The sequence below is a fragment of the Lepisma saccharinum genome, chromosome 27 (genome assembly GCF_977018435.1).
Source record: "Lepisma saccharinum chromosome 27, izLepSacc3.1, whole genome shotgun sequence".
NCBI lineage: Eukaryota > Metazoa > Arthropoda > Insecta > Zygentoma > Lepismatidae > Lepisma > Lepisma saccharinum.
Window position 1 is genome coordinate 6,057,531 of NC_139255.1, and position 144,179 is coordinate 6,201,709.

At 38.8% G+C, this 144,179-nt stretch overlaps 1 protein-coding gene across 1 annotated transcript; it reads right to left on the minus strand.

The window, feature by feature from the left end:
- Nucleotides 1-11,567: 11,567 nt before the first annotated feature.
- Nucleotides 11,568-78,537, minus strand: LOC145979942 (uncharacterized). The gene is made up of 7 exons (XM_083112887.1): nucleotides 78,516-78,537; nucleotides 75,837-75,899; nucleotides 50,165-50,278; nucleotides 41,262-41,372; nucleotides 15,359-15,487; nucleotides 14,250-14,360; nucleotides 11,568-11,879 (listed from the first exon to the last, which is right to left on the minus strand). Exons 1-7 carry the CDS (start codon nucleotides 78,535-78,537, stop codon nucleotides 11,773-11,775), a joined length of 657 nt encoding a protein of 218 aa, XP_082969013.1. The 3' UTR covers nucleotides 11,568-11,772.
- Nucleotides 78,538-144,179: the final 65,642 nt, after the last annotated feature.

Here is a 144,179-nt window from a genome sequence, read left to right on the forward strand (position 1 = left end):
CTGACCAGAAGAGCTAAGTAATTGTCCTAACGATAATCCAGAATAAACTAATTCCTAGTAGCGACGTGGAAGTAAGCGCAGATATACGGGTGTGAAAAGAAAAGACGGTAATACGAGTTCCGTATTTATCTGGAGTTCGAATACAAAAGGCCACGGGCCACCGAGCTTCGCTGCTTATATAGTATTTCTCGGTGCCGTGAAGGATTTACCAACTTTTATCTTAACATGAATTTTACATTACAATAAAATACATATTAATAAAATATCAATGAGGATCATAATTAGTTACCTGCAGAAATTACTATTTTTAACCTTTTGTGAATATTAAATATGCAATATAATTTTAATTGTTACACTCAGCAGTTAATTTGACCAGGGAGTAAGGCTTCTTCCAACTCCCCTCTCTCCCTGCAACGGCCACGCGAAAAGACAACAAAGAAAAGAAAGAAAGTTTACAACGTTAAAATGTTAAGCAAAATTTCTTTAAATACAGGTTTTGTCTTGCGCGGGCATAACTTTCTTTTACCTTAACGTAACTAAATTCTGATTACACCGTCTTGCAGTAAAAGAATCAGGGATTAATATGATATTAGTTAAATTATTGTCCGCCAAGGGACACGACAGATATAGCGTGGGGAAGACAGCCTAATCTTTCGTCTTTTCCCCGGTTTCAACGTTTACATAAAGTTGAGTCTGCCTGGCTTCTACACAATAGCGATTGCTTTCTCGCATTGTTGTCACCGATAATGAAATTCCAGCTCAGCTTGCTGGCAGAAAGAAACAAACTCTTTGAACTTATATTTAACATCAGGATATATAGTTTATATATGAGGTGTGTTCCACATTCCATGGTAACTAAACATTAACACATAAAATTTATAAGTACCAAACAAAGAAAAATATTAAGTTTATATACATCTTTGTAACGTGAACACTGCTACACGTTACTACCATTGCTTCCTATACCTTATTCAAAAGTACACAAAATTATATGCTTTCTTACGGCGTCTTCGAATGTTTTGGTCTGACTCCGGTTCTGTCACGTGACCCTGCTTCAGGACAAACGCGCTGGACTTACTTCTCCCTCTTCATACCTCCATGAGTTAACCCCTTCCCTGCGGCGACGTTGAAGGGAAGTACGATCAAACAAAACTCGTCTATATGTATATAGATGTACAAGCGCAAATTCGTTCCATTGTAAATAATGCAAAAACTAACTATAAAAAGACTTGCCGCAAAATGAAGCTAAGGAAAACTATATATAGACTCTGTCGCAAATAAACATTCCACATTAGGTAAGGTCAAACGTAAGGTTCCTCCTGCATACACCAAGTGCCATGAAGGCTGCCCCAGATACACATTTATTTGAGGCTGGGTGAGCCCCAGGCAACTTTATGCAGGGACTAGGCCGGTAAAATTCCGACCTCAGATACCCATCCCACGAATCGAACCCGGGTCTACCGCATGGTAGTCAGACACCCTACCAACTAGACCACAGCGGCTCTAATTCTGTACTGACAAAGTATCAACAATGGATTGCTTGATTGTCAATAGCCCACATAGACTAATAATAGCACGTAATAGTGGTGTCTATAAAAATGACTTGCAGCAATACAAGAACTGTTAATTTTGAAATACCGTCTATATATAGACGCTCCGCAAAAAATGGCCCATTTTTAGAGAGTCTATAGCAGGGTTAAAAGAGATAATTTGAGCCACTGTGGAATGTACAGTCACCGGCATTAAAGATTGAACACCAGTATCCTGAATACTGGCTTCCATGCAAGGTGTTATGCGTGTTGCCTAACTTCACGGCCAGGACCAGATTTACCTCTTTGTCGCCCCTTGGCGAAACAAGCTCTGCCGCCCCCATACCGTTTATCAAGAATGAAAAAGAATATTATTTTCTGTATTACTATTTTACTATTAACGGCATGCAGTATTAATTAAATTATAGTTACATACAAAAATGGAACAAAGGGATATGACATAAATTACATTTTAACATTTACCTTGTTTTTCAGTGAAGACTTTTATTTTTACTTCATTTAAGTGATAGAATAGAACACACACTGGGCTCATCAACGGCACTTCCTTAACTTTTTTCCTGATTACATTTCTGTATAAAAAAATAACTGCTTTTCGTAACCTTTTACCCCAACAAACGCACGTCGGATACTTGACACAAGCGAGATGCGACACACCTCCTATTTCTTTAATAATGCTTGCGCCGACAGTTTAATTCTCAACAATTCAACGCCAATCATATGCTTTTGATATGCGGCCAATGCCGGCAGCAACAAGGAACGGCGTTCCTGGAACGCAGCCAAGCCCGTGTTGTCTTTCAAAAGCAAGCGGCAGGCTCCACGTTCTTGCCGCAATAGCCGACCCGGCTCAGCACGATGCCGTGCTGTTAGCGAACGTGTTCGTATCGAACACGTGCTCTTAGCGAAGACAGTTACGGAAGGATTTGCAGGTGCGTGCTGTTAGCGAACACGCAAACTTGTCCTGTCTTATTTGTCCTTGAAACTGTTCAGTATGAAAGCGTTGCCAGTGATAAGCCAACTTGCGTGGAGAAACAATTTATTTTTATCAATGATATTGTTCTATATTGATATTATTATAACGTGAGCACATTTATAATAAAAAATATGGTAGTGATTGCTGCCACTACACTTTTAAGCAATCCGATTGGCTGACGTGTCCGACTGGCTGGCGTGACGTCATTAGTGACGCTAGGCTAGGTTAGGCTGGGTTGGGCAAGATAGAAGAAGAAGAAGAGAGAGTGTTGTGGTACTAATTTGATTTTAAGGAAGATGAAATATAGGGAAAAACTTTCATGTAGTTAACCTAAATTGTTGAGGATCCTTCATTTAGCTAATTTCAAACACAAAATGATTATAAGGTATCACTGGCAACACTTGCATTCACCCAAATCGCGGTGAATGATGGTGTGCACTGTCTTCAGTGATGTTTGTAGCCAGTTCGCGATACTTCTCTGTGTGGCTGCATTCTCCCTGACGACCAGCACCCGGACGTCCCGAATAGTAGTTGGTGTGCGGCTAGTGGCAGGCCGAGGGTTGGCCTGTTTCTGCTCCACAGGAATCATCCCATGCCTCGCCCTTTCAATACCCGTGATATGCCACTTTTGGACACAGTGAATCCACGCTCCTTGCACAGTTTTATAATGACACTATCACTGTAGTTTACGTCGGAAAGTGCAGATATGTAACCCTCCCAATATGCATTGATTTTCGGCGGCATTCTTTCCGATACGCACTGACCACACCTGTCACGCACAGTCTACGTGCCCACACGACTGGCAGCTTCGTTCTCTTCCCGCTTGGTGGTGCTGCAAGAGGTGTGCAATTTTGTCACCATAGATCGGAAACTGTAATTCTGACATTTATGCACAGTAAGGCTAATCAGGACTGGACCTACAGTTTAGAGTGGGATCCGAATCACATGAGCCTCTACCGGGTATCAAACTCGGGATCCCTTGATTACAAGGTGACGACGCGACCACTGCGCCATCTGGGAGGCAAGGTAGTGTATTTCTGTAAAATTTAGGTACACTTCACATGTTACATTTGCACCTGCAGTGTGTTACATTTTCCCCCGAGAAAGGGTCAATTGTAACATTTGTCTCACATATTTAAAATATTAATGAAGTTTAGCATATTAAAGTTAGTGTGATCCTAACTAGGGATGGCCAGATCCGGATCCGGGCGGATCCGAAATCCGGATCCTAAAATTTTTCGGATCCGGATCCGTTTTGCCATCCCGCATGCGCTTCTTTGGAAAGTAAGAATGTGCTTATAACATACTGTTACCTGTTAATATACATATATATATAATATACATACATACATATACTGTCTGGCTGCCTTAGCCGAGACCATGGACGAAAGTGCGCATGCGCCAACCGGACGCGTTGAGTGGCTAAATAGGGGTGACGGAGCTTTGGACAGGAAGCGGGTTCCTTGAAAATCGTCTGCTGTAGAAGCAGCACTGAAGTTTCAACGTAGTAACCAAAATACATACAGACATGTTTACGAATTCTGTAAGGGTTAGGCAAGCCTGTCATACAGAACATATCAGGAAAGTATTCATATCGTCACATTAGTAGATAAACTTGTTTGTAAAGCAGTAGCTTTATTTTAGATCATTCAATTAAATTGATCTTCTTAGTAAATATTATAATTAGCACAAATGTACACAACATTAATCAGGATAGTATTTAATAATGATAATATTGTTGTATATAGTATTTTAAGTATAAATGTAGTAACTGAATGGCTTGTGACATTTTCTAGCATAACGAGGGTGTTTTGTAGAATGTGCATCAGGGGCCAAAACGTCCCAATTTTCCTCATTCCACTTCTAAACGGTTTGTTGCCAATTGTAAGAGGCATCACAAACACAACACAGAAAGCGGTAATAAACACAACGAGCAAACCCCCATTGCGAAATACCACAGGGTAGTTTGGCGAGTGCTTCTCCCTGCTTCCCCTCTCGCGTTTGGAATCGTCCTTTCCAGGTAGTTTCGTCTTCCTTGGCCGGACTGTATATATATATATATAGTGTGTGTGTGTGCGTGCGCGATTTATAATTAATTAATACACTTACAAGGGAGGTCTAAGTCTCCCCCTCCGATTTCCATGAAACTTGACAGGTGTATAGATGAGGAGAAATTGAAGTGGGGATCTGACCCCGAAACCACGTAAATATGGCATAGGAAGAAACAGGGGGCATAGGGCCTCTCTATACACCTGCCACGTTTCATGGAATTCGGAGGAGGACACAGGGGTCAGATGATCCCCACGTCAATTTGTCCTCATCTTGACAATTGAGTGGGTTTTGCCCTGTAAAACCGTTTTTTAGCTGAAACAAAAAAGACACGTATTTCTTCCTTTGGGCCCCACTATACACCTGTCAAGTTTCATGGAAATCGGAGGGGGATACATAGGTCAAATGCCCTCTTAAATTTGTCCTGATATTGACATTTGAGGGGGGGTTGTCTCCTAGAACAGATTTTTAGCAGAAACAAAAAAAACACGTATTTCTTCATTTGGGCCCGTTTATACACACACCTGCCAAGTATCATGGAAATCGGAGGGGGACACAGGGGTCAGATCCTCACTTCAATTTGTCATCATCTTGACATTTGAGGGGGTTTTTGCCCCCTAAAACCGTTTTTATCTGAAACAAAAAACCTCGTATTTCTTCCATTGGGCACCACTATACACCTGCCAAGTTTCATGGAAATCGGAGGTACACAGGGGTCAGATCCTCACTTCAATTTATCCTCATCTTGACATTTGAGGGGATTTTGCCCCCTAAAACTGTTTTTAGCTGAAAGAAAAAAACACGTATTTCTTCCATTGGGCCCCTCTATACACCTGCCAAGTTTCATGGAAATCGGAGGGGGACACTTTGATAACCTCCCTTGTTAGTCTTATACTTTGTAATTATATAACACTGCATATATTATAATGTTTTATTTTAATTTGTAAAACTGTAACTGTAGAACAATTGTATAATTTTTGTATAACATTTCTATCTTGTTATATGTGTTAAAAGTTTCATCCTGGAATGGAATGTCTCACATTTATGTGTGTTTTCATTTCCAATACATTCGCATGAATATATATTCGATTCAATGGCATTTACAAAATCACCTCTGACATTTTATGTTAAAGAAGTAAGATTATTTTTGTGCACGAGTGTGTTAACCGATGCGTAGCAAAGTATTTTATGAACAACACTTGAAAAAAATTCTTGTAGGACTAACTAATGAAAAATTTCTTTGTAATCGAAGATCATAATACCTTTTAAGGTGTGGTAATATTATAATGGGATTGAGATACGAAACTCTCGGATCCGGATCCGGATCCAGATCCGGAACTTTCGGATCCGGATCCAGATCCGAAACTTTCAGACCCGGATCCGGATTTTTCGGATCCGGATCCGTTTGGCCATCCCTAATCCTAACTGCATAATATAAATAACAACATATTGAAGTGTTTGCATGCTAATTTTCAAGCTCCAAATGTCAGTACTTTAAGAGAGAAAGCACCATTTGTCAAAAATGTTACAATTGACCCCGCTCTCCCTTACCTGCTGCACGTTTTCAGGAGAACAATTTTTTTCTTTTGTATACTCCTATGTGATCCTTTGTGGCTAGCGGCCATTCGTTTACTGTCTTCTTGATTACTAGAGTCCCTGGATGTATGACTTGACGTCATATACGAGTACTCGCGATCCATTCTCCTTATGGAGAGCTGAGATCTACCTACAAAATGGCGGTCGCGAGTACTCGTATATAACGTCAAGTCATACATCCAGGGACTTTATTGGATACGAACTACTGCTGCCATCTACTTCCCGTGCAAAGAGGTATTGCCCGCTAAATGCTATCGTTGTTATGTTAGGTGGGTCAAGTATTTTGAGCTCTGAACATCAAAATAACGTCTGTAAATGCTTCCAAAGACATGATCTAGTAATATATGGTCTCGAGCACGAAACCCCTTTCGAGCCTCACGAAAAAGTATGTCAACACTCTGCGTCTGGAATGACCCTAAACGAAGAACAGGTGCAAGGTGAGGACGCCGGCGTAAGCTACTTTCCAAACCATAATTTGTTCATTAAAAAATTACTTATTGAAGCTATAACTATGATAAATAGTTTCTTCAAGCTTTGAACTTACTTCAACAATCGTTTACAGTATTCTAAAACACTTCATAATACTCCTGTAAAGCTTGCGATAAATCATTAAACATTCGGAACCGTTCCCACTTGATCTATAAGTGATAATTATATAAGGTTTTGCATTTTTGAAACATATTCGACTCGTTATATCTTGACATCGTAGACTCAGTACTTTCTCTCTCTGGTATGTTCGATGTTCCATCAGTGAGATCAATCTTAGTTAGCGCATGGAATTTATAGCCAGGAGGTGCCACCCGTTGCTGCCTAAAGGTCAAATGCAAGCTTTTGATGCAACGCACGAAAACTCCTTTACCCCACAAACAAGTCTCTTTGACACAGAGTAATGGCGGTGATTCGGAAACTAACCAGCACCATTGATCTTGTACTCTCATCGTTCAGATTCTGGAGTCAGCTGGAAGCCACTGGCTCAAGTAAGTTCGGACCTCGTGATTTCATGTCTTGCATGGATGAATTCTCATTTACCCCTTTGAATTAAATGGTGAATTGTGGGGGAGGGGGAGTCTGCTTGGCTACTTGTGTGAATCAAGACCCTACCACGGCTGTAGATGACCATTACAGGCGTGCGCAGTTGGGGTAAAGAACTATTTTTCACGTCTCTTTCAGAAACTTTGTATTAAACAGTGGCGTCGCGTGCGAGTGTTCACAATAATGTGTTTGTACTGAATGCAGATTTACTCATCTCCCTTGTAACTTCATCTTCAATTGAAAAAGTGAGACTAACAGTTCAATTTATTTTCAACAATTTTCCCACGAAATCACGCTATATTTGAAGTAATACAAGAAGGACCTAGGTGAAATTGTCCGTCCCTCGCTTAAAATCCGCCAGGTTTAGCGAATTCTCGCTAAAGTTTGCAACTATGTAGCGCAGACCTTTTCGAGTCCCCCTAGACATGCTTTGTATATGCTGCACTCTGATGCCGTAACAAGCATTTCCGCTTGCATCAGTGTTCGCACAGCGAAGTGAGCATCTTCGGGATATAGTGGCCAACAGCCCCTTAGCTGTCAGCTATATGCAACACGCACAGTAATTGTGTTCAACGCCCTCCGGTGAACACCGTAGGAGTCAGTGTTACCAACTATCTACAAAAGAAATCGGACGTGAAAGAAGTCGTGTCAGAGTAAATTATGTGTAAATACTCGTACAACAATCAAAGTATTTTTTCGAATAAATATACGTATGTGTGTGTGTGCATTTAATATGTACGTAATTCAAGATATACACATGAGTGTTCACGTGCTCATGTGAACATTATCATGAGACGCGCCTGGTATTAAATCACCCAAAACAGTTGGGTATCTACATGGACGTCCGCAGGATTTTTTCCAGGGAGGGGCAAGGAAGGTATTTTTTTCAAGGGCAAACGAAGGCAAATTTTCACAAAAATAGTTGTTCCCTAAAAAAACATTGCTTAAATTTGAATTTATGGTGTTCATGCAATAATTAACACATATTATTGTGGCTAAAATGAAATTATATGTATGAAATACATATTTTTTGGTTGACTTTCGTTTTCCAGGGAGGGCGGCACGGCCCCCCTTGCCCCCCTTCCGGACGCCCATGGGTATCTAGGGTTCACATTCCTGCGTATATTTGTTGCTTTTTAGACGTAATTATATAGTCTACGTTTGAGTTTTAAGTCCAGTTTATGCAGAAATAGGTTAATCGGGACTGGACCTTCAGTTTAAAGTGGAATCCGAATCAATATGTGCCTCCACCGGGTATCGAACCCGGGACCCCTTGATTACAAGGAGACGACGTAACAACTTTCTTTTTATATAAAAGGAAGGCCCTTAAACGACAGCCTTCCCCACACATCAAAGTCATATCAAATAATCTCAATTCTCTTTTTCATTCACGACAGCGGAACACAAAGATCTATGTCCGAACCGGGACTCGAACCCGAGACCCCTGTCGTCGTAGCGCGGTGTCCTAACCACTCCTTTTTTTAATAGAAAGGAAAGCCCCTAATCTCATGTCAAATATTCTCAATTCTGAACTTTTTCATTCAGGACGAACACAAATATTCATGTCCGAACCGGGATTCGAACCCGGGATCGCTGGCGTCGTAGCGAGCTGTGATAACCCCTCCGCCACGAAGGTCGAATTGTAAGTCCTCGGGGAGGCCCTATAATACGTGTCATTCCCCTAAACAATATATCCACTGTTCATAAACTAAAGTTTGACTACACATAGTTGCACGTACATTTACAAATGTTTGATAACATATGAAACTCGGTTGGTCTAACATTGGAGGGCTAGGATTTTGATGCAAACGCATCTTTTATTTGGTAAGGCAGAAACATTGCATAAGTAGATAGGAACGTGTTTTACATGTAAGTTAATAAATTGGGATGTCTTTGTTAGGGTATATTTTTGCATTTTTGACCCTTTTTGGAGTAAATGTCATTTTTTAAACTTTTTAGACCGTTTAAGTTATTTTTCGGCCATTTAAAAGTCATCATGAATTTTTCTACATTTTAGTGAAAGAAGCGGCATTTTACATGCAAATGTAACCCTTTGAAGGAGAGAGGTTCCCGACTCTCGTCTCATTGCCTTCAGCGCAGTTCTGAACGACTGTATTTGAAGAAACAAAGAAATTCTGTGCAGTATTGTTGACACAAGCTGTTGTGTAACAATTCACTCAAATTGGGCCTCCCCGATGGCGCAGTGGTAGCGTCGCCGACTTGTAATCAAGAGGTCCCGGGTTCGATACCCGGTGGAGGCACAAGTGGTTCGGATTCCACTTTAAACTGTAGGTCCAGTCCCGATTAGCCGTACTGTGCATAAAGTGGACTTAAAACAACAATTCAATCAATTCATTCAATTCAGCTCAAACAATGTGATTTCTCCCTCTATCAGTAAATACATTGTTACCAGACGGATTATAGTTAAAAATCAAGGGGTACAAAGTTTTGTGCTCTGTATCGGACATTTTGTCAGGGAAGCAATTTGCACTCCATGGAATTGAAAGTGACTTAACAGCAAGTGCTATTGTTCATTTCAAGTACGCTCCTCTTGTGTCCATGGAAGTCGAGAGCAATTTTTCCATATACGTACAAGGCTCTCTTGTCCGACAACCGACAATCATTCACTTTTGAAAATTTGCATATGACTTTCGTTGTGTACTGCAACTCAGTACTTACAAGTGTAAAAGATGACAAAAAGTGAACTTTCTTACTTGTACTACCATACGCAATGAACATGTGATAGATACTGTAACGTTAATTTGTAATTTGAATTTCTCTTGGTAGTTTATAAATTTGTTTTAGAAATCTTTCAGAATTTTTAGGTCATTTTTCTAAGTTCATAGGGCATTTTCTTACATGTATTAGGTCATAAATGCATTTTTTAAAGGTCATTTTTTGTCAATTTTAAGGTCATCAAGATCCTGGCCCTAAACATTAGAATGAATTTATGCAGTCTTACGAAAATATCTTATCCTACCATGTTAGTCTTCGGTCAGTTTGTACAAGAGTTTTCAACACCTCAACTGTGTAACTGATACATACAATTAGTACATAAAAAAGCAATACCACCTCGCGGCCTGGAAGTTCCATCGGTTTGAAAATGCTTTATCTTTCTTTAAGAATAAAATCATGACGGAGTGGTTAGCACATCGCGCTACGACGCCAGGGTTCCCGGGTTCGAATCCTGGCCTGGGTATGGATGTTTGTGAGTATCCATTTATCAATTTCATCATATCATAACTCATCCCCATCTTCGCAAATTAGCCAAAAGTGGCACAAAAGACGAAGTAAAGTGAAGGAAATAAAAATGGTAAGAGTATAATATTGTTTATTAATGGCCATAAAATCCATCTACACTAAATACCTAACTGAAATTGTTAGGTGAGGCAACTGCCCCGTTACCATCCGTGGGCACGCCTATGATGACGACTCTGGCAGTGGCGTATGCTAACTCCAGGACCTGAGACACAATCGAATTCAAGGCTGAAGGCCATTGAAGAATGGCTCTTCTTCGCTCACGAATTGGAAAGCCATTGGGACCTTTTAGGTAACTGCGATTGTGCCCAATTTTTTATTGTCTTATAAATTGAAATTAGCAATCACATAATAATAATTATTACAATTTCGTTGACCAGTGTTCATGGACATTGGCTTCCATTATGTGACTGTCTTCTACATTCACAAATAACTAATATTTACTTTATTTCTATTCCGTACAAGTTTATAAAATTAACAGGGAACCATTGAGATTAAGAACGCTGTATTAATGTCGATATTTGTTTTAAGTTGTTGATTTCGATTCGTTTTTGTTATATGTAAGAAGATTGACTTAAAATGTCTTGTGTCAGAAATCGAAAATGAGTTTATATCAAATGTTATAAAGTGAAATAATATTTTGGAAGTTGAGTTGTGTTGTTTAATTTTTGCAATGTAAGTATAATAACATTATGAAAACCAGTTGAGCGCTGAGGACTTGCAATTTAATTTTCAAATTGTGTTAAAGTCTGCTCATCCTTCGCGTACAATATATATTCAGTGTGAAGTATTGTTGCAATTAACAGACTGAACTAGTGATTTATGTTTAGTGAAGTGAACTAGTGATTAAGTGCAGTGCAAATTCTACCTGGACAAGGACAAGTAAAAATCATACTTCCTACTTTATGCTTTGAACCCAAGAAGAAAAACCCCTTGTAATTTCCATAGAAACCTGTGTCCCAATATGTAGGGACACAAGCATATCAACATTATCTGACGTCATCACAACTAGCCTACTAGCCTAATATTTGAACCAAATAATAATCACGTGCTTAGTTACAAAGATTGTACCCGTGCAACAGGAAGAGGATGTGTCAAATGAAAGTTCAGTATTTTTCTCTTGTAATATTTTATTGGACTAAGAAATAACAAATTCCATACACTTTAGTAGAAACCTTGGGAGCAAGACACAATTGTAGAAAATCTTTTGAAAATCCTTGTTTTAAATTTCATGAGAGCAACGTTTCTAATAATTTTGTATACCATTTATAAGTAGCAAGAATTTTAAGTTTGTGGTTCTATGTCTTAATTACATTTTTAACACTTAAGCGTGGTACAAATCTCTTTGGTTCCATCACTGTTGCAAGTGCAAGTGTTGCAGTCCTTCTTGTAAATTTTCTTAGGTTCACAAGCTTTTGGCTTCTCTGGAATAGAATAACAATACTGTTAAATAGTAATTGACAACATTGCATATATGAAAGTGATAAAAAATGCGGCAGTAATTATATGTTTAGAACCAATAAATCGACATATTTACACTCACCTATATTAAGTTATTAACACCCTATTTTTTGTACAGCACTTACTTCTTGCCCAATTGTTACTATTTGCTATAAATTACATTGTATTTCATTCTGTTACAACTCTCAGAGCCTCCCCGATGGCGTAGTGGCGGATCCCACTTTGAACTGTAGGTCCAGTCCCGATTAGCCTATCTGTGCATAAAGTATACTTAAAACAAACTGTGCTCATAACTCTTGAGAAAGACGTAAATTATATCGAAAAGTAGAGAAACATTATATTGTTATTATTTTGAACATAATGAAACATATAAAGCATTTTATCTCTCCTCAAAATAAATAACAATGTCACAAATTAATTTTTTGATAGTTGCAACGATCCTGCGAGATCGCCACAAGTTACGCATTTGTTCTTTTTATTGTCATTGTTGAATAGCATTGTATAATCTTATCTATTGTGTTATCGCTTCTGCATAGGGTTTCACTGCTATGCTTGGTAGAGATCGTAGTTCTACCATATCTCATTAGGGAGCGTTATTGTTTCAACTAGTTCATTGTTAATCTGTATAGATGGCACCTCATGTTAAGCAGCGCTCTCGTAGTCCACGAGAATCCACTAGAGGCGCTGGCGCTGCGCTCGGAATTGTATATAAGCAGCGACGCTGCCCCGGCCAGGGAGTTCTGTGTTGACTCTTCGGCGACTCATGGTCGAGCTCTGCTCCCGCAAATAGCCCAGCATTGCAAGCACACGGGTGCTTAGGTATACAAGAGGGCTTCTTACAGTGTGGCCTACTCTGGTAGAATATACGCATTGTTTCAAGCTCAACCTCCTACAGTGTGGCCTGCCTGTAGAACAGAAACGTACTCCTTGTACGGCCTACAGGTAGATTATGCGCATTGTATTGGGTTACGGTTTAGCTCGTGGACTTATTTACTGTTGGGAGACGGCCTACTAGCAGATTATACGAAGGGTATCCGTATTCTTTGGCCTACTAGTAGATTATACATTTCACAACAGTCGATGCAGAAATGACGTCATCTTTTGGCCTACTGTGGTAGATTATACGAGCGATAGCAATATTTCTTGGCCTACCAGGTAAATTATACGAAGGGTGATGTTCATCGTTAGTTAATTTTTCATTAAGGGAAAAATGAGCAGTGTTTTATTACTGCCTTCAGCTTAGCATTATTCAAGTAATTAATTAAAGTAAATAAAGTTTAACTAAGCATTATCCTTTGTAAGCTTATAGTAAATTTCCGTTGCTTTGTTGATATTACTCTTTACTAGGAAAGCAGATTTAAATGTTCCTTGAGTCGTTTAATTAATGCCCTGTTGTCCCCAAGTCAGCACAGAGGCGACCCAATGCCCTAAAAGAAAAATAAGGTCCTTTATTCCCCACTGGAGAAAAATTGAATGGTCCCTGTCTTCCCTCTCCAAGACTTCTGCAGAGGAGATTCGAACCTGGAACTTCAAGAACGACAAAAGTGCAGTGAAATCTTATCAGGAGATATTGTGACTTTGTTTTGTGCGGATATCTAATTTTCACCCCAGTGTAATAAACTTGTTAAGTCGACGCTAACTTTCATTATATATATATACCCGAACCCTGAGTGTATAAGAACATCATATCTCCGGCTAGAAAAGAGCTATCATCATGGGTAAAACTGAATAATGTTCCCCGTCACAACGTCGAACCGGGTACGTTGCAGTCAAGTACTATTCTGAGAAACTGCAACTGCTTCGTTGTGTGTGTGTGTGAGGTCGAACCCGGGACGTTTCATAGTCCTATTAATTATCTCTCCTTATCGTTATATTTCCTATTCGATGAAATATCTAAATTATAAATTACTTAAATAAAGTTAATAAGTTAGGTATAATTCCAGTGTTCTAAACCTTGTACATTTGCAAATGCCTTTTGAGCAAATAATTTATTTGTTCCATCACTGACTGCCACACGTAAAGCTCACTCAAGTTCAACAGTGTATTAAAACCTAGAGCCAGTCAGCAAGTCTACAAAAAGTTTTGCTGCGTTCAAGGATGCGCAGTTAGACATGCTGAGCATTTTGCACATGCGCACGAGCAACAGATATCGCAGTGTGAGCGGAGCTTCTTCTGTAACTTCATAATGTAGACTCGCAATGAGCATCCACATAAGATATGAGCAGAGATGTTCCAGAAGTGAGCCAGCGGTACAAATTTTAAATATTTCTCTTTTCAGGTTCAGACACACAAAAGTAAAGACACATATTCGTTCATTTTGTTTTCTACCTTACCTGTAGTACATACTATATCCGTGCAAGTTTCTTTCGTTCCATCAGCGTTGCATGTGCAAGTGTTGCAATCTTTCTTGGAAACTTTATTGGGTTCACACACTTTGGGTTTAACTAGAATATAATTAGAGTAGTATGCAGATATCAGAGGAATAAAAATACTAGTATTATTTGCAGCTATAAGTTTTTTTAATATGAACAGCTGCTACATACTTTTTTGGCCTCCGTGGTGAAGTAGTTATCAGATTAGCTACGACGCCAGCGGTCCCGAGTTCGAATCCCGGCATGGGCATGGGTGTTCTTTGTGAGTGTTACTTCAATAATTTCATCATATCATCGCTCATCTTTGCGATTAGCCAAAAGTGGAAAAAAGCGACGCTAAATAACAAAAATCAATACGCCATTCTTCACTTTTTATATCTTCGTGTTTTGGTTGTTTATTTTTTTAAATTTATTGAATTTTTAGGAATCAACTTTAGAACAAGGCAATTCCTCCCCGCACTTCCAATTTCTGATTTCTAAAGGGGGCAGATAATAAGACACACACACAAATACACAGGATGGTACCGTACAACACCGGCTGTTTCATATCGTATATTCCACTATATGCACAGATAGGCTAATCGGGACAAGATATATAGTTTAAAGGGGGATCCAAATCTCTTTATGCTTCCACCCGGTATCAAACCCATGACCCATTGATTACAAGTCGACGACGTGTTTCCTATATCCAGCCATGCATCACAAATTCACAGTTGCCACTGTCATATTTTTCCCTGGCGAAAATCACTAATAGTGATAATACGCTAGTCCACTAGCATTGTTTCCAAATACCTTCCCAATTGTCCTCACGATGCTGGGCGAACACCAAAATTTTGGAGCTCCCACCTGATATCGAACCCGGGACCACTAACACCAAGGACGAAAGTACCAACCATTCACCTAGGCGGGAGCTTAATCAAACCTTTCACACTTCTCATATTAAACATTTATAACATTAAAACCCCTAGATAACGTTCGCTTTTTAATACAAAGCCGCCTTTATATTTATAATTCTTCAATTTGCCAGCAACCACACAGAAAACTTCAATAAATAATTGTCTTATTTTTACCTGTAGTTTTACCTGTAGTTTGTACACATGGTATCTTGGTGCAAAGCTCATGGTTTCCATCTTTGTTACAGGTACAAGTGTTGCAATCTTTCTTGTAAACTTTTCCTGCTGCACAAACTTTAGGCTTGTCTACAATACCAATAGAAAAATTAATAATTGGAAAAAATCGGAATAATTAAAACAAATAAGGAAGTAGTGACATGATACCAGTTAATAATTTGTTGCACAAGTGTCAAACTGTTGCAAATATTTTTGTACTACTGTATTATTTTATTTCTTTTTGCTAATTCTACGTATATTCCACGCAATTTATTTCATTAAGCAAGGAATAAATGTCAGTAAAACACACATATATATGTAGCCTCGAGACCTCGATACTAAGACACTAGCAGAATAATATTATTCTGTTATATCGGTATTAAGTCTAGAACCAGGCTTCGAATTTTCGGAAAATATTTCAAGAATAATATTTAATTAAAAAGTACAAAATCTCCATTTTATGAAAGAAATGCATTAAATATTTGTTGTAAACTGACAACTGTGATAAAATAAGCCATAACTCTACTACACAGTATGCCATCTGTAGAGTATTCTCTGAACTATCACATGAAAGCCCAAAGAATGTTCCGAAAAGAACAAGCCTACGTTCAAGTTTTTGGAAAAATCCGATTTCGCAGTATTAGCACAGGCGCTGACTTTGAGGGAAGGTTGTGGGCTAGAGGCCCAAATTCTTTAAAATTCTGGGAGATGGTGCGTGTAATCCTTTTTTGAAGGGGTCCAGGCTCTAAATTTTCTTAATGTATAAGTAGTGTAATTGGATTGTTTCTACGCCGTACTCGGTACGAGCCCTTTTTTCCCTCTTTTTTTATCAATTGAATATCAGTTTTTGACATATTTTGACAATTTTTTGTCGATGTTTTAGCGTTTAGCGATGTTTCAGTGCAATTCTCAATTTTTCCCACCTCGTACTTGGTACGAATGCCACGATCTTACGTGATATAACTTAACCTATCCTTTTTTATTACGTGCTAAACTACACGAGAGCCTCTACATAGTAGTGGTTATAGACCGTTTCACCAACACCAAGTGGGGTTCACCAAAACCTCAAAAACTCACTTTCTCTCCACGTTCCGCGCCTTATTTATTGCGCTGACGATGTTTCACAGCGAAGAAAACAGCACCAAAACCTCAAAAACTCACTTTGACCATTTGGGGTTCACCAAAACCTCAAAAACTCACTTTCTCTCATTTATTGCGCTGACGATGTTTCACAGCGAAGAAAACAGCACCAAAAAACCTAAAAAAAACTCACTTTCTCTCATTCGTTGCGCTGAAACAGCGTGATGAGTAAATGCAAGGTCATGATCTTGCGTATACACACGGCGTTGAGCGTGTCGGGCGAGAAATACACGTGGAGATCCGCTTCCGTGCAGCCGGTTGGGGATTCGTGCTCCCGCGATAAACGTCCACTTCCGTGCCTGGTGGAACGGACGTTCCGGTGTGGAATTCACGCCGTAGTGGAGATTAGAGAGTTCAACGCCATCAAGTGGGGTTCAGTGTTGCCAACTCACCCCAAGAAAATCGCACCAAAACCTCAAAAACTCACTTTCTCTCCACGTTCCGCGCCTCATTTATTGCGCTGACGATGTTTCACAGCGCAGAAAAGCCGGTACGAGAAAAGTACTCAATTGGGGTTCAGTGTTGCCAACCCACCCCAAGAAAACCAAAACCTCAAAAACTCACTTTCTCTCCACGTTCCGTGCCTGACGAAGGTGGTATGGTACGTTCTGGAACCATCCTTTTGACCTACGTTTTTATTTTACGACGTTTTACGGGCTAAACTAACCTACAATGAGAGAAAAGTGGACAGAAAAAGCTCTGGCATCACTTTTTAAGCTATTTTGTACCTCCTGCAAATTTTGCTCTTATGCTAACTCGTCATTTGACCTACTTTTGAAATGACTTACGACATTTTCCTATAAGTCTGTCTCCTCTTACTGTAAGGTCCCTCAGTGTAATCTACTACGACCTGCTCTCAGCGTAATCTGCTACGATGTTTTTTTTTTTTAAAAAAAAACTCATGTGTGATCTTCTGCGGTGTGTGTGTGTGTGTGTGTGTCTGTGTGATAATCAAAATTATTTTTGTTAAGGCCCTCAAAAAAGAAAAAAATATCCCGCCAGAGAGGGGTGCGTGGTGCACAACACCAGTTCTAATGGTCATGGCTATCAAAGCCATGCCTTTGTAGAGTTTCATGAGTTTTTTTTTATTTGCTCACCGAACTAACTTACATTGTATTTTATATAACCTAAAAAATGTGTTGATTTTTTTAGTATGTAGCAATAATTTTTTTTTTACGAATTATTTTTTAAAACTGCTCCGTCACCCTCTCGTTCTTCACGTCGTGGACGAAGGACTTCTCTGCAATCAGGATGACGCTGCACAGAGTATCGACAGGCAGCGCGTCGTGGAACTCGCACACGACCTTGATGTTGGTGCGATCGTTGACCACCACCTGCTTCCTTTTCGTGGTATTGATGACGAACATCGGCCTGCGGATTTTGAATTCGCTGGGAGTGTAGTACATGTCCACGTTTCCCTCGGTCACGCGCTTGTAAGCCGTGTAAGCTTCGTAAAGTTTGAGATAATCGTCTTTGGTCATGTCGAGGTTGTAATTCTCGCGCGGGAACACTTCGTTGCGTCCATTCTTGAGATAAACGTTTTTTTCATCTTGCAGTCGTCGAATTTGCTGGAATCTTTTTCCTGATTCTTGTCGCGTCCGGTCTGAAAGAGCACAATGACGAAATCTGGCATGTCGAACTGTATGTTGTTGAACTGCGTCGTCACGTCGAATTCCATGTGACTTCCCGACGCCAATTTCTGCACGCACTGGTAACCGTGAAAGTGAATCGGCACCAGCGGACTTTTCAAGATCTCCGCTTTGTACTTGAGGGCGTAGTTTGTTTCGTATTCCACGATCGGCATTCTCAACTCCATGCTCCGGATGACGCACTTGGCTGCTTCGGGTAAAGTGTTGGGCAGCGGCGTGCCGTCTGCGTTCAAGTTGCTGTATCGCATCAGTGCGTCGTTGTCGTTGGCAGCTCTTCAAAACGTGATTCTCAGTCCTCCCTTCCACATGATCTCCTTGTAGTCCGAGAAGAATCCCGGAAGCAGACGCATGGGAAAGAGCACCGTGTGACTTCTCGTCGATATTTTGGTTCCCGCTTCGAATCCTCCCGCCTGATAGTATGCTGCGTCCGTTTTGGATAATTTCAATGTTCCCACTGCCGTCGACGTGATGCCTGGATAATCGATTCTGTCGATGACGGTGTTGTGTTTCCTCACCTCCACCTGCGAGAACAGGTGAGGCACGAAGTTGTCCACGAGTTTCAAATTGGCATTGGGCGGAAACGCTTCTCCGCTTTCCTTTTTCACCACGTCGAATTGAAGGTAAAGGTCCGCTCTGTGAGGATGAACGAACCCGTCGCCTACGTCCACGTCGTATTCGATCTCCCGGTTCGCTTCGTTCAAATTGGCGAACGTGCGACGGTTCGGAGGGAAAGATTGCAATTCGTAACTTTCGATCTGCTCCATTTTGTTTCACTATGTGTGTTATTTATTATACGTTGATCTCCAGGACGGCCGTCGTCGTGGCACCTGCGAAATCCACAATGTCTCCTTTCTCGTTCGTCACCACCAACTCTATGTTGTCTATGCGGTTGCGACATACTGGAAAATAGATCGGCGATTCCAAGTCTTACCGTTTCCAAGATAACCCCACTTCCGGTCGCCATTTTCGATTTCCGAACATAGGTTCTATTCATACTTTTTCACACGTATAGGTGTACATTATGAATCCGCAAACAGATTTTTCCCAAGTCTTACCGTTTCCAAGATAACCCCACTTCCGGTCGCCATTTTCGATTTCCGAGCATAGGTTCTATTCATACTTTTTCTCACGTATAGGTGTACATGATGAATCCGCAAACAGATTTTTCCCAAGTCTTACCGTTTCCAAGATAAACCCACTACCGGTCGCCATTTTCGATTTCCGAGCATAGGTTCTATTCATACTTTTTCTCACGTATAGGTGTACATGATGAATCCGCAAACAGATTTTTCCTAAGTCTTACCGTTTCCAAGATAACCCCACTTCCGGTCGCCATTTTCGATTTCCGAGCATAGGTTCTATTCATACTTTTTCTCACGTATAGGCGTACGTGATGAATCCGCAAACAGATTTTTCCTAAGTCTTACCGTTTCCAAGATAACCCCACTTCCGGTCGACATTTTCGATTTCCGAACATAGGTTCTATTCATACTTTTTCTCACGTATAGGTGTACATGATGAGGTACATGCTGTAGAATGCACGAAGAGCAATTGATTTAGGATAGATGATGTCGCCGTGCAACACGAGACCGAAGTCTCGCTGGTGAGATGGAATACTCCCATAGTGCTTCAGGTGCCACAATGCTTTTTGAAAATCCTCGATCGAGACAGAAACACAAGCATTGATATGCAGAGATGACCGCAGTTCACTTCGTCGAAACCTTGCATGCGTTCGTCGTTGTAGTAGAGACTCGAAGCACCGAGGTACTTTGCCAACCCAGCAGGTGGCACACCGCCGAATGAATCGAAAACAAATGCTTTGTGTTGTTGCTGGTTTTCAAGTAGCAAATCCAAATGTGTACCTGGATTTTCGTAACTGTCCAGGTTAACCACACCACACTCTTTTTTTTTCTTCACAACAGAGGGTAGAGAATCGGACATGAAAACGCCCCTAAAGTGCTTGATTCCCAACGATTCGATCAAAGATTCAATATCGAAGTTGGACAGGGCTCTTCTTTTTTTTAAACTTTTTCAAAGCTTCGAGGTTGTTTTTTCGCTTTTTGGTCATACCTTTCCCCTTCTTCTCCATAGCCAGGTTGTGGCGTTTCTGCTCTTCCAACTCGGCCTTGTTCTTCTTAGCGTCGATGACGGTCTTGGCAATGGCGGCACTGCCTCCTGCCAAGCTGCCAACAGCACCCAATACTGCCAAGATAGCCGGGATGCTGAATATGAAACCTCCAGTCTTCTGCTGCTGCTTTCGCGAACCTTGTAACCTCCTCAACTGAGGAATGCTAAGCAACAATTTCATTCCATGACCTTTTGCCAGGCAAGAACGTTTCTTCTCGCGTTGTTTCATGGTGAGCAATCCATCAAGAGCTCCGAGAGACTTGAGGTTTGCGTAAGGTATTTGGTAAACGACACCTTTGGGTTTCATGGTGATAGTATGTTATTTATATATATCGTAAAAAGGTAAGGCTTTGCCCCCTAATAGGTTAGTTATGCAAGTTGCTTTTTTTTCACAGGGTGTTATTTATTTACAGCCCCCACCCCAATTTTTGTTTTGTGTTCATGGCGATGGTCGTACCCAATGCGGCGACCCGTTCACCCAGCGAGGCATTTCTGCTGACGGGTCTCCCGAAAGCTGCATGCTCCAACTTCCTGTCGGCATCATGACGTACGTCGAGATCTGTGTGAGTATTGTAGGCAATGTCGTGATCCTTGCATGCAGCATCCAGTGGATTCACACCCTTGTCGCCTCTCTCCAGTCGCTGATTAAGTTTGGTACCCGGACCGCAGTACTGGTAACCCGGCAGGTGCATCTCGAAGGGTAGCTTGTTGATGATATCGTTCACGAGGCCTCGACCCTCGGCCACATTCCAGAATTTGGGAGGCAGGGTGTTGATGATTTTGATGAGGTACCCTATACCTTTGTCGTCGTTGACAATGAAGTTGGCAAGCTTGGAGCTAACCATGTCCACAATTCCTACCTTCTCGTTGCGAAAGTTGCTGTTGCCTGCATTCTCCTCTCCTGCAATAACCAACAACCTGTCTATGAGCTTGCGCACGTCGTCCACCCACACAAACTCTTTGGGCAGGGTGTTGTAGAGTTTGACGCCGCTGCCTGTTTTGACCTGGTTCCATATCGGCTTGATGAGGTTCTTGTATTTTTCGCCGCTGCTGGATTTGACGCGATTCTGCGTAGCGTCGTTGTTTTGGTACAAGGCATCCGTCATGATCAAAATTTCCTTGTAACTTTGGTAATCTTCGTCTGTGTAATCTCTTGGCTGCTTTTTGGTGATGAGTTCCCACAGTCCCACCGTGCCGGGATACCTGTTCCAGCTGTTTTTCTCGCCCAAATTGACTTTCACGTCGTCACCCTCGAACGTGACTTTCGATTTTCCGATCTTCCAAACCACGCCCTCGTTGAGTTCCATGGTCGGGTACAATCCGAAAACCTCGTCTTTCTCGAATTTCCCGGTGCTTAGATAATCCCTCGCCAACGGTCCCAGCTCGACTACATTTTCCGAAGAGGTGCTGCCTAGAGCCTGACGTTTCGGTGGCGGCGCAAGTTCGTACGGGGTAGTGTGAATGCTGGATATGGGTGTTGGTATGGTATAATTTCGAGCAGTGAGTGGTACGAGCTCGTTGATCAGCTCTTTGTTTTGCTCGGTGACATTTTTGATCTCTTTACCCAGCCCGCTGATGGCATCGATGATAGGCTGGTCCTGTTGCTTTTTCTGTTCGTAAATTCCACGATTCTCGGATTTCCAACCCTTGAAGCGTTTTGACAGGTAGTCGCGCAGCTTCAAGTTGTCGTCTGCAAGTTTACGCTTCATTTTTTTATGTAGTTATTTATAATACGTCATGACGTTTCTTGTAACGTTGCAACGTTTAGTTCTCTAAACTCAACGAGGGCGTGGTTTGGAAGGTCGGAAAATCGAAAGTCACGTTCGAGGGTGACGACGTGAAAGTCAATTTGGGCGAGAAAAACAGCTGGAACAGGTATCCCGGCACGGTGGGACTGTGGGAACTCATCACCAAAAAGCAGCCAAGAGATTACACAGACGAAGATTACCAAAGTTACAAGGAAATTTTGATCATGACGGATGCCTTGTACCAAAACAACGACGCTACGCAGAATCACGTCAAATCCAGCAGCGGCGAAAAATACAAGAACCTCATCAAGCCGATATGGAACCAGGTCAAAACAGGCAGCGGCGTCAAACTCTACAACACCCTGCCCAAAGAGTTTGTGTGGGTGGACGACGTGCGCAAGCTCATAGACAGGTTGTTGGTTATTGCAGGAGAGGAGAATGCAGGCAACAGCAACTTTCGCAACGAGAAGGTAGGAATTGTGGACATGGTTAGCTCCAAGCTTGCCAACTTCATTGTCAACGACGACAAAGGTATAGGGTACCTCATCAAAATCATCAACACCCTGCCTCCCAAATTCTGGAATGTGGCCGAGGGTCGAGGCCTCGTGAACGATATCACCAACAAGCTACCCTTCGAGATGCACCTGCCGGGTTACCAGTACTGCGGTCCGGGTACCAAACTTAATCAGCGACTGGAGAGAGGCGACAAGGGTGTGAATCCACTGGATGCTGCATGCAAGGATCACGACATTGCCTACAATACTCACACAGATCTCGACGTACGTCATGATGCCGACAGGAAGTTGGAGCATGCAGCTTTCGGGAGACCCGTCAGCAGAAATGCCTCGCTGGGTGAACGGGTCGCCGCATTGGGTACGACCATCGCCATGAACACAAAACAAAAATTGGGGTGGGGGCTGTAAATAAATAACACCCTGTGAAAAAAAAGCAACTTGCATAACTAACCTATTAGGGGGCAAAGCCTTACCTTTTTACGATATATATAAATAACATACTATCACCATGAAACCCAAAGGTGTCGTTTACCAAATACCTTACGCAAACCTCAAGTCTCTCGGAGCTCTTGATGGATTGCTCACCATGAAACAACGCGAGAAGAAACGTTCTTGCCTGGCAAAAGGTCATGGAATGAAATTGTTGCTTAGCATTCCTCAGTTGAGGAGGTTACAAGGTTCGCGAAAGCAGCAGCAGAAGACTGGAGGTTTCATATTCAGCATCCCGGCTATCTTGGCAGTATTGGGTGCTGTTGGCAGCTTGGCAGGAGGCAGTGCCGCCATTGCCAAGACCGTCATCGACGCTAAGAAGAACAAGGCCGAGTTGGAAGAGCAGAAACGCCACAACCTGGCTATGGAGAAGAAGGGGAAAGGTATGACCAAAAAGCGAAAAAACAACCTCGAAGCTTTGAAAAAGTTTAAAAAAAAGAAGAGCCCTGTCCAACTTCGATATTGAATCTTTGATCGAATCGTTGGGAATCAAGCACTTTAGGGGCGTTTTCATGTCCGATTCTCTACCCTCTGTTGTGAAGAAAAAAAAAGAGTGTGGTGTGGTTAACCTGGACAGTTACGAAAATCCAGGTACACATTTGGATTTGCTACTTGAAAACCAGCAACAACACAAAGCATTTGTTTTCGATTCATTCGGCGGTGTGCCACCTGCTGGGTTGGCAAAGTACCTCGGTGCTTCGAGTCTCTACTACAACGACGAACGCATGCAAGGTTTCGACGAAGTGAACTGCGGTCATCTCTGCATATCAATGCTTGTGTTTCTGTCTCGATCGAGGATTTTCAAAAAGCATTGTGGCACCTGAAGCACTATGGGAGTATTCCATCTCACCAGCGAGACTTCGGTCTCGTGTTGCACGGCGACATCATCTATCCTAAATCAATTGCTCTTCGTGCATTCTACAGCATGTACCTTATCAAGTACACCTATACGTGAGAAAAAGTATGAATAGAACCTATGTTCGGAAATCGAAAATGTCGACCGGAAGTGGGGTTATCTTGGAAACGGTAAGACTTAGGAAAAATCTGTTTGCGGATTCATCACGTACGCCTATACGTGAGAAAAAGTATGAATAGAACCTATGCTCGGAAATCGAAAATGGCGACCGGAAGTGGGGTTATCTTGGAAACGGTAAGACTTAGGAAAAATCTGTTTGCGGATTCATCATGTACACCTAAACGTGAGAAAAAGTATGAATAGAACCTATGTTCGGAAATCAAAAATGGCGACCGGAAGTGGGGTTATCTTGGAAACGGTAAGACTTGGGAAAAATCTGTTTGCGGATTCATCATGTACACCTATACGTGAGAAAAAGTATGAATAGAACCTATGCTCGGAAATCGAAAATGGCGACCGGAAGTGGGGTTATCTTGGAAACGGTAAGACTTGGGAAAAATCTGTTTGCGGATTCATAATGTACACCTATACGTGTGAAAAAGTATGAATAGAACCTATGTTCGGAAATCGAAAATGGCGACCGGAAGTGGGGTTATCTTGGAAACGGTAAGACTTGGAATCGCCGATCTATTTTCCAGTATGTCGCAACCGCATAGACAACATAGAGTTGGTGGTGACGAACGAGAAAGGAGACATTGTGGATTTCGCAGGTGCCACGACGACGGCCGTCCTGGAGATCAACGTATAATAAATAACACACATAGTGAAACAAAATGGAGCAGATCGAAAGTTACGAATTGCAATCTTTCCCTCCGAACCGTCGCACGTTCGCCAATTTGAACGAAGCGAACCGGGAGATCGAATACGACGTGGACGTAGGCGACGGGTTCGTTCATCCTCACAGAGCGGACCTTTACCTTCAATTCGACGTGGTGAAAAAGGAAAGCGGAGAAGCGTTTCCGCCCAATGCCAATTTGAAACTCGTGGACAACTTCGTGCCTCACCTGTTCTCGCAGGTGGAGGTGAGGAAACACAACACCGTCATCGACAGAATCGATTATCCAGGCATCACGTCGACGGCAGTGGGAACATTGAAATTATCCAAAACGGACGCAGCATACTATCAGGCGGGAGGATTCGAAGCGGGAACCAAAATATCGACGAGAAGTCACACGGTGCTCTTTCCCATGCGTCTGCTTCCGGGATTCTTCTCGGACTACAAGGAGATCATGTGGAAGGGAGGACTGAGAATCACGTTTTGAAGAGCTGCCAACGACAACGACGCACTGATGCGATACAGCAACTTGAACGCAGACGGCACGCCGCTGCCCAACACTTTACCCGAAGCAGCCAAGTGCGTCATCCGGAGCATGGAGTTGAGAATGCCGATCGTGGAATACGAAACAAACTACGCCCTCAAGTACAAAGCGGAGATCTTGAAAAGTCCGCTGGTGCCGATTCACTTTCACGGTTACCAGTGCGTGCAGAAATTGGCGTCGGGAAGTCACATGGAATTCGACGTGACGACGCAGTTCAACAACATACAGTTCGACATGCCAGATTTCGTCATTGTGCTCTTTCAGACCGGACGCGACAAGAATCAGGAAAAAGATTCCAGCAAATTCGACGACTGCAAGATGAAAAAAACGTTTATCTCAAGAATGGACGCAACGAAGTGTTCCCGCGCGAGAATTACAACCTCGACATGACCAAAGACGATTATCTCAAACTTTACGAAGCTTACACGGCTTACAAGCGCGTGACCGAGGGAAACGTGGACATGTACTACACTCCCAGCGAATTCAAAATCCGCAGGCCGATGTTCGTCATCAATACCACGAAAAGGAAGCAGGTGGTGGTCAACGATCGCACCAACATCAAGGTCGTGTGCGAGTTCCACGACGCGCTGCCTGTCGATACTCTGTGCAGCGTCATCCTGATTGCAGAGAAGTCCTTCGTCCACGACGTGAAGAACGAGAGGGTGACGGAGCAGTTTTAAAAAATAATTCGTAAAAAAAAATTATTGCTACATACTAAAAAAATCAACACATTTTTTAGGTTATATAAAATACAATGTAAGTTAGTTCGGTGCGCAAATAAAAAAAACTCATGAAACTCTACAAAGGCATGGCTTTGATAGCCATGACCATTAGAACTGGTGTTGTGCACCACGCACCCCTCTCTGGCGGGATATGTTTTCTTTTTTGAGGGCCTTAACAAAAATAATTTTGATTATCACACAGACACAGACACACACACACACACACACACCGCAGAAGATCACACATGAGTTTTTTTAAAAAAAAAAAAACATCGTAGCAGATTACGCTGAGAGCAGGTCGTAGTAGATTACACTTAGGGACCTTACAGTAAGAGGAGACAGACTTATAGGAAAATGTCGTAAGTCATTTCAAAAGTAGGTCAAAGGACGAGTTAGCATAAGAGCAAAATTTGCAGGAGGTACAAAATAGCTTAAAAAGTGATGCCAGAGCTTTTTCTGTCCACTTTTCTCTCATTGTAGGTTAGTTTAGCCCGTAAAACGTCGTAAAATAAAAACGTAGGTCAAAAGGATGGTTCCAGAACGTACCATACCACCTTCGTCAGGCACGGAACGTGGAGAGAAAGTGAGTTTTTGAGGTTTTGGTTTTCTTGGGGTGGGTTGGCAACACTGAACCCCAATTGAGTACTTTTCTAGTACCGGCTTTTCTGCGCTGTGAAACATCGTCAGCGCAATAAATGAGGCGCGGAACGTGGAGAGAAAGTGAGTTTTTGAGGTTTTGGTGCGATTTTCTTGGGGTGGGTTGGCAACACTGAACCCCACTTGATGGCGTTGAACTCTCTAATCTCCACTACGGCGTGAATTCCACACCGGAACGTCCGTTCCACCAGGCACGGAAGTGGACGTTTATCGCGGGAGCACGAATCCCCAACCGGCTGCACGGAAGCGGATCTCCACGTGTATTTCTCGCCCGACACGCTCAACGCCGTGTGTATACGCAAGATCATGACCTTGCATTTACTCATCACGCTGTTTCAGCGCAACGAATGAGAGAAAGTGAGTTTTTTTTAGGTTTTTTGGTGCTGTTTTCTTCGCTGTGAAACATCGTCAGCGCAATAAATGAGAGAAAGTGAGTTTTTGAGGTTTTGGTGAACCCCAAATGGTCAAAGTGAGTTTTTGAGGTTTTGGTGCTGTTTTCTTCGCTGTGAAACATCGTCAGCGCAATAAATAAGGCGCGGAACGTGGAGAGAAAGTGAGTTTTTGAGGTTTTGGTGAACCCCACTTGGTGTTGGTGAAACGGTCCATAACCACTACTATGTAGAGGCTCTCGTGTAGTTTAGCACGTAATAAAAAAGGATAGGTTAAGTTATATCACGTAAGATCGTGGCATTCGTACCAAGTACGAGGTGGGAAAAATTGAAAATTGCACTGAAACATCGCTAAACGCTAAAACATCGACAAAAAATTGTCAAAATATGTCAAAAACTGATATTCAATTGATAAAAAAAGAGGGAAAAAAAGGGCTCGTACCAAGTACGGTGTAGAAACAATCCAATTACACTACTTGTATACGATGAACTTTACGTTTTCATAAACAGATTTCATCTCAGCTCTGTCCCAACAAGTAAAAATACAAGGATTTTAGGTCTCGTGACCGTGACGGCCATTCATATATTCACCTAAACCAAGCGTCAGGTTAACTTTGCAGCAGGTTTTGGCATATGTGGATCCAAACTTGCGCGCAGAATAAAGTTCCACTGAGACGGGTTCTATTCCGACACAACTGCATACTTGCAAGAAAACAGTTATTTAATTTGTAAAATAGAGACAAAATAATATATCCATTAGCAGGTGTGGACTTCATCGGTTGCAATCACTGTGCAGACGAACTTGGATCCTGAGATTCGCCAACTGGAGTTTGTATTGCGCTGAGGAATCGCTGAAGCCCAAGTGCGAGTCGGGCAAGACTAAGTACGTTGCAGAGCGCGTGGAATCCGTGATACCAGTGTTGCACATCCCACTATTTTAACCCTATGTTTATTGTGATTAATAATCGTGCTATACAGCGGCGAGAATGGCTGAATCGAGGTCTGTACAGCGAGTGTTATTGTGCGCTTCATCCGAAGAAAAAAGCTCTTCAAATCAAGCAAGTTGTTTAAAATGCATAATTCTCCTTACGGAAACAAGATCAAAGTAAAACAGGGCGTGAGGTGATTTCCCGTCAATGTGCGCACGAACTGTATCCCGGGTGTTGGATGATTTGCGGTTTGAGTTTAGGAAGAGGAAACGATTGTTTGTAGTTTGACGACAAAAGAACGTCCTCGGTATTAAAAGATATCACCGTGAGAAGAAACATGTTCATTATTTGGACCAGACGTGCTTAAACTCCGTCGGGGGGGGGGGGGGGGCAGGGGCGTACATTGACTTTTTTTTGTATACCACCGTGCAAAATCACCGCCAGGGCTGAAGAAACCGACGAGAAAGGGAGAGGGGAAGTTGTTTTACCCACTGGCAGCAATGAAGTCTTTGTTGAAGGCGCATATTTACTGTTCCGTGTAAAGAAAGGGAAGGATGATTAGCAAGAAATGGACAGACCAAGATTTGAATCCTGGTTTAGTGAAGTGATTCATAAATTGAAACCAGAGAAATAGCAGCAGACAATGCACCTGATTGTATATATCACCAATAACAAATCATGCTTTTTTTTTCTGGTATAACTTGAAGTGCGTGTGTCTTACAGTAACCAAGTTTTTTGAAATGTATTTTTTATAAACCAAAAATAATAATTTGTCATTAAATTCAAGATGGCCTATCGTTGTTTACTTATATATATATATATATATACAGGGTGTCATTTTAATGGCGCCCACGGACCACAGATTCGCATAGAGGACATCAGAACAAACAACTTTTCTCAGTAACATTTTTCTCGTCGAGGCGTCGATTCGACGCTACAGCTGTTCAAAAAAGACCGTTTTGCCGCCTGGATGCTGGCAACCCAACAATACATTTGATCGTATCTGTGACGTCATTTCCTGCGGCGAAACAGCGCACGGCAGGATTGCAAGGAACACACAAATTTTGTGCAAAATGACAAACTACCAACTACATTATAAGCTGTAAAACGAAGCGAGAAACGCATCCAGAAGACCGAACATCATAGCCTACCAGCCAGAAGATCAGCAGTCATCTCAGGGGAAGGGGGAAGTGAACCAACGATATGAGAAATGGTAAAAACCTTATTCAAAATGACGTGTCAATATCGGATTTTGTCTCAGCCTACATGTCAAATATCAACAACAATAAATTTTATTGGACTTGCAGCTTACATGTGGCTGTTTACGCCTAGCTACATGTCAAATATTTGGAAATCTCGTTGCATATTTGATATCTACAGATTTGTGTCCAGATGCCTTGTTGTACTTTTGTGCTGATAACGGAAGTATCATTACGGCTAAAAATACGTACAACCACAGTAACATCGTACGAATCAGTAACGAATATACTGCCCTGTTCACAGTTGCAAACTATTACATGTGTATCCGGTGCGTAGATAAACACAGTCGTCGGAGAGTTTGTGTTACTACTACTTATATCCCTGTATTTTCAACCATTTTTGCTACTTGCCTCATAATGCCCTGAATATACATCATATTATGTGTTGATTACACTGGGGAACAGTGAAATTGCGGCACAGTGTTTGAGAGCTAATTTAGGGCAATTTCATGCTGCTGAATAATGATATAATAATATATTTCCTGAATTGGCTCTAATTTATGAAATAAATGCAACTAAACCAAAATGGCGGAAACATAAGACATACATATAAATGAACTTCCAACAACAATTTAATATTTCTTTTTGTGAATACAATCATTATTATAAAAATAAATTTATATAGGCCTATGATCATAATAATTAAGAAAATATGTACACAATGAAGTAACAAACTATGTGAAACGTTTTCTATACGACTTCCTGCTGTATTGCTTTTTAGGACAATCCCTCTGTAAGCTCCAACAGTAGTCGGCCATCATGTGGCGATCCCACCGTCCCTGGTACCTTTCTTCCATTATCCTTATATCCTGATGGAACATTTCTCCCTGTTCTTCACTAAAATCACCAAGGTTCTCAGGGAATCTGTCAATGTGGCTATGTAGAAAATGTATCTTCACACTCATATTAGCTCCCAATTTCTCAAAATTTTTCAACATATTTCCAACTATATCGGGGTACTTTTCTGCTCTATGATTCCCCAAAAAGTTTTTGACGACGGACACAAAGCTCAGCCAGGCCTCAGATTCGATGTAAGACATGTAAGTTGTAAAATTGGCATCATTTGTAAGTGTACGAATTTGTGGTGATCCGTCAAAGATTCCTGCCTTCAATTTTTCAATACTTAGTCCTGGAAAAGTGTGGCATATATATTTGAAACAATCACTACTTGTATCTAAGGCCTTGACAAACTGTTTTATCAACCCAAGTTTAATATGCAGTGGCGGAGGGATGATTTTGTCCCTATCTATCAGCGGTTCATGAATGATATTAGCTTTTCCCACTAATATTTTCCCTTGGGGGCCAAACTTTTATCGTCCAATGCTTTTTTCTAGCACGACTATCCCACAAACATAGGAAACAGGGATACTTTGTGTACCCACTTTGCTGTCCTAGTAAAAAAAATCACCATCTTCAAATCCACACACACGAGCCACTTATGTTCAGCATATTCAATTTTTTTCTAAAACCATTTTTATGTTTTGGTATTCTTCCTTAAGGTTTGTTGAGTGTCCGATATATTGCCTAGCAATGCTTCATAAGTTGCCTAGCAACAATTTACAAATAAATAAATAAGTTTCTTATGGAAATTTCAGTCCATTATCAAATTTTGATATTACCGAGAAAAGCGTAGAGCAATTTTACCTCCTACATTTTCCATGGTGCGTTTATTTTTATAACTGGAGTCAATTCAACTGAACCAATCATACAATTGGCAATCACAGCTGTTTTGTGTGCTGAAACTGTTATTAAACTTTATGCCGCAAAATAAAATATTTTTTTTGTTCCCCAGTGTTATCTTTGGAATTTTGAGTTCTTTCATTTCTATTTTGTCATTTGTTCAGTGTGTCACAGACAACTAGTATCAGAAGGACGAAGTGGATAGTCTAAATTGTAGTTGTCAACTTGGTATCTAGATTTGCAAATATTTGACATGAAAGCTGAGATAAAATTCGATACAGTGACCACTTTCACTTGAATTCTACTTTCTTTCTACCATTTTTGGTATCGTTTGCTTACTTCCTGTTAGGTTACAGAACTTGTTTTCTCGTTTTGTTTTACGGTACATAATGTGGCTGATTGTAACTATGTAATTTTTCACAGAATATGTGTGTTCCTGGCAACCCTGGAACGCATCGCTTCACGACGGGTTATGACGTCACAAATGCAATCAAATGTTGTGTGTGGTTGCCAGCATTCAGGCGGCAAAACGGGCTTTTTTTGAACGACTGTAGCGCCGAAATTACGCACCAACGAAAAAAATGTTACTGAGAAAAGTTGTTTGTTTTGATATCCTTTATGCGTTTCCGTGGTCCGTGGGCGCCATTAAAATGACACCCTGTATATATATATATATATATCTCTTTGTATATTTTTATTTTTGCGGGCTCGAAATATACACACTTGCTCATGGGCGTCCGGAAGGGGGGCAAGGGGGCCGTGCCCCCCCTGGAAAATGAAAATCAATAAAAAAATATGTATTTTACACATATAATTTCATTTTAGCCACAATAATATGTGTTAATTATTGCATTAACACCATAAATTCAAATTTAAGCAATGTTTTTTTAGGGAACTACACTCTTTGGGGGAAAATGTGACTTGTTTGCCCCCCTAGAAAAAAATACCTTCCTTTCCCCTCCCTGAAAAAATCCTGCGGACGTCCATGCACATGCTCTCATGTTTCGAAGATATTTCGCATTTATATTAAGTAATGACACATTTTTAAGATAATTTATGCGCCGAAAGTACTTCTAAAATGTTATGTTTCAAGAGACAAAAAGAAACAAAAATACATTCCTCTTGACATGCATGCGGGTTTTGATGTGTTGTGCGGTTGGCAATACTGTGGATTTTCTCAGTGTCTGCGATGTAAGCAGCTCGGCGGTTGAGGCTGAGCTCAGTTCTCGTGCGGATTGATACATAAAACCTGCTGCAAACTTAGCCTGACGCGCGGCTTAGCTCTATTCCCACGTCTTTCTGTGAAAGTGTGATACATCATTAATTGGAGAAGTACATTTCCCTTCCCTCATTCACAATAGTTACCATCACATGTAAGTACATTTTACATACATCAAAACGTTTCGCAACAGTCTTGGATCACTGTCAAAATAAGGGTATTTTTTTTGTTTTTGGAGTTATTTTTATGCTTAATTTATTCTTCCTATCTCTAATTGAAACAGCAGACAAACTACTGGCATGTTTAATGCATCCGCATTTTCAGCAAAATGAAGATGTGTTATTTTCTAAGATATAATTGCTTCAATATTTATGTTGACAATATATTTCTGTACACCCGTGTCGTAAAAATAACGAACGTTTGCTAAATTTCTCGTACACGTTAGCGGCAAGACTCGTATAGAGCGACCACAAGGGAAAGAAACCTTGGACGAAAAGTTCCCGCGCAGCTTTCCCTTCTTCCTTTCAGCTCAGACCATAACGAAGCATGTTTCACTCTCCCCTTCCCCATGCCGCGGAAGTACGGTGCACAGGAGTCGCGGGTCTGCGCAGGTTTCTTTGCTTGTGGTTCCACTATAGGACATGATATTGGGTAGTAAGCAACACAATTTTCTTTCTTACAATTATTTATGTCACGATTTTAATTCGTGAGGCTACTCTGTATGATTTTGATCACACTTCCAACAACACATTTGTGCCTGAACCGCATTACGTGGAACAATTTACCGCTATAATTATGTTATTTTTCTAATTAAAGTTATGTATGAATTATGCCAACCAATTATGATATGTATTTGTTTACATTTTAATTTCATTAAGCTGGTACACTGTAACAAATGACAGTCAAAAGCAAAAGCAATGATGTAGACAATATATTCAGGCGTTATTTACTCAGTATCAAATAGTAGTTTCTCAATAACTGTCTTTTTAAAATTTTTTTAAACATTTTCACACTAAGCAACAAGAATCAAGTAAAGTAAAACCATGTATTTTGCAAACACTTATCTGACACAACGAATATTTCAACCTGTGTGCATGCTATGTTAGTATTGATTTGGAAATTGCAAATGTGTGTGTGTGTTAATGTATCTGTCATTGTATTCTCTTAAAATTTTATTATTTTTCATTTATGTCAAATTCATTCATGTTATGTTATATATTTAATTTCACTATTATAAATATATGTATTGTAACTTTCAATCACCAGAGTTAGGTGGTAGAGCAGCCCAAGGCTGAATCTCGCTCTGTAGTAAATAAACAGACTTTTCAATTCAATTAAATTCAATTAGATCCTTTCTTCTGACTATAGTGTGAATACATTTTTTGAAACGTATACGGATATGAAAAGCACTCAGTTTTCTCAGTTTTTCATGCCATCAACGTTGAAATTAGGGGGTATGGGTGCAGTTGCTCCCCTTAACTTTTGGCATGGTCTTTTAATGCAAATCATTGTCTAAAACAAAAAAAATAAACTTTGCACCCAATCGCTTAGCTACGGTAGTATTGAAAGTGGAAGAATACAAGTTATTTTTTAATGTTCGATTTAATCAAAAGTGATTAATTTTAATTAGTTTTGACGAAATCGTTTTATCAGTGTATTAGTAGAATTATGATCGCAAAAAAGGTTTCTTATGTATGATTTTCTTTCGTATTCTTTGCTACACGTTGTTGGATTTCTTGCTTTTATATATTGTTTATTAGCTTTTGTTAATGAGTTAGTATAGTTATTGAAGTTATGTTGAGGAATATTCATTATATGCATCAGAGACAAGGAGTTATTTCCCTGTAGGCAGTAGCGGCGATAGGTAGGCGAGGGGGCAGTTGCCTCCCACTTTTGCCCCCGAACTATGCTAAATAGTGTTGCCCACGAGACGAGACGAGACGAGACTTTGGTCTGTCCCGTCCCGTCTCGTGAAAATGCTGTCTCGTCTCGAAAATATTCGTTTGTCCCGTCTCGTGTCCCGTCTCGAAGGGTTCTGTCTCGTCTCGTCTCGTTTTGTCCCGTCTCGTCTCGTAAAATTGATCCGGGATATCATGCCAACAAAAGTCAAAACCAGCAGAAACACGAAATATTTTTCCGGAAAGTGGGATAAAGCTCCAAATATTTTACCCATTGCGTGGTGAGAATAAATAAGGTTCCTTAATCATGAGGACATTAATATTAAAAATGCAGTTTGTTGGTTACTGATTGCTAGGTATCTTATGAAATCTACTTTGTGGTTTTTCTCGCTTCATACAACTGTCTATCCATCGTACATTTATACCAAGTTTGTTAGAACCTGTCCCGTTTCCCGCGCTAGCGATCGCTCGACAGTTTTGGTGCCAATGAGAAACGAGAAAAAAGTCGTCTGCTGGGCAGCGAGGAGAAATGGAAGCCAGAAGAGAGGAGCTTACGTAGACGTTGTTGCCACGTTGCGTATTTTAATTTGCTGCCTGGCTTTGGCTTTCCCCAGCACGGAGTTCAGGCGGTCTTCAGCAGCAACACCGCTTGGTTTATGCTAGAAAAGCCAGCGATCAGCTACCGCGGGAAGCCGGACAGGTTGTAACAAACACGGTATAAGTGAGTTCTCTTTTTCATTACTGCTATACCTTTTGGAAGTCTTGAAATGTTTTCCAATAGACCTTCTTTCTTTCTGAATGTCGAACTTCCGTGCACTATGAAAACGTACATATTTTTTAAATTCTAAGCTTGGCGCTGGGGAGCAATAAAAAAGTTTTTAAATGTGTAGTACGAACACAAAAGATTATTTAAAATTTCAATATTTAGTATATTACAAATAGAAAGCATTTATTGTTCTTAATATTCTTAAACATCTTCTATGACATAAGTTTCAAAAAGTGTTTCTTTGTGATATTGTGCTGTTTCTTATGCCCAGCTTATGACGCACATACTTCTTTGTTTTCCCTTTAGCCTCTAAGTCCGGTACCACCACCGCTTGATATAATTTATCCTTCGGTAGGCACGCATCTAGAAATATATGTCGGGGAAGGGTGTCAACAACAATTAAGCAAATGTTTAAATTAATGCATTAATATAATTCATAGGTCTATTCACTTGAATATGTAAATTAATCAATTCCATTATTGTTATTGCATGACATGTTACAAAGATGGTAGAAGAATAGTAATATAACAGCACGAATATTAGCTAATATCTAGCTTACGTGTAGTTAAGATCGTCAAAATCTGCATAAAAACAGCTGTCCTGGCAAGAAAATTAATCTCAAAAAAGGTGATGAATTGAATATTTGCTGAATAACAAAAAAAGATGTTGCATCCAGTTGACGAAAAATAAAGTTCCTGATTAATATTTTATGCTCATTATTATAAGTAGTAGCGTACGTAAAACTTCATTGATACTGTCATTCAAAGCAGTATGATCCCAATAGAATCCTTGTTTTCTAGTAAGTTCGGCAGGAATATGTAACCCTCGATTATGCTAAACAAATATATTTTTTGTTTAGCTAGAGCAAGGCTCCAGGAGGATGCAAGAAGCTTTTCCTGCAAAAGTGTATGTTTTACGAAGCGAAGAAACGTGACAAAACCACCACGTATGGAAGGCAAACCTGCATTGTTTATATCGCACGTTTACAGGGCCGTGCCTCCTGAAGTTATAAAAATCCCAACTTCAATGATTCTTTTAGACATGCTATAGTTGAAAAAAATATGTTTAGATGCACCAAAAGTGCATCATTATCAGATTATGCATATAAAGTGTTATTGGAATCAACATATTTGTGTAAATTGGGTGCCTCCCCGATGGCGTAGTAATAACGTCGAGGTCTTGTAATGCAGGGTCCTCGCGTCCATACTCAATGGAGGCACAAAGTGTATCGGATCGCACTTTAAACTGTAGGTCGGTTCGCGATTTAGCCTATTTGCGAATCAAGTGGACGTAAAAAAAACAATATCAACCTTAAGAATATTAGAATAAACTAATTCACCCGCAGGTAAGTCAAATTTCACATATCCTTCTTCTTCCTCGTTCATAGACTTCCTGCAATACTCTTGTGTTGCATCCCACCAGTTGCGAAAAATGTGAAGTTATTATTTCCCCGTACTGCGTTATTTTTTTCATAACAGTAAGGCTAAATTCTCGTTTTATCTGAACTTTTAAAAAATGTGCAAAATACGTCTCTATCTTTAAACAACTACCCTTTGCCATGTATGTGTAAAATAATCCCACTCTGTCTCAGAAAACCTCTTCCTAAGATCAAATGAAGGAAACAACTCTCAAGTCTCAACAATTATAAATTTTTGCTTAAATTTCCTATCATTTATACAAACAGTAGCACATATCACGTCCTTTGGTGCAACACTGTCAACAGCTAAAGTTACTTTCCTCGTCCTAATAAATTTACTTCCAACCAGTGACGGCGCCAGGGAAATTTGACTTGGGGGGGGGGGGAAGCCTGGCAACAAAATATTGTAAGGGGGCAGTCACATTAAAACGCCCGAAAACACTACACATATATATACTTATATAATAATAATAATTATTATAATTATTAATATATTCATGTATGGTGTTTTGTGTGTGTCTTTTATTTAGAGTGGACGTTTACTGCCTAAATTTACTTCTTGATTACGAGTTTATCTCCACATGATTCATTTTAATAAATACATTAATTCTTTTTTATTGGTAAGTTGCGTTGTCTCTAGTGGCCTATTTCAGTATTGAATGCATTCATAATTTTATAATTCATCGTCTTTCTTGAGATTAAACTACTGATATAAATATTTAAGTTATAAGATAATAATATAAATGATGAAAAAAATGCTTCTAAGAGTTTAATTTTCTTGCAAAATAAACGTCACGTTGGAAGAAATGAATCTTCTTAAGTATTAGAAACAATGTGAGGCACTTAGTGAAGTGCAATTCTCCTGGAGGAGAATTCTGCTCTATGTGCTTTGGAGAACACATTGCGCACCTTTGGTACGTTCAGGACTTGACATTTCTTCTCAATGGCAAGAACAGCCAAATGAGGCAGTTTGCATCCAGCATCCTGTTTCGAGTAAGCCTTTTCAAATATTTTAAGGACAACCATCTTCGTAACGCTGAAGAGTTTTGGGCAAAATTTGTGTTTCACCTTTCAGGAAAACGTTATCACAGGATAAAAAATCAGACAAAGGTTACAGTTATCTCATAATTCAAGAAATATTCTGACCCTGGCAATACTTACTCTTACTCTACCACTCCAACGTACAACGGTCTGTGTTACCCAATTACAGGCACCTATGGAGTTCGTGGGAAGAATTTCTTCGATTTTGATATGTACGAGAAAGAGCGAACCTGCATCTAATGATTGAAGAGTGGCAAATCCTAATAAGCGTTCTTTTACCTGCCCGCGATTTGTTTTGAATCGAATTTTAAGTGTAATTTGCATTTTAAGGTTCACGTTCAATACATTTCCAAATAATATCCCCTCATTAGCTTCAAAAGTATCGAAGAAATCCCCTTTGTTAGGGTTTCCTCAGACTCATCATCTCGAAATTCAAGTCTCTGAATAGTAAGAAACCGCGATGAACCCACAACAACTGATATGTAGTGTCGGTTTTTCTCCGATCACCTTTGGTCCTGGTTTCGATACCCAGTGGAGGCACTTTAAACTATAAGTCCAGTCCCGATTAACCTTACTGTGCATAAAGTGGACTTTAAACGCCAAATCAACCAACCAACCAAATCTTGAATCAACTTTGAATGTATTTTAATAATTAGCGTTGTCACTAACGACAACGATTAGAATAATTTGCCCGCACTACACTTGTGGTCCTGAAAATATTCGTGATGTTTTAAAATCATCCACATTCAACACTTTTCCCCAGTTCTTAAGACTGGGTAAAACTTAGGTTAATCTCGGCTATTACAGGACATAAATGAATGAGAAATCACCTATGCCCGGGTCGGCGCTCGAATCTTTGACGAAGCAAATTAATATTTGTTAATCAAGTTGGTATTATAAGCAGGAAAGTGATATCATGCAGAATACACCACTTTGAAAAGGTGAAAATCGTCATACTCTTATAAATGAACTCTCTTATTATTCGATATTTAATTAACTTCAGTTGTGGGGCCGGGGTGGGGGGGGGCGAAGTGTCTGACATGGGGCGTCCCCCTGCCCCTGTCACTGCTTCCAACCCTCTAATAACTTCGCTGCTGATAGCCTCACCTTTGAAATGGAAGCTTGTGTGTCGGCGAATAATACAAAGAACTTGTGTTCACTGTCCCTCTTTCATTCAAAGTCTGCCGTTTTCCTTTTCAGCTTTTCCTGCAAAACTTCCTGTCAGCAAGCAAACCAAATTACAGAATTTTTATTGCCCCTCCCTTGCATCAACCTTCATTCCTACTTTAGGCCTGGATTTATGGCACTTACCCGCTACTGCAGGTCAGCCTCGTCCCTATGTTTGGTGTTTGCCCCCTGAAGTAACGGTGTCCATTGTTCAAAGCGAAACCTCTGTCAGTGGGGAACGGCGAAAAATAGTCTCGCAATACACCCTGGTCGTAAACAAGCTCCCGCCACCCTGACATTGCTGTCAGCTTTCCTCTGAAGTTCGATAAAACTACTACTTTGTGAAATGTGTTTAATAACGAGTGAAAATGTAGACAGTAGATACTACATGTATTTTGCTCATAAACTTGAAGGCTAAATTTACAGAATAAAAAGAACAGCTACGACATTTCTTCATCTGATTTACAGAAAGGCTAATCGGGACTGGACCCACAGTTTAAAGTGGGGTTCAAATCACAATGTGCCTTCACCAGGTATCGAACCCGGGACCTTTGATTACAAGGCGACGATACTACCACTGTACCATCGGCGAGTTCCTTCATAGAACAAAGATTCCTTCTACGACGATTATACAGAACTTAGTGCACTTCCTTCATTTGAAATCTATTCTATATCAGCCTCAGTATTTCGTTATTACAATCCAAGGAATAGTACTCTCCTTAAATAAGAAATAAAGAAATAAAAAAAAACATTGGAAATAATCTTCAAACTGACGTAAAAAAATCGAATCCAACCACCTGCAGAATGCCTGAAGGAAACAACAAGAATTTTCTCAACAAAGACATATCCGAAATTTCCATAACATTCTAATAATTTCGCAACCAGTGCAAATAATCATGTGGTAAAATCTTGTCGTGGTTTCCTGTAAACACTAAAATCGCCAAATTACTTCTTTTCATATTTCCCGTATTTTCTCCTCCTCTTTAGCTCTCAGCTGTTCGGAGTGGGATAATGCAAGATTATTTGTCCCTAATTATCTCCTTCTCTTAGTCTTGCTTATATATTTTACTCCTTAATAACTTTCCCAACAACTCCTTATCAATTTGTACTGCCATGTTTCCTACAATGCTTTTCCTACTTCCTAATAACGATCACTTCTGTACACCCTTTGATGTAAAAATTAAATAATAATAATAAACCCTATCCGTCGGTCCGTTTATCTTTCCAATCTATAGAGCTGAGACTATTTTTACAAGATAAACCTCGGATGCAGACATTCCACGATGTTTTGGCCCCTCCTTCCACCTTCTCTACCTGCCCTTTTACTTGATGTTATTCAGAATTGTATTAGTATCTGGAGCACTATCGTAACATAAAGTTATTAACCTGGAATATTTTTTTTTTAAAAAAAATGGGGAGTAACGATGTGTTTCGAAAGAGTTTAGGTATTCATTCATGCCTCTCTCTAGAATAGTTTTCCTTTGACTTGATACACGCTTATCAACGTTTCTAATTGAAATACTTTATTCCAAGCAAACAAGTATTTGCAACTGATTAAAAATTTTGCTTTTATTTTTTCGAGACATTCGAGACGAGACGAGACTTTTCAAAAGCCGTCCCGTCCCGTCTCGTGTCTCGTCTCGAAAACGAGACGAGAAAGGCATTCCGTCTCGTCCCGTCTCGGATTTCAAAAGGCTTGTCCCGTCTCGTGTCTCGTCTCGTTTTCGAGACGAGACACGAGGCGAGACGGGACATGTCCCGTCCCGTGAGCAATACTAATGCTAAACTTTATCTACCTAGCGAAAGCAAATTGTCCTTGCCCCTCCTCCCCAGTTTTGGCGCCTTGGGCCTCCTAGTTTTGGAACTCAATCGCCCCCACTGCTTAGGAGCATTTAATCCATATATTTTATAAACCAGCGCAAAGCAATATACAGGATGAGGCAAAAGTCAGGTTCCGAAGGAAAACAAATACGTGCATAGAAACACACACACACATGATTGATGATTGATGTGTAATAGGTACAGCTCAATATATGCACCATCTGCTTGAATGCATGCTTCAATTCGTCGCTCCTAGTTACGTAAGGCGTCTGCAAGTATGGTCGGTGTCTGTGATTCTTCTTTTGAGATGGTCCAGGATCTTACTTTTCATAGCGTACACGATGGCCTTTACATGCTCAAACAAATAAAATTCCATGGGTGTTACGTCCGGCGACCGTAGAGGCCATGTAGACGGAATTTGCTTCACCCTGTACTTCTAAATTGCGTTTTCAATAAACCCTGGGATCAAGATAATAATATGTCATGGGAAGACTCAATGCAACCATTTTTTTCGTCTCACAAATCTATCGATTAAGGAGAGTGACAAAGTTGGAAAGGGGGAGCTGATGGGGCTGCAGCCACTCCAGAAATTTTGAAAAATCAAAATTTACAAATGAAAGCTGTAAATAACTTGGGGAAAACCAAAGTTGTAAATGCGAACATCACTTTAAAAAACTATTACAATTTTTGTCTTTAAAAAACTAATATTAAAAATGACAATTACGAAATATTTATAGCGCATTCTGACTCCCCTTCCCTTTACAATTACAACCGCCGCCGAAAACAAATACTGCGTGCACAAGTGCCACACCCTTAGAGAACTACTTATGTTGCTTTCCGGTAACCATCAGGTCGATAGTTTTTCCAATGTCTGACTTCCTTTAGTTTTTACTTTTTTGTCACTATTCGTCACAACTAAACATTATACCCTGTACACTACAGCTACATCATAAAGGAGAATTTCCACGTCTGCAATTAACGTTAAACACATCTTACCTAATTTCTGGCATGACTTTTTAGTGCAAATCTCATTGGTTCCATCGTCACTGCACGTGCAAGTGTTGCAATCTTTCTTGTAGTTGCCAGGTTCACAGACTTTCGGCTTCTCTGGAATATAATAAGTATTATAACCGTGAGAATTGTGACGAGGTAGTATGTATTCTAGTACTTCGTTGCTGATGTAATGATATTAGTCTTTTTTAGGCATTATTGTATTATAGCATATATTGTATTTATTTTTCTTCTCCTAGCTTCTCTTCTCTTTTCTTTATCTTTTCTCTGTGTTTCTTCTTTCACGACTTCAAACAAGCATCAAAATTATAGAAGACGTTAAAGAGGTCGTCGCCCAGGTTGAAGATCCTGTGTATGTACAGAAATTGGATGCAGTATTGAAAAAGAAGAGTGTTTATGCAACAATGGTGAAAGTTTGCAAAATTCTGCATACAGATGGACAACGTGTGGATGATCTGGAACTTGATGTGTCTGACTTTGTTGCCCTAAAATACAGTCCACTTGTATCTTGCGAAGTGGAACGTGTGTTTTCTGATAATAAGACTGTTCTAGCTGAAAACAGAAGGAGTTTCAAGTTCGAAAATTTGTTATCAAATGAAATCATGATCTCGATCTGTCATGTATTGTGTTTCATTTAGCGCAGAACCATATTTATTGAAAAAAATCTGTATAGTGAATGAGCATTCAGAAGAATAATGCATATTCATTGCCTGGCATGTAATCTTTCATAGTTTGTAATATACAGCATTTCTAAATTAAACGGGTTTTTAAAGTGCATATTTAAGTGCATATTTTACACTTTTTTAGTGCATATTTTACACTTTTTTAGTGCATATTTGCATGTATATTTTGCGTTTTTTTAGTACATAACTATCCGAGACCTAATGATTATGGACTAACCTGTGGTTACACATGGTGTTAAAGTTCCTGTCCTCATTGGAACGCCACTGTACTTCAAAGAAAGTTCCGAAAAATCAGTTTCCCTCTGATAACCATATGTGAAGTCCACGTGGAGCCAAGTATATCCTCCCCTCAAACCTTTTATAGTCTTCTTCGTATCTCATTTACCCTTAAATATATGGTTAACCCATAACCAATTTAAATACCTAAGAACCTCATTTTAGTTAACACAACAATAATAGCTATATATATTTTCCCCATTCAATTATGACCGTCAGTTCAATTAAATCGTCAATACGTACACAAGTCGGTACGTAAAGGGTATATTGAGTCTACTGCACACCGGCCCAAAACCCCCAAAGCCAACATGACCCGGAGCAATCTACCCTTAAAACTCAAAATTTCTCCTTTAGAATTTCTCAAAGGTCTATATATATATATATATTGGGCAAATTACACCCGGCCATGCAGGCCTAAGAAGGGTAATATATGGCAATACAGTCTACCAGTGGCGATGCTCCTATGATGCTTTTGAGGCTTAGCCTACCCAAAAAATGTTGAAATTAAAATGTTCTTGTACCCTGTAACAATCAAAGTTCGTTAAAACGAATTAAACTATGTAATCCGAACGTTTGGTTCCGCCGATCCTTCCAGATGTCTCGGCAGTCAGGCCAGATAGAGGAGAGCGCGTTCGGTCCGAACTGTGAGGCTTTTGACGAAAAGCCTCGCGGTAAAAGGCAGCTACAGCCTAAGCTCTGTGTAGGTGGGAGGCGAGAGTAAGGGGAGGGGACTGCCGATTCGCTGGGTGAAAGCGGCTAGCCTCAGAACCAACCTGTTGTGCTTCTAGTCTTCTTGTGCAAAGTGCGTCGTTCACGCGCTGCATTGTTGAATGTTAATTTACTTCAAGTGCATGCGCGAGTGTGTTTGTGTGTGTGTCACATAGTGTATTAATGTTATAAAAATGGCTGATACTGAGAGGACATTGACGTCAGTGTTTGAGGAATTAAAAGAGAAACCATTTTCAAATTGGACTTTTGAAACCAAATGTGCTTACAAAGATAGGCGATGGACGCCACATTTAGATATTAAAGTAGCAGATGGAGGAAGACAAAATAGAAAGTTTCAGTTTTCATGGTATAAGAAATATCCTTGGCTAACAGGGTGCTCTAATACAAGTAAGTTATATTGTTATACCTGTATTCTGTATGGGGGTGAAAAAGAATGGTCATCATCTTCTTACGGGTCTGTGTAACAAAAAAGTTTGATAGAAAGGCTCAGAAATATCAAAGTTCAAGAAAGCATCTTCACAATGAAGAGAGTTTTCTATTGTTAGGTCGTGGAAGAATTGAACATGCATTTTCTGAAGGAGCTAAACTTCAAGCCATCAAACACAATGAAATCGTGAAACAAAATAGATTTGTAATCGAGACTTATCGATGTTGTTTGCTCCTTGGGTAAGCAAGAGCTTGCTTTTAGAGGGCACTTTGAAGATCAAAGTTCGGACAACAAACGCAATTATCTTGAATTATTAGAACATCTTTCCAAACAAGAACAGTTTTTACGTGATCAGTTGCACTACTCTTCAGGCTTTAAAGGCACGTCAAGTACAATTCAAAATCAACTGATTGAATCAGTAACTGACGTAATTAATGAACATATTAAAGAAGAGCTACATTCCTGTGAGTTTGTTGGTGTGCAAGCAGTCGAAACTCTCGATGTTTCTTGCAAAACTCAAATGAGCATTATTCTAAGGTTCTGTACACAAGATGGTCCTAAAGAGAGATTTATTGGCTTTTATAACGTTTCTAGTGATAAAACTGCTTTAGGGCTATCAGAAGTTATTATTGGAAAGTTTCTGATAAAATAGTGAGTCAAACCTATGATGGGGCCTCTGTAATGGCAGGTGATCGAGGAGGCGTGCAACACATTTTGAAGCAAGTATGTCCAGGAGCTATATTTTTACATTGCTATGCTCACAAATTAAATCTAGTGCTGCTATATTGTTCAAAAACAATCAAACAAGTGAGGTTTTTCATTTATAATTTTGCAGCTTTCCATACATTTTTCAGTAAATCCTCAAAGAGAAGAGTACTCTTAGAAAGTAAAGGGTTCAGATTGCCACAAACATGTAGTACCCGCTGGAATTTTAATTCCCGAGCAGTGCATGCAATTTATGGAAAATACAATGAGCTGAAAGACATTTTCCAGATAATTACAGATTGAAGATTGGGATGCAGATTCGTTCAATTGTGCCTTGGGTCTGCTTAATACCATTAATAAAATGCAATATTTTTTCCTGCTTTGCCTTTACAAAGACATTTTTACATATATAGACCACCTTTTTGCACCCCTTCAATACAAAGTTGCATCAGACATAAATATGTGTAACACAGAAATCAAGAAGACCATCGAGGTAATAAGGAATATGAGATCAGAAAATACTGTGAAATTATGTGTTGAAAACTCTAAGAGGATTTGTAGTGAAATAAGTGTAAGTGAACAAGACTTCGTGGCTCTCAGATGCTTAACCTACGAAATCTTGGATACATTGACTGCACAAATGGAAATACGTTTTGGAGATCTTGAATATATAAAATTTGAGAATTGCTAGACGAAAATAGATTTGGGAGATATAACCTAAATTTTCCTGTGATGAAATTAAATTACCTTCTGTCCACATATCCATTTTTCAGCAAACAACGATTAGAAAATGAATTAAAGAATATCTATGCTGATGAAGAAAAGCATTTACCTTCTGCAGACCTTCTAAAATTCATAGTTAGCAATTATCTTCAAACAATCTACAAAGAAGTAACACAACTTATCAAGTTGGTCTTGACATTCACTCTTACAACAGCTTCCTCCGAAAGAAGTATGAGCACCCTCAAGACAGTAAAAAAATATCTCCGTAATTCATTGAAAAATGAAAGATTAAGTTCTTTCAGTACAATAGCCATTGAAATAAAACTAGTTAAAGAACTTTCTATTGATCAAGGCTTCAAGAAAATAGTAATTCGTACTTTTGCGACTAACAAGAATCGACGCATGGACCTGCTGTATAAAAAAAATATAAGGTATGCAGATTTTTCAGCCTACCCAGTATTTATGTCTTAGCTTTGCCACTGCAGTCTACTCAGCCTGAGTCCAGAATGTCCTTTGTCTCTCCCAGTCGGCAAGGTTCTCCCACGCCAAACTCCTCGCTCACCCAGCTCAGAAGCCTAGCCAATGGTAGACCTTACCTTCGTCACATGTGTATTTCGTCTACATGACGTCACAAATGAGTTCTCCTACACTATGGGCTTACACTTTCCCACCAATAGCGTCTGTTTTAGGAACTGGCAGTACTTGCCAAGTCCATATGGAGTAAATGTTGTTGCCAATTCAGTTTCGTTAGAGATTTCGTAACGTGAGGTTGCGGTTGCGTTACCTTTGCTAGGTTGTATTATTGTGTGGTGCATTCTTTTTATACAATGTGGAGACCTTGGGAATGCAACGTCGTTGCAGTTCCTGTTGCATGTCTAAACACTGGAGGAAAAAATGACATCAGGGCTTCTCAGAAAAAAACAGGTGCTGGCTCGAAACCAGATACGGCGTTCGGTAGGCTTCCTCTCGAGCTTTGTCAAAGATACCGAACTGGCGTTCCAATGAGGACTTGAACCATACTAGGACATTGAGATCATTTAGATTTAGTTACAAGCGAGTTTAGCGTGCTAGAAATTTACTGTTAACCAATTTTACTGGGATTTTAAAGCTTAGAGAGAGAAGTGAATATTCTTCGATTTTGTGACTGAGTCCAATGATGTACAGTCGCGAACAGTTCTGGGTTGTAACCTACCGACTTTCAGTGGGATAGTTACAACCCAGAGGTGCTCGTGACTGTACGCACTATAAGATGTCTCATGTCCTATGAGTAGCACTAAATAGAAGAAATTATGAATTGTTTATTTGTGTTTTATTTAGAGGTTTTATTGTGAAAGTTTTACTTGTGTTATTGATTTCGAGTATCGCCTAAGATTACCTTAACATCATTGTTGAATACATACCACCATTCTAAATAAAGAGAGCATAAAGCTTAACTGTAGTAGAAACCCACAGACTTCGAGTTACCAGACCGGAAACAAGGTCCTTTTACCATAGGTTATCTTGAAGCCAAAAAATGCCTTGTCCAGGTGATCTTAACATGGCGGCGAGCGTACTTCCAACTTGTCACAACTATTTTGAAGATTAAGAGCCTTTGCACCACATAAAATTGCAATCTTTAAATTCATTCCACTTACAAGTGAGATTAATTAATTTCTTCATAATAAATGCAAACAGAAATAAACATTACAAATGAACTAACCTTACTACTTGATTGTACTACTTGATTTAACTGTCCGAGTTAAATATCATAGAATTACAAAAAGTGTAGAAGACATTAATGAATGCCATACGTAGATAAACATTGTAGCTATTCTATGACAGTTATTACAAAGGGCTTTGGCTAATGAATTTATATTTCTAGAGGACAAAATAAAAGGATTATTATGTAAATTATTGTTTGAATTAACTTTAAATAGGCTATCATAATGTATCATTTCAGTAAAAAATACTTTTAGCCATTGATTAAGGTATTAATTATCGTTTGCCACAAAATGTTCGTTTTCACTATGTTAATTCAACATAGCTGAGATTTGAATCTTGTAGATTAGGCTATACAAATATTCGCGTTAATGAATGATATTTTGACAGTTAGGTGAGAAGAGATTGGCTACTCTGGGTACCAATTCCAATGTTCATAATCATGCAACAACACATATGTGTGTGCACTTCATGCACAGTTTGATTATCACAGTGGTGCAACCACAGGGGGACAGGAGGGCATTGCCCCCAACCTTCGACGGGAGTCAATTCTAAGAGAGGGGCAAACATTGACGGCCAAGGACACCTGCTGGGGGCACAGAGGAGAATTGCCCCATTCCATTTCAAATTTTATGCAAATAAAAGTACATTTCGTAAAATGTTTTGTTATTATTATTATTATTATACGTATATCCTGGTACTTGCTCCCCAGACAAAAAATCGTGGTTGCGCCTCTGGATCATGAACAAAAGATCTAACCAGGTATACTCACTCCTAAAGGTATTTTGAAGTTTTCATTACGCGCAGACATGATTATGGCACGTTCTACCATTCGTACATTTTTAGTGTGTTAATTTCTTGTTTGATTTTTTACATATGGTTTACATGATTTGAATGTCTAATAGCATTGCAATAAGGCGTGAATACAAGTGCGTATATCTTCCTTTTTCCTGATCATGAACATAAAAAAAAATTAAATTATTTATTCCACGCCTAGAATCAATACATAGAGGGATAATGCGAGATAGAAAGAAATGGAATGGAACAGAAAAAGGAAGCTAAAAAAGAAAATCATAAACAAAGAGGAGGTGAGGGAGGCAAGGAAATAAAGAGAGAAGAAGTACAAAGAAAAGAGGAAAAAAGGAAAATCCAGGCAGGATTATAAGAGAAAGAGAAAATAGAGGAAGGAAGAAAGAAACACAAAGAAAAAGAGAAAGAAGGATAGAGCAAAATGAAGAGGAGAAAGAGAAGAAGGAGAGAAGGAATATGTGTAAAGGGAAGGAGAAGAAGGAAGATTTGGTGTAAGAGAGGGAGAAAACAGAGTGAGAAAGAAAGAGGGAAGAATAAGGATCGAGAGAGAAGGAGAGAAAGAGGAGAGAGAAAAATGAGAGTGAAACAGAGTAACACAATGAAAAACAGAGAAAAATATCGTTACGTTCTCCTAGGAACGGGGGATCGAACTAGGGACCTTTAGATGTCCCGATGGGTGGTGCAGCTCGATCACTATTCATCCTCATGACAAAAGAGCACTCTCCTCTTGCTGATAGCTCAGCGGTAAGGAGCGAGAGGTGAAACACACATTCAAGAGATGGCAAAATACAATCACTTAGATTTTACACTTGGATCACACATGGTTAGATAAGGTAAATTACCTGTCTCTCGCCGACAGCTCTGATCTTCAAAGCCAACGCTTAGGCGTGAACCTGTACAGTTCTCCCAAAACTGTCCTGCTGCTTCCAAGCCACACTCTCATGAAAAAAGACCCTCACCGCCCGTTGCACTCAATACTTATTCCTTCGCCTTTCTCCATAATGCCGAGCCATTACTCTATAATTACTGTTGGGTCAGGGCCTTATTTACCTGTTTCAATACCATTAATTCAGGAAGGTTGGTTAACTTCTGACATGGCATTCCTTAGATACCTATGAGTGCAACAGCTGGTGATCGGGTTTATGAACTTCACACCTGATAAAGTTTCTCAGTTTTGTGGGGGATGTTACGATATACAGGGTGTCTCAAAAAGTAATAGAGCAAACTGACACAGGTGAAAGTACACGAAAATAGAAGCAAACAAGTCTCAGTAAACATGGGTCTGCAAACGAGCCGCTTTCGAGATAATCGCGAATGTGTGGTTACAAGCCGCCACTGACTTCATTGTTTGTAAACGTAAACCTAGTTGGTAAAATGCTAATAATACAGTAAGCAAAGTGACTCGCACAGTACGATTAGACTGTGTACTGATTGTATCATCCTGTTTGATTACAACGCCACCTCTCGGAAATCTCTGATTTGTAAACAAAGAGCAAACCGCAGAACACGCAAGGAGTAAAGCACTCGGTGTTTACAAAATGCAAGCACTGACGGCATATAACCACACATTCGCACATAATATTAGCATTTTACCAACTAGAACGAACATAGGTTTCATGTACATATGAACAAAATCTTTAATTTGCATTTGCATTCGGAATATATCCATCTTCGCCATATTGGAATCACCCTGGACTATGCGGAAGAGAGGCTTCAACTACAAGCTCATCATTTCCAGTCTGTTAAATCAAAGCCTGTGGTAGAAACCTCTGGAAACATTACAAAATCAGCACAAGGTTGAAAACAAATTACATTGATATTTATTGATGTAAATATTTTTGTGTCTAATGGATTATGTCAGGGCAAATTTAGTCTCCGTAGCAATGTATTTGATAAGGTAGTACAGTAAACCCTAGTTAATACGAATCCCAAAGGACCGAAAAATCAAAGAGTTCGTGTTAAAAGAAATCGTGCTACCAGGGGACTCAAATTTTATTGTTGCAATACAGTTCTGTAGTGTCTATAAAAAACGATTACAAGTTTCAGGTTCGTCTCTAAATTTCCCAAGAACACGAACATTTAGTTCTCTTGTAATCTACGGTTGATACAAGCATAAAAACACAGTTTTTTGTGGCCTCTCAGTAGAACACACGCTTTCATCAGGATGAAAGGAGCATGCGTTCTCCTGAAACAAACCGTTTTTATGCTTGAAACAACCGTTGACTACAAGAGACCTAATTCTACAATGCAAGCAACGCGCACATACAAGAAAAATTACACCAACAATTTCTAAGGAAACATTGAGGACTAAAAGTGGTAAACGTTGTAAGTGCCAAAAGCGAGTGTTGGGAAATTGCATCGTTCCGCACATCAGCCCGTAAGAACATGCACACTAGTGACCTCTTTACACGCCATTTGAACTACTTAGCCACTTTTCACGTTTACCACATTATAAAGCATGGTACATTTCACACTTTAACGTGGAAAACGGTGTTTGAATTATTGTGACACTTACAGCGTTTACCAATTTTAGTCTTCAATTTTCAAATAAGATGAGCATTCTTAATAGATCTGTAATTTATTTACACATACCTTACAGACCAGTTCCCACCCACCCTTAACACTCCGATAAAAGTTCTGCTGTTTCCACCATGCTAGGCCAGCAACAGGAGTTTAGGATCGAACCCTGAACCAATTGTATAAAAAGTAAACAGGTTCAAAAACTTTGAAAATTAATTAGTATTTGGCCCTAAATGCTCTTGTTTTTTTTAAAAAAACAATAACAAATTAAGAATTTAATATAAACAGTAACAGTTTTATTACTAATGTTACAGTACCTGTATTTACACACGGTACTTGAGTGCAAATTTCATTGGTGCCATCTTTGTTACAGGTGCAAGTGTTGCAATTCTTCTTGTAAACTTTTCCAGCTGGGCACGTTTTAGGTTTGTCTGTAATATAGGAGAGAACGGATTCTTATGTAAATACATATTTATGTACGAAGCTGAAATCAGTTATATATATATATATATATATATATATATATATATATATATATATATATATATATATATATATATTGAATTATCTTTGCACGCCATGGCATGGACTCGAAAATTCAGTTTGTATTTTCCATATTTCTACATATATTAGCTTCTCGCTCATATTTTACATAGTTTAATTATTTTTACATATTATTTCCATATTTCAGAACATTTCTCAACTTATACTTCATATTCGCCTAATAACTACATGTCCCCGAGTGACCGAAATAGTTTTTTTATTTACTCCTCCCAACTGTTTGCTTTTGGTATTGTAAAACATTTGAAATTTCTGTTTATTTACAATTGATTGATTTAGTTTATTTTACTTCGCGTTTTGTGCCTCTTGGCTAATTTGCGAAGATGGGGATGAGTGATGAAATGATGAAATTGATGAATGGACATTTACAAACAAGCAAACCCGACCGGGATTCGAACCCGGGACCCTTGGCGTCGCAGCGCGATGTGCTAACCACTCGGCCACAGGGTCGGGCTGTTTATTTACAATTGTTGTCAACAATAGAGAATGAGGACTCAAGCATCAGCTCCTGATTGTTACAAACAGGCCAATCAGGGAAAGCTGGAACAAATTTTATTATCTATCTAACAACATATTAATTTTGCATACCTGTACCACCCAGGATTTGGCCGCATCTTTGAAAAATGACGCCCAAAATCAAGTTTTTGCAAATATCTCGCTTGGAAAGCACTTTACAGCAAAAGAGGTTATGATGAATAATAACACAATGTAACAAAAAATATTTTTTTTCTGTTCCTGGATAATAATTGTTATTTCCTAATTCCTTGTGTTCCAAAAGTATAGAAAATGGCTATTATTCCTCATAAACTTTGTTTTTGTAGCCAGGACAATGATGTTTTAAGATTTGCCCTTTACCAGTACACGTTTTTTTCTCATTACGAATAAAGAAGATAAATAACGTGTCATATTGCACGCTGTAGCAATATACTGGTCTCCCCTATAACTGAAATGGACAGGTCTTGGCATTCTGCCAGCAACAATAGTGCAAATCGTGCAGTTTGAAGCAGTTCATAGTCGTCCTAGCTGCCTAATTAGATACACGTTTACAATGGCATCAAGAGGCTGCAAGTATATGGCAGACGGATTTTGTTATGTGTGGCCATTTTATCAAGAAAAGAGGAAATAAGTACTCTGTGAAAGCGTCTGCTAAAATGTGTGAAGCATACAGAGCATATTTCGGCATGTCTGTAGGGGAACAAGACGAAACCTGGGCACCTCATTTCACCTGCGAGAACTGCAAAAAAACTTTGCAAGGTAAGACGGAAAATTAAAATGTAAAATTGTAATAATTTCAATTATATATTAAATGTTTAGGGTTTTCTTGAAGAGGCCTAGAATTTTTTGTTTATTTCAAATGTATTTTGAAAATTTACTTTTACTAGCACATTACATGTTTAACATTTAATAAACTGCTATATACTTTATTTTTACCCACATTAATGTTGAATTGTACATCCTGTTTTGTAAGTTGCTTGTGCACCTAACCAATAGTAGTGCACCTAAATCACAAGGTTTGGGTGCAGTTGTGCACCTGATTGACAAAGTTAATAAAAGTATATAATTTTGTGCATATTAAATATATATCTACATATCTCATGTGTGAAATATGTTGTGAAAATACACATTCGTTTATTTTTGTCTTTTGTCTTCTACAGGATGGTACAGAGGAGAAAAGAGAGCCATGAATTTTACTATCCCAAGAATTTGGCGGAAACCCACTGACCACTCACGTAATTGCTACTTTTGCATGGTGGATCCTCCCGAACGTCGGGCTGGAAGGAATGCGCAAGCTGTTATATATCCGGATATACCTCCGTCCATCGCCCCTGTGCCACATTGCTCTGAGTTTCCCGTGCCCACTCCTCCGGAGAAAAAGCTGCCCTCTTCAGACGAGAATAGTAAGTCAGAGAGCGAGGAAGACATTGATCTTGATACTTACAATTTTCGAGCCGAGGAGAGAAACTCGTACTACCCCAATCAAAAAGATCTTAACGACTTAATAAGAAATCTTGGTCTCACCAAGTCCAATGCAGAACTCTTGACGTCCAGGCTTAAGCAGTGGAATTTATTAGATGAAAGTGTGCAAATAACAGATCAGAGGAAGCGTCATCAAAGTTTTTCCAGCTTTTTCATAAGTCAAGATGGACTCTGCTTCTGCCACAATGTCACCGGTCTGTTTGAAGCAATTGGAATTGACTTCAGTCCAAATGAGTGGCGCGTCTTTATTGACAGTTCGTCCAGAAGTCTTAAAGCCATATTTCTTCATAATGGAAATACATACCCGTCTCTTCCACTAGCTCACTCAGTTCACCTCAAAGAGGATTACAACAGCATAAAACGATTGCTAGATACCTTGAAATATGATGAGTATGGATGGGAAGTCATCAGAGACTTCAAAATCATAGGATTTCTAATAGGTCTCCAAGGCGGTTTTACCTAGTTTCCTTGTTATCTTTGCCTATGGGACAGCAGAGACACCAAAGCGCACTACAACACGAGGTACTGGCCACAGAGGACAGAGTTCTCTTTTGGGAAAAAACAACGTCAAGTGGGAGCCACTGGTAGACCCCCACAAGGTACTAATGCCTCCACTCCATATTAAATTGGGCCTGATCAAACAATTTGTCAAAGCGGGCCTCCCCCATGGCGCAGTGGTAGCGTCATTGCCTTGTAATCAAGGGGTCCTGGGTTCGATACCCGGTGGAGGCACAAGTGGTTCGGATTCCACTTTAAACTGTAGGTCCAGTCCCGATTAGCCTTACTGTGCATAAAGTGGACTTAAAACATCAACTCAAACCAAACCAAAACAATTTGTCAAAGCTTTAGATAAGGAGTCAGCAGCCTTCAAGTACCTTCAAGACTTCTTTCCTAAGCTGTCTGATGCAAAGATTAAAGCCGGTGTCTTCGTCGGCCCACAGATAAAGAAGCTTTTGGCGTGCGGAGAATTTTCCAACAAGCTCAGTGAGAATGAAAAAGCGATTTGGAACAGCTTTGTCTTAGTGGTTAAGGGCTTTTTGGGCAATCATAAGTCCGAGAGCTATGTGGAACTGGTTGAGACTGGTGAAGAACTACGGCAAAATGGGCTGCAGGATGTCCCTGAAAGTTCATGTCCTCGATGCTCACCTTCATACATTTAAGGATACCATGGGAGCGTACTCGGAGGAGCAAGGCGAGCGTTTCCATCAAGATATATTGAACTTCGAACGTCGCTACCAAGGCATGATGGGCAACTATATTTGGGGGCTGATTCGTGAAAGTAATGTACAGTATAATCGTAAATCCCGGAAAACTACTCATTTTTAAATCTTTTGCAATAATTTTGTTCACCACTAGAGTGCAAATATATGTCACTTTTGATGTATATGTGTTTGGTTTTTTCTTTATGTAAATGAAAAACACGATGCAACAAGTAAGGCGTCTTGCCAGTTGCCAAGACACACGACACACCGGCTCGGTCCCCTCGACAGACAAAGACCGGGCGTCGCTGCCTACCAAATATCTTTCTGTTATAAATATATAAATGCCACGACTACGCTCAGTTCCTGCGGGGCATGAGACCCCGCATCCCAAAGTTCGGGTAAGGGTCTGTTTCAAGATAATAATATAATCAAAAGTTAAATTTACACTTACATAACCAAGACTTCAAATTATATTAGCCCTTTCTCATGCTTGAACTCCACCGCAATCGCACCCGCATCCCACTGACCAGTGAGGATACGCATACGATTCGCGATTGAAATCAGCATAATCAATTCTGGCGTCCTTTGGATTGATAAGGCCTCCGCCTCACTGACCAGTAACGGCGGGACACCTCTCCAACCAAAAGGAAGTCAGTTAATTTATACTTATTAGGCAAACTTACTTCAAAGAAATACCAAATAACGATTATAAATTTATTTACTAATCCATATATATGTTAGGATAAAAGAAAGTATACAATCTTCAGATCGAGAAAAATTTACAATGCCAAAATTTAATTTCTGTTCAAATAACTTCCGAAAAACATAGACTGAAACTTGCTTTCTCATAAAATACAATCCAGAGAGCTCCCTCTTATATATATATATCGTCCATATCCCAGCTTAACTTGGTTTCAATAAACAGGTGACAAATTAACAGCAATGATCGACAATTTCCATTAACCAAAACCAAAAGAAAATTACATAAACTTCTTATCCGTAAATATCTATTTGTGCTTCTGTCATATTTTCACTTCAGTATTATGTTCTTTAGAACTCTCGAGGTATACTACCCTCTTCGGGGCCAACCTCCAATAACATTCATAACTAAAGATAAGGGGAGCCTGTCTCTACCCAATTACCAAAGCCATCTCTCGGCCACAAACTACAAATGTTCGCTTGGAATTCCATAACATAACAGGGGACACTGTCTACCCTCTTTGGCTACTTACATTGCAAAAGCAAAACAATAGACTTTTACATAAAACGAATTTCTATAAAAACATTTACTCGACCGGTCACCTATTATAACTGTTTCAAAATTATATCTAACATAAAACCAAAATAAGAAAAACCAATAAACGTTCCGGATACTCAGACTTTAGAAACGGACGTGAAACTATATAAGTTATTAGATTTAAGAGACACCCTCTGACCAGAGGTATGCTCTCGGATTTAAGTATCAAAGAAACAAATTTATTTAAATGAACCTCCTGACCAGGAGAATTCAAAATGATTTAAGAATTAAAACAATTAACTCGACGAGAAGGATGTATAACTTGAATTTATACCGGAGTCGCACTGACCAGTGCCAACTTCGATAGATTTTATGAAACAAAATTTTAAATTATTAAGATTAATTATGTATAAATCAAATTATTTACAAGCCTGCCAAAATCCCCTTTAAGGATCATGCGGACCAGCACAAATCCAGAAAGGTGGCTTACGGAAAACGCAGGACATTGTAGAAGGGAGAGCTGACCAGCCACTCCCCTCACAACGCCTGTGTTCTCCCAGCCTTGGACCTCGACAAGCGATTTAATCACCTAACGATTCCGGAATCTACTGCTATACTGATTTTATCTGCCAGCGAGAACGCTGATATTTATACTTGAGAGATTGCGCAATCCTATTTCTCAACAAAAGATTTCGACAAACTGAAAAGTTATTTTACCCTTTCCAAAAGACATATCCAGAAACACAATGCAAGCTAAACTTATTTACAAACCCACGCAGCGCCGAACGAAAAGAACTCATTGTTGTTAAGGAAGAAAAACAACGCAAGCTTCTACTTGCTTTGCGTTCTTTCTCGTTGGGCCGAAACTGCGTTACAATGTTAACAAAGATAAAAAAAATTGTACATTCAAAAGATTAAAACTCCAAATGAATTTATACGAGGGCTATTAAATATTAAAAAGATTTGCCAAAAATTTTTCAATCGTTACAACGAATTCGTATATTTTCTTATTGAAAACAGGTAAAATTAAAAAAATAACACTGTCCTGGTCACAAAAACAAAATTTGAGGGGAATAATAGGCATTTTCTATGGTTTCCAGTCAGAAGCCTTTAGGAAATAAAACTCACTACACAGGAACAGAAATCGTGTTACAGGGTGTAATCTACATAAAAGTCTCTACAAAATAGGTTCTGTGCATTTTTCTTCTAGGATGCTCCGTTTTGGTCCTAGATGAGCAAGAAATTTTACGTTATTTTCCCGCCCCGTTTTGCAAGCGGGGAAGTCAAGGAAGCACCTTTTCCATGATGTTTTGCAGTATATCTCTTCTCTAAAACTGGACTTGGTACATTTGTTATTTCTTTAAGAATGTCATTTATGGTTCAATTGCTTTTATCATTGCAAGCAGTACTTTATAAGAAATGGGTTAATGCCACCTGTGTGCGGGAGATAAATTGTTTGGTTGGAAAGTCAGGTATCTAAGGAACATGTTGACTTTGTCCCAAAGGGCTATTTAACAATAAAACGCCAATCTACTCGAGGAGTCCCAGATTCGATACCCGGTGGAGGCACATTTGGTGGTTTAGAGTCCATTTTGACCTGTAGGTCCAGTCTCGATTAGCTTATTCGTGCATAAAGTAGACTTAAAAAACAATTCCAACCACAATAACACGATCACAAAAGTTTTGGTCTCTGATCTGGTCAGATATGACGACTGAGCCGTGATGTGCCACATGAAGAGTTGTGGGGGATGGCAGAGAAGTGACTGACTCAATGTTAACCAAGTGGATTTTTGGCATGCCTACTAGTTCACAGATAAAATAGATGAGCTGCATGTCGATGCACGAAAGTCTCTTATATCAAGGGATAAACAAAGACTTCCAGTTCTTTTGCCAGTGATTCTCTCTCTCACCCATCATTCCCTGATGTTGATGGTATATAGTCAATAATTACAGGATTAACAGGGAACAAGAAAACCAATCCTTCGGCTGCTCATGATGTTGGAATGTCTTCAATGTTGAGTATTTGGTAAATGTTATGTTTGAACGAAATAACAGAGATAATCACTGGATCAGTCACTTCTGAAGTGAAAATCAGAGATGTATTGTATCCAGTTGATCCAGAGTTTTTATTTAAAATAATATTTTACTAAAAAAATACAAGACTATTCAGAGTACAAACTGTCCTGTACCCTTTGTAGCTGATGAGGTATGGATGTGGAAAACCAAAAAGCCTTCTCTTTATTATCCTCTGAAGTCCTCTGAACAAACTCTCTGAAAGTTTCACAGATAGTATCAACAGACAAAGAAGCTGCACCGCCAGAGTTTCTTCGTATTATATTCTGTGAACGCTTTCAAGTTTCCACAAGGGGCCTTGTAGCTGTAGAAAATTGGACTAAAGTGTTCAGTGATCTGTGAACATTGCAAGGATTAACTTGTTCAAAACCTGACACTGTTCTATACTCTGTCCGGGGAAACTGTGGAGAAAGGCCGCGCATTGCAGTAGAGAAGGGGAGAAAGCGAGTGGGCGGAGCGAAGCAATACAAGCTCCTGTAAACTGCTAGAAGCTACAGTAGTTTTTTTCCTCCACCACGCAATTCTGTTCCGTCTCGCGCGGAGCTGTGGTGTTTGGGGGTGTGGAGTTAGGGCCTCACACTTTCTTGAGCACGGCCGAAGGTGGGGATGATGTGATCAGCACCACGCTCCTGGCCGCCTTTACCCCCAAGTTTCCTCCAGGTACCCACTTTATACGACGCTGTGTGGGTGCCGGAGCCGCTTGAACAGGTGGAAAAAATCTTCGTTCTTCCCCGCCGGGGATCGAACCCAAGTCTCTCGCGTGGTAGTCAGATGTCCTAACGACTCCTTTTTCTTTTTTAAGGAATACTCCTATGCGGTAGTATTCCCAGTCATTCACCATTTGCTCAACGTTCACACCATATCACTTTTTACTAATATTCTGGGCTTTTCTCATTACGGACGTACAGAAACATCCATATCCTAGTCGGGATTCGAACCCGGGATCCCTGGCATTGCAGCCTATTGTGAAAACCACTCCGCCACGGAGGTCAACAGGACTGAGCTAGCGCGGGTCATACATTTAGAATAGGTATTTTAATAAGAAATAAACCCTCAAGTTACCTTGCAAGAAAGTTTCCTTGTCTTTCGATCTTGCAAAATAAAGCGGAGATAAATAAGTGACATTACTCGTTTCTCTAGCGCCCTAACGGTGCTTCTTAGAACAAAAATGCGCAGAACCTTTTTTGTAGAGAATGTTATGTAGATTATTTTTCATCATCACCCATTTTGCTGTAAAGTGCTTTCCAAGCGAGATATTTGCAAAACACTAATTTGGGGCGCCATTTTTCAAAGATGGCGGCCAAATTTGGGGTGGTACAGGGGTGCAAAATTAATATGTTGTTAAGAATCCTTTTAGGAAGATAATAAAATTTGTTCTAGCTTTTCCTGATTTTTCTTCCTTATAGGACCCCAAAATCGTCCCTTGTTGACTTGCCTAAAACGTTATATTGGCAACGTTGGAAGAGTCTGCCAAGTCGAGTAGCCCATAGCTAGCCCTACCACTCTCGCTACTAAAGTGAGAATCATAGAACTTAAGACCTTCTGTAAACAAAAGCATGTGTACCTTAACAGTGTTGCCAACTTATGAAAATAAAATACCCCACATAGCCACAAGGTGCAAAGATATACAGTTTGTCAAACGACGCGGAATAAGCAGTGTTTCACTGATGACCTGTTGGGAGTTAAATGTACATGTAAAAAATGAAAAATTAAAATGTACATCTTGCCTGGTGGCGACTTTCGAACTCGCGACCGAAGTTCCCTGGTTCGAATCCCGGCATGGGTGTTATTTGCGGGTGTCCCTTCATCAATTTCATCTGACGATCACTCATCCTCATCGTCGGGATTAGCCAAAAATGGAAGAAAAGCGACGCTAAATAACAAAAATCAAATTAGAACTAATGACAAATGTGTCATTATCTTCTTCACAGTGGACAGCTAGCTCTTTGATTGAAAAATGCGAATGCACCTTGCGCCGTATTGCGCTTATCTCAAAATCGGTGTACTTGTTTATGCGAGCAACAACGTGTTTATTCACGGGACTCACAACTTGACCGTTCGTTTTCCTTTCTTTGACCAGACCGAAAACGAAAGACGCAGACACACAACTACACTTGGAAACTAATTTCACTGCTTTCTCAGGATACCACCGACACAACGTTATATACACGTTAAGATCAACCTGCTTCTCGCCACTTTTCAAACGGCTGTATTTCCGAAAGAAACTCTGAGACCTTCCTGCATGCATGGAAGTCGTCATGTTCGAAACTGGCGCTATTTTCTTGCTGCTCACGTGATCGGTTGTAATTTATACAATCATCACGTGTTATTATTATAAAGAGAAACCTTTAATGAAAATATATTTTAAAATGTATATCCCAACGTAATTTACACGTCTTTCTTGCATTAGCGTACTTTTATAAAACGGACTACATGCTGCGGAAGAAATTCGTTTTTAGGCTGTAGCCAGCCTCAAGACTTCTCACTAAGTCAAGTACAAAAACGGAAGTGGTATGTCGAATGTCGGCATATGATAGTGTGATTTCACATTGTCAGTGAGGATGATGATGCGGAGGGGGGGGGGGGCGGACACAGAAGTGTTCACACTCCGGAATACTTTTGCGGGTGAAGGAGGGCGAGTCATAACTATGAGGGTGAGGGCAGGCTGTCAGGCTGGGGGAGGTTGAATTAAAAGGAACACCTCTCAACAAGGGATAGGAAAAAGTGACAATATTTAAGAATTCACCCCCAAATGTGCATCTTATTTTATATGTAGGGTACAAGAAAATTTGACTACCTCAAAATATTTGTGTATCTTACCGTCTTTTCCCCCCACTTTTTTAGCTGTTTGCAAGCGACAATGCTTCACTAAGTTTGCCGTTTTAGTTTCCCTTGGGGTTTTTGCTGCATAAACCAGCATTTTCGACTCTATAGATAAAGGCGGGGCCGCGGTAGCGGTAGGGGGCGGTAGGTCAATTACCCCAGGAGCGGAGCCCGGAATCGGTGGCAAATTTGGACTCGACAATTTCAAACGACAATATCTCAACTTCAAACGGCTGTACATTCGTAAATACTTGTTTTCGCACTCCAAACTTTCGTTCTTCATAATTAGCATCACATAATCTTCATAAAAAACAAAAAAAACTTCCGAAATCGAGGGTGTAGAATGGAACACCGGACCCAAAACTACTTTCACAGGTATGAAGTTATGAGAAAGGGTAATGGAATTAGTAGATACAATACGTTCAACTACGTAAGGACGAACGATTGTCGAAACACACTTCCTTTTTTAAATGGCAACCCCATATTAATTTTAGTTCAATTGAAAGTAAGAAAAATATATTCATTAAAATGGCGTTTGTTACACTGGCATATACCAAGTAGTTCTCAAGTAATTGTAACATGCATCTCAGACGTTGATTCGTGTGTAGTAACAACATGTTTTCCCTTCTGATTGTAAATTGGTACAGTTAAAAGGAGAAACATGTTTGTTACGACACACGAATGACGTCAAACGGGGATGGGATTTCAATTTAAAAAAAAAACAAAAAACTAAGTTTGTTGTGAAAATCGTACTTTCTTACGAGGTTGAACGTATTGTATCTGCTAATTTTATTAGACCCTCTCATAACTTTATGCCTGTCAAAGTTTTTCAATATTTATTGTTGTTCACGAAATAATTTCCGATGGTAATTTTAGGTTACTCACCCTGTATATGGCTAACCTCTGTGCTAGATATTTTAATGTAACGTGCTATATTTTTAGGGCCCCTAGGCTAGATAGGATTAGTTAAAAATGAATAGACTTACCAGCTGGATCTGCAGATATTTCCAAACAGTAAATTATCAATATGCAGGAAAACAACGCGATTCCATTCATTTTGCTCAGCTCAGAATTTCTCTACAATAAACAATATACTATGTTGTAGTGTTTTTTTATTAAAATACAAGAAATCACTGATATGGATAATAACTTTACAATATTTATGCTGTGTTTTAATACTAATTTTTACATTTTTTTATTGGTGTTTGTTTACCTACTTATCAAACAATAGATGTCACCTCAACATCATCTCATGATTTAAATATATATGGGGAACATGTGTGGTCGTTTAACGTTATGGTTGACACGAGATGCAAAAAAAAATATCATTCTTAAAAATGAATACTTATTGAGTGTGGTTTTGATTGTATTATTTCCCATTTAATTATTATGCAATGTCACTTAATAGTAATGATGCTAAAGTAATTGTATTAATCTTCAATGCTACCAAACTAAATATTTTCTGTCGGTTAATCCCAACTAATACATTTATTATATATTTATTGTTATTATTTGTATTATTTCTGGTCGGAAAGAATTAAAATAGAATAGCAGAGGGTCGATCAGTTCATTAGACTATCCAGCTTTCTCTTGAGCGTGTTTTTCCGTTTCGTCTTATCCCGTTTCGATTTGTATGTAATTACATATTCTATTCCTTTCTAGATACATACCTTGAACTGGAAAATGTCAACGAATTATAAAACTGGCATGATTTTGCATGAGTTTTATGTTACATATTTGCCAGGATATTACATATTTTACATATTTGCAAATTTATTTTACATAAAACAACATATTTCGGTAATTGTTTTTCCTATCTTGATCCTTTTCCTAGGTTTTCGATCTCTGAAACATGAAGAAAATTTGTGCCTCATGTGATGCCATATTTTCTAATCAATGAGATGCATAGTGCTTACGGCCACCTAGAATTAACTGCAAATTCGAAAGACAAGTTGAAGACAAAAAAAAATAGGGGAACTGTTATTTATCGAAATATGCTGAAGTTTCTCCTCCCGCCCCTCTTTTCAGGTTGTATATTTTCGTTTCGCTTTTAGGTTTAGGCAAATAACCTATAAACGTGCCATCTGTGGACAAGAAATCTACTTTCGTGTACGTAGCGAGTTACACAATATGTTCCCTTCACTTGTACAAAAAGTACGAAAGTAGCTATATATTTTCATCCGATTGTTATCTCTGTAGATGCTTCTTTTCACAATTTGTTTCGAAAGTTAGAAAGAGCCATCTTTCATATTTGCATATTATACAATAATTCGTGATGTGATAAGTAATGAATAGTTGACAAAATTGGTACACGTTGCTGTGTTTTTTGATTTTATAAATTTGATACAAATTTTAATTTGAACAACTTATGTCCTAAAAATTATGTTGAATATGTTTAAATAAAATACATATCTAGCAGAATTCTGCTTGGATACTCGATTCTTATTAATATTACATATTCTTTGATAATACATATTTAGGTACATATTTTATCAATTATTTTTACATATTATGTACATATTTTGTGCTTTGATATTACATAAAAATCCTAGGTCTACTTATCAGCATATATAAACCGGTTAATCTACAGTGGTCAATTTAAGGCGAAATGGGAAATTTGCCCTTTCGCCTTTTCCCGTTTCGCCTTAAAACCGGAGTGAGGAAAATAATTCACGAGGATATTTTCGTTTCTAAACATATCCATTCGCCTGTGCGCACACACATGTGAAACTGTTGTTTACAAAATGGTGCAGTGAAGGTTTGGGAGGAATAAATTGATATTTCCTCTCTCTCACCTGTGCACACTTGTACATTCCTATTGTTGGAGCAGCTAGGGAAGCCATTGGGTAAGCCACAGAGAAATGGAGACTGTGTCAGTTACCAAATATTTAGTACAACTGATTTGATAAGCATGCCTATATTATAATTATATTTGGTGATTAATCGATCGGCAAAAGTCTAACTAACTCTCTAGCCTTCTTGAACCCGAAGGTTCATGGTTGCAACAACACAGGCCTCCCATCTGTCCGTATCTTGAGCAAGATCTATATACTCTTTCCCATCCCTACCGATTTCCTTTATGTCCATCTCAACGTTGTCCCTCCATCTTCGTCTTGGCCTTCCTATAGGTCTCTTACCATCAGGTCTCCCAACAAGAATCCTGTGAACTCCTCTTTCCTCTCCCATTCGTGCCACATGGCCTGCCCACCTAAGTCTTCTTGATTTAATTATTCTAATAATATCTGGACATGAATACAAATTATGTAGTTCTAAATTATGTAACCTTCTCCACTCACCTGTTTCCTCATTCCCTTTAGGTCCAAATATTTTCCTAAGGATCTTATTTTCAAATACTCTCAATTTATGTTCCTCTTTCAATGTAAGGGACCAAGTTTCGCATCCATATAATATTACAGGCAAAATTACTGTTTCGTATATTTTAACTTTTAGTTTGTTAGATCTTAAACGAGAAGACAAAAGTTTATGAAGAGAGAAGTAACATGCATTTCCTGAATTAAGCCTACTTTTTATTTCCTCTTTAATATCATTCTCATTTGTTAGTATTACTCCTAAGTACTTGATTTTGGAAACTGGTTCAAACGAGTTGTTATCAATAATTATATTTTGATTATTATCTAGCACTTGGTTTCGGTCTGTAAGCATATATTTAGTTTTCTCTTTGCTAACTTCCAAACCTATCTCTTTAGCGGCTTTGAAAAATATTTTAGCATTATTCTTAATTGTATTTATATCATCCCCTAATAAGTCTACATCATCTGCATATGCTAACAACTGAGTCATGCCGTTTAATTTTAGTCCTCCGTTAGTTTCTTTTACCTTCCTAACAGCGTATTCTAAGTCAAAATTAAAGAGCAATGGAGATAATGCATCTACTTGTTTTAAACCATCATGAATTGTAAATTTGTCAGACATATTAATATCCACACGAATTTTACTCTCTGTTTCACTGATCACCTTTTTTAAACACAGAAACAATTATGGATACTTTCCACTCTTGTGGTATTTCATCTTTATTCCATATTAAACAAATTAATTTATGAGTTTGACATATTTACGAATTACCACCATATTTAATTAATGATTAAAAAGTCATTTCTGGAATATCCCTCCCATGTATTTCCCCCTCAATCCGGTTTTAAGGCGAAACGGGAAAAGGCGAAAGGGGACTTTCCATTTGGTGCCGTGCTGTTAGCGAACGTGCTCATATCGAACACGTTCTCTTAGCGAGCACAGTTACGGAAGGATTTGCAAGTGCGTGCTGTTAGCGAACACGCAAACTTGTCCTGTCTTATCTGTCCTTGAAACTGGTCAGCATGCAAGTGTTGCCAGTGATGAGCCAACGTGCGTCGAGAAACACCTCATTGGCTGGTGCCTCTTGACCAAACTCACCCCTGATCATTCTTCAATCGATTGTGATACCAGAATGAAATATAATTGAAGACTAAAATAGGTAAACGCTGTAAGTGCCACAATAATTCAAACACCGTTTTCCACGTTAAACTGTGAAATGTGCAATGCTTTATAATGTGGTAATCGTGAAATGTGGTTGGTAGCCCTCTAGGTAGTTCAAAGGGCGTGTAAAGAGGTCACTAGCGTGAACGTTCTTACGGGCTGATGTGCGGAACGATGCGATTTCCCAACACTTTAGCTTTTGGCACTTGCAGCGTTTACCACTTTTAATCCTCAATTCATTAAAACGGAGTACGGGAATTTGTGTTTGGTGTACGATGGTTACCAGTACCGAAAAGTACGCGAGGCGAAAGGCGTGGTGACATGCCTATGTACGAAAGATAAGAAAGAGAAGTGTAAGGGGTCACTGAAGACAAAAGTCGGAGTTCTATACCCTGTCCCAGCTAACTGTGGAGCAAGGCCTCGCATAGCGGAAGAGAAGGGGAGGAAATCGAGTGGGCAGAGCGTAGCAGGACGCGCTGCTGGGAAGGCTGGTAACTGCAGTCGCTTTCCCCCACTCCACGGAATTCCGTTCCTCTTACGTGTTCATTGGTGGAGTCGTCTCGCGACGCTATTTGCGCAAAGACTTGTTTTCGTTTGCCTGCTCCACAGTTAGCTGGGACAGAGTATACTAGAGGAAAGTCTAAAAGTACATTCGCACGAGCCAAATATAGCTGAAATGGAAGTGAATAAAAGAGATGAACATTGTAGGAAACGGGCGGGAGAGGATCTTTCTGTTCCTTTATAAAAAACAGCTTTGGAACAACTGAAAATTGATAATAACATTTACAAATGTCTTAGGAAAATGTCCTTTGTACAAAATGTAACCTAGGTTGATTAACATTTACATTTTCTATGTAAAATTTGATTTTAAGGAAGATGAAATTATCAATATTTTAACAAAAACTTTCACGTACTTAACCTAAATTGTTGAGGATCCTTCAGTTAGCTAATTTCAAACACAAAATTATTATAAGGTATCACTGGCAACACTTGCATGTTGACCACTTTCAACGCCAAACAAGACAGGGCAAGTTTGTGTGTTCGCTAACAGCACGCACCTGCAAATCCTTTCCTTCCGCTAAAAGCACGTGTTCGCTACGAGCACGGAATCTCCCATTTCGCCTTAAGTTGACCACTGGAGATCAACCGGTTTATACAAGGTGCACACTGAAACGGTGAAAAGGACACGATAGTAGAAGAAAAAATGTCTCAGTAAACATGGGGTCGTAAAATATATGTTTCCAAGATAATTGCAAATGCATTGTTACAATCCGCCATTGACTTGACTGTAGGCGTAATGCTTCGGGTGACCATAATATTTTGACCCAAAAACGGAACATCCCAAGGAGGTCATTTACACCCTCCTGAAAAATCGGCTAGGCCTAATTATAAAATTATTTTTATAATTGACCTATTTCTATTATTATTTATTGAAGGATGGATCACATAAATGATACATCATAAGTGAAATATGATCTTCCGTTGTCGAAAGTTATTAATTATTAAAATCTCGGAAGAACTCACCTAGTGTTTCTGATCACTTTTGATCAACCTTTGATGGAGAGGCGTCTCGTGAACGCATGCGGTGCATGCTGCGCATGCGTCAATTGTAGGAAGAAGGACAGCTTGCTCTGCGACGACATTCATGAGCATTTCTACATTCTAATTTCTTCATATAGGAGAAGTATTTATTTTACACGAGAGCGCTCATACATTTCTTGGATCTGAAGTGAAATAAAGTAATAATTCTTTTCCCACAATTGATGTATGCGTCACTTCAGATCCAAGAAATGTAATATAAGCTTAGCTCAGCGCTCTCGTGTAAAATAAATACTTCTCCTATATGAAGAAATTAGAATGTAGAAATGCTCATTAATGTCGTCGCAGAGCAAGCTGTCCTTTTTCCCACAATTGACGCATGCGCAGCATGCACCGCATGCGTTCACGAGACGCCTCTGCTTTGATGTTAGTCTTACGTTGAAATTGAGGAGTGTCAGAAGTATTTATCAGAAGAACAAATCTTCTTGAGAGCAGCTTTTATTCTTCACCAATCTATCTTCTATATACTATATATAAATGGATGGATGTGTGTTTGTTCCGGCACAACTGATCTGATTTGATTGATTTAGTTTATTTTACTTCGCGTTTTGTGCATCTTGACTAATTTACGACGATGAGTGATGAAATGATGAAATTGATGAATGGACATTCACAAACAACCAAGCCCGATGGGACCCTTGGCGTCGCAGCGCGATGTGCTAACCGCTCGGTCACAGGGTCCGGCTTCCGGCATAACTCTCGAACGCCTGGAGCGATTGCAACCAAACTTGGTACACGTATCACTTGCAATCTAGAAAGAAATACTGTGGGGGTAAGACACCCCTGGCTCCCCTAGGGGTGGGGCAGGAAGGGGGTGACATGTAAAAATAATCGAAAACGACCGATATTAGTGTGGAATCCATAGATTTCGGGGTCGCTAAGATGAATAGTGACACTACGAATGCCGTTCATCTCGAAGTTCATCACCTATCGACATGGGGGTGAGAGGTGGTGAAAAATAAAATGTAAAAAATGACCAACATTAGTGTCGAATACATAGTTTTCGGAGTGCTAAATTCTTTGGTGAACCCACCCTTTGAGCAAGCAACACTGTAGTTAGAATTCATTATTTTCCTGTCTAATAAAAAATCGGGATAAATAAATTCCCGGGCAACGCCGGGCAATTAGCTAGTCGTTTATGAATCTCCCCGAAAAACCTTACCTCATTTATCAGACACACAACGCTAGATTTGTCTCTTGAATTTGGGTCAAGACGCAGTTGCAATTCCATATTGAAACTGCATTGATTGATTTGCATTATTTTACTTCGCTTCTTGGCTAATTTGAGAAGATGAGGACGCAAGGGGGCACTCACCCCCAAATATTCAGATTTATTAAAATTTACAAGTTAGAGGAACAATGTAATAAAGAGTAGTATTTGTGATTTCGTAAATGCCACAATTACTTAACAAATAAACCTGGACACTATTTTTAAGGGATGGAAACTTGAGCCCCCCTCCCCCCAAAGCTAAATTTCAAGTTCGATTTTTTCCCCTCAAAATTAGGTCCGAAGTTATAACCATGTATTTCCTTACAACATACCATTTAGAGCATACAGGCAGGAAGTTATCTCTCTTACATTCCTCGTATATTGTAAGGAAATATAAAATTTCAAATATTTTCTTTAAATGTATGGTTCCTTTGAGGACAGAACTTCCCTTTAGAATTGCTGAATAGTTGCAATCGTTTCGATACAGAGCATTGCAACAATATCATGATTGCATACATGGACAAGAATGATATTTCATTTTGTTCCCACATTCTATGCAAATCAATAGAAAATGGATGAATGTAAGAAATGCTTTTGAGTAGTTATTTCCTTCTGAATAGTGATACGAACGTCATTTCATGAAGGACCGGAGTGCAGGAAAAGGTAACCTATGGAATTTGCATTGGAATTTCTGCATTTCTCTACATTGTAACAAAATGTATATATTGCAAACTATAAATACTTTGTATCAGTCTCAAAGAATAGTTTTCCTTGTTGAGAATCACGGAGATTGCTATATATTCATATAGAAAACTCTTGACTTGTCTCAAGCAGATTGATTTTCGTTGCGTTCATTGTTTCGATTGATTGATTTGCTTTTTTGTACCAATTTTGGCTATTTTGCGAAGATGGGGATGAGTGATGATATGATGAAATTGATGAACGGACACTCACAAATATCCATGCCCAGGCCGCGATTTGAACCTGGGACCCCTGGCGTCGTAGCGCGATGTGCCACTCCGCCACGAGGGCCAGCCGTTCAACGATTTGAGCGCATACGTTGCTCTCATCTTCAGGAAATGTTGATTGGCTAATCGCGACGATGAGGATGATGATGATATGATGAAATGGATGAAGTGAAAATCACAAATACATATGAACGAAACAACACAATTTCTACAGAGGATTGTCTTATATGTATATAGGCAAGAGCTTCGTTGGCCTGCAACGTATCGTATAGGTCCTGATTCGAACGTCAATTCGGTATCTTTGACATAGCTCGACAGAAAGCCTACGGGACTCGTATTTGGCTTCGAGCCAGCGCCTGTTCTCCTGAGAAGCTCTGTTGTTACTTTTATAACTTGACAAGTTTAAAAACAAGACGCTGCAAATAGCTGTTGCGCATCTCACCCCACATTTCCCCACTCCATTCTTCGCAGCGACGTTTGTTCGCAGTGTTGCAACCTGGAGGGAGCGGAATGGTCTGAGGATTTTGAACGAAATTTGTATTCGCTTTTTCCTGGGCTGTTTTCTACCTGTCGGAGTACAGAAATTCAGCTCACCTTTCGCCAACGACTCTTTTCCTTCTTTTAAAACTTGGCCTCCCCGATGGCGCAGTGGTAGCGTCGTCGCCTTGTAATCAAGGGGTTCCGGGTTCGATTCCCGGTGGAGGCACATTGTGGTTCGGATTCCAGTTTAAACTGTACGTCCAGTCCCGATTAGCCTTACTGTGCATAAAGTGGACTTAAAACAACAAATCGATCCAATCCAATTCTTTTAAAACTTGAGAAACCATCCATTTAGATACTCCCTTGGCGGCGCTTGTGGACTCGACAACATTATACTTAAGTTTATGTAACTCCTTCTGATTTCGCAAATATGTTGGAACATTGTAAACAATTTCTCTGGCCTGTCCTCTAAGCGGCTTTCCAGAGAAGATTGTGGATTTCGTTGGACCCGGCATGATTTGATTCTTGCATTTCAAAAATATGTAGCCAAGAGTAAAGAGCAAGAACGTTTCAATGCTTTAAAAAAGAACACAGGCAAGCATGTTATCAGATTGCCTTCTCGTAGCGATTGTTGGACGATAAACAACAGAACACCCACCCCACTCGGCTTTTTTTTTAAAAAAAAAAAACAGGCCACTGCTCGATGTCGCATTCAGAAAATGAAGTCATTCGCCCAGTAGTTTCTCTTCGTTATAAACGTTAACGCGCGTGCGTAATACTACAGTTTATGATCCGCACACCGCACGCATTTTCAAAGACCGGATTAAATCAAATGAACCACTGATAAACTGATATGAGCCGGCATCGTCAATCTACACAGTAAAAATAGTTTGTCATATTTGTTTTAGCTTAATTTTGCTGAGTTGGCACCACTCATACTCTCAAGGCCAGACTAGTACGTCGAAGAGTGGTGGGGAGGATAACGTAATAGGAAGTGCTCCGCAGCGGTCTGTGCATATCGGGACTTAACTTGTCAGGCTATACCTGAAGTGTTTAGATATCCAACACGAACTGCGACAACGTTGCACTCCCAAGATCTCCACATTGTATATAAAGAAAATAGCACAACACAATAACGCAGCCTAGAAAAGATAACCGCAACCTCACGTTATGAAATCTCTAAGGAAAGTGAATTCGCAAAATTTCATTTACTCCACGTGGACTTGACAAGTACTATGAGTTCCTAAAACGGACGCTATTGGTGGGAAAGGTTTGAGGGGAGGATATACTGGGCTCCACGTAGACATGACATATGGTTGTCAGAGGATAACCGGTCCCGGGTTCAATACCCGGTGGAGGCACACAGTGCTTCGGATCCCACTTTAAACTGTAGGTCCAGTCCCGATTAGCATTACTGTGCATAAGGTGGACTTAAAACAACAATTCAATCAATCAGAGGATAACGGATCTTTCGGAACTTTTTTGAAATAAAGTGGCGTTCGAATCAGGGCTTGAACTTTACCAGTTTCTGGGGTGTACCATAGAGCGTCTCGACCTTAAAAGTCAGTATGGGTTAAATGGAGCGCGGCGTTGCCAGATCAACAAACGGAGGAGCATCGAGTCGCTGTTAATCGCTAATGATTTCGAAAAATTTACTTCCTTAATACCGTATAGGAAATCTTCAAAATCTATGTATTTGATGTAGTTTGGGAAAAACGATAGTTACCTCAAGATTTGCATGTAAATGTTTATATTTCGACGTAACAATTTATTATTTTACATTTGCATTATATGTGTAATACACGCAACTATTGTTACTTCTTTCTTTGAATGCTGTATTCTTTACATAAACAGAATAAACAGAATTAAATAAATGCAAAAACAAACATTAAGATATATCTTTTACGGAAAATAAAGTAATGAAGTGTGCTCACGTACTCTTAAGCGTAACTACTGTCCTCGTCTCGTAATGACGTTACATCCTCCAAACAATCTTTATCTTGATGGACCCATTTCAATTGTATTTTCTCGTTCTGGCATTATTCTGTTTCCCCATTCTTTTCGACTTCTTTTTTGCCAGTGTTCTGAGAGGACCTTCGGTTTCTTCCTTTCGTATTCTGTATATAAGACGTTCAGAACACTCCGTAACATCAGCCGTTGTCTTAACCGCCTTGCTGATATTCATTGACTTTAAAAAGTGATTTAGCACGCACATAACTATTATGCGTTCTTTACCTCAAACTTTACCAATACTGCGTCTTTTTCCAGCTTGCTTCTCTATCCATTATTAAACGAAATATGTAACTTACATGCAATCCACAATTAGCTATCACACAGCGCACTGCACTTCCTACGAACCGGGGCACCTGCCTGCAACTGAATTGTAACCTCGGTGGCGCGCAATTAATTTGATACGCGAGACAGCCCGCGTAAACAAACTAAGATTGTGCAATGAATAAAGGTACTGGGGAGTAACAATGTATTCTAAAAATAACTTCAAACAATGGTCAACACTTTTCTCGCTTGGTGTGCACGTGTATCGCGACAAACAGAAAAGTTTCTCGCTAACCAACTTTTTCGTGTTACGGTCTGATGATTTATACAAAACATCCAATGTATATATATATAACTCTCCTCTTAAGGAAATTAATTCACTCAGGCGAAGAATATCATATCTACAAACACCGTAGATCCCATAGAAAAAAAATGGCGAAGTTGTTCAAGCTGTTTGATATTTATGGCTTTTGAAGTATAGTATGCGCCAAAATATACAGTACTGAAATGAAAAGATGAACAAAAGTATAAGACATGTTACAATATAGTGACTGGTCTATATGCAACCCAAATAACAATCGTGCCTTTTGGGTTGCATAACTGTCAGGAAACCTAAGGTTAGGTTAGGTTAGGGCATGTGGAGTGGACGATTGTCATTTGGGTTGCATATAGACCAGTCACCTTTTTCAAACTCGGTCCACCTTCACGACCACTTCCGTATGAGCTGAAATAATGCTCAACTATGAATACTTTTTCCTCCGTCGAGAGACCCATTTCCAACAACAACTGCACAACACAACTTTCTTTTCACTACTGCGAACACGTGCAGCTGGATCTATGCCCCGTCGACAAACGCAACCACGTGTTCGAGATGCGCGAGTTTCAGTACTGTATATTTTGGCGCATACCGTATTTACTACACAAAAATTAAGCGTTTTGCAAAATGCAACCTGTCATAAATTAATGTGATCTGAAGTTTCCAAAATTATGAAATTTTGCGCTGTTGATCTAGATGCGCTGTTGTCAGCAGAATCTAGGCTAGAAACAGCTTTCTTTTATCCTAGTGGCGTACTTTTCACGTAAACCTCCTTAACCAACTTTTTTCATACATTTTTATACATTTATCTTTAATACATGGATTGCTCATTATATAGGTACCGGGTGTTTCATAAGTAATTGAGGGTTTACAAAAAATTATTGCAAGTAAAGTATTGGACTTACGTTAATGAAACCAGTCCAGAACGAACAAGGAAGTCAAACAGTTTTATTTACACCTACAAATGTTCAATGTGTGAACCATGGGTGACACGGCACCAATCGACACGATAGTGTAGTTCTTGCCACACTCGCATCAACAGGGCCTGTCGATAGCGTCCATCGCTGCGATGATGCGCTCCCTTCGGGCTGCGATATCACGTGGCATCGGTGAGACGAATATCCTGTCTTTGATGAAACCCCACAAAAAAGTCACACGGTGTAAGGTCCGGTGATTTTGAGGACAAAAAACATTGCACAAACACTATGAGTGATGTGGGTGATTTGAGTCGCCTAGCGGCAGGGATATGAACTCTCAGTTTTCCAATACATACACGCACAAACTGTTTACGTTCCTTGATCGTTTTGGACTGGTTTCATTAACGTAAGTACAACAGTTTACTTGCAATAAATTGTAATAACCCCTCAATTATTTATGGAACACCCGGTATAATGCAAACTATTAAAACCAGCTTCTAAACCTGAATTTAAGTAAAGTATTTGAAGAACTTGAAAACTGGTTTACGTACGCCACTGATCGTTCCCCGATGCACCCTTCTGATGCCCGGGCTCCCCCCTCGACTGCACACGGGGAGGGTGTGTCTTGATGCATAGCTAAATATCGACCAATGTAACCTAACAATTGCCAACAAACTGTTGTCATCTTGGAACAATACCTTATTTTATCTATTTAAGATATACGAGGGCTGGGGAGTAAGTCATGGCAACCCAGTAATAATTCGACAATCGAAGGATGTATTAAAAATTTGTTATATACAACTGAAAGATTATCCATTATGGATATTTTATTTTTAGGAATCATGAAAGAAAACCCAAGCAACCCTGTGACATACACATGTATTAATGTACAAGTTACAAAAACCGGTCTGACCCTGTGACATACACATGTGCACATGTTACAAAAACTTGTCTGATTATGACAAACCTTCGAAATAATCTCCCGCATTGTCCACAACACGCTGCCATCAATGTGGAAGAGTTCCTGCAGCGACATCTACGACGTGCCGTTAGGGAGAAGCGTTCTGATCTACTGCGTAATGCAATCATACTCCACGATAATGCAAGGCCACATAAGGCAGCTTGTGTACGGGACCTAATGCGCAGCGTGCTGTGGACAATGCGGGAGATTATTTCGAAGGTTTGTCATAGTCAGACAAGTTTTTGTAACATGTGCACATGTGTATGTCACAGGGTCAGACAGGTTTTTGTAACTTGTACATTAATACATGTGTATGTCACAGAGTTGCTTTTTTTTCTTTCACGATTCCTACCAACAAAATATCCATAATGGATAATCTTTCAGTTGTATATAACAAATTGTTAATACATCCTTCGACAAGCGACACGCAACACTTGCCAACCAGCAAAGGCTCACACCAAAGTGACATAACTAGCCGCATAAGCTTGCCTTCGATTGGTGAATTTCACAAGCGACACATGTCGCCTGTCGCTTCGATGTGAAATCTCCAACTCGCTCATCCAGTGCATCTAAAAAAAAACTATTTTACCAAGACATCTCTTGTTCTCCTCGCCAAATGCTTTTATGTGATCCATTTCATCTAACACATAAAAAGAGAGAAAGGAAGCGACAATACGTGCTTGATTTTGTGTTTTTAAGTCCACTTTATGGACAGTAAGGCTAATCGGGACTGGACCTACAGTTTAAAGTGCGATCCGAACCAATATGTGCCTCCACCAGGTACGAACCCAGAACCCTTTGATTGCACATGCTTGTATTACTGACAACGCTCATAGGAGATTTGAATTATAATTTTCAAAGAATGTCAATAGATGTCAGGATACTTTAATACTATATATTATCATTTTTTAATGTAATACCCAAATAATTAGGAGACAGTTACATAAAACTATTGTACTTTAATATAACTTATATAGAAACGTACAGCTAATTAATATTTATATGTTACTTTTTATATTATATCCAGTTAATTTCAATATTTTGCAATAGTTTTGTACATTGTGTTCTTCAAATTAGTAGCTGCTGGCAGATAATTTTTGCTACTTTGTTACATTACACAATTCTATTTTTGTGGGATCACGTTATACGCGTGCTTCAGTCATTTATAAAAAGAAGAATCCGCTTTACTTCATGTGAACTTTGTGCAAAATACTGTGCTTAGGGATGAGGTCTGAAGCCGTTAGTTTGCGTGAGTCGCTCCAAACAGCCTGGGGAGAGGCGATGTCCTGGTGGGTAAAGGCGGCCGGAGCGTGGTGCTGATCACATCACCTTCAAAATGGCCGAGATCGAGAATGGCCTTACATCCACATTCCCTAAACGTGCCTTCATGGCACGGCGCTATATGCGCGGGAAACTTTAGAATTTGAATAAAAAGTGACATAACTACGTATTTTAAATAAAAAAAAACAATAAATAAAAATGCATTTACTTTGGAAAAAGAACACAAGTAACCGTTTGGCACCGATGTTAAGCCAGGGTCCGCGGATTCGAATCTCGCCCAGGACATGGGTTTTCCTTGTGAGTGTCCCTTTATCATATCATTGCTCATCCTTATCGTCACGATTAGCCAATAGTGGCAGAAAATTGGCGTAAAATATTATAATTGTTTCTGGACATATGTTCCAATAAATTATTGAAACCCCAACAATAATTTTGAATAACCCTGTATATTTCTAAGCGGTCGTCAGCACAAAGCTCTATGGGTGTAAGGGGTGACCCATCCACGTAGTACACCCTGGACTGTATTTTGCAGACTAACGAGCCTCTGGCGTCCATGTTTTGTCCACATGTGTGCTGAGTGCCACTTTACAACCTCAGCTTTTAACCGAAGTCAGAATGTTTTAATGTTTTTAATATTTTAGTAAACGACATTACAGTTAATTTAGGTAAGGTAAGGGGCTGGACACAGTATAACATGAGTGCAAAATAGCCTCAAGTGCTGACCCACCCAAAAATTCAAATGCAAATACCGTTGTAGACAATTTATGTATTTCTACATAACCTGCCGACAGATGGATAGATTTGTGTATGAAAAGGAATTTTATATTTTTTGGTTATATATTTATTATATATAAATAGGTTTGTGATAGATTATAGTGTTGGAATTTATTAAATATATGAAATATTAATTTTTATTATAGGAGATGTTAATGATCGTACCTTTGTATCACGGAGGATTAAATTCTTATTGAATATGCATTTTTATCGAAAGTTGAGGAGTTAGTAAGGTTCATTTTAAGGTGAGAGTATTATATTTTTCTGTTAAAATTATTATTTGTAATAAAATGTTATTCGACTTACTTTATGTCTAGTTATTAGGGAATTATATTTTATATAGCTTTACATTTTCATATTTTTTATATTAATATATACTATAATATTGGTGTTTAGTTAAGATGCCAACAGATGGCACTGGATTACAATCTACCTGATGATTAGCCAATAACATTCAACAATATAACGAGGCTCTGACGTCTGGTTCTATGGCCAGTATATTTCTGTTATTGTCCTGTTTTTTTGTCCTTGTGTGTGCTGTGTGCCCATTTACAGGCTCAGCTTTTAACCGAATACAGAATATTTTAGTTACACAACATGTTATGGTAAGGGGCTGGACCCCGTATAACTTTACGGGTGCAAAATAGCCTAAGTGTTTTCTCATCTTCCTGTCCTTCTCTTCTATAGCACGGAGGAAGGAAACATACGCTTCGTTCCTTGGAAGGAAAGGAGACGATTCCAGGAATCATGATTCCGCAAAAGAACGATACGGCCGGAGTGGAACGTGTTGGACGAATCGATTCCTTTATGTGAACGGAACGAAAGGAATCGAATCCACAAAGCAATAGAACAGCCCCACTTACCTCGAATATGGCCAACCAACTCCCAACAGGATCTCTGAAGGATGTTCAACGAGTATATATCAACTTATCTCCTTATACCACACGATTAAGCGCATAAAAGTTTATAGTGTACAACATTAATTACAGTGAACAAACTTCACTTGATGATATTAATTGCGACTTTCAGTTTTATTACTTATCCTTTCCTATTGTTCACATTTTCCCTTTTTATTGTCCCTAGTACTTTAATGAAGGCTAAATATTCTTCATTTCCAAAACATTTAGGGTAGAAGAGTCTGAGTGCACCTACGGCTAAACGCGTAAGTATTTTACAACCTGTGAAATATTCACTATTAATCAGCAATAAACATATCTATCCGTGACTTCGAAACGTGTGGTTATCTTTCAGTTCTCAGATCCCATTGTGAAGAAACGGTGATGTCCCAACAAAGTTTGCTGCTTACATTGAATCTAGTCAAGGGTGGACATTAAGTGCGTCAAGAAGAACAATTGATTCAACAAAGAATGGCGTCATAAATGATTGTTACTTGGCTTGACCCACTGTTATGTTTTTACAGCATTTTGCTAAGCAATATTGGGAATGCGGTTGAACGTCGAAAACATCACATCGTTAAGAAACAAACATTGCGTGTAAAAGAAAATAAAGATCCTTTTTGACACTATAATAGTAGGGGATATTAGCAGAGATACATCGATGACAACAATTGTTAAAAACGAAACACCAATATAAGTAAATTAAGCTTTAATTTCACACACAGTCAACATGACATTTCTCTTGCTGGTCACAGAATAATAATCCCGCAAAATAATACACAGAATATTCACCTCAAAAAAACATGCACAGAATACTCATATCAAGCAAATACACAGATTACTGCTTTTCTATTTCTAACAACAATGGTAACATAATACAAGATTGTTGATAGTTTGGAGGCAAGACAATCAATTAGTTATAATTTACTTTCAAAATGTTGTATCGTATTTTGGAGTACCGTATCATACCCTTAGGTATTATGAGGGATCTTCTTGGGAATGACGCTCACTTAATCATTCATCCTAGACAGTAGAGTAACTTGCTGCTCATAGTGAGCTTGGTGGTAAGGTGCAAGAGGTACTAATGTAACAAGATACACTAATAAAGAACTAGTAATGGCAAACACTCAACACTTGGACTTTAAAACCTTCGAACCTGAATCATACATGGTGAGGGTAGGCTAATTACGAGCTGTTCACTATTCCAAATCAATCCAAAAATCCTTCTCCTCTGTCACTCTGGCAGTGGAGACTTTCTCCGTGCCGATTCGTTAAGTTTTGACTTCCGATTCTCTTATCAAAATTACTGCCTGTTTACCTGTGAGATGATTGCTACATCAACACTCCAGGAAGTCTGTTAGCACTTGACTTTGCATATTTGAAATGCCTAAGAAGAGTAGGCAGCTGGTAGAATAAGTGAATGACCCTTGCTCAAATTTAAGCTTTTAGAAAAAGTACAGGCTTACGCTTCGTTACGGTACAGTCGTACCACGAAGAGAAAGACTGCGACCAATTCGAAAACTAAAGTGGACAGTCATATGTTTACTTCTTCATTCTTTGTCAAAATGTTCAACAACGTTAAATATTAATTCTTGCTATATTACCACTGTAAGATAATAATGCAAGCATAATCGATTTTATAATAAAACAACCATTTAATCCATAACTAGAAATCATGTAAAGTCCATGCATTTACTTCGTTAACGTCCAAGAACTGAAGGAAGCCGCCGCCACGAACGTGGGTGGGGTTAAGCAGCGGGCGAGTTGTTTTCGTCCAATCACACTCAATCTTCAGCTGTTATTCTATTCGTCTACTTCACGTGGAGTCTCAGTCACATGACTGCGCGTAGAGTAGATGTGGAGAGTAGATGTGTGGCTACACTGTGCGTTGACTGTGATTGTTGCAGCTGGTGGCGCGCTCCGTGGACTCCAAAGCCAGCCGGTCGTTAACGAAGCTAGTGCGTCGACTATAACTTGACATAATTCCATACTTGACCACAAATCAACAAAGCAATTGAACATCCACTTAAAAAGATATTATATCATTCTATATGGTCAGCAAACCGTCTCTGCTTTCGCTGTGTAAGGCTCTCCCCTCTATAGTGATACAAGCAATTGAAACTGAAAAGAACGGAATACATTTTGGCAACGCAGGGGCTGGATTACATGGTAAGCAACTGATTGCGTCACCATTTCGACGACAGCACTATAGAGCTGTAATTTATGCCTTGTAATGTTGATTTTTCGAAAATAAAATCTTCAGAAAAAAAGATGAAGCAACAGGTGAGTGGAAAGAATTACTAAATTACATAATTCATATTCATTCCATTAGTATTTTATTAGAAAAAAATATTCAAGAAGACTTATGTGGGGCCACTATGTATGTCAGAGGAAAGAGTTTGCAGGATTCCTATTGGAAGACTTGATGGTAAGCGATCTGCAGGAAAGTCAGGACGAAAGTGGATGACCTTGAAAGTAATCGACAAGGAGGGTGGGGAGAGATAGAAATCGTGTCTCGAGAAGGGATTTGGCAGAGTCTCGTCTCGTATGTGAGATCTGTCTCGTTCTTAGTACCGTCTCAGTCCCGACAAGCCTGTCTCGAGTCTCGATATCCGTATTTTCAACAAATCGTGTCTGTCCACGAACCTTCACAGAGAACAGAAGCCATTAGGGCAAACATCATATTTCTTGTTCAACAGTTCTTTCCGACTCCCCGATAAACAAAATTTTAACCTGAATGTAAGCAATCACAGTTTCACAGTCAAATTTTAATTGTACGCGCCACATTTACACCTGGTGGTGAAAATGTGAACTAATTTTTTCGTCAGCTTTCTTTTCCCCATGGTCTTCATAGCCTCTAGACTAAGTTTCATCGCAATCCGTTGTCTCGAACAGGCTTCAGGTGGCTCTGAGTAGGACAACATTAATTTTCGCCATGTGTGTGTGTGTGTGTGTATGTAAAGTTGCACATATATAGGATATGCAGCTTTTCGAAGGCTCCTAGCTTCGAAACGAACCCACAATGAGCAAAAACCTAGCTAAGAAAAGTTGTTGGTCTCAATGTCCTATATGTAGGGATGTGAAGTTTTCGTTTTAACGATAACACCAACAAATTGTTGAAAGCAAAATAAAGTGTTTAAAATTTATTTTGGTAGGTAAAGGAGGCAAGTTTTCGGTGCTTCAGAATCGCGAAATAACGCGAATTCTGCCATATTTTAGAATAACATTGAATTTTACACTTTAACACGAAAAACGTCGCGAGATATGCAATATAAACTGGAGATACGCTTTTGTTAAAAATGAACTACCTGAAGCGCTATTCTGTCATTTGTAGTCTAACTGGTAATACGAGGGTTGCTATTTATGTATCCAGAATAACAAAAAAAAAAAAATATGTATCATTGAATATGGTTTTATTGTTTTCCAAAATATTCTCCACGATGATCGATGCACTTTTGCATACGTTTGAACCAATTCTCATTGCTCTTTGTCCATTCCGATTGAGGTATCTCGAAAACGATCTTGAACGCATAAATCGCTTCTTCTGGGGTCGAAAATCGTTGACCACGTAACTTATTCTTCACGTAGATTCAAGATTCGTCACCTGTGTAGATGTTATACACGGCTTTTGAAGCACACGATTGTATTTTGTGAGTATTTGTTTGCACCAATCGACACGAGCTTTTTTTTTTTTAGCGATTGTCAAATTATGCGCGATCCAACGTGAACAAATCTTCTTCACGGCTAAATGTTCATGCAATATCTTATGTATGCTAGTCATACTAATTCCCAGGGATGCCTCAATCTCACGATATGTCACATGACGATCTTGCATTATCAGTTCTCGCACAGCATCAATGTTTTCTGGCAAAACAACCGATTTTGGAGGCCTTCTTTAGATTCGTCCGTGAGCCAACGGCGGCCACGATTGAGTTCCCTAAACCAGTGATATACAGTGCTTTTAGATGGTGCTTCATCGCCAAATGTCGAAGTGAGTTGATCGATGCACTGTTGTTGAGATAATCCACGTCGAAAGTCGTAGAAAATCATTGCTCGGAAATGTTCTCGAGTTAATTCCATTGTTGGCCTCCGATGAAATTTTCAAGTCCCTGGAACAAACAAAAATAGCATCCGTAAGCACAACGTTCTGGTACATATACAATAGAAATGTCCAACTTTACGATGGATATATTAGATGTTACCTAGCAACATTAATGTTGCCAGTTCCGGATACATAAATAGCAACCTATGTAGTTTCTTTCAAGAGAGATTGGTACGCTTCATTTATTGCAGTTTGGCACAGACATGACTGACAATGTTTAACCTTGTCCAGGAATAGAATTCTCTCGGGGGGGGGGGGGGACTTCCATAAGGAAAATTTTCATGGAGCAGCACCTGTTGTGTGTTGAGGGGGCGGGGAGTGTATGTGTGTGTACACAAAACTGTATTTTGAGGTCGCAGAGGTTTTTTTTGGCATTCTTAGGGAAATGTGATGTGTATGATTGTGTTAAAAGATGTTATCATTCAATAAACATTTCATATTTACTGGCTGATGAGATTGTTTTCCAAATGGAAGCAATTTGCTCATTCCTCACAAAGGTAAACCATATTTCTTTTTGTCATTAAAACTAAAATTTCTCTTAATTTCCCACAACTAAAACAATGTAAAAATCTTAAGCATAGAAGGAACGTTAAAAATGCATGCAAAAATAACACCGAATTTTGCCATAAACCGCGAAAAATAACACCGAATTACAGTAAAAAAAAAATAACATCGAAATTTAGAGAAAAATTTAACGAAAACTTCATGTCCCTATTTATATGCTGTGAAAGTTTATTGGTGTTGTTCGGTGATACTTTGTTTGTTTGTTTGTGTGTGTTACATTTATACAATTACAGTTTCCAAGAGCTGCCTTCAATTTATCTCTTAATAGTCAAGCACAGGCGGCGTAGATTGTGAGTTGTCATTTCAGCCACAGCAACTTTACTCCTACGTTTGATGAGCTTATCGAACTGTGGAATTCACTGATATTCATTCGCGTCATGAAAGTTTGCAGGATTTCTGTGTGCGTATGTGTGAGGCTAAAATTAACCACCTACATAACGAGGGCAATTCATTGGATTAGGATTTCGTACAACTTGAATCCGCTTAAGAGACATTCTTTTCTAATGTCTCTGGAATTTTTTTCATATTTCAAAAAGTGAACTTTTTCCACATTTACCAAAATTTTCGTTCATATTTGTAGTATTTGTTCGTTGCCTTAATCGTGTCAATAATGTAGAATATTAATTGACGGTAGACTATTATTCTTTGCATGTTATAAGCTCAAATTTTTACATGAGAATATCAAATATCTGCACTTCATATCTTCGTATATACTTTTTAATATCCTGTACTACATTACTTGCTCCGGCTGAAAAGTTTAGTATGTTGCTAGGTAATTGAAAATCTGCTTTTCTCAACGTTACTTCGATTATTTTTGAAATTCGATATTTTGTTGTATTCATACATGTCTTCATCCTGTCGTGACTCGATATATTAATTTTGTTCCTTCGCTGTTTAATTTTCTGTTTCAGCCCTGCAAATTTATTTATATCTGTCTTGCTCCCTTCAGTTTTTCAGATATATTTCTTCTCGCAATTACAAAATGACAATCCATTCGCATCAGGCGGTAGCAAGTAGTGTTGTTCGATATATCGTCCAGATGCTATATCGCGATATTGAAAAAATATCGTCCAGGCAATATCAACTAGACGATATATCTCACAATATTTTGGCGATATATACCGTGTCAGCGATATATCGTCATGATATTTTAGCGTAAATACAGCGTGTGAGCGATATATTGCCAAATACGTTGGCGATATATATTGTGGAGACGTTATAGGGGAAAGTTGCCTATGTTGAACCACCTTTGTTTTTGCCTATAGACGAGTATTTGAAACGGGTGAGTTGGCACTACTGGTTGGCGTCAGTCTCATGTTCAAATGACTGAATGGTCAGTCAACTAGAGACGTTTGACGAAATAGGAGTGCTGTTATTGTGTTTCCATTGTTCTTGTTGCAATTATTGTGTTTCGGATCTTAAGCTCTTGTGTAGACTAGGGGTAAGTAATCAAATGTCCTGTAGTATATTATAAAGGTGCCATTTATTAACCACTAACTACATGTGGTAAACTATGGTTTAATTACATATGTTCGTGTGGCGTCATATTTTTATTAACGGTGTATAATTTGGGGAGACAGGCTACGTTCAATCCTGAAATGGGGAAAATTGTCCAATTAGAAGAGTGTTTTTATGGGTTGACCATTAAAGATGTCCGGAAATTGGCCTATGATCTGTCACAAAAGTATGGAATTGCTAATACGTTTAATCACGAGACAAAGAAGGCTGGGAAAAAGTGGTTCTACGCATTTATGAGAAGAAATCCGCAACTATCTGTTCGCCAAACAGAGGCTACCTCATTAGCAAGAGCAAAATGTTTCAACAGAGAGAATATAGGACACCTTTTCGATCTTTTGAAACGATGTATCGAACAATTTGTTTTAGAGCTTACCGAATATTCAACGTAGATGAGTCAGGTTTCACCACAGTCCAGAAACGTCCACAAAAAATTGTAGCAAAGAAAGGAAAATCACAGGTAGGTGCTGTTACAAGCGGCGAACGTGGAGTAAATACCACAATGGTGTGTGCAGTGAGTGAAAAGAAAAGCAAGAAAAAGGGAAAAACAGAAGAGGAAGGGATTATCTACGAAGTGAAATGTAAAGAATGTCAGAGTGCGTACATAGGAGAAACGAAGAAGAGGCTGAAAGACAGGTTCACACAACATAGAGATGATGTACGACTTAAGAGAGAGAGAAATGCGATATTTAGACACACGAGAGAAACAGGACATGGCATAGAGTGGGATGATGCTAAGCAGATAGGAAGGGAAAAGAGAATGCTAGTGAGAAAATGGAAACAGGCCAAGGAAATAGAGAGGAAAGGTGAAGAAGACACAATGAACTGGAATGGGGGACTGAAGTTAAACAAGGAATGGAAGAAGGTGTTAGAAAGAGTGGAAAGGACAAGAGAGACGGAAGAAAAATTAAGGAAAAAGAGCGTGAGATAAAAAAGTCCAACCACATTCTATATGGAAGTAAATATGTTTAGCCTTTTAGGTGATAGTACATTTGACAAGGGAAAGCCACCTGCTAGAAAGTTCCAGAACAACTTTCTAATAGTCTGGAGGGAGTAATGTTTGTGTATATATAATGCCCTGTTTTTGTGTCTTATTACATTTGTGCTTGATACAGAGTCTGAAGAAGACCTTTCTAGAAGGTTGAAACGTTACGTTTAGTTTATGTTTTTAATAAAATAAATCACTGCCTTGGTCAGCATATTTACTTTTTCATAATCATGGAAACAAGGCTTAATGGTGTTATACTAAACATTTCTGAGCAGGAGATTCACGCAAGGATGTTGAGATTCATGTACATGATTATGCTAGTTTTGTGAGGTAAGATGATAGAACAATGCATACGTTGCATAAACTGTTGCATCATATGAGACGCAAAGCAAGTTGTTAACTTTTCCCGGTTCACACACTTTTCTCTTTTCTAGAAGAGAATTACAAGACTATCATAATGTGAGACTATGAGATACAAATGCTTCTTGAAAAGGAAAACGTTCTTGCTTCATTGTCTGTTTCCTCTCCCTTCACTATGAACCGTGTCGGTGGAACAACCAATCAGATAGTGTTTCAGCAAAGCGTAACTGAATCTGATTGGATTGTTGACTCTTACGGTTGGGAAGGCTTGTGTAGGAACTTGAGAATAGATTGTACTTTGAATATCTTTAAACTTATTTCACAATGGAAATTATCTTCAGAGAGCTTTCAAATTAAAGTATCACGTGGCGGGTGGCAAATTGCAGGAAATAATTACACTATACCCTGTGACGTCTATCTCTGGAGGAGGCAAACGAAAACAAGTATCTGCGCAAGTAGTGACGCGAGGCGGCTCCACCAATGAAATCGTTTGAGGGAGCGGTATTGCGTGGAGGGGGGAAAGGGACTGCAGAAACAAGATTGATTGATTGAGTTGGTGTTTTATGTACACTTTATGCACAATAAGGTTAATCGGGACTGGACCTACAGTTTAAAGTGGTATCCGAACCATTATGTGCCTCCACCGGAAACAGATTACAAGGCAACGACGGTATCACTGCGCCATCGGCAAGACCCCAGGAACAACAAGAACAACAATACAAATGAATCGTCTTTTACCGCAAATATGCATTTATGTAATGAAGTTAGTGCTATATTATATGTGATAACACTTCTGGACGCGAGGATGGGGTGCACACCCACAGAGCCAGACCACCAGCCGCCACTGCTCCATTACTATTGGTTCCCGGTTAGATGAGAATAAAGCTAGATTAGAGATAAAATAAGCTTACCAGTTAGAACTGCAGCTACATCCAAAGAGTTACGTTGCCAATATACAGGAAAACAATCTGATTTTGTCCATTACACTCAGCAATACTTAATGCACTATGTTGAAATGCGTGATTTTTCTGTCAAATATAAAAACTGCAATGACCGTAAATATTTACTCTACAAAAACATTGTACAGTACTCTGATCCTAATTTTAATTACGGTATTATTGGGATTGTTTACTTCATTATTAATAAAGTCGCGTGTTTTCTCTCTAGAGGGTCTTGTTCCCAAGTTGGCCATAAAGTTCATATCTTTATGGCATTTCGGATTTCACCCTCTGTCATCATGGTCCGTTTTATTGACCTATGACCGGTGGGATAGAGATGGAGTAATTGCAATCAATGTTTTAAAAAGTAACATATTTGGGTGGTTATACATGTTCCCCATTGATGATTACACAATGAAATTAGTCTGTGAGTACAGGATACTCACGGTGTAAGCACGCCAAATAAACGCGAGCCACGTTTCTAGTAATTCGTTCCCGCACGTTGTTAATCTTCTAAGTGCTGGTGTGATTCTTTAGTTCATCAGAGGTGTTGCTCCACTGGAGAAACTAGAAACCTCACGGCTCTTGTACACCAAACGGCAAAAGTAATAGTAGACGAACTGTCTTTCATCATGTTCATTCGGTCTGTTTTCAACAATGTGACTATCAGAAGCGTGCGGTAAGGAAAGGCGGGGCAAGCGCCGCTTGCGTTGTGTTTTAAAACACTTTTGATATCTTAAGTTCGTGTTTGTCAATGTCTTTATACACATTAGAATGGAATTTATTTACTATAAGGTATTTACATTGCAGAATTTTAATTTCCTCTATTTCCTGTGGTATTGGTTTGAAACATAAACCGGCTACACCCTTGACGACGCTGGGCGATGCGGCACGACTGACCGCGTTAGAAGAAGAGGACTGCTCGCCTTTCTCCCCGCTTTTCGAGTGACTTATGCAGTTCTTGCATGAACACTGTCCATCCCCGTCCACGAAGAAAAAAGGCCGAGGGCAAGCAACACCAAGACCGCATCTGTCTTTGGCAAGGGTGTTGGAAAGAATTCGTCCACACTGGCCACAAGTGTTGCTAACTTCCAGGATTTCCTGTGCATCCGTAGCACCACCTAACGCGGTACGATTTTCATGTTTGAAACTCTATAGTAATCAACCAATTACATTATGAAGTTAGCCAGTGATCACCAGTCGTATGCTATTTATAAGAAATGAAATCACAGCCGGTACTTGAACATATTCGTCATGTGGTCAGTTACTCGGAAATATGGAGGGTATGTATCACTGCAGATAGGGTGAAAAGTAAGATTAATTGAGAAGCATGGGTGCTGCGGATGCATGTTGTTTTTTACTGTGATATTATGCGGTTTTTTCTGTTCTTTGTGTCGTGTTTTTGTACCTGGTGTAAAAGTATGATTCTACATTGAAAATTTCGGCCATGGTTGACATACCAGAAGAGCCATCGATTTGCAGTGTTGCAGGTAAGGCCTTGATTAGGGACCTTCTTTCAAAACCATTCAGTTTGAGAATATATGGTGAAACGTTGGAGCTTGTGAACCATGAGCGACCGTGTCCTGAACTGTGCATAACCAAACCAACTAAGAAAGATGGGAAAGTTTTCATTAGGCAGTTTAAAACATCTCAGTACAACAATATTATGTGGTTATGTGGCAGCAATGATCTTAATTAATTATTTCGTTCGCCATGTGTTTTGTTCAATGCAAATTTAGGAACATGGAACTATACAAGCTACAGTGACTAGAGCAATTTTTATAATGCAGTGCAAAGACATGAACGTTCCCAGAATCACATCTGCGCTTGCATCCAACTGAAGGCAAGTCATGATTCATAATTCTAGCCAAGTAAGAAACTGAAACTCGTCCGTTTATTTAAGATCGAAACATTATGCTAATAGGATGTTTATTATCTTCAGGGTTAAAAACTAACGTAATTTAATTTACAGTTGTCCTCAAATATCAAGTAAATCATTATTTTCTTCATGGTTGAAATTTACAAGTTTATATCGAGAGGCTGTTTTTCTTCTTTATAAACCGTGCAGCGAAGATTTGATTTTACGGTATGTAAGCACTTCACACACTCAAGCCCGATACTTCACCATTACGCACATTATTGTAAGTTGGGATGTGTGTAGGCCTATATTATATTTGAAATTGTTATAATTAACCGAAACGAAAAATTAACCCATCGATTGCCTATCACGAAAGGTCACGGCACGCCCCTGGTGACTATAATGAATTAGAATAAAAATGTCAAAACATCAATAAGTACAGCGCATTCTGTTTAGCCTGAGCTCTGGCATGCGCAAAGCGGGAAAGGTTTGTCGTCTTTAGAGGACGTCACGTGACTCATAGGAGCAGTGTTGCAATTCGTGGAATTGACAGTTCTACTAGACATGAAACTGCAAAGTCTATATGCTGTTGTCTCAAGACCAAAAAAAAACAACTTACGAATCTAAAGTAGGACTTTGTTTTTCATGGTCATGAAATTCGTCAATTGTTCTACGAATAACACACTTCTCAAATTCATCCACATCACTTTAAATTTCTTTCCTCTGCATGGTTTGCTAGGCGTTACTAATCGCTTCTCAGTTACTTTTTTGCGATCATTTTCGTTTTAGATGCACGTCAGTAGCAGCGGAAACATGCTTTTGCACTCGTTTAACATTCAACGCAAGAGCACTGTCAGCTTCTTTCTTCATAAACTTATGCACGTTGAGATAATATCTCTACTCTGACTGTGAATCACTTTGCATTCTTCAATATTTTTTCCAGTTTTTACCCCAGCTTCCGTTGAATGAAAACACCCTGCAACAAAGGTCAACAATCACCTTACTAGTGATAACAGGATCTGCCCCACCCCCCGCAGAGGAAGAGGTGGAGGGACGATACCTCTTTCGCTGAGGTGGCTTAATCAATGGGGGTTTCATTGACAAAAATAATCCTCTGTCATTCTTTTCCTTGAATCACCTTCTCAAACTGTCACTTCAAAAAAAGAAACTAAATGCAAGTACCGAATACCCCTAGCAATCAGCTCTGAAGTCAGATTATGGATGTAGGTAATTGTTAAGGTGGTTAGCAACTCTGCTCTCAGTGGAACTCTCGCATCGTCGCGCTGACGGCTGGCTTCTGCGCATCTGAAGGTCAGAGCTCAAGCTAAACCGAATGGCCTGTAGAGGGAACAACAACTTCGTATCAACAGAAATCCATTCCTGAAACAAAACAAGATGAGAAATTAATAATGAATATAGCGATGGACAACGTACCTACTACTTTCTATTGCCGTTGGGTATACCCCCCACATTATCAACTGACGTCTGTCCTTTGGAGCTATTTTTATCTGCCAATCCTCTTTAAAGGTGTGGCCGACTAACATCGCCTGTCTTGTAGCAACGTTGTCAAGTGTAATAATGCTTTTGTTTTTTCAGTCAAGATCCTTCGATCGCTATATCTCTCAACAATCGCAATTACAACTGAACGAGGAAGGAAAAAAATAGCCCAGTCTAGTTCGCGGCACTAGGTGTAGCCTGTAAAACTTGGGGGGGGGGCAAGGTGCCAAAACTGGGGGTCAAAGACAATATATTTCCCCTTGTAGATAAGGTTTTGCATAGTGCGGGTGCAAAAATGGCGAAAAGTGCGGGGCAACAGTCCCACTCGCCTTCCTCTAATCGCCGCCACTGCAGGAAATTGTGTTCAACCAAGTAGACGTTATATACGCAAGATTAGCGTTGTTCAAGTTCAGAAGATTCAATCATTGCCTGCCTGCTGTCCAGTGATGTGCGTCTACGCGTGAACAACGATAGTCTACATTCTACACGTAGACTATTTTATACACGTAGATTACGTAATCTATGTAAACAACATGCCGAAAGGTGATAACTTTAGCAAAGCGCGCCGTGGAATTAAAAGAAAATTATAATGCGTATCAGTGGCTGATGTGTGAAGAGAACTTTTCATACTCTTTCTTCCAAATTCGAACAATTTCTCACCTAGGAAGTAACCTAATATAGGAAATATTCTAGTGTTTTATGGGAAAAAGACCACTATTGCCTCACGACTGCCATCTGTTGTCTTTTTTGCAAACTATTTATCTTCTTCTATAGTTGATAATAGAAGAGAAGAGAAATTTTATTGTAAGTAGGAATCTTTTCATTTCGTTAGGAACCAATATAGTTAAAAATGTCAGTTTCCTTTCATGAAACCCTTGATAATGCAGTTTAGATTGTCTACGCAGTCTATGTAAACTACAACCAATGTAATCTACGCGTAGATTACGTGTAGACAACGCATGTAGACGTAAACTTATAGTCTACGGCACATCACTGCTGCTGTCTTCAACGTTCATTGCTTCGCTAGCAGTAGTGGGATTGATGATATTATAAACTCACTTATAGCGTACAAATGAAGAGGTTATTTGATTGAACAACCCGATTTGGCTACACTTAAAACAATGTCAAGAGGGGCATATGCCCCAATTCTTCAAGTGTGATATGCTTTTGTTTTCCAAGAATCCTGAATTCTAGTGTAGAAAAGAAGAAGCCTCAACAGACAGATTTGCCTACACTTAAAACTATGTCAAGTTCCCATATGATCTTATTGTTTACAGTGTGTTTTTCTGTCAAAATCCCAAGAATCTTGAATTTAAGTGTAGAAATGGTGAGCCCCCCCTCAGATTGATTCCGCCATGTGTACAAAGGCTGAATCTCTCAGTTTGTTGTCTATAAGCTTGTCAAAAATATGCCCCTCTTGATATTGTTTTGACAAGCTTAAAACTAAACCAAAAATGCTTATTTTCTCATGCTCTACAACTTACAGATCAATACAATAGGACAAGAGCAGGCTGTTTCATGTTCTTTCTAATCTTTGATCAGTTCCATGTCCCGGGGTAGGCAATTATTTAGCTCAGCAATATATTAATCTATCAAAAAGTTTTGATCGGGAAGTTTTGCTTGCATGCCTAGTGGCTTGATATGCTGGCACGCAAGAAATATAATCTACACAGAATTCACTGAAAGGGCATAAAACTTCTATTATTATTTCTGTGTAACAGGGGGGAAATTCTTAGTAAAAGAACATTGCCCTCTTGTATGCTGTCATGCAAGCCTGAATCCAATTCTGGTTTTGCTTTGTTCTGTTAATATAAACACAAGTGAGACTTACAGAATATTCATTGCACAGTTCAAAATCCAATTTTGACTGTATTTAGTTGATATAGAGCTCATAGCTCCTGGGTTCTGAGACCCAGTAGAGTGTGGTGCATAGCCCCATGGCTTTTATTGCCTTGTAATCAAGAGGCTTCTGGGTTTGAGTCCTGATAAAATGTGTAAGATTGAAATACATGTGGCAAAATAATATCCCCACACGTGAGATTTTGAGAATATTCACTGTTAGCTGATATACAGTTGAGGTTTGAAACCTGGTAAAGTGTGTTGTACAACAGCATAATAGAGGAAAACTACTCTATATTGGGGATCACCAGAGCCTAGTTACTGCTGTTGTCTGGGTATAAAAGCACCAGCTCAGCCACTAACTGCTGTTATAATTGTTTTGGCATAGTTCTGTTTTTTTTTGGACCAGGAAATTTTATATAAATAAACAATAAAAATGCCAAATCAAAAATATTGCAATCAGTGTAATAAAAATATATCTAGTTCTAATTGGTCTAGGCACCGGCATATTTGTGACTCTAAGAAATGCAGAAAAGCCACAAAAATATGTCCAAGATGCCATAAAATATTAAGCAAGGCATATTACAAAAGGCATAAGTGTAATTCTTATGTACAGTCATCAACATTGCCCTCACTACCATCTACATCTGGTCTGAAAAGGAAGCATGAAGCACCTGTTAATGCTAGAGCAGCAAAGCAGCCACGCTATGCACTACCTATCCATAGCAGTTTTAATGGCCAACTTAGGGATTACCGGTTTGTATCAGAGCAAAAATGTGGTATTAAGAATTTTTTGAACAGTGTAAATCCTGATGTGCAGGCAATTCTAAATGCACAAAATGGCTCTTATAAGCTGTCCCTCAAATTGTTTACACAATATAAGAAGCCAAATGGCACAAAATTTACACAGCCCCACATAACAGAAACTGTACCTGTATATTCAAATACAAATTTAGACAAAATAATAAGCAGTTTGATAGATCAATTGAACATTATGCTGCAAAAGAATCAGGATGGAGCCTATGCGGATCTCCACACAAGTTATATGTTAATATTTCTGAATTCAGCCCATTACAAGGATCTACATATCTGCCATTACCTGACAATATTAAAAACAAAAGAGCCGTGGTCAATATTGAAAATAATGATGAGAAATGCTTTTTGTGGTGTATTTTAGCTGCTTTGTTTCCAGTTTTAAGGAATCCTGAGAGAATAAGTTATTATAAACAATATGAACACAATTTTGATGATGCAATGAAGGGCTTAGAATATCCAATGTCTGTTCAGAATATTGATAAATTTGAAAAAAAGGCCAGGGATATTAATGGTAAACAATTATCTATTAATGTATTTATTTATTCTACTGGCCGTGGCAATTGCTTGATAGCACCTCTCAGAATCAGTACACTTGATGATGATTCTGCTGTTCCGATTGATCTGCTCTTAATTGAAGGGGATGGCACATATCATTACACTCTGATACACAGTCTTGAAGCTTTAGTCAGAAAACAACAAGGCAAATCCAATAGAATATTCAAGTTGTGCCGAAGATGTTTAACTGTATTTGATGGTCAAAAAATGGTGAATGGGGTTCGGGAAGTGAATGCAGAAATTGCTAAAAACAAGTTAATTGAACATTTAAAATACTGTGGCAATCATAAACCTGTTCATATGGTGATGCCTAATCCAAGTGAAAATGCCAAATTCAAAAAGTTTGAAGCCTTGTTGGAACACCCAGCATATATAGTCTGTGATTTTGAATCAAACCTCAAACCCCTTGCATTATGCAGCCCAGATCCTGATGAATCTTCAATTACATCATACCAGTTACATGAACCTTCTAGTTTTTATTATGTGATTGTACAGGATGGTATTGTTAGTAAAGAAGATTTATACATAGGAGCATCAAAGAATTTGCACATAGAATAGAAAATGAGTGCCGTGACATAGCATCTAATGTCTTATTAAAATCAAAACCCATGTTGCCTTTAACAGAGAAACAGATTGAACATTTCAACAATGCAGAAAAATGCCCGGTATGTGATTCTGAATTTTCAGATACAAATATCAAGGTGAAACACCATTCTCATACACATGGTAAATTCTTAATGGCTCTGTGTAATAGTTGTAATATTAAGATCCAGAGACCAAAATTTGTCCCTATATTTTGCCATGGTGCATCCAATTATGATTTTCATCATTTGATCAGGTACGAGGGGTTTGACAAGGAGAATTTAAATATTTTAGCAGAAAATGATGAGAAATATATTGCTATTAGCAAAATAATTAAAATTAATAGTGTTCCTATTCACTTAAGATTTCTTGATTCCTACAGAATTCTGTCCGCTAGCCTGGCTACACTGGCCACTTAATTATCTGATGATCAATTCAAAATCACATGTGCTTTGTTTCCAAATGAGGACCTGAAATTAATTAGGCGGAAGGGTGTATATCCATATGATTATGTTACAGATTTTTCTAAATTTGATGAGTGTTCTCTGCCACCACAACAAGAGTTTTACAGCAAAATCAGAGCATCTGGAATCACAGATGAAGATTATCACCATGCCCAGTTGATGTGGAACAATTTAAAATGCCAGACATTTGATGATTATCACATGGCATATTTAAAACTTGATGTCACTCTTTTAGCTGATATACTTCAGGCATTCAGAAAATCTTCCATGCAAAATTATAAACTGGATCCAATTTATTTTTACAGTGCTCCAGGCCTAGCATGGGCTGCAATGTTTTTAAACACTAAAATGCAATTGGATCTGATCCAGGATCAGGACATGTATCTGTTTATGGAGCAATGTATAAGAGGAGGCATGGTGCAATGCTCTCAGAGATATGCCAGAGCAAATAACAAATATATTCCTGATTATGATCCAGCACTGCCATCAAATTATATACTGTATGTAGATGCCAACAGCCTCTATGGTTATGCTATGATGGATAAACTGCCATATGCAGGGCTTGAGTGGGTTGAAGATTTCAATATTGAAGATCTTAAGGATTTTGATGACAGTGACTATGGACTCTTCTTAGAGGTTGATCTGACAATTCCAGATAACTTACACAACAAATTTTCTGATCTGCCCCCAATTCCTGAGGTTAAGTGCTCACCTGGTTCTAAACAGAAGAAATTGATGATGACTCTAGAGCCAAAACAGGATTATGTCATATATTACAAAAACCTCCAGTTCCTGATGAATCATGGTGTTCAGGTGAGCAAAGTTGGCAAAGTTTTGAGGTTCAGGCACTCAAGATGGTTGAAGCCATACATTGATACAAACACAGAGCTTCGAACATCTGCAATGAGCCAATTTGACAAGACCTTGTTTAAATTGATGGTCAATTCTGTATATGGCAAAACCATAGAAAATGTCAGAAAACATACTGATGTTAAAATAATTACTGACCCCAGCCTGAGCAAAAAATTGATTGCAAAGCCTAATTTCAATTATAGAAGAATTTATGATGAAAATATGGCACTTTTTAATATGAAAAAACAAAGATTAAGTTTGATAAGCCTATTTATGTAGGGGCTGTGATATTGGAATTGGCCAAATTACACATGTTAAAATTGTATTATGATGTGTTGAAGCCTTTTTATAAGGATCGTGTAAAACTGATGTACATGGACACAGATAGTTTTGTTCTTGATATTCAGACAGAAGATGTTTATCAAGATATGTCACAGCCTGAATTGCTTGAATATTTTGATAGCAGTGAACATACAGGATTCAACCTCACAACAAAAAGGTGCCTGGCAAGTTAAAAGATGAGACACTTGGTGATTTTATTGTGGCATTTGCTGGGTTAAGGGCCAAGATGTACAGCTTTGAAACATGTAGTTGTGCTGTTGCCAAAAAGGCCAAGGGCATTGGCAGAGTAACTGTTGACAAAGAGCTTGAATTTAAAGATTATGAAAATTGTCTCAAATCATGTAGCACAATCAGAACATCAGAATGCAGAATTCAGAGTGTGGATCACTTGTTGACTACAAATGTTGTAAGAAAAGTGGCTCTGGACCCACATGATGATAAGAGAAGTATTTTGTCATGTGGCATACATACTCTACCATGGGGTCATTGTGATTTGAAAAATGGTAATCAATGCCCAATTACAGAGCATGATTTGAAATAAATAAACATGCCTATGAACTTATTTGGGTTAAAGAAACAGGCTATTATGGACCTGCCAACACCAGCACCCTCTTCTGATATAATATCTAAACTGAGTGCTTTGTTAATTATTCATCTGAACAGCATACTTACAGATGTTGATGATGAAACAGGTAAAACATTGTACATATTTAACAATAATTTAAATCATTACCAATTACCTGTAGGTGGTCAATTACAATTTATTACAACCCCTGAGAGTGATGTCAAAATTTCAGTAGGGAGAAATATTTATAGAATTAAGCACTCAAACATGATTTCTGGCACTGTATATACTGTTTCTGCTGGTGACTGCTTATATATTGAGGTCCCGGGATCATATGACAAACTTATAATTTTTTAAATAGAATTAAGAATTAGATATTCAATAATAAATAACCACTAAAACAAAATGCCTAATGATATATTTGGCCATACAAGACATGAAGATCACAGTGATGAGATTCTTATGCTTGATGTCAGAGTCAAGAAATTAAGAAGTGATTTACAAGCTTTAGAAACCACACTCAATGCCAGTCTTCAATTAGAAATTACAAATTTACAATCACAATGCATGGACCCTCTTCTTAAAATTGATTCTGAACTCAAATTGCTGCTTCAAAAATATACTGATTTGGCCACATTGGATAATTTTCAAAGTTTAGAAGAAGCTGTAGCAGCTCTTCAAGCCAAATTTAAGACCCAGGCCACCAACTCTGAGCAATTGAAACAACAATTGGAAGAGCAGATAAATAATGTCCAGACACAGCTCCAAACAATTGTCAAAAGCATAAAATCACAAGAAGATTTTGATCTAGTGATTTCCGCTCTAAAAAAACAGATTCAATCACTCCAGATACCTAATCTGGACCCTCTGAACAATGCCATAGCCGAGGTTAAAGAAAAAATTGAGACACTTGAAAATTTTATGAACAACTTGCCATCTTCTGATGCTTTGAGTGCAATAACTCGCAGTGTTGCCAACATTAAGCTGCAACTTGAAACATATGAAGATTTTGGAAAAATTCAAAGTACCATAACCCATCTTGAGGGTACAATAGCAGCAGTGCAAAGTGATTTGACAAATGTACAAGAATCTCTAGAATCCCGATTGCCTGGGATTGTAGATACCCTTGTCAGTGTCCAGCAACAGATCACAAAACTTGAAAACCTCAACACTGAATCTGAGCTATCTCATTTTCATCACTTGATTGATGATATCCAAACAAAACTTGAAATTTTACAACAATCAACACCCACTCAGGCAGATATAGCCCTGCTTCATGATGCTATGCGTGGTGTGGTGGTTGCTTCTGAATTAAATGATGTGAAATTGGCACTTGAATCTTTGCAAAATACTGTATCAAATCTGCCTACATCACAGGAACTTAAAAATATAAAGAGGGCAGTGAATCGCATATTGAAATCAGAAGATATCAAGAATATCCAGACAGAGATCAAACAACTTACTCAGACAGTGGCCACTCTTCCAACCAATCAACATATTAATGAACTGCATGCCCTGTTTGAGGATATCAGAAGACAGGTCCATGATCTTACTGCTCAAAATTCAAAAATGGCAGTTGTTGAAAATTTACAGCAGATTGTAGCTAATATCAAGCATCGGCTAGGGACCATGGAATCCAATCAAGCAAATGCTCTGTCTGTTTTTGCCACCCAGCTACAAGAGATTGTGCAACAATACAAGAAACTTGTTGTGGACATAAAAATCAAGCCAGGCCATGATGATGTTGTTAGGACTATCAATGAGCATCTTGAATCTGTAACAAGTAGATTGCTTACAGCAGAAAAAGAAATAACCGGCATAATCGAGAATCCTAAACATACAGTAATTCTTGAATTGTACAGTATCCCCAACAAAGAATATGATTCACCATTTACACCAGGTGGCAAAATATATATGCTGTCCCCTGCACAATTTTATTACCAGTTTTTTTGTTGGGGGCACACTTAGACCAATCAAGATCAAATATTGGCTTCAACCACAGGCACACCACTACCCTACCTTATCAATAACAAATGCTGAGAACAAACCAAAAATCACCAGTGTAGAGTTAGAGGATTTTACAGACCCCAATACATTAGAAACATCTTATGCTGAAGATGATGTTTCTCTGGAATTTAAAATACAAATAGGGGACAAATTATATTTAGAAAATCCTGTAGTATCAGCTGCTGAACACCCTATAGTTGCAATATTCTTGTTTACATATTATGTCTAGACAAATTATTGTTGATGAATTACACAGACAAGCCAGACATAATTATAAGAGACTGCCAGTAGTTACAAAAGGCATAGATGATTTATGGCAGTGCGACTTGGTTGAGTTGGCAAGTGGACAGCTGAAAAACTTAGACAAAATCAACAAGGGCTACAAGTATCTACTTACTGTCATAGATACATTTTCAAAATTTGCCTGGGCTGTGCCACTCAAATCCAAGACTGGAAAATGTGTTACAGAAGCTTTTAGGACAATCATCAATCAGAGTGGAAGATCACCGCGCTATTTGCAAACAGATAATGGCAAAGAATTTTATAATTCTGTGTTCCAACAATTTATTAAAAGCCAGTCAATACAACATTACTCGAGTTACAGTGATCTCAAGGCCTCAATCGTAGAGAGATTCAACAGAACCCTAAAAAATCATATGTATAAACAATTTACACTTCAAGGTAATTATAAATGGATTAATACTCTTCCAGAACTTCTACATAAATATAACAACTCTGTCCATTCCACAATCAACATGAAACCCTCTGAAGTAACTTCATCTGATGAGCAAAAATTGATCAGCACTGTTTATTATCCTAGATACCAGCCAACAACAAGAAAAGCCAAATACAAGGTGGGTGATCAAGTAAGAATCAGCAAATATAAGCACTTATTCAAAAGAGGCTTTACAAGAAACTGGAGCACTGAATTATTTACAGTGGTTCAAGTTAAACCTGGGACCCTTAACACATATATAATAAAAGATCACCGAGGAGAAATTCTCAAAGGCAGGTTTTATGAAGAAGAGCGCAGCAAAACTAAACAGCCTGACACATATCTCATAGAAAAAATCATCCGCAGAAAAGGCAACAAGTTACTTGTCAAATGGCTAGGACTCCCAGAACACAGCTGGATCGATGCAAACAAAATAATAATATGAACACCTGGGATGTTATAAAAAGGCTGCCAGAACCTGAACAGCAGAATAACAGAAATGGCAAGTTGCTGCCTGATAATATTAGATGTCTTATTGTTGGGTCATCCGCTTGTGGTAAAACTACACTAATGATTGATAATTTTTTATTGGCACCCAACTGGCTAGACTGGAAAAACAGGCACTTGTATGTCTTCTCTAAGAGCTTGGAACAATTAAAATATCAACAGCTGATGAAGCTATATGATGGATTGGATATTGCCACTTTTGAATCAGATGTTAAGCCACTCCATGAATGTCTCGATAATTCTGTTGTTGTGTTTGATGATATTATACTGGATAATCAAAACAAGGTTAGAAATTTCTTTACACAGGGCCGACACAAAAACATTGATTGCTTCTACCTCGCACAGACTTTTTCAAAAATACCGAAGCAGCTGATCCGAGACAACAGCAATTTTATATGTGTGTTTCATCAAGACCATACCAACCTCAAACATATACATGATGAATATGTAGGTGGGGACCTGAGCTACAATGATTTTTCTAAGATTTGCAGTAGGTGCTGGAACCAGGACAGTTATGGGTTTGTCACAATTGATATGACAAGAAAACCCAATAGTGGTAAATATAGAAATAAAATCAACAATTTTCTAGTCATTGAAACATAAATAAATAACCATGAAAAGGCCAATTATTGATGATCTTAAATTAAGAGATTATCTTGTAAAAAGATTTAAGGGATGGAAATCAGAGAACCGAGGTTTTTATGAGCAACACAAGCGCACAGAACAGCCTATTATTGATGCTATTGGTGAATTAGGTCAAAATATCAAAACTGTTACAGAGCAAAATCAAAATTTGATCACAGAGCTTGTACCTGTAGCTGCAAGAAACATATTAGATTATCCATTCACCCCACTTTCTAGTATTCATACACCTAGTCCTGTTGGTCCTCGAAGAATTGAAGCAACTCAGGATCCTATTGAATTGGGTCTTCTTGCTCAAAAATATTTAAGCACACCTAAAGACAACAAAGATGAGGTCTTTGGTTTATATGCCGACACAGAGCGTGATGGTAGCATCATACATAGAATTGGCAATTTCAGAGTAACATTTATGGCAGATGATCTCATTGTATATTCAGAATCTCATCTTGGAGAAAAGGGTGGTTTTGTTAAATATCCCGGCACACCTGGATTGTGGGAACTGATGACTAGGAAGAGACCTGGCAGCTATACAGATCAAGATTATGAGGATTACAAAGAAATATTAATAAAATCAGATGCTCTATACCAGAACAATGATCCCACACAAAAAAGAGTCAAGTCTAGCAGTGGAGCAAAATACAACAATTTAATCAAGCCCATATGGTCACAAATCAAGACAGGTAGTGGAATCAAACAATACAACACCCTGCCTAAAGAATTTGTGTGGGTTGATGATGTCAGGAATCTTGTAGATAGGTTGCTGGTAATAGCTGGGGAGGAAAATGCTGGCAACCACAATTTTTACAATGAAAAGGTTGGAATTATGGACATGATAAGCACAAAATTGTCTAATTTTATAGTGAATGACATTAAGGGGATTGGATATCTTATAAAAATTATTAATACTCTACCACCTAAATTTTGGAATATTTCTGAGGGTCGGGGGCTGGTTAATGACATTATAAACAAGCTGCCATTTGAACTACACATTCCAGGCTATCAGTATTGTGGCCCCGGTACAAAATTGGACCATAGATTAAACAGAGGGGACCCTGGTGTTAATCCCCTAGATGCTGCTTGTAGAGACCATGACATAGCATACAACACACATTCTGATCTTGACAAGAGACATATTGCAGACAAGAAATTAGAAGAGGCTGCATTTGGTAGATTTGTAAGCAAAGATGCTTCTTTAAGTGAAAAAATAGCAGCATTGGGGACCACCATAGCTATGAACACCAAACAAAAACTGGGGTGGGGGTTGTGAATATATATATAATAAACCTACAATGAAGGCCAAGGGTGTTATGTATCAAATACCTTATGCAGGTCTTAAATCTCTTAAAACTATTGATAGTCTTTTAACCAAAAAACAGCGCAAGAAAAAAAATCTTGTCTTGCCAAGGGCCATGGTATGAAATTGTTACTTAGCACCCCTCAATTAAAAAAATTACAGCAATCTAGAAAAAAATCACATGTGGGGGGATTCATATTTACTATCCCTGCCATCTTAGCTGCTCTCGGGGCTGTGGGGAGCTTGGCTGGGGGATCAGCTGCCATAGCAAAAACAGTAATAGATGCCAAGAAGAATAAGGCAGAATTAGATGAGCAGAGGCGCCACAACCTGGCCATGGAGAAACAAGGCAAAGGTGTTAAGAGAGCCATGAATAAGTTTAAAAAAACAAGAGCCGCTTACAAACCAAGATATTGAAGCTTTAATCAAGCCACTGGGCATCAAAAATTTTAGAGGTGTGTACATGTCTGATTCTTTACCAGAACAACCACTCAACAAAGAGTGTGGCATAGTTAATTTGGATAAGTACAAAAATCAGGGCACTCACTGGATCTGTTATCTTAAATATTTAAAAGATGAGGCATTTGTGTTTGATTCATTTGGAGGTGTTCCACCTGAAAATTTAGTAAAATATCTAAATTCAACTAATCTTTATTACAATAATGCCCGTGTTCAAAATTTCAAAGATGTTAATTGTGGACATTTGTGTTTATCTGTTCTTAGATATATGTCTCAAATAAATAAACCATCAATTGAAAATTTTCAAGAAGCCTTGTGGTATTTAAAACATCATGGGGGTATTCCATCTCACCAGCCAAAATTCAATATTGAAACTCAAATTACATGATGACAAAGTGTATCCCAAAACAATAGCTCTCAGAGCATTTTATGGCATGTACTTGATCCCTAATATTACACACCACAACAACAAGATTGCAGTAGGGGATCAAAAAATTGTCATCACTCCAGGGCAGTATAATCTGTCCACTTTAAATGCTCAATTACCCAGAGGTGTAGTGTTAAGTCAAAATTCTGTCACTCACAGAGTAGAAATTGTATCTGCCGCAGAAACAGTGGATCTGGGTACTATAGGAGAGCTGTTAGGATTTGAGAACAACACAAAACTTGAACCAGCCATCAAACACACTGCTATTAATATACCTAAATTCTTAGCCACAGAGACTCTAAATATTCACTGTAATGTGGCCGAGGGTATGATCACCAAATCAAATGGCATAGGCACTCACAAACAAACTGGGATCATTGCAACATTTAAACCTAACTCTGAATTTATGGAGCCCATCATCTACAATCCATCCCCAACATTATATTTTCCTGTGTGTCATAATAGAATAGATAATATTGAGTTGATGGTCACTAATGAAAAAGAAGAATTAGTTGATTTTGCTGGAGCCACAACAACTGCAATCTTAGAGATTAATATTTAAATAAAAATACATACAAGAAAAAAATGGAAAATATTGAGAGTTATGAGCTACAATCATTCCCCCCAAACAGGAGGACATTTGCAAATTTAAATCAACCCAACACAGAGATTGAGGTTGATCTTGAGATCAGAAAACATGGTATTGTTATAAACAGAGTAGATTATCCGGGTATTACCTCCACAGCTTTGGCCACACTAAAATTATCCAAGACCGAGGCTTCTTACTACAAAATAGGTGGATTTGAGGCTGGTGATAAAATAATATCTAAAAGCCACACAGTATTGTTTCCTATGCGCCTGTTGCCAGGATTCTTCTCAGATTACAAAGATATTATGTGGAAGGGTGGTTTAAGAATTACATTTAGAAGAGCTGCCAATGATAATAATGCTTTGATGAGGTACAGTGCATTAAACTCTACAGGGGAAGCTCTGCCTAATACCCTACCTGATGAAGGCAAATGCATTATTCAGACTATGGAGCTAAGAATCCCGGTTGTTGAATATGAAGCCAGTTATGCTCTTAAATACAAAGCAGATATTCTAAAAAATCCACAGATTCCTTTACAATTTTATACATATCAATGTGTACAGAAGCCTGCATCTGGTACCTATTATGAGTTTGATGCTACAAATTCATTCTCCAGTATAAAATATGACATGCCAGATTTTGTGGTGGTACTGTTTTAGACTGGAAGACACAATAATCAGGAAAAAAATTCAAGTAAATTTGATAACTGCAACATCAAGAACATTTATCTTAAAAATGGCAGAAATGAGGTATTTCCTAGAGAGAATTATAATTTAGACATGTCCAAGGATGATTTCCTTAAATTATATGAAGCATTTACAGCATACAAAAGGGTCACTACTGGCAATACTGACATGTATTACACACCAGATGAATTCAAAGCACAGAGACCCATGTTTGTCATCAACACTTCAAAAAGGAAACAAGTTGTGGTTAATGACAGGACAAACACTAAAATTATCTGTGAATTCCATGATACACTCCCCGATGACACCATATGTAGTGTTATTCTCATAGGTGAAAAATCATATGTTTATGATGTAAGAAATGAGAGAGTCACAGAGCAATTCTAGAAGTCCGACTCAAACCCAGAAGCCTCTTGATTACAAGGCAATAATACCAACACTTTGCCGTCAGGGAGGCCCACACACTCTTCCAGGTTTGAAACCTGGGGGGCCTCTTGATTATAAAGCATATAAGCCATGGAACTATGTCCACATTCTATTGAGCATCAGAACCCAGGAGTTATGAGTTCTATATCAGCTAAATACAATTCAAAGTTGGACTTTGAAATGTGCATTGACTATTCTGTAAGTTGCACTTGTGTTTATATTAACAGAAGAAGGCAAAACCAGAATTGGATTCAGGCATGCAAGAGTGAAGTTTTATGCTCTTCCAGTAAATTGGAGTTAATAGCATGATGGCATGGCAATTTTCCCTGAAAGGGCACAGTGTAGATTATATCTCATGCATGCAAGCATATGAAATCTCCCAGGCGTGCATGATTTATTGCTGGCCGGGACATGGAACTGATCAAAGATTAGAAAGAACATGAAACAGCCTGCTCTTGTCCTATTGTATTGATCTGTAAGTTGTAGAGCATGAGAAAATAAGCATTTTTGGTTTAGTTTTAAGCTTGTCAAAACAATATCAAGAGGGGCATATTTTTGACAAGCTTATAGACAACAAACTGAGAGATTCAGCCTTTGTACACATGGCGGAATCAATCTGAGGGGGGCTCACCATTTCTACACTAGAATTCAAGATTCTTGGGATTTTGACAGAAAAACACACTGTAAACAATAAGATCATATGGGAACTTGGCATAGTTTTAAGTGTAGGCAAATCTGTCTGTTGAGGCTTCTTCTTTTCTACACTAGAATTCAGGATTCTTGGAATTAAAAGCATATCACACTTGAAGAATTGGGGCATATGCCCCTCTTGACATTGTTTTAAGTGTAGCCAAATCGGGTTGTTCAATCAAATAACCTCTTCATTTGTACGCTATAAGTGAATTTATAATATCATCAATCCCACTACTGCTAGCACGTATCTATACACTGTACACGGCTCCAGAACGTAGTACAAACGGTAAAACTATCAAAGCCGGGAATCCTCTGTAACTAGTTTATTCTGTAATTGTTTACATTCGTACTTACTTATTCTGCATTGGGAAAGTTTGTTTAACAAGGGATTTCGTTTTTTTTTTAACGAAATTAGTATCTATTGTCGACATATCGAGTAATTATTGTTCGTTCTTTTCTCGCTTCCTGAACACGCAAAATGGCGGGCAAATCTTGACTAGCGTTGTGTTTCAACCTTCTTAACAGAAAAATTCCCGAATAGCCCCGAAAACAATTCCCGCATAGCGCCAAAACCATTCACACATAGCCCCAAAAACCATTCGGGTTAGTATGACCATCCACGATTAGCCCCAAAAACCATTCCCGCATAGCCCCCAAAACTATTCACGCATAGCCCCAAAAACCATTCACGATAGCCCCAAGCACCATTACGGTTAGGTTAGGTTGCTTTAAGTTGGGCATTTTAGTGAAAACAACTGTGTGTTTAGAAATACTTACCTGGGGATTACGTCATCAGATGCTCGCAACATCCGGTTCAAGTACATGGATGGAAATGGAAGCAACAGCTTTCGTGGATCGGACGGACATCATTATAGAAAAAAACATGAATTAGCGGCCAAATACATTGAAAAATGCGAGAAAAAACTTCTACAAACTTCCAAAATTACACAGAAACTCAAATCCGTAAGTACTTTCTCCTGTAAATTTGAATAAATTGGATTCCCGGCTTTCATAGTTTTACCGTACAAACTGTGCAGACACAAAATACACCAAATCAACGACGTAGATGACTCACTGTTGCAATTTATAAACAAACTATATACCCGTGAGTGCGAGAAGAGTGAAAAAGTGCAGCCAGGTAGACAAGCCTTAAGCCTGGTTTACATCGGTTGAGTAGACGGGAAATATACCGGAGCGAGTAGACTCGACAGACCACTCGGTCAATGTAAACGCTTCCTGAGGACAGTATAGAGAGTCTGTGTTGTGTGAATGTCCAATGTCCATGGAATTTGTGTCGATTAAAGGAACAAGCAAAATAAACTACGGACGTATGAGGCTTGATGTATTTGGCGTAGGAGAAGTAAAATTAAAAATAAGTAATTTACGTTCTACACAACCAAGAACGATCGAAAATAGAAGAAATCAAGCAAATTAGTTTTTTTCCAGACATGTCCTCGTGCATTATTGTATTCATTTCTCGTGAAAAAAAGTGTGTAAAGCGTTTCAGAACTTATTATTTTTAATCGCCAACGACATCGAAAGAGCACCAAACAGCTGCAGCTACTATCCCACTTTGCTGAAGTGGAGTAGAAAGTGTTTAAACAGCTACTCGCCATAGAAGGGTCGAGTCGAGCAGACAGGCCAGTAACTCGTTCCAGTAACTCTCCCGCTCTCTCGACCAATGTAAACCAACCTTTACCGCACCCGTCACTCTGTCGTCTGCTGGAAGACCTTGGTAGCTATTACATGAGCGCTTCCACCCAATGAGGGAAGCCCTGGAGACAGCACGTGGTTCTTCTCTGCCAGTCAGATCTCGCTGTTCCCTTTAGGAGGGGAATTCGAATACTCGGTTGTTCCCATTCACAACGAAGGAGAAGGGGAAAGGGAACCGACACACGGAAGCATGGTCACTAAACACGCTTGGCAACATCAACCCTCATACGACATACCGTGGCGGGAGCTGCAGTAAGTTTGACATTAACATTGCGAGGAATGTTCAGCACTTTGGGACACGAAGGAGCGCCATAGCAACCGAGCACAGTTTAACAGATCGCTGATTCGTCGATTTCCAGTCGTGCGGGAAAGAGATCTGTGAGATGCTGGTTCTCCATCTTGGCACTACCTCTACATCTAGTATATCACCTCCCGTGTACAGGATGTTCTGCTTCATTACGAGCAATCACTCATATTTGTCAGGTGTGCTCTTCCATTTGCAGACGAAATCATTAAGAACAAATGTAAAAAAGATGGAAGATTTCCACTTGAATGAAGAAAATATTGAAGAGGTTAAAGAGTTTACATATCTGGGGAGTTTGGTGACAAATACAGGGGGAACAGAAGATGTTAGATCGAGAATTAGGAAATCAAATGTGGCATTTATTCAGCTGTATAAAGTTTGGAAAGCCAAGGAAATTCCAATAAGAATTAAGATGCGAATTTTTAGAACTAATGTGAAGTCAGTTCTCCTTTATGGATGTGAAACTTGGAAAGTAACAAAGAATATTACTAAAGACCTACAGACATTCATAAACAGATGCCTAAGGAAACTTCTGGGAATATATTGGCCAGATATTATCTCAAATTAAGAACTACGGAAACGTACACAAGAGGAACCGGTGGCAAGCATTGAGCTGGGACCCACAAGGACAACGTAGGAGAGGAAGGCCAAGAATGAGTTGGAGAAGCACAATAGAACAAGAAATATGGGAAGCAGAAAAACCTGGAACGAGATAAGGAAGATGGCTGGAAACAAAGTCCGTTGGCGATGCTTCGTTGAGGCCCTATGCTCCGTAGCGGAGTAACAGGAAATAATTCAAGTACGTCAATATCTTTCTGGTACAAAGAGTGTCCACATAAAACTGTAGCAGTCCCCTTTACCTCAATATGTCCAGCAAATTCTCCAGGAGATCTATGAATGCCCCCCACACGCGTCTTTATCAACCTATCTTCTTATGGCACACAACACAACACATAACTTGAAAGCAATTACAGTGAAGAATCTCAGTTTTATAAGATTAATTACGACTTTCGGTTTCGTCCATATTTTTCTCCTTATTATACCAAGTACTTTACTGAAAGGTAAACATTCATTTCCAAAAGGTTTACAGCTGAAAGGGATGAGTACATATACTCGTACGGGTATTCACATAAGGCGTATACCGGCTATGAAATATGCAATATTCATGAGCAATAAACAAACGTGTCTATGTTTCATTATGTGACTATATCAGGATCATTAAATGCACGTTGATCATGTCCCATTGTGTGGAAACAGTGATGTCCCAACAAAGTATGACGCTTACATTGAATCTAGTCAAGGGTTAACGTTAAGTGCACCGAGAAGAACAATTGATTCAGAAAAGAATGATGTCATTAATGATTGTTAGTTGGCTTGTTACGCTTGACCACAGTTATTATGTTTTCTTAAAGCATTTTACCAAACAGTGCTCAGAATGTAATTTTATTTTGAGTAGATCACATCGATGGAAATAAACGTTGTGTGTAAACGAAAGCGAAACTTTCGAATGTTTTCACTGAAATGACGCTTATTCATTCCAAATATGTGCTAATTTAGTACTTTTTATACATGTAAAATATTTCTGAATTTGAAATATGTATTTATTTTTTAAGTTAAGGCAAGGAACCTAACCTCACTCACTGAGCGTCGCAAGTGTTGGCCCCGCTTTAGACAAAAGCATTTTACTTATAATTTTTCTTAACATTTGTCCAATGACCAAAATGCTAAAAGTGAAAAATCTTACGGTATTTCTCAAGTATAGAAACCGTCCTATTTCCGTAGCATCTTACGTAGCATAACCAATCAGAAGCGACCTCTAGGTCACGAGCGCAGTTGTAATGGCGGCCGCGTGAGATGTAAACAATGCTTCACTTCACAATTTTAAAAAGCGATAACTATTCAACCGAGAGGAATATCGCTTCGAATTAAACGTTATTAGGTATATAACAATGGCGCTGCTTAAATACATACTTTACAACGTTTACCGTACACGTATGGAAGAATATTTTAGTTGTTTCAAATGCAAACACCGTGCACTCAGCATAGATGGTGTAACTCATCGTGCTTTTCATGCTGTATATGTTATACGTTGTAATCGCAAAAGCTAGCCGAAAAGTTACATCAAATGTTCGCGTGTAAAATTACTATCTGCTATAAGATTTTTAGAAGCATTTACATAGCATTTATGCTAGCAAATGTGCTAAAGGAAATGCTTTCGTCTAAAGCCGGCGTAAGAAAGGCTAACATTCTGACTAGGGCGCCGTGAAACGAAGAAGTTTAGGAACCACTGGGTTAGACAATTAGTAGAGAAACATCAACGACAACAGTGGTAAAAGCACACAAGATTGATTTTAGCTTTGAAAACAATAGACTTAATTAGTTGTGACCGATAAAATATTATTTTAGTACGTGTTGTACCGTCACAGGCAATAAAAATGGAACACCTAGATCCCGCCATAGATATGATAGCCATTTAACTTCTTTTGATTCGATAGAATCGATTTTTAGATTTAATTACTCCGATGAATGCAGGTTATCTTAGGAAGTAACAGAGGCAACAGAAAGCGAGCGAAAGGCAGGTTAGAAGTAACACGTAACACGAAGAAAACATCACAACTTCCTCTTCAAAGTGTCACAAAGATTTGCTGGCGTGACGACATTTCTCATCAGCCAATCTCTGTTCACTACACTTAATTGACTCACCTATTATTCATCCACCTTGTTAGGGCCTCCCCGATGGCGCAGTTGTAGCGTCGTCACCTTGTAATCAAGGGGTCCCGGGTGGAGGCTCCCTCTTTAAACTATAGGTCCATTCCCGATTAGCCTTACTGTGCATAAAGTGGACTTAAGACACCAACTCAATCAAAAAGAAAAAAACATACACCTTGTTATAATGCGTAACAATGAAATAAATAATACTTTATACTCTCAGTAGATGGTGTTAAAATTATGAATTCAATTTTTAAAGCTTAAAAGCAATTGTTGTATGTATATAGCAAGAGAGGAAGTACATATTTTTTAAAATAAAGTTAGAAGTAAAAACAAAATATACTTATTTCTTCCATGTATGTAAGTTTTACTATATAACAAATAATTATCAAATCAAAGGCTTTAAGAATGGATGTTACATATTGCACTTAAATACATGTAGTAATAATTTGATTATGGTATTAAACACGTACTCCAAATATATCCCTTTCTTTCTTGCTCTAGTTCGGATTTAATATATAACAATTTGTTTTAATTGGGATTAAATATACCCTTCCGTTTAACCGATGAAAGATAGCTAAGAACCTGCATACTGGACCCCCATTGGTACGTGGTACACCTTAAATCAAGTATTTTAATTACTAGAATATAAAATTCATTGAATAGGAATGGATGACAGTTTATTTAACAAAATTTAAATTTGGTATTAGAACAATAATATTATATATACAGGGTGTTTCGTAAGTTCGTTTACAACGCTTGGAAGGTGATTGTACGAGTGAAAATATGGTGGAAAGGTCATGTAACGAAATTCCAGAAACGGCTTTGTTGCCGAAATATTGACGTTTGAAAACGTGGGAAAATGATTTTCCGAACTGAATAATGGCAAAACTGGTGGAGAGAAGTCGTCGGTGTTGGGCGGTCTACTAAGAAATTGGGTACGCTCTTGTCAAAAAAATCACGCGGCAATGTTGTGCAATGTCGGCGCAAGGGATTCCCCAAACGACGCGAATGAAGATGTTGACGGGAGTGGTGTGGGTGTGCGTTCTGCGTGAGCTGGTATCGACGAAAATTGGCATGTGTTGAATGGCACCAAAAAACAAAGAAAATTTCCTGAGCGAAGGACACCATGACGTAAAAACGAAAAAAATGAACTATCATTGGTTGCAAAACCTGAAGGGCAGATGGGTATCCGTGTGATCTGACGTTAAGTACCACATTTCCCGCTAGGGGCGCCTACAGTGTAGGTTTCCTCATGAAGGAGCGCACGTGTCTGTGCCATTCGTGCTTCAGGTGCTGTGCCAGCTGCAGGTTGTTAAACATTCACGGTTGAATGGAAAGACGTGAGGTTCTTAAACAGTAGTGTTGGGCAAACATTTGACCTAGCAGTGTTACGTGTTAATTCGTAGCCATAGCCCATCGTGTTCTGTGAAGTATACTAGTGTTAACGGCCATAACCACTTGTAGCCCGGTGTAAGGGATGGCTGCATACACGTCTCAAGAGCTGGCGGACATGGGGAGGCTGGAGGTAATAGCCGTGCTGCAAGGCGTCTGTATGGGGCACGTTTTCCAAATAGGATGTTACCATCGCACACCTCATTTCAAACTGTAGACACTCGACTTCGGGAAACAGGATCAGTGTTGCCACCTCGTCGCGAAGTGTGCGAACACGACGGTTTATGGAAGATGTGCTAACTGCAGTGATGGATCATCCAAGCACCAGTACGCGCGCACTAGCCCACGAACGAAACACCTCCCATGTGAATGTGTGGCGAGTCCTGGCAGAAGAGGGGATGCACCCGTACAAATTGAAGAAAGTGCAAAACCTTTTAGCTCTGGACTTTGGCCCACGTGAGGACTTTTGCCAATGGTTTGTTCATCAAATTGAAACTATCCGAAATTTTCAGAATACGGTACTATGGACTGATGAGGCCATCTTCACGAAAACTGGTGTGTTCAATAGTAAAAACAGTCATGTGTGGGAACATGAAAATCCACATGCACTGCTAGTGGCACATCATCAGCACAGATTTGCAGTGAATGTGTGGTGCGGGATACTGCATGACCATTTGATTGGACCGTACATTCTCCCTGTTCGCCTATGTGGACCCACTTATCAAGCATTTCTCAGTGAGGTTTTGCCTGAACTACAAGAGGACATACCCTTGGCACTGAGACAAAGACTGTGGTTTCAACATGACGGTGAACCCCCCACATTTCGATCGGAATGTGCGCCATTTCCTCAATACCGTATTCCACAACCATTGCATTGGCAAGGGAGAGCCTGTGCCATGGCTACCTCGATCGCCTGATATTATGCCCCTGTATTTCTTCCTCTAGGGAGAAATGAAACGCCTCGTTTACGAAACACCGGTCGTATCAGCCGAGGACCTCGTTGCCCGTATCAATGTAGCTTCAGCATCGATAGCAGAAACGCCGGGGTTGGGTCGCACTAGACAATCCTTGATTCGCCGTTGTCGCCTCTGCTTGGAAGTACATGGTTAACACTTTGAAAACCGTCTGTGATGAGGTTCCCTTCACATCTCCATTAAGCATACTGTGTGCCCTTCAGGTATGCAACCTATGACAGTTCATTTTTTTCGTTTTTACGTCATGGTGCCCTTCGCTCAGGAAATTTTCTTTGTTTTTTGGTGCCATTCAACACATGCCAATTTTCGTCGATACCAGCTCACGCAGAACGCACACCCACACCACTCCCGTCAACATCTTCGATCGCGTCCTTTGGGGAATCCCTTGCGCCGACATTGCACAACATTGCCGCGTGATTTTTTGACAAGAGCGTACCAAATTTCTTAGTGGGCCGCCCAACACCGACGACTTCTCTCCACCCGTTTTGCCATTATTCACTTCGGAAAATCATTTTCCCACGTTTTCAAACGTCAATAACTCGGCAACAAAGCCGTTTCCGGAATTTCGTTACATGAACTTTCCACCTTATTTTCACTCGTACAATCACCTCCCAAGAGTTGTAAACGAACTTACGAAACACCCTGTATATATGTACACAAACTGTCGTTAACAATTATGACCTCAACAATAACATTAATATATATATAACAAGATAATTTTCAATAGTTATACTTAACTAATAATTGAATTTATCTCCTTTTGCTAACTACGTATTTAATTGGTATCATTATTCATCCATATTGTATCTGATTGCCTAAAATAATATTTCTATGTTAAATTTCCCTCTCTTTTGCTATTTGTCTGTAATGACGATCACTCGGTAAAGATGAACAAGCAAATTAATATAATACTACGAACAACTCTACAAAATTAAATAAAATAATATTAAACTAATTCTCTACGAAAGAAAATAAATTAAACCACCACCACTACGTGCGTCTAAGTCCCCTGTTGACCTCTCCCGTCACGTCGAGTGCCCTTTTGGATTATGAATTTGAACGTGTGCCAGCTAGAAGTGGAGTGTCTCGGTTCAGGATTCTTACATCCAACCGGCAAACTGAATGATGTAACCTCTGATCAGTGCCATCTATTGGCTTTTGCCTTAACCATACCTTTATTTCATTCGGAGGGAGAGAAACCAAAATCTTACACTGGCCATATAAGTTAAACCTTCTCACCCTCCTAATCAAAAATCCTAATTTTCAATTATCGACAACCCTTAACTTATCCCAACAATATCCCAAGTATCCAAAATATACCTCTTGTAGACTCCTATAAATAACTCGGAGTTTTTCTTGACAGAAAACTAACGTGGAGACCCCTCATTGCATACCTCAAAGAAAAAGGAAAAAAAATATTAATATATTACGAAGCATATCCACCACTAAGTGGGGGAGTCATCCATACATTATGCTCTTATTTTATAAAAATTGCTTTAGATCATTATACGATTACGCAGCCCCAGTATACGGTCGGGCAAACACAAAAACCCTGAACGACAGGCTTTACGAACTTGCCTCGGCCTAATGCCTTCCAGCCCAAACCTGAGTGTCTATCACGAGAGTAATGAACAATCACTCACCCACAGACGAAAAAAAACTCAGAGTACAATTTCTACTCAAAACATGGGCTATACACCCCCCACCCTTTCAATAGAGAATTCGCCATACAAAGACAATGGGAGATAATAAAGCGTATAGATCACTCAGCCCCCCGATATTATTTCCTATACTGCTATTACATAGACGCAGAGGCATATCAGCTGTCATTTACCCACGACCACCCACTCATATACCAATTACATATCCCCATAGAACCAAATCTAGATATCCATTACGTCGACCGTGGCGAACATGGAAAATATCAAGAAAGATGGCCGGAGTCGACATTAATATATACGGATGGATCAAAACACGATTCCGCAGTAGTTTCTGCTTTTTATATCCCGTCCCAGAACATAATTAGACAATTTAAATTACCTCCCGACGCGTCAATCTTTTCGGCGGAATGTTATGCAATATATAGAGGATTACTTTATATCCTCGCGTCGGGCCTTCCACAGTCTCTTATACTGACCGACGCCTTGAGCGTTCTCCAAACGTTGTCAAGAGCAGGCACTGCATGCAACCTATAAACTTACGATTTTTCCTTATCTTATTCAAAGTGCAGCGTTACGGCTCCGAAAACGGGGACAAGACCTTTACCTACATCAAGGCACATTCCAATCAAAACAAATCTCACGACTTCGTAGACATCTACGCAAAGCAAACTCGGACACTCGAACACGTAACCCCCTTACGTTTGCCTCGAGTAAAAATGAAAATCCAACACGAATGGGATGGGTGTGCACACGAAATCCAAAACACAGCCACCTACTAGTGGAACACGCACATCAGCACAAAACAACCTTGATATCAATCTCTGAAAATGCCTCGGGCCGTGATTGTGTTCACTTGAGAATGCGCACTGGTCACGTTTTGGTGAATCAACATTTGGCAAGAATACATGCGGTACCTATAACTTCCTGTCAATGCGGAGAACCCAGCCAAACAATAACGCATCTGTTTTTCCAATGCCCCTTACGACAAGCCCATCGGGAAAAGTTGTATCAAACCCTATTTCGACTAGCTGTTCCATTTCCGGTGCCAATCTCAACCCTGATAAGTCAGCCTCGAGCTCCCATCTTGTGGACGCTCTATAGCTTCGCACGAAAACACAGCATCTCAATGTAAACAAAAACAATAAGGAAGATCACAGTGTAACATACCCAACAGGATACCCTCCCATAGTGAATATCACGAGTGAAAGTGAAAGTGTATTGTGCAGGTGCCATAAGGAATAACGACTGAAGGAGACAAGAAGAAGTCGGATCAAATAAAGCAGTCCCGATGGCTAGAAACCTCAGGGATGTTATTATGGTTGAATCTTGTTAACTGTCACAGAACATCCCATAATAGTGAAATAGAAAAATGAGGAAGCAGACATGCACATCAAAGTGTGTTTGCTATTCAAAGACGGCTTGTAACGTCACGTCTACTTATTTAACGTGCCTGACGACGTTCTGGTTCTACATTACAATGGTAATGTCAAACCCACAAAATAATTAAACAAATAAACAAAAGGCAATCATTAATAACCTATTTACCTTTTGTCCCAGGGTAAGTGCCATCAGTCGGAGCCCAAGAGATTACATAGGGTAGAACAAATCACACCACAGGGTTAGTTCTATATATAATGTAATTTCTATAAAAGAGCACATGCATAAACCTTTACATCATTGCCCCTTTCATTCATACATTCACTCACGCATTCATATCTCGGCAATCCAATAGACATGAGTAATTAGTACAAAAATAGTTCGGCGGCATGTTTAAAGTTAGCTACATTGATTTAAACTGTTCTTAATTGGACATTTACTTTTTCTTTCCTGGGAAAACCATGTTCCGGTAGGAGCTTAACCTGTACGACAAAACACTACTCCTTTTATGTTGTTGTAATTGAATGTTAATCTTTATATTGTTACGTTTGAGGTTAACTAGGATCACTGTTATATAATTATATTGACAATTTATAGCGTCGTACAATCTGAATGTTAAATACTTTGGATAAATGAATACTTGGAAGCTGTACGGTTTTACATGTTAAAATTATAGTTGATACAATTTAATCACCGTAATAAGCAATGTCACTTCGTGATTTTTTATGTAATTAAGCGAGTTCATTGGATGTCACGACGGGGCGAACGAAGCTTATCCATTTTCACGTCCATTCCGGCTTACCTTTGTCGGCTCTGACTGAAGTCCTCGTGGTGGAGTCGTGGATGCTTGGCGGCGTGGTCAATAGATGGTTTCCTGGCAATAAGATTGGATTTCCGCATCTTCAAGGGTGGCAACTGGGTCGGACGCCCCCCTTAGCGGGGCCTTTCGCTGTCTCTACTCCATCTTGATAGTAAACAACCACGTGCGAAATAAACACAACACGGAACGGTGCGACACACAAAGCGGATACTTTACGCGGGTGGTTCGCGAGAGATTGTGCACGATAACACGTCGAAGAAAATCTGAGTAAAACTGTGTCTTCCGCTTCTCCGCGCGTCTATTTATTTGCTATTCAAAAGGTTCGTTTCGGTACTTTCTCTTGCCAAGCGTTGGTAAATCGTCCTCAAGTCGTAGCCTCTTGTCCTGCTATCTTCGCCCGTGTATTTGGAGTTCTTTGACCCTTCTCCAAAAGCACCTCTAAGAGAGGTTACCCAAAGACCGGGCCCATTGTAACCTGCACGTTCGTTCCGAAGAGAGCGCCAGGGAGTCTGTAGTTATTGTTGTCCAGTCTCGTTGTTTAATCTTTAATATCTGGCTTAATTCATCTCCTATCAAATTCTGCTTTTGGGATTTTGTCGATTATAATCTGCTGCTGCGCCGTCTTAAATTTCAGTTGAATCTGATCATTGGTACTAAAGTTGTATTTTATGTTTTTTTAGCCCGAGGATCGGCCTCTTCTCTCGGGAAACAGGCTAGTCCTCCGCGCTCCGCCGTCCAACTCTCGGTGTACAGCCACCATCCAATACATGTTATTGCTTATTACGGCGATTAATTGATTTACCTGATAATTAGCAAGATTTTATCGTTATAGGCTATTAATTAAACTGTCCGATACTTGTTGGAGGCACATTACACAGTGATTCGGATCCCATTTTAAAGTGTAGTTTCAATCTCCATTAGCCTATGTGTGCATAATTTGGACATAAAACAACAACAACAGTAAGTAATTCTTCTGCTACTAGCCTTCAGTAACGAGAACCATAAACAAAGAAACACTTACTGAATAGGTTTTAAGGTTTCTTTAAAAAGAATACCTCACAACAGTTAAAAAACTCTCAGATGCAGCACCTTCTTAAACGATACCGTTTTTAGGCAACAAAAACACACCTTCCATGCAGGGGTGCCCATCCTCCCCAAGGCCCATGACGCACCCCCACCCCAAAAGGTAGAACATTGCCCCCCGTTTATGCCGAATTAATTATTCAAATTATTTTTGTCAGACAAAATTTGCGGCAAAATATAATACCAGTGGTGCAACTACGAATTTTTGTCTGGGGAGACAAGTACCAGGATAAACGTACCAATAATAATAATAATAATAATAATAATAATAATAATAAAAATGGCTTTATTATTATTAATAATAATATCAAAGACGTTATTATCCTCATAAAAAGGGGGTAGAAGTCTGTGCTAAAGCATTTTTTTGGAACAAACGACTTGAAATATTTTTTCAACACCGTCAATTTCAAATTAGCTAATAATGGAAATCAAGCACACAAACTGTATTTCTCAATGGCAGAAAATGAATGATAAATGCATTACGAAGATACATGTGTAAATTTCGTGTGGAAAATATGTTTTACACATATGCAACATGGAGCGACATAAAATAGAAAATACATATGCAACAAGCTAACATTTTTAGATCCAATTTTTGCAATTGAAAACATTATTGATTTAATAGGGCGCAAATAATTTCACTGGACGAAATTGCATTCTCTCTTATGCAACATTTTTTTTATCATTCGCGGCCCATAGCTACAGCTCTGAACTTGACGAAAACGAGAAAAGCAGATAATGCAAGCGAAGCAAAAATTTGAAATCGAAGGGGTAATTGCTGCTCTGTGCCCCGCCTGGAGGTGATCTTGGCCGTCAATGTTTGTCCCCCATTGCTACCCTAGAATTTACCTCCGTTGAAGGTTGCCACCCCCTGTGGTTGCGTCACTGTATAATACAGACATATTTAAGCACTATATGTTTACTTTAGATAGTTTAGGCTCTCTGCCATTGTTAGTCAACCTTATTCTCCCTTGTATTAATGCGAATACCACCCCCCCCCCATCCAAACCTATTCTAAAGGCATAAGAGGCGGTGCTTATTTCCAACCCTATCGCCGCGATCACCCACAGATAGGTAGAAAAACTATACAAAATAACCAAAACTAAAAATCAATAACAAGTCAATCAAGCGATACGACCCCCTCCCATTTTTGTGTGAAGATATAAGGTATGCCCAAATGAAAAGGAGACCTTTGCTGTAGCGGCGTTGTATCTAATCGAAGAAGGTAAATATGATTGCCGATAGATGGCGCGGTGTTTGTCCCAGTTTGCAGGTGTGGCGAACGACTGCTGTTGCCTCAGTTGGCGAGAGTGGTCTTGCGCGGACGGGTGCATTATGGATTCCTCCAGATCAGTGCAGAGAGCTGTAATCCAATTTCTTCACGCAGAAGGCGAGCATGCTTCACAAATTTATCGCAGGCGGTACTGCAACACCTTTGCTGAGGCTCAAACAGGCTGTCAAAAACAAGCGCAGAGGTAATTCTTTCGAAGGGGATAGTGCTGCTGCAGGGCAACGCTAAGCCACATGTGGCCAAGAACATTTCAATGGGAAGTCCTCACACATCCTCCATACAGCCCCGATATTTCCCCATGTGACTCCCATATCTTCTGTCCCTTAAACAATCACTGAAAGGTCAACGGTTCACTTGTGACAAGGAAGGCAGAACACCGTGGATAACAGGATCCGTAAGCAACCCAGGAGTTTCTACACTGCAGCCATCCACTCCCTTCTACGCTCTGGGACCAGTACATCAATATCAATGGCAATTATGTGTAGGTATCATGTTACACATTAATTGTAATTCACTTATTATGTAATGCAAATATTCTGTAATATTATACTCTTTAGATATAACCGTAGTCTCCTTTTCATTTGGGCATACCTTATATATAGAATTTCTATAAAATTGTGTCCCCCCAAAAATTTCCATGACGCAGGCGTGTCATGAAACCCCCCTGTGGGCACATCTGTATGTACGTACAGTGGAAGCTGAGACACAAAAATATCATGATGAGGAAAATCAATGTTTGGAGCTTATATAATTTTGTAGGCATGTAGAACAGGAATAGTTTTATACTTTATGGATCTTGAAATTACACCTGTCTAGAAAGGAATTTACGGGCTTTTGAATCGAAATTTTGAAGCATTCCTAAGCTGATACAGGAATATTAATCAATATACGAGAAGGAAGATAAAGTAAATAATTAATCATTACGTAAGAAAGCATTTATGACAAAGGAAATTAGCGTCCTTTTTTCCCCGAAATCCAGGTTTTGCCATAAATTTAAAAGATCCTTTACTTTTCTTTACAATTTCCCCTCTCTCACACACATGCACATGTGACAAAACACGACATAACACTTTTAATATTTCTACAACATAAGTTTTTCATGCAGCGTGATCGTGGAGGCTACTGAAATTAAGGAAATGTCATAAATAATAAATTAACTGCATTTTCATCATATTCGGACTTTGATGCTGCAAGAAACAAAGGGGACTTTACGTCAGGATTCTGAATTTTACATCAGCCCAGGCTCGTAGCCAGAATTTTATTTCGGGGGGGGGGGCCTCATCACTTACCAGCACGGGCATCGCCAAAAATATTTGTAGAGGTAAAACTTGATTAGTACAAATAATAATGACAATAATAATTATTGTTATTTTACAATAATAACTATTAAAAGTTATTAAAATATAACAATTTCAATCTAAATTTATTGTTATTATTATATAAATGGAAAGACCTTGCTACTCCATCCACCGTATCAATGAATATCTAACACAATAGTTATTCATTATTTTTCTTATATTTTGTACAGTTAGTGTACTGAAAATCATAGTTGTTGTAATTTGTTATTAACTTTTACACAATCGTTCAAAAGAAGGCTTTAACAGTTAGTGGTAAATTTTACTCATAAAGTTTATACTCTGTGACCTCTCACAAAAAAAGCTATAGGTTTTGAAAGCTGTGGGTCTAATTATTCTTTGAATTAAATGGCAGAATATTAAAACATAACCTCGGTCCTCTATTATACACTAAACTTTCTTCGATGTAATGCAGTTTTTACTATTGTTATAACTTTATTAATTTTATTAACATTAAAAATAACATTTAAATTAGATATTTGTAAGATTTAGGGTGGGGGCTTCAGCCCCCTAAGCCCTCCCCCTGGCTACGTGCCTGCGATCAGCCTATTTCGATTGCTTCCAGAATATCATGATTTCATTCACGCTTCGTAAATCAAACTGCATAAAACAACGATACAGAAATAACAATCATCATTTATAGTGTAAGCTTATGTACTTGCCACATCATGTATTCCTCTTGCCACCCTCAGTAAAAAAAATCACAAAACAGATACAGTAAAACCTCGTTAATCCGGACTAATGGGGGGAGGGGATAAGTTGACCGGTTTAACGAAAGTCCGGATTAACTGAAATTATCTGAAGGAACAGTAGAAAATGCATTAGAACTCCGTTTATAGCAACAAAACACGTTTATTATGGTGTATTTAAAGGGCATAGGCCAAAACACACTATACAGTACAGTAAAATGTAAAGCAATATCGTACATACTACGCGATACCCATATTGTGATGATATGCCCGACGGACCTGGCTCTGCATCACTCGAAACTCTTGCTGTGGAAGTCGGTTTGAAGTACATGTCTACATTCTGTTGGGACAGTTTAAAACCTAGCATTCTGCTTTCTTTTTTGGTCTTTTGCCTGTCCGGATTAAGCGAAGTGCGGCTTATCGGGGTCCGAATGAACGAGGTTTTACTGTACTAAATTATAGTATATACATATGGATTTTCATTGTACTAGATACGCAGCTTCGGCCGTCATTTTCAACAATACATAAACGTTGATGAATTTTTCACTATTTTCATGGCCGGTTCGGTGGCCCAGCACGTTAATTGAACTACTTTCGATCTCACCACCAAAGTTCTCGAGTTCGAATCCCAACCTGGTTACGTATTCTTTGTGAAAAACACCTTCGTCAATTTCATCTAGTCATCACTCATCCTCATAGTCGCGATTAGCCAAAAGTTGAAGAGAAATGACGTAAAACACGAACTTACGGGACGACTTAGTGGAAACGCTTCCATATTCTATGGGGTTGGTTTAAAGTAGCCTGGGGATACAAGAACCTTTTCTTGTAATACAGGGTGAGCATAAAGTCTTTCCCTGATTATGAATATTTATATCTGAACTTCCACGGTAGATAGGCAAATTAAACCTATGGCAATAAGTAGTGCAATACATCAAGTTTTTTCGATTTCTTTGTTTTGTCTGATTCTTATTCTGATTCCCATACCATGGCCACCGCGTTCGCCGGACATAACCCCTCTTGACTTTTTTATGGGGTCACGTTAAGGACACGGTGTTTAGTTCACCAGTTCCTGATATGCAAACTCTTCAGACACGAATACGGGATGCTATAGAGACGGTGACGGAAGAGATGTTGGCAAAGACATGGACAGAAATTGAGTATCGCCTAGACGTTCTAAGGGAAACAAAGGGAGCACATGTCGAAGTGTACTGAAGTGTACTGATAACAAAACATTATGAGTTAAGCTACCATTTCCAACAAACCGCATATATGTATCTAGCATAGTTATTTAGCAATAAAAGTTTGTAATCAGGGAAATAATTTATGCTCACCGTGTATATTCAATAACATTTAAACCTTTTTTTATGCTGGTAAGGGGGAGGGAACAAGCAAGGCCGTCGACCGGGGCGCTGACGAAAGAGGGCGCCAAGCGAGCAAAACGACAAGAAACTGTAAAAAAGCAAGCAATGTAGCTCCAGACGCCAGAGCTTCGTTTCCCTGCAAAAGTACAGCCTAGGACGACAGACATGGACGAGATGTTGACATTTTGGGGGCTGCGGAAAAGTTACTCCTTACACCCGATATGTTTGTGTGTGTGTTTGTCATATTTCTCAAACAATTAATTTAAGTAAAATGATATAACATACTTCCATTATCTATAATAAATTATAACACTTTCAAATTCCCAGAATCCATTTAATCAATGAACACTATCTCAATATGTCACATTTTTGTAGCAAGTTTAATTTTAGTAAAAGAATGGCTAAAAATAATGATTCTTCCGGATTAAGTTGCTAGTTTTTTATTATGTATTAACATCTGAAAAGTCATAACTGCACAGAGAACTAGAAATGCATCAAAGCGAATTTGTCTCGGGGTTTGATGCACTTTCACTGCATCAAATGGAATTTCGACTGTGGAGTGTGTCTTTTGATGCATCTTAGTGTGTCAATTGCCCGTCCGATGGAATTTTATGCATCTAAGTGCATATTTTTCAATTTTTACATTTACATGTATAATTATTACGAACCAATTGTTTGGTGCTTTTATTTATCTTATATGAAAAATAAATTTTGATCTATTACGATAATATGAAAGGAATTTTAAATTTATCGGCACACAAATTGATTGATTGATTGGGTTGGTGTTTTAAGTTCCCTTCATGCATAGTAAGGCTAATTGGGACTGTACCTACAGTTTAAAGTGGGATCCGAACCACTATGTATCTCCACCGGGTCCCTGCACTAGAGAAATTTACACTGAGTATCCCTGCACCTAAACATTTCCAGTAATGATTAATTCTTTCAGTCTTTTCAGCATGTTCTAGAATGCACTTTACACACTTCTGAAGCACATTAAATGAAAGGTGCTTCAAGAAAATGTTTGAAAAGTGAAATTTTTTACAGTGGAGAAATGTGTTAGAACTTCTCCCTTGCAGGTATGCAACCCCATGAGCAAGAAAAGGGAAAAAAACTGTTGCATTTGAACGTGTCACCCTCCACACTTAAAGTGCATCAAATTTTTTTGGCTCCAACGACACGTTTTGGTGCATCAAACGAAATATCCACTTTAATGTGTCATTTGACACATTTATTTGATGCATTTAGGTGCATCATTCAGTTTGAAGCATTTCAGTGAATCATTTGACACATTTATTTTGATGCATTTAGGTACCTTCCAGTTTGATGCATTGTAGTAAAAAAATGGTGCACTTTTGTGTGCCAATTGACACACTTTGAGTTCTGTGTGTTAAAGGCTTATTCTACGTTGGTTGACAATGGAATGTCTTTGCACTTTGTAGGCTTCGTGGATTAATTTATTCCTATGAGCTGGCAACACTTTTGGATTATATATATGGTTTACAGATGATCCGACGTGGTAAGATTTCCACTCTAGTCAGTTTTTCATTGTACAGTTGGGCGTATCACTCAGATCAAGTGACCGTGGTGTCAATTCTACAGAACCTCTTTTCCAGATCCAGCTTCCGGGAAATATGCCATCCAGTTTGTAATAGAAAAACAAATTCATCATTTGTTACTGATTTTATGGCTATCCTGTCGGGTGAGAAGAGTAGCATAAACGCCGCGCATACAGTAAAACCTCGTTAATACGGACTAATGGGGGATAAGATAAGTTGACCGGTTTAACGAAAGCCCGGATTAACTGAAATAACCTAAAGGAACAGTAGAAAGTACACTAAAACTCCGTTTATAGCAACCAAAATATATTATTATGGTGTATTTGAAATGTATAGGTGCACCCAAAAAGTAAGTTTCCCACTCGCCCACAGGTAGCAGGCCATGCGTATTGAAACCTGTTTTGCGCATGCGTGAGAGGCACATGCCCTGGCTAGTGAATGTCCGAGAAGACGCCTCCCGAAAGTCCTTACTAGCGTCGCGGCAGCAATGAAACATGACGGCTCTTATTCCATCTCCCGCCGCGTGCGAGGTTCGTTCGGTGATCAAGTTCTTGAACGCACAAAATATACAGCTAATCGAACTTCTTCCTCAGCTGTGCCAGGTGTATGGGCCAGACGTCATGAGCAAGCAAATGGTGCGTCGTTGGTGCAGGACATTTACTGAACGCCCGCAAAATGTGCATGACAACGAGCACAGTGGGCGGCCATCGGCCGTTATGGACGAGCTTGTGGAGCAGGTGCAGTAGTGCATATTGGAGGATCGTCGCTTCACGATCACGGAACTCAGCAGCCATTTCCCGCAGATTTCTCAGTCGTTGTTGCACGACATTGTTACAAAGCGCCTCTTGTTCCGGAAATTGTGTGACCGGTGGTTGCCGAAACAACTGAAGGCCGAACACAAAGGAAAACACATGGGCACGGCGCTTACAAATTATGCAGCGTTACCATGACGATGACGATTTTCTCAACCGGATCATCACAGGGGATGAAACGTGGGTTGCATACATCACCCCAGAAAGCAAGCAGCAGTCCATGCATTGGAGTCACAGTGGATCTCCGTGCAGGACGAAGTTCAAACAGACTGTGTCGGCACGAAAAGTGATATGCACGGTGTTCTGGGACAGACAAGGCATTCTGCTGATCGAGTTTCTGCCCAGAGGTGAGACTGTGAACGCTAACCGTTATTGTGAAACACTGGGGACATTGCGACGAGCCATTCAGAATATGTAACCGACGCGGTAAGCTCAGTGTCGGGGTGATCTTGCTGCTCGACAATGCGAAGCCGCATATGGCTAGTCGCACTGCAGCCCTTCTGGACAGGTTCGGTTGGGAGGTGTTCGATCATCCATCGTACAGCCCGGATCTCGCTCCCAGTGATTACCACCTTTTCTTGCACCTGAAAAAGTTCCTGTCCGGTCAACATTTTCACAGCGACGAAGAGGTTCAGACGGCTGCCACACAGTGGTTCTGAGCCCAGGAGGCGGACTTCTACGACGCAGGTATACAGAAGTTGGTCCCACGCTATGACAAGTGCCTGAATTCCGGCGTGAATTATGTTGACAAGTAACTGGACAAATGCTGTATCTGTGGCTATAAATCATTGAAGGAAATAATGTTTCCTTTTTGGTGCACGACCCCAGGGAAACTTACTTTCTGGATGCGCCTAATACACTATGCAGTACAGTAAAATGTAAAGCAGTACTGTACATACACTGCAGTACGTACTACATACGCGACACCCATATTATGATGGTGTGATTATTCACTTCTAGCCACATTAAAAACCTTGCATTCTGTTTTCTTTCTTTCTTTTTTTTTTTTGCCTTTTGCCTGTCCCGGTGAAGCGAAGTCCGGCTCATCGGGGTCCGGATTAACGAGGTTTTACTGTATTTCGAACGGTCTAGGATTTCATCTTGACTTGATTTTTATTATATGACGTCGCTTTTGTGCCACTTTTGGCTAATCGCGAAGATGAGAATGGTTGATAATATGATGAAGGGACATTCACAGAGAACATCCGTGCCCAGGCCTGGATTCGAACCCGGGACCCTGGCGTCAAAGCGCGCTGTGATACCCATTCCACCACGGAGGTCGGCGAACTAGCAAGGAATAAAGAGGTGAATATTGCATTCATTTCCTCTCCCTTTCTCTACATATTTGCTCGGAGATACGTATAATTCTCCTATTCATATGTTTTCAAATCCTCCTCTCGAATGCACTCATAACGCTAATTTGCGCCTAATCCACTTCTATGTACCTCAATTTCTCGTGATAAAAATACATTTTCCCAGTTTCTTTACTCTCTACATAAATGAAAAGCGTCGTAATGAGCCATTCATGTCTCTGGAGATGAATAACTGATTTCCCCATGTTATTTCTTGAGAAGAAAAGAAATAATGTTTTGTGAACAGATTTAATTTCTTCCAACAGTTTCCTCGCAAGGCAGAAAAATCAAGGAACGTTCAGGGGGGGAAATACAGAAATACTGTACGGCTTAACTGCAATTCATGGAATAAAAATATTGCAAACGAAATTAAGGAGATGGATTCTAAAGATTGTGTAATATTTCTTTTACAACTAAAAATTCTAGAAAAGTCATTTTTTCTAAGTTTGTGCTGATCCAACCTATCGACGAGTTCAAGTAACCAATCATGTCTACATCAGGTTAATGACGTGTACACAAAAAAAACTGGTTTGTTTGGAATTACCAAAAAAGTTTGGTTGAGCTGTTTGGTTATGCTTTTTGTTTCATGACCAAATGTTGCTTGTAATTACTAAATAATTTTGTTTAAGAATACCAAAAAATTTGGTCAGACGAAATATGATACTCGTAAACAAAATGATACATATGTAAGTAAAGAGAAACAAAACGTTTGGTTAAATTTACTATATGTGCGTGAACGTGCTTTCGAATTTGAAATAACGATTGTCCAGTTTCGTCGAGTGTAGTATGAAAATCCTTTGTCGAAAATTGAAACTTATGTAGATAGATAATTACTCGAAGCGAGTTTTTATGTTGCTGTGTAACCTAATATTCTGAAAAAAGCTCAGAATATACTTACTTTATACTAAGTTTCCTACACCGGCCGCTAGATAATTCTGTCAAAATGTGTAGAAGAAACATAAGTTTTTGTGCAACAAATAATGGTATTTTTTATTGTAATCATAGTGAAAATTAGTGCTTTAACACTCTTCGAAAGATATGTGAACATCAAAGTTACAAATTAAAGAAGAAAATGTGCTGCAGTGAATAAAAGTGAATCTCCCATGAGCAACCTTTTTGATTCTGGACTATATAAGTAGAAGGTGAGTGTGGCGCAGAAAAACAAACACGTTCCAAAAACGGTTAGTTCACGTGAACTTTCTATTCTGAATGTGTATTTTGAGATCAGTTAGTTTCTACAAACTATCCACCCTAGCTAAAATTAGCCATATTATAACATGAGTAATTATGAATAAATTATTTAACAAATCGTTTGGTAATTTTGACTAAATTATTTGGTTTTCCTGTGTGCCTTTATTTCAACAACTTGTGAATGTTGTTCAAATTAGCGAATTACAAACAGCATGGAAAATTGGGAAAATTTTGTTTCAAAAGAAAAATCAAGAATAATATTTAAATGAGGTAGGTAGCCATAAGTTCGCCACTGTCCCAAAGTCCGCCACACCACAGATTCTATGTATAGCCGAAAAATATCAGAAGCTACTTCATGCCAGGTGCATGGTGCCTTTGAAACTACGTTGAACACTGAAGGTCAATTTCCTTAGCACGTGCTTGCTTGGAGATAGTTGCCACATTCTGTTGGTAGTGGTGTTGGATAGTGCTGATATAACATTTGCTCTGTAAGTATCCGTTTATACAACAGAATAACTATTGCATTTAGATAGTGTAATATATCATTTCAAAGCCTACGTTGTGTACTTTCTAAGGATATTGTTAAAATTAAATGTATAATTGTTATGTCGTAGTTTCTTACGTGTTCTTAAGTTCGCCACTGTATCGTGCGTCTTGGCGAACTTAAGAACTGATGTTATGACAATGGATTCTTTTTTCTTTAAATAGAGTAAGACTTAGAATTCATTAGTTTTGCATACAGATTTTCAAAGTTGAGGGCCGCCTAAACTTGAATGGTGTACAACATGTAAGATCGACTCCCAAAAATAGACTCCCGAAGAGGAACCGTCCACCAATTAACAGCCGCGCTGTCCAAATTCAGAAAAGTTTGTTCTCTAGTCCATCAGATCCCGGTCCTTCCTGTTCCAACGCAGTTGGTTACCCAACAGCCACAACAACCCCCAAAACTGTAAGACCAAAAAACACAACCCGTCTTCATCCAAAAAAGAATCCTGGAGCAGGCAAATCTACAGACAGCTGGTATTGTTTCCTTTGCAAAGAAGATCGTGTCCTAGATATGAGATGCTGCAGTTTATGTCATCGTTACGTTCACGAAGAATGTGTGGGATTAACGAAAAATGATAAATGTGTTTTCATTTGTCCAGAGTGCTCAAATTGATACTTCTTTCTCAGTTCATTCTTGGACTAAATTTGTGCTTGTTACAGTCTGTTCTGATTTTATGCATGAATATTGTATAATTAATATTTTATTTGTTTAATATGAAAATAAATTGCATCCACCCTCTACTGTTATTAAAATATTAATTCAGTTTACCGCTTGTACACAAGTGGCGAAGTTAGGGAACACGTGCGTCCTAACTTCGCCAGTTGCAACTCCCCCTTCTCTTGGTCATTGTTCGAGAAAGGGGACTGTTTTTCTTCTCACAAATGTATATGTTGTTCTATTGAACATTATCATTGCAAAAGTATTTTTTATATTTTGAAAAAAAAAACATTCTTCCTGATTTTTAAAACAAATTTGCTTTAAGGTGAAGATCTTACCTAATATTAATTTCATAAACGTACAACATATTTTCCCCAACTTAAAATAGGATTTGCATATTGTATCTAGTTAGCATTTGAGTCAGATTTCGTTCCACAATATTTTATGATCATATTTCTCGACGTTTTCTAATTTGCCCATTTGAAACAATTAATTTCTAATGAAATTATTACTTTATTAGCATTTCACTCCACAAGGAAACATTGACTTGATTATCCAAATAATACATTTAAACATAAAGCCAATGAAAATTGAACGCAACAAGGTAAATGGTAATGAAATATACAAGAGAGCCACATAATCCTCTTGAATGCAAAAAATGAGGATTGGAGCAATTAAAAGATGTGAAAATAAAGTTTTAAAAATTAGTTGGATATAGGATTTCTCTGCTACAATTTGCATTATAACCTTGCCGCCTACACCGAGTACCGAGCGGATATAGCGTAATTGGAATTAACTGTAGACGCTGGCTTTCGGCTAAAACCATTATACCCTTCAGGAATGAAATAAAAATGAATTAACTTTGTGTTCATGTCCGACCCTTAGTAGATTATCAAGCACATAATGGTTGTTTTATCGAATCATGTACACGATTCGGTGAGTTTTAATAAGTTACTAAGTAAAGCCAGCTGTTGGCTTAATGTGTTTTATCCTTTTAAATTGGTATTTCTGCTCGCTCTAGCTTGAATTTATTTCCGTTCCTTTGAGAGAACTTGAATTGACTTTTCTCGAAAACAAGAACAAGATGTGGCATATGTTTTCTGTGCAGTGTAATTGAATTTAATTGCGTTTCATTCTGTCAACTCATGAGTTTTTGGGATAGTGATATATCTAATACAGTAGAGGATTCTTTATGCAAGTTGGAATCACGGACAGCAGAACCGCATGGATAATGGTGATGCACCGTAGAATAGTCGTCACTCATTCTAATCTTCTCGATTAGCCCAAAGAGGCAGAAAAGCGAAGTAAAATAAAGCAAATCATTCCTGATTTGATTTATTTTACTTTGCTTTTGGTGTCACTTTTGGCTAATTTGCGAAGATTGGGATGAGTGATGATGTGATGAAATTGATGAATAGACATTCACAAACATCCATCCCAAGACCGGGATTCGAACCTGGGACCCCTGGCATCGTAGCGCGATGTGCTAACCAGCAAATCAATCAGTTGCCCACTGAAATCATTGATAGTAGAGAAAGAATAGAAGACATTCAAGGAAATGGAGAGAGAGAAGTAATATAAATTTGGAGAAAGAATTAGAGAGCAGGGAAAGGAGGAAAGAACGAATCTAAGAGGAAAGAAAAAGGGAAAGAATGACATAGAAAACAGAGTGAGATAGAAAGAATGATAAAGAAATGGAAAAACAAAGGAAAAGAAAGAGACAGAACTTCAAAACAGATGAAGCTTGACGCAGAGAGGGAGAAAAATAAAAAGCGAGGGAAGGAAGAAAGAAACAGAATGAAAGAGACAAGAAAAGTTATAGATAACACTATCAGAACGAGAGAAAACCAAAGTTATAGAGAAACAAAAGATAATAAAGAGAGAAAGAGAAAGCAAAAGGAAATAAATAAAGAGAGGATAGAATAAGGAAAACGAGGAACGAGAGGAAGAAAAGTGATAAAAAGAAATAGATAAGAACAAGTGGGAAAATAAAACGAAGAAAAATAAAAGAATAAGAAAAACTGATGAAGCGAGAAAGGGGAAGAAACAGAAAACAATATGGATACAGATAGTAAGAGGAAGAAAATAAGAAGAATGAGAGTAATAAAGAAATATTACAAGAAAGAGAAAACAAAAGATAGAGACATAAAGAGAAAAAGAGCTAAATAAGAAGACGAAGCGCGAAACAAGATAGAGGTGGGAGAGACAGAGAGAGAGAGAAAAGGCACAAAAACTACCGTACTTACTCGAATGTAATGTGTACTAGTATAATTATACGACGGTAAATCAAAAACTAAAGGCAATTTTGTGTTTTCGCAGGAATAAACGAAGACTGGTTGTGTCCGACGTCACCACGTGTAGTGTTGCCCACGAGACGAGACTATGGCCTGTCTCGTCTCGTGGAGCCTCGTGGAAATGCTGTCTCGTCTCGAAAATATTCGTTTGTCTTATGACACATGGTCAATCTCGTCTCGTCTCGAATTTTTAAAAGCCTGTCCCGTCTCGTCCCGTGGGCAACACTAACCACGTGTATACCATAAACCTTGTTCGCGGACGGGAATCAAGATGCTGATTGCACGATACCAAAAGTGCATTGCCGTGCAGGGGCATATGTGGAATAGTGATATGTGTAGTTCTTCGTCTTGTGTGGAAATAAAGATGTTATGTGAAAATTGCCTTTACTTTTTTATTTACCCTGGTATAATTATGAGAACCTTGAAACCAAGAAAATATTTACACTCGGTTGTAATGCGTACACCAAAAAGTTATTTTATTACAGCGAGTGTATTATATGAATTTAATTGTATTACTGAATAACACTACCGAGTGTCCCACAAAGGGGTTTACACTATTTGAATGTTAATAACAGAGAAAGTATTACAGATAACCTGATGGAAATTTTTGTATCTTGATCTGTCATGATTAGTGCTTGTTGCCATTCATTTGCTTTTCTTTAATTTCAGTTCAGTTGCCAGCAGTGACAAGTAATTGACAAGATGGCTGGGAACCTTTCTGTTGAGCAGAATTTGATACTGCGCACCGTCACGTGTAACAATTACGAAATTACGCAACAAGTTTGAGAGGGAAGGAACTGTGTTATCTGGGACGGTGTGGCAGGAAGAAATCAGTTTTGGACGAAAGAGGGATGGAAGCAGTGGTACAAACTTTCACAAGATCCCCCAAGAAGTCCATACATCAAATTCTGCACTTCTTTCATGTTCTCACATTTCCAAAAACACTTTAAAACTCACTTCCGTTGCCCAACGGAAAGGTTCACAGCCATCTTGTCAATTACTTGTCACTACTGGCAACTGAACTGAAATTGAAGAAAAACAAATGAATGGCAACAAGCACTAATCATGACAGATTCAGATACAACAAGTTCCATCAGATTATCTGTAATACTTTCTCTGTTATTAACATTCAAATAGCGTAAACCCCTTTGTGGGACACTCTGTATTTTATACAACAAAGAGTTTAAGTTACCATTTTTCAATTGTATTGCAATGTAGTGCTATTTTATACAATAGCCGGCCTTCGTGGCGGTGTGGTAAGCACAGAGGTCCTGGGTTCGTATCCCGGCCTGCGCATGGGTGTTTGTGAGTGTCTCTTCATCAATGTCATAATATCATACCTCATTCCCATCTTCATGATTAGCCAAAAGTGGCAGAAAAGTGATGTAAAATAAATCTAATCAGTCAAACTATTATATACAACTGTGGGTTATGTTACACATTGCACTAAAATCTAATGCAAACCTTAATTTTGGACCCGAAATTTGACCAAAAATACTTCGAAATGATTCGAGTGCAGTGGCGGCTTCTGCTTATTTTCACATTCGCAAGTGCACACCCAAATGCATCTGTAATGCGAATTATTTTTATTTGCTTATGTACTCACTGAACACCATCTCCTTCAAAATATCAAATGTTCACACTCTACTTCACATGCCATTTTCTTAGCTTCGGTGGTGTCGGGGACGATTCTTACGTGCAATATGCATACAAGAAAAGTTCGTGGACTTTATGTGCAGAGGAGAGGGATGAGGGGTGTGGGTAACGTCTGTCTTGCTGGACGTGGTAGGTGACATAGAATTTGCGTTCATGTCTGAGGCCGAGAATGTCATTTATTACTTATCATTTCACAAATATTCTCATCACGTTTCTTCCAGAGTTAGAACCAGTGACGGGGATTGGGTTCCAAAACTGGGGGGGAGGGGCAAGATGCCAAAACTTGAGGGAGAGGGGCAAGGATATATATAAGGTTTAGTATTGTGCAGGAGCAAAAATGGTAAAAAGTAGAGGGGCAACTGCACCTCCAAATCTCCGCCACTGCTTAGGACTGGCAGTTGTGCATTTCTACCTGTTGTGTGGGACATGTGTGGGTCACAACTGAGGTTTTTAAAAGATTTCTTTTCCATTATTAAGTTGGAAGAAAATATACATGAATTGATTAAAGATATTTTTTTACCTCAAGACATGTTTTAATTATTAATTTTGAAAAGTCAGAAAGATGATTTCACGAAAATATTTTTTTCCCATAAGATTCACACTTTGGAGCAATGTTACAAATGTTAAGCTGTTCTTAAAAATATTTCTCATTACAGCCTCCCCCCTATACGCCTCCATGGCGTGGTGCAAAGCACATGGGAGCACTTTACTTTTACAGCTTCACTATACACTCAAGTGATCGAACACATTTTCATATACCATTGCAAGTTTCAAATTAATTCATGATAGATTTAATTTTTGAGTCTTGATTTATTACATATTTTTCCTTTTGACTGCCGGTTCGCCAAGTCAGGCCCATAGGGAGGGGTAGGTTAGCGGGGCTGAATCCAAGGCCGCCATGCAGAAAGGAGAAATTACACTTGGCAGAGGAAAGGGAAAGGAAAATTAAAAGAAGGAACGAGGTGATACTCGAACCGTGCTTCCGTTGAAGTTTTTCAAGCGATGAAGTGACCTCTACACCATCGTTTCTCAACATATGGGGCGCGACCCACTGCTAGGTCCCGAGGCTGCATTTGGTGGGTCGCGAAGATGGGCTCGAAAATTTATTTACTGTCTTAAAAACCTATTACATTTACTTTCCAGGAAGTACAGGGAATTCAATTGGATTCGAGACCCTTTGTAGTATTTTGAAAGTTCAAACATGTTGTCAGTAAAACTAACTAACAAGGGAGGTTATCTAAGTGTCACCCTCCGATTTCCATGAAACTTGGCAGGTGCATAGAGGGGACTAAAGAAAGAGATACGTGTTTTTTTGTTTTGGCAAAAAACAGTTTTAGAGGGCAAACCCCCCTGAAATGTCAAAATGACGATAAATTGAAGTGGGGGATCTGACCCCTGTGTCCCCCTCCGATTTCCATGCAATTTGGCAATTGTAAAGAGGAGCCTAAAGGAAGAAATACGTGTTTCGGCTAAAACCCCCTTTAAATGTCAATACGTGGACAAATCGAAGTGAAGACGTGACCCCTGTGTCCCCTTCAGATTTCCATGAAACTTGGCAGGTCTATAGAGGAGCCCAAATGAAGAAATACGAGTTTTTGTTTCGGCTAAAAAACTGTTTTAGAGGGCAAAACCCCCATCTCAAATGTCAAGATGAGGACAAATTGAAGTGGGGGTTCTGACCCCTGTGTCGCCCTCCGATTTCCATGAAACTTAGCAGGTGTATAGAAAGGCCGAAAGGAAGAAATAAGTGTTTTGTGTTTCAGCTATTTTAAAAAAAAAGCTGGTTTAGGGTGCAAGACTCTCCCTCACAAATTAAGGTGGGGATCTGACCCCGAATCCACGTAAATATGGCATAGTAAGAACAGGCAAATATAATTATAACACACACAGCACAGACCTGTGTTTGCCAGTGATATGCACTTCATATGTCAAGTGTCTCACTTGCGTATCTGCCAGTACTATTAGCACAGAACTTCAACCGACATCGTCCTTCACGATAGCACTTGCGTTTGGTACTGACAATCCTAGAATTCCTCTGATGTGTGTGTGTTCCAATTATATGTGTGTGTTATTCCTATGCCATATTTACGTGGTCTGGGGTATGATCCCCACTTCAATTTCTCCTCATCTTGACATTTGAAGAGGTTTTCTCCCCTAAAACAGTTTTTTTAGCTGAAACACAAACACACTTATTTCTTCCATTGGGCCCCTCTATACACCTGCCATGTTTCATGGAAATCGGAGGGGGACACTTAGATAACCTCCCTTTTAAGAGAATAACTGTGTGACATCAGTTGTGATTCTGGCATTAAAACTAAATTTTTAGATTCAGAATTTACAAAGTCTCGGATCTGTAAAAGTTGGTGTCCTGAACTTTCGGATGAGGCGTTAAAGTTGCTCATTCCATTCTCCACCTCATATTTGTCTGAAAAGGCATTTTCATCTCTGAGTCAAATGATAAGTTAGTACAGAAATAGACTTGACGCGCAGTCAGCAGATTTACGACTTAAGTTAACCATCATTGAACCCAACTTACCCCAGATAATGCGGAAAAGGCAGCTCCAATCGTCACATTAGTTCGGTGAGGGGGGAAAATGTTAGTAGAAGGTAAACGCGCCAACGTCTGTTGCTATTTAATATTCGCAATTAATTTGCACGGGTTTTAATTAATTTGCACGTACTTATAACTAATTTGCACGGGTTTTAATTAATTTGCATGTACTTAGAACTAATTTGCACGTACTTAGAATACTTTACATTTATGTATTTGCATGTTTATAACTTTTATGAATATATAATTATTTATTTTATGAAAAAATATGTATATAGAAGGTAATTAGAGGTACTAAACGCTATGTATATGTTTTTATATTCATTACTGCAAAGTATGTAATGTATCAAACGATAATATTAATGTTTATAATATTGAAAATAAGAGTTTACGGTTTATGAACCGCTATGAAAGGTGGTAATGGTACGAAAGAAAACGGTCCCGGTACTCGAACCCGCGATATGCAACGGTAATAAATGGTTAGGCCTATAGTGTATACAACGTATGTAATAATGTATGTTATTATGGTATGATAGATGCTAGACAGAATACGGTCTCTGTATCTGAACTCCGCTCTGAGGGTAGACGAGAAAGGAATTTGGGAGATGTGCGGTCAAGGTCAAATGACGTCACAACGCCAGAACAAAGAAAGAACCCGATTGACCAACCAGAACCGGTTTTCCCAAGGTTAATTGAACGCAAGAACAGGGGAAAGGTATGCTACGCCGTATGGCAGAGGAGGGATTGATCCAGACAACAAAGGATGTCTGGGAATGCGCAGCAATGGTCAATTTTTTGAAACTGTGCGTCGCTTGCATGCTAGAAGGCCAAGGTTTTCTAGAACACTAGAACAAAGGATGATGGGAAGGAGTTCAAGGTGAACTAGACCGTATTCTGTCTAGCGTGTCGTACCACCGTCTTTCATACCATAATAACATTATTACATACATTGTATACACTATAGGCCTAACCGTTTATTACCGTTGCATATCGCGGGTTCGAGTACCGGGACAGTCCCAAATCGTAATTGGACCTGTAATTACACCCATTACCACCGTTCATAGCGGTTCATAAACCATAAACTCTTATTTTCAATATTATAAACATTAATATTATCGATTTATACATTACATACTTTGCAGTAATGAATATAAAAACATATGCATAGCGTTTAGTACCTCTAATTACCTTCTATATACATATTTTTTCATAAAATAAATAATTATATATTCATAAAAGTTATAAACATGCAAATACATAAATGTAAAGTATTCTAAGTACGTGCAAATTAGTTCTAAGTTCATGCAAATTAATTAAAACCCGTGCAAATTAATTAAAACCCGTGCAAATTAATTGCGAATATTAAATAGCAACAGACGTTGGCGCGTTTACCTTCTACTAATGTTTTAATTTAAGCATGCATGTTTAGTTACATATTAGTCTAGAGTAAATTAGTCTTTTAAATTACATATTTACTTTCTAGAAGAAAGTATATGTCATTTGTTTAAGCAAGCATAAAAGAGCACTTCTTGTAAGTACTCGATGTTAGTAAAAATATGATTATAAACCGGGTGCACACCCCTACAAGTAATTCTGCCGGCGCCCATTCTTATGGGTGTGTGTGTAGTGTCCTTCAAGGTGGGTCCCGGACTGAAAAAGGTTGGGAACCACTGCTCTAGATACTTCCTTTTGGGGGGAGGGGGTCATGATGTGAAAATTGATATCACTAGGGCTAGGACTTTGATGACCTTAAAATTGACAAAAAATGACCTTTTAAAAATGCATTTGTGACCTAATGCATTCAAGAAAATGCCCTATAAACTTAGAAAAATGACCTAAAAATTCTGAAAGATTTCTAGAACAAATTTATAAACTACCAAGAGAAATTCAAATTACAAATCAACGTTACATGCTCATTGCGTATGGTGGTGGTACAAGTAAGAAAGTTTACTTTTTGTCATCTTTTACACTTTAAGTACTGAGTTGCAGTACACAACGAAAGTCATATGAAAATTTTCAAAAGTGAAGGATTGTCGATTGTCGGACAAGAGAGCCTTGTACACGGAAAAATTTCTCTCGACTTCCACCGACACAAGAGGAGCGTACTTGAAATGAACAATAGCACTTTCTGTTAAGTCACTTTCAATTCCATAGAGTGCAAATCGCTTCCCTGACAAAATGTCCGATACAGAGCACAAAACTTTGTACCCCTTGTTTTTAACAATAATCTGTTTGGTCTGGTGACAATATATGTATTTACTGATAGAGCGGGGGAAATCACATTGTTTGAGCTGAATTGTTACACAACAGCTTGTGTCAACTATACTGCACAGAATTTCTTTGTTTCTTCAAACCCAGTCATTCAGATCTGCGCTGAAGGCAATGAGACGAAAGTCTGGAACATCTCCTCTTCACCTTATTTCACCAAATGTAGAAAAATGCATAAAATGACTTCTAAAAAATGACCTTTACTACAAAAAGGGTAAAAATCAAACAAATGCCCTAACAAAGGCATCCTCCCCCCTACTCTTTCCTCACCCGTTGCTCATTCGGGAGCGCAGATCGTATGCGCAGTTGTCCGTGGATGCATTACGTCATCGCTGAGAAGCTCGGCACGGAAAAGGCTGGTTCTTTATGCCACTATTGAGATATTTAACAACGAATATCTTCTCAAATATAGTAGCAGGGGAAAAGTTACAACTGTTACTGTTAAGATTCATCCTTTCTAATCAATTTATCACAAAATTAATTCAAATGCGTCCAATAGTTTTCGAAAAATCGCTTGCAAAGGAACCCCTAATTTGCTCTCTCCGCGCTGTCTCATGATAGGAACAAGGGTCCCGGGTTCGAATCCCGCTCGGGCTTGGTTGTTTCTGAATGTCCATTCATCAATTTCATAATTTCACCACTCATCCCCATCTTCGCAGATTAGCCAAGAGGCACAAAACGCAAAGTAAAATAAACTAAATCAATCAATCAATCAAATCATGATAGGGAGTCTTAAAAGCGTTGGATTTATTTTTGCTGGATATTTTCAAAGGAGATTATTTTGTTCTTGTCAACGAAATCATGACCAAATGGTATGGAAAGCTGTGAAAACTATTATCAAAAAACTAAAGAAAGAGAGATAAAATATCACAGCTTTCCCGTCGATAATTGCGTAAGTAAACAAATAGATAACATTCACGTAAAAAAAAAATGCGGGATTGCCCATTTTTGTGAAAAAGGCATTGTGTGAGATCGAAACGCAGAAGGGTATTTATAAACGTGACTGCTTCCCGTAAAATATCACTGCACTATCCGTGTTTCTCCTCTGTCTTTTCTTTGGCGCGGTCAATAGCTCCAACACTTTTTTTAAAAAAAAATATTTGTCAAATATTTGTTTTAATTAGTATTTTGCATTGCCATCTGCTGTTACCTCAGGTACGCTCGAAGTCTAGTCCGTGAGTAGTAAATTGTCACCAGCCACTCAAAGAAAGCCACTCAAAGAAAGATGATAAAGAGAGAGAGAGAGAGAGAGCGATAAAAGAGGGGGAATAGAGAGATAGAGAGGATAAAGACAGTGAGAGATCATAGATGATGAACAGGAGAAAAAGATAGATAGAAAGGATAAAGAGAGTGAGAGATCATAGATGATGAACAGTAGAAAGAAGGGGAGAGAGAGAGAGAGAGAGAGAGAGAAAAAGGATATGAGAAAGAGAGAACATACACACAGAGAGAGAGAGAGAGAGAGAGAGAGAGAGAGAGAGAGAGAGAGAAAGAGGATATGAGAAAGATAGAACATATACACACACACACAGACAGAGAGAGAGAGAGAGAGAGAGGGAGAGAGAGAAACAGACGGAGATAGACAGAGATAGGAAGACAGAGAGAGAGAGAGAGAGAGAGGGAGAAAGAGGACATAAGAAAGAGAGAACACATACACACACACACACACACACATACACACACACACACACAGAGAGAGAAAGAGAAAGAGAGAGAGAGAGATTTTCTGCTCAAAATGTTCCGTTATGTGCTATTTAAAAATCTATGACGTTGATGGGAGTGATGTGGGTTGGTGTATATAAAGTACCACATGTTCTGTACAGTTAGTGTGTTCATCGTGAAGTAGCAGGAAAGAGATGAGCAAGATGGAGAAAAGCGGTTCTGCCAAGTCAAGAAGAGTGCAAAGATCTGGTGGTGCCGAAGTATCTGTAGTGTCCAAATCTGCAACAACACGTTCGGGAGGAGTTACTGCAACGTCAGCTGTAGCAACTGCATCTCTACAGGGAGGAAAGGTTTGGAATGCGAAAAGAAAACTTAATTTTCAAGGGAATAGTTATGTGCAGCAGCAGTTAAATATGCTAAAGCAGCTCTCTGGAACCAGGTTGGAGGAAAATGGTGCCCAGTCCTCTTCCACATGGAAACCACGGAAGCAATACCTGTTGGAGGTATGTTACCCTTTGAGTAAAACTGCATTCAAGAGTGCGACTGTTGGATTTGATGTGGAGAACGATTTTTCTGTGTGTGTGCGTATTGCTCGCCACAACAGTCAAGGAATTGTGTTGTGTATGGAAGAATGGTGTACACTGATGGAGTTGGGGGGAAATATATCTAATTATTTATCTAGTGAAGAAGAGTTGGTTTTGTCGCCTGCGTTGCTAGGTGAAAAATACATGCTTTCTTTTGGCAAATTGTACAATAAGAAAGTTATTCAGTTTGTGGATATTTTTGATTCGGAAATACCAATGACAATGATGTTAACTACCTGGACAGAGCTTTTACGATTGTCTGATTGCATATCTAAGATAACTAAAATGTATTGTGAATATCAGACCCAAATACGTGAATATTACGAGTCTTATATTTCATTATGTGTAGGATCAATTAAGGATACTTGTTATGGTTGTACTAATAATTCGAATGATCATAATTGCCAGGATATTACCAATATAAAAGATCAAGTAGAGCGACATGAACTGCCGATATTTGATAATTGTGTTGAATTTTTAAGTGAAAGAGTGAAATGTGAGTTGGGACTATTTTTTCGCGATGTGTGTGTGGAGGTTATCACTTCTAAACTGAGCAAGTGATGAGAACTTTTGGTAAAGTTCAGGTTGTAATGGTGTTGGGAGGTTATTTGTGACAACTTTTAACGGTGTTGGGAGCTTATTGGCCTGAAAATTTTCTCTTTTTTGGAAAGTTATTTGTGAGAGACAGTTATGTGGAAAGTTCCTACGAACCATTTTCTCAATTAGGCTGTGCTTTTAGAAATGTTCAAAGACTTGTTACTTGGTTCAATATGAAATAACAAATCTCAGATATGTTGAGATTTTGTGCAAATGAATTTTATGTATATATTAATGAATGCAAAATAAAGTTTAATTGTGAATTTTGTTGTTTCATTCCAAGAATATTTTAAAGTATAAAATCAAAAACAAATATGTGAAATATAATTTTTATTATTTTTGTATATATATTTACACCATATGGAAATGAAAACATAAAGACAAAATATAAAGTATAATTTTTATTATTCTACTATATATATATTTACATACAACACCAAAATAATATATACAAAAATGTATATATTTTAAGATAACAATATTTTCAGTTGATTTAAAACAATGTTGTCGTTGATTACAAAGTTTGTTTTACTGAACAAATTGACAAAATCCAATATTGTGTAATTATTGGTAGAGTAGTAAAGAAACATTATACAAAATACACCACAAAACACTGATTCTGAATGTTGAATCTGTTGATTGTTCCAAATCCAACGGTAAGTATTTCTGTTGAGAAAACGTTTTACATTTTCGGAGGGTGGTTCTCCAAAGGAGTCGAAATATATACCAATTCCATTTTTGTTAATGTACACAGCAACCCAATGACCATCAATATTTTCACTTGTGCTTGTATTAATAATTAAACCTGCTGGAAATTTTACTGATACCGGTAACTGGTTATCAGCATACACACCAACGAACTGAACAGCAGTTTTACAATCTTGAAGTATAATATAAATTATGTCGTCAGTCCACATATTTTTGCTCTTGCGTTTTTTCACTGGAACAAACTGTATGTATATCTGAATAAATATTATTCAAACTAGACGTTGGTATATATGGTGAGATGACACCAAACTGGTACCCTCTTAGTTCGTAGCAACGAATGTACTTTTCATACACTTTGCACTCTTTTGCTGCACAGCGAAATTCGACGAATCTATGCGACGGATGACAACAATTTTCAGCTGGAAATCCAAGCAGGCAAGCCTTCGGACAAAGCAAGTCTTCTAATTGATGATGGTCCGATGTAGAAGGTCTCCCAGGAAGGTACAGCGCTCGATGCCATGAGCATACAACGCTGTAGCATGTTCTGTGTAGGATGTCAGTATGTTGGCTATTTGATTGTATTTTATATACCCATGATTCCATTCAAGACCATGTGAATTTTGAGATGCATAATTGTTTAACTGGGTAGAGGTCGATTCTAATTCACCGTACGGAAATGGTGGTAAAAATATCCAGGAGTCCGAACTAAAGTTATCAATATTGACAAGTGCAAGCTCCTTGACTATAATTTCACTTTGATTGCCCTGGAAGGCAGTGAAATGAATAACAAATCTCATCCCGGCAAACACTCACAAATATACTAAAATCTATTTTGTAAAGTCGGGATATATATTTCTGTTTTTGTCCACCTGAAATAGCGAATCAAATTGTGCGTAAATAACACATGTGACAGATGACGTCAAAGAATTTGCAAATTGTATTTTGAGAGTAACAGGCGAGTCACGTACCATGTCCCATGTATTGTCATTCAAAGAGTTTGTAGGCGAAAGAATAAACGCGAAGAGGGTATAGCCTAGAGGATAATCTTTTCTAGCAATACAATTTCCACTATTACAATAATACATTCCAGTTCCAGAAAACAATGTATAGTAGCTTTGAATGTAGTTATTTTTTGAAAAATTTGGTGTTAGAGGGGTGGAGGGATAAAATTTGGAGCCGACTTGTAGCTGTAGCCGGTTAATGTTGAAATGTTCAAAATGAAATGGATTCAAGTTGTTTTTTCCATTGTATGCAGCATTCGAAACAAAGCCAACAACAAGAGCTTTTGGAACATTACCCAAAAATAGATTATCTATGTTATAAGAAGTTATATTTTGAGGAATGGTGTGAGTAAGAGTTTCCACTCTTGTGATAGGTAATTTAGCTGTTTCACGCTCCATTCTAGTACTGAGTTGCATTCCAATATCGGGAGAAACAGTTATTCTCCGAACCCATAAAGTCACATCTTCTAAATGCACAAGATAAGACGAATTTTCAGCATTCATTAAACAAAAGGAATCTTTACTTCTATGAAGTTTCACGCGCATTCCCACTTTATTGGGCAAAACACGGTCCAGTCCTACAATATCTGCATGTATTCTTCCATACATGTCAAAAGTAGCACTGTTTTTAGCGAACTGTGCACGAGATGTATATCCGGTATTTCCATTTCCCAGAGTGTTAAACTGTCCAGGTGTATCTTTGAACCAGAGCGAAGATGTTAAATGTGTTTTTTGGCGTCATTAGAGAAATTCAATAAAGTTTCAAAATATGCTCTGTAGGGGTATGAACCTGAAGACGATGTGATCAGTTTGTCATTAAGTGAAATATCAACTTGATTGAAAAGAGAATGCAAAAAATTATTGACAGGTGCAACATTGTCTGAATCGTCAAGATCCTCACCATCAGATTTTGTAATTTTACACTTTACGTAAAGATAAAGGTATCCAGGATGAATAAATTCACCAGTTTCACCTAGAATATGAAATTCTACAGGTCCCCCTGAAGTTAAAGTAGATATAGGTCGATACTCTACATTATCTGTATGCTCAATTATAGTTTGTGTCATAGGAACTGAAAACAAATCAAAATCGCTTGTGCAACATGGTTGACTGCAAGGATGAATGTTAGACATGGTCGCTCAATCGAATATGTCCTTTCTATGTCTACGACGTTTAGCCGAGTGTGACTGTAGCGAAGGAGGCCCTATTTTTATAGCTTTTCTTTTGACTGTTTTTTTTTCTTTTTGTTTTTCCATTACCTGATAACAACTGGTTAATTTTTTGTTCTGCTTTGTCACGTAAATTTTCTTTGGCCTGTTTTATTCTTACACGAACTGATTCCTTGATAGGTTTATTTTCCAACATGTCACCAGCAACTTGCATTCCGGTACGCAATACCTGACGTCCCACAGTTTTAGCAACAGGTTTTAATATAGGTAGAGCATATCTAAAAAGACCGCGAAAAAATCCCCCAAGACCATGACCCTGTTGGTACACAGGACCAGCAAAATAGGGTATTCCACGACCTGTTTGTCGATGTTTCATGACCGTTGAAAATGAAGTGTTATGTTCACTGTACCAGATTGAAATGATAAATTTCGACCTGCATGGTCCTTTAAAAGGATTTCTATTGTATTGAAACAAAATTTTGACAATGGTAAATAATGCATAGGATTGAAACAAACAGAGTATGTTCGACCATAGTTAACATTTTCTATGCTGGCTATACGCAATAATGGAACTTTACTGTCTCCAACCAGTTGATACTGTATAATATCGGTGTACACAAATACCTGCTGAGGATATCCAATATTCAAATATGGACTCCGCGATCCATTGATGTATTTTGTGATGTTAGTGTACGGTTCATATCCTAATTGTAGACTCAAAACTGGTGAAAATTTAATTGATTCTACACGGAAATCGTGACTGCAATGTATATTGTTTGCTAATTTGCGATATGTGAATCGAAAAAGATCTGTTTTTTTATTGATTTGTTCCAGCACACTATCTACAGTGTGATAATACCCAGACGGAATTTTGAATTTGTGGGCCTCATAGAGATTTTCTTCGAGACGCAAATTATACCAGATGATATTTTGATCTTCGGTAATATTATAACATGTATTGGGTATTTGAATTTCGGCTAATGCAATTTTCCAATCAGACTGTTTGAGACGAACTTCGCTTTCCACCATATTCACAAAATGTGATGTTGTGTTGTGAGGGAAATGTTTGTGCGAGCCATTCGAAGTAAGAGTAATGTAAAAATCATTTTCTGTGCCTTCACTGATCATTTTCCTGTTTGCTTGAAATGTAGCTTAATGTACGATGAACCGAACCGAAATGGTAAATTTTCCCATGTATGTCCCTTTAAGTCTATTTCGATTGTGTCAAAGTAGTGTTTTTCGACTTTGATATATCGTGGTATATCGAATACAAAGTTCTTATTTCGACCATAGGTATAATGATTGATTCCGATTTTTCGTAATATATGACCATGCAGTTGAGGTTTCACAATGTCTACGCAAACATTAATCTCTTGGGGGAGAAAATAATTCAAATTACAAACATAAGGTGCTTCTTTGTAAAATAAGGGTTCGTGATTCACCGCAACCACCACAGGTTCTTCTGTTTTTGGTATATTTTGAGCATATCCGAAAATACACATTAAAGCAGGTGTTACACCTATCATGATTTGCTGAATGGACGTGTCAGTTTTAACAAATACACGGTTTATGTACTCGTCATAATGTATAAATTGTTTCATTTTTTCTGGAACACAATTCAGAATATGTTGAATAGATGCATAAAAACCAGCAGGAATTTCAACTCTTTCTTGAATAACTTCCGAGTTGTCTGCGCGCACCGCTTTGATAATAATCTGTTGATCTGTTGGCACATTATAAAAACTCCATGTACAACTACATTCGGCAAGACCGACCACCCATTTAGAATCAGTGAGATCAATAGGGTGAGCTAATTTTGTTGTATAACAGGTCGAGGTGTTATTTTGGAAAATATCGGAGCTTGCATTAGACGAGAGCGAGAGATAAAATTCATTCACACGCTCCATCACAAAGCTAATGAACTATAAACACAATGTGTCACTCTTTTTAACCCAAGAATTGAAGATATTTGAGTAACCGAACCATTTTACATAGAGCCAATTACCTTTTTTACGTAAAATTTTTTCGATTCTATGGACAGTATTTTTATTTACGTTAATTTTCTGTAACTCTTGTTCGTAAAAAATACCTTTCACTATTTCACCGTTCCAATCTTTAATGTGATATGTTACCGGATTTGATTTTATGCATTTGTCTACAATAAAAATTTCCCGAGACCATTTTGCTAAATAACCTTTCTCAAATTTCATTTTTGTTTTTGATATTCGCACATAATCGCCCGGCTTAAATTTGCAACTCTTTCGAAAGTTTTTTTTTGATCCGTATAATGTATACCATACTTGATTCATATTTTCATCGCTAACTTGTGCTGGTGCAACTTTGATAGTTGAATGTTTAGAATTATTATAACTTTGAACTAAATCTTGCAAAATATGAATATATTTGTAACTATGATTTGCTGTAAAATACTTATAAATTTTTTCTTTTATTGTACGAATAAACCGTTCGCATATCGCAGCTTTCATTTCCGAATAAACACTGTAGTGATTTACATTGTATTTTTTAAATATAGTTTTAACATGTTTATTGTAAAACTCTTTGCCGAAATCTGTCTGACAATTTAACGGAACATTTTTGTACATGTGCAAAGCTTTCTCCACTGCTTTTGCTATAACGGGACCAGTTTTGTTCTTTACCGGAATGCAAAATGCTAGTCTGGAAAATATGTCTATAGCACACAAAATATATCTATAACCACGATTGAATTTTGCAACATTCTGCATATCGGCTAAATCCATTTGCAGAGTTTCGAAAGGACCACTAGCATAATATTGTTTTCTGGGAAACTTTTTATATGCAGGAGCATGCAAGGTATAAGCATCTTGAGATTGTAACCAATGTTTTATTTTAGCTTTGGAAATTTTTTTTTGGCTGCTTTATACAATTTAGACGCATTTGATAATGAAGCTGGATTTGTATACACATAATAGAGTTGATGTAATTTCATGTTTACTACTAATATTTATATTCTTTCCACTTTTCAAAAAAAGATAATGGTGACAAAGCTTCCCTTCTTTTTGGTGATAGTTTCGATAGTGCTGCAGGTCCAAGAAACTGGTGTGGAATGTTCATTGAACGAAGGATTCTGACAAACTGATCAAGTCCAACAGGATTTTGACTTTTTCTTCGTTGCCTAACCACATCATTCACTAAATCTACAATATTGGAATTGGGATATATTTTACCGTACATAGTTACGGTGCCCGTTGTATCCCAAGATATATTGTGTGAACTTAAAACTTTTTTTAGCAATAGCTCTGTATTTTTTTGAAGCATTATTGGAACTGTTTCAATAATTTCAGAAATTGGTAATGTACCGGGATTGCTTTTTATAGGTTGGTATTCCTTTGTTTCAACCGCTTCGTGTTCAACAATAGGTATTTCTAAAGGTTTTTGTGCATGAGGTACAGATTTTAAATATTTGTCCAGTGCTTGTTGGTACAATTTCCATTTTTCATGAATATTTATATCGTTTCTAGATAATACTTGGTGCATTTCAGAATCGAGAAGTGATTGAAAATTTTGTACTGATTGGACAGAAGCTTGAACTTGACCGACTACATCTTCTGGTACAAGTATAAGTTTCCTTAATTGCGAACTCATGATCCACCACCACCACCGGCGACGGCACTTGCAATAGCGCTAATAATAGGTCCAAGCAAAAAAGGTAAAAAACCAGCACCTTTACGGAGTAATAGATTACGTTTCTTTTTCAGAGACACACGTTTTTGGGCTAAAGCACGCAAGATGTTTTTATGTCTTCGCAATCTATGTTTCTGACGATCCGATAATTTAACATTTCCTTTTATAGTGTTGTTAGCAACTTGAGAGATAGTACGTATGACATCTCCAGATGCCTGTTGTAGCATAACTTTACGTTTTTTGGGTTTACATTTACAAAGTGCGCGAAGCACATGGAAGTGATGTTTCAGCTTTTGCATTTTTACTAGAACTGAATATTAAATGGTTTGAACATGTCTTTTTGTTGAGCATATACATGCATAGTTTCTCCCGGGAAAATATTTTTGCGTATTCGCAAGGCATCAGGGGTAGATTGCGTCATATCGAATAGTAAATATGTGTGAGGATCACGCGTAGCATCTTCAAATGCTTGAACCACAGATTTGCTAAGATGTGGCATAATCTGACGGGCAAGATATTGAATTTGTAACTTATCCCTAGGATTTTTGAAGCAAATAACATAATGTGCATTTAGACTAATATCTCTTGCTCGCTTACTTTTTGGGAACAAATTTTGCAAAATAAAAATAACAGTTAAACTTTTATGATGAGCGTACTTTGTGAAGAGATTAGCCACATCATCGTTCGTTTCACCCATGAGGTCGTCAAGAATAATTAGACTATTGTTTTGAATTTCAAAGCTATCCATATTGGGAATTCCTGGATGGAACCGTATATTTTGACTGTTTGTTAATTTCGGAATCACAGCACCATAGCACCATATAATTTCGTTAAATTTTTGGGTGAACATTGAATTACAATTTGATAACAACTTATGTGTGAATTGTGTTTTTCCGGCCCTGGACGGACCACTGATAATAATGGTACACGGGTGATTGAACGGAAGCATTATTAACCACTGAGCAAATACAACAAAAATCATTGCCTTTTTATACAACTGACGACCAAAAATTGTTTATGCAAGCCAA

Bases quoted from the DNA above. Each gene is read 5' to 3' on its own strand.
- LOC145979942 (XM_083112887.1), bottom strand. From the start codon at position 78,537: ATGGCTTCTGTTCTCTGTGAAG. The intron at 75,900-78,515 runs GTTCGTGGACAG...TAAGGAGATAAG, and splicing joins GGCTTCTGTTCTCTGTGAAG to TTGATATATACTCGTTGAAC. The intron at 50,279-75,836 runs GTAAGTGGGGCT...CCTATATTACAG, and splicing joins GTTGGTTGGCCATATTCGAG to ACAAACCTAAAACGTGCCCA.